We start from the raw sequence: 144,179 nt of genomic DNA, 5'->3' as shown, positions 1-144,179 counted from the left end.
AAAGTCAGGCTCAGAAACTCTCTTGTCCTTCTCTGATTACCCTCCCTTCTCATGAGTCTTAAATTGTCTTTTGCTCTATCTTCATGTCCACTCCCTGCTGTGTAGAAACATAATAAGGGCTGGACTCAGGGAATCCAACAGATCTGAAGTCTATTATGCTACTTATCTATTGTGTGAGCTGGGGCACATACATCCTGTACTGAGGCTTTTCTGATTCGTTTAGGCAGTGCGGAGGATGATAATCCTAGGTAGCCCCTAAATTTGCCGTGATGCATGGACCTGGGGTAGTAGCTAGCAGGTAACATGCTAGCTAAGGTGATATATTTCTTCATAGCTAGCAGAACGTTCCCTACATACCGTACAGTGCTTGCAGAGATACCGAATACTCAGTGAATGTACACACTGACAATTCACTACAGCAGTTTGAGATAACACGGGCCAAACTCTGTGGCTTTCATTTGCCATACTCTGTTAGGATTAACAGATTCCTATTTGCCAGAGGATGAGTCTATGCTCGTGTCAGATGTTTGCAGTTGTTAGACTGAGTAGACTCTGCTGAAGGAGACTTGAGACTCATGTGAGCAGGAAGGCAATGAAGGGAGAGTGTGAAGATGAGGTGGACTCTCAGAGACTCACATACACAGAGTCCATTTTGACTGATCTGAACAGGCCTCCATGGGTCTTTGTGGAAAGAAGACAGAAGTGGAATGGACAAGAATGTCTTTTCCTTTTGTATTTGCCTCATGAGTCTGCTGGACCTAAATCAGATTCTGTTCTTTGAAATAACAGTAACAGAGCTTCTCTGCCAAAGCCAGGGACTATGTAATGACTTCTCCATTTGGGGATAGATTTGGATGAGGACGCTTGGCCTTTCAGTTTCCGCTCCTCAGGAGGGCTATAGAAGACCAAAAGGAGATGACCTACCAGAATTGGAAAGGGCAGGTTGTCTTTATCACAGATATCCATGAGGGAAACTCCAAAGAGCTGTCCTGGCTTTGCGGAAGGTGGGGCTGTGCACTGGGTGAGCTGGCAAGTGCGGGAGCCCCACCAAAAGGCCCTGTCTCTGAAAAAATGGCTTTTCACAGTCTTCCGGCCGGAGTCTAAGAAGAAGAGAGAGTACTAGTAGTAGTAGTTGTTGTTTAATATGCTGAACCTTCTTTTTCCTTTTTTTTTTTTTTTTTTACAGATTTTATTCATATTTTGACAGAGGGAGAGAGACAACGAGAGAGGGAACACAAGCAGGGGGAGGGGGAGAGGGAGAAGCAGGCTTCCCTCAGAGCAGGGAGCCCAACGCGGGGGTCGATTCCAGGACCCCCGGATCATGACCTGAGCTGAAGGCAGACACTTAACAACTGAGCCACCCATGTGCTCCAGGCTCATCTTAATTCCTAATGACTTGTATTTTCCTATAGATTTCCTCAAAGCAATGTGGTAAGCATCATAAAACCAAGAAATGTCAGAAATATGGAGGGATTGATGATACGTGTCTCCAGGTTCTGAATCGAAAGTCTACCTTCTAAGGTGGACTGCTGCCAGGTAGCTGTGATTAGCTAGGCTCAAATCATACTACCTCTGGTGTCAGGAGCACTTCTGCTACTCCTATTAATGGGTTTTTCTTGGATTACATCCATCATCTTATAGAGTGTTTACCACAATTCTAAGATTTAGACATTATTTTTATCTACATTTTAGAGATGAATAAACTGATGCTGAGCTGGAATAACTGGCCAAATATAATATAGCTGGTAAATGGGGGCATAGGAATTTACACTCTGGAGAGGTTGTTTGACATCAAGTCAAGTCCTTTTTTCTCAATGATGCCAGTTCTTTTCAACCCGTTTCAAAGGGCACTGGATTCCTGTGGTGCCTCAAGAGCCCCTGAGCCAAAAGAGGAGGGAGGGGAAGAAAGGCCCCTTGCTCTGGCTTCAACCAGAGCACATCTAATATACATAAATATATATATTATGATTATATATTTATATAGAATAAGTATCTAATTATATATTATATATATATAACTACATATATATGATGTTATATATATATATGTGTATATATAGAGAGAGAGAGAGAGAACCCATTTAGAATTTTGTTAGAAAAAATTCCCAAACACTGTAGCATACCATGAAGTGTCCTAATGCCCTTATGATCTACACTAGAAACTTCTTTAAGTCAGACATCTCATCTTGTCCTTTCTTTGGTCTCACAACAGTGTGGAACCTCCCCCGATCAGTGAGCCAGCCTTCGGAAGAAGGAGCACATGGAAATCCTTGCCCTGGTGATGCTCTGGGCTCCAGAACATCTCCCATGACCCCTGGAAACATTGCTGTCTGCTTCTCACTAAAGCCAATTAAATTACTCCCGGTACCTGCAGCCTTCTCGCTGTTACCACGACTCATTGAGTTCTCGCCCAAGAGGGAAGTGATGTCTTCTCCAAATATCCTGAGGCAATTTTCAATGAGAAATTGTACAAGACAAATCTGTAACACAAAAAGACAAGAATGGGGTGCTCTTTTCCATAGGGCATAGTTATAAATCACATTTTGTATACAGACCTTGGATCTAAGAAAAAATGGGAAGGACTTCTCAGAAAAATTCAGAGTTGATAAAAATACATAGAAACCAGGGGCGCCTGGGTGGCTCAGTCGGTTAAGCGTCTGCGTTCGGCTCAGGTCATAATCCCAGGGTGCTGGGATCAGCCCTACATCGGGCTCCCTGCTCAGCGGGAAGCCTGCTTCTCCCTCTCCCACTCCCCCTGCTTGTGTTCCCTCTCTCGCTGTGACTCTCTCAGTCAAGTAAATAAATAAAAGTTTAAAAAAAACACAAAGAAACAGAAACACATAGAAACCAGAGTTCTCTCAGAAATAACTTAGAAAGAGTGATACTTTCCTGTGTACTTTGGGTACACATTTTAAAATACTGCCCATCCGTGGGCTAAAGTTATAATGCGTGGCCTAGTTTAAGAGCTAACATTTTGGGATCAGTGGTTATGTCTTTAAGCCTAGGATAAATTTCGGGGCCCCTCAGTTGGGCGTCTGACTCTTGATTGTGGCGCAGATCACGATCTCACGGTGGTGCGATGCAGCCCCACATGGAGCCAACTTTGGGCTCCGTGCTCAGCGGGGAATGGGCTTGGGCTTCTCCCTCTCCCTCTCCCTCTTCTTCTGCCCCTGCCCCGCTCACGCTCTCTCTTTCCCTCTCTCAAATAAATACATATCAAAAAATAAATAAAACAAGGATAATTTTCAAAGTAGCCTACCTTATTAAAGTTTACTTATTTTTTGCTTTTAAATTTTGTTTTCAGTTTTACTGAGCTGTAACTGATGTATACCATCTTATGAAACTTTATAAAGTATGAATGACAACTTAAGAAAACCATTTCTTAAATGAAGAAGTATCATAAAGTTGGGAAGCAGGGATTTTGGTGGGGTTGTGAGGGAAAACCCACACAGCAGGAGAGAAAACGTATCTGTCTGTCTAACTTCAGTCCCTTCTCACGCATTGCTTTGCCTCATGCTCGCTCTCTCTGGGTGAGCTTGGGGAAGACCTGTCATCTTATTAGGATATTCTGGAATCTCTTGCTAGTTTCCATATGACGTAGCAGAGGTGAAATAGTAGCCGAGTACTTTTCTAGATGAGCCACAATTGGCAGAGGAAGGCCAATGTGTTTGGAGGCATGGGGGCTCATATTGCCCAAGCCACCCAGGATGTGCCAGTGATGACCAGAGGAGCTGGCTGTTGTCGCCATTGTGTAGTGAGGAAACCATGGCTTTGCCCAAGGTTACGACTCCCTCAGGGATTAGGCTGAGAGTTGAACCTTGACTGGTGAAGCTCCAAAGCCCAGGTTCTTTTCTATCGTATCACATGACTCTTCTCTCTCTCCTTTAGTCAGTCTAGTGTTTAGTCTCCCGAAGGGGGAAGAAGTGACTCGACTGCTCCGAGTTTCCCGTTTAACGACACCCCTTCCCAGACCCCGCCAGAGTAGCATAAAGAACTCTGCCACTCCACAGGGGCCTAATGAAAATGTGCACTTCACAAAGTTCCATCCGTCAGAGTTACTACTGCACATGTCCGGTTCAAAGTAGGGATTCTACCCCCGGGGGACAAAAATGAGAGCTTTCATTACCTTTTTTATCAAGTTGTCTTCCAATTCCAAGGTGTCGAAATCAGGTGGGTAAAGAACGCTTGGGGCTATACAAACGGATAAATTATAAGCTGTCATCTGATTGGATGACGAATGTTGCTCAATGTTGTATAGCACTCCAAAAAGGTATCGCAAGAGAACAACATTTGCTCTTGGCAGCTGGGCTAAAAGCCTAAGGTCAGAAAAACACACTTTTAAATTAGGCAAGTGATTCCACTTAGGAGGTTGGAAAAACAGAGACAGGGAACAGAATACATCCTTGTATATCTAGCACACAACCCGCTCTAGCAGAGTTCCAGGCATGAATGTAGACAAAATTGTTGCACTGAATTCAGTCCCTGAGCCAGATAAACACTTCTCTGGTTAGTTAAATGTTTGACAGACTTTTAAGGTCATAGCCCTGGCAGTTGATGCTCTTGCATGTGTCTTGAACCAGGGAATTTTGTCTACCAGTTTCAAGGATCCAGAAGGTGTCAAATGGCCAAGGAGTCCAGATTAATAAGATCAGGAGAAGAACAATAATAGTCCTAAAGCGTGCCTCTATTCTGAAGTTGGGCCCCATGGGTGTGAAGAATTGAAACTCTTTGGCGTTGGTCATGATTATAGTGGGCAAAGCTGCAAAATGTAAGCCAATGTTTTCCTAATAGTATGTTGGGTGTATTTTGGAGATGTGACCAGAGTAGAGTAATTATGGCATCATTACCTCTGGGCTGCAGTTATCTTCTCCTCTTTGTTGCCTTGATCAATAACACCGAGCCATTTGTCATAGAGGTCAGATAAAAATATACTTCCGTGGATATTTCTAAGAAAATCCTTAGGGAGATAAAAAAAAAAAAAATATATATATATATATCTATACATAAATATAAACTATAGAAACTATGTATTGGAAATATTCCAGAGAAAATATGTAGTTAAAAAATTCAGTTCAGCCCCCACTTCCTTCACAGATACCCAAACTGGGACCCACACGGAGCTCGGCTCTGACTCTCCATTGACTTGCACACGCAGGAGCAGGTGCTTGGATTTTCTCCCGCTAAAACTTAGAGGCATAAAAGCAGAGCTTAGCCTGTGGTGGAAATGAAGATAAAGCTCCCTTCTATCATCTGGAACTTATTTTGTGTGAGTGCTTTTTTTTTTGTAAAGTACCACAAACTGACAGGGTCTGGCTATAGACCATCCTAAATCCTATTAGCTTCCTGGACAGAAATACACATACCCATGTTGCTTGTTTTAGACAAGGTGCTAGCTCTTAACTCTGGCAAGAAAAGGCCTGAAACAATCAAAACACAAACAGGTGGGCTCTTGCACACATATTAGGAAAGAACTAGGTCTTCTCACTCTGGGTATGTGTGCTCCCTGGAAGAAAGCTACTCGCACAATTGCTTCATTCTTCCTTTTCTTAACTGTCTAAAAGTCGAGAGTCTAATGGCAGACTCACTGTGGTCCTGAGGATAGATTCATTTCTAGTTTAGGCCAATTGCCCAGTTAGTTTGCCATGATATTATCAAGGCCAAGGTTGCAGAGTCTGATTCTCCACCAAGATCGATCAACTTCAGGAAGAGAAAACTTTAGAAATGTCTAAGCACTCTCCCCACAAGTGCTCACCCTCTCCCTAGTCAGTGCTTATAACACGGAATCAGGAAAGAACCTCCTAACTCTTGCTAGAAAATGGATTCCATGTGTGCACCTTACAGAGGGCAACACTCATCTTGCTACCTAGTGTAGCATGATTCTTCTCCTGTCTCCTGATGCCTGTATGTATATTACTACTGGATATCACTATGGCCCCAGTGTAGGAGTGGTTACCTAAGTCATTTCTGGACCTTGCTATTGATCACATCTTCGAACATTAACGGGGGACAAGGGAAGACCATATGCGACTGACATTCTATGACTGTAGTAATTACTATGTTAACATAGGGTTGTTCAGAGCTGTTCATAAGTGCCAAGGTGGATGGATTAAATTCTTTCCCTGTTGTATTTCTTTTGGAAAGTTTGCCTTCATTAGGAGGGTGGTGAGGATGTTTTCATGGGTAAACTGTGTATGTATCGGTGCGTATTTTGAAATTTATTATCATGACTAATAGTCATTTCAGTATTAGTATTTTGCATGGAGTCTTTAGGAGTGAAGGTGGGGAGGGCGGTGTGTAGTGAAAAGAGAAAGTATTTCTAACACATGTGGCTTTTAACTCCTAAAGTCGCTTCCTTAAATTTTGATTTTGTTAAGCGTTTTTCAGCTTGTCAGGTTCTTAATCTATTATGCCCATTATTGTTCTTGAGCAGTCTTGATGAAGGACACCAGTCATAGCTTCAGTTACTCGTGTGTAGATACTGCTAGAACCTTCCCTACCTTTAAGACGGATGCGACCACATGAACAGATTCGCTGTATGGGTTCACTTTGACCCCAGAATTCAGTTTTTCCTTTAGGACATGGCAGGATTTTATATTGGCTGAGTTTCTGAATATGCCTTCTGTGAGGGGCCCTTTTTCATTAATAAAGGAAAGCATACCCTGTAGGAAGAAAAGAAAAGTATATGGCATCTCATATCCACAAACGCAGAGCACAAGCTTGCCTCCGTTTTGAAAGAGGAGGGGAATGTACTGGTACACTGTTTTAGAGCAGGAAGGACCAAAGTCGATTTAGATTGTTTTTTTTTCAGTGTCTCTCTATATACTTTCTACCCAAATATCCATTTGACAGTCATACACTGAAACAATTTAAACAGTTCTTTTAATCAGATTTTCCTTTCCATTGAGTTTCCACTCTTAAATCAAACTTCTATGCTTCAAGGCCTTTGCGGAATCACCATCTGTTTCCTACTTTACCATTCTTTTCTCATTATTCCCTTATGTAGAGGCTCTTCCCCAAATATGGAAGTCTATTTAGCGAATACTCATTTCCCATTTGTTTATTTTTCTTTAAGTGACTCTATACTCCTTTCCTACTTGTTCTATTTCCTTCCCTCTTTTAAAGTCAGGCCCAGAAACTCTCTTCTCTTTCTCTGATTACCCTCCCTTCTCATGAGTCTTAAATTCTCTTTTGCTCTATCTTCATGTCCTCTCTCTGCTGTGTAGAGTCTTAATAAGGGCTGGACTCAGGGAATAAAATGGATCTGAAGTCTATTATGCTACTTATCTATTGTGTGAGCTGGGGCACATACATCCTGTACTGAGGCTTTTCTGAATCGGTTAGGAAGTGTGGAGGATGATAATCCTAGCTAGCTCCTAAATTTGCTGTGATGCATGGACCTGGGGTAGTAGCTAGCAGGTAACAAAGTAGCTAATATGATACATTTCTTCATAGCTAGGAGAACGTTCCCTACATCCCGTACAGTGCTTGCAGAGACACCGAATACTCAGTGAAGGTCCACACTGACAATTCACTAGAGCAGTTTGAGATAACACAGGCCAAACTCTGTGGCTTTCATTTGACATATTCTGTTAGGATTAACAGATTCCTATTTGCCAGAGGATGAGTCCATGCTCATGTCAGATGTTTGCAGTTGTTAGACTGAGTAGACTCCACTGAAGGAGACTTGAGACTCATGTGAGTGCAGGAAGGCAATGAAGGGAGAGTGTGAAGATGAGGTGGACTCTCAGAGACTCACATACACAGAGTCCTTTTTGACTGATCTGAACAGGCTTCGGTGGGTCTTTGTGGAAACAAGACCCATGTGGAATGGATAATAAAGTCTTTTCCTGTTGTATTAGCCTCACGACTCTGCTGGACGTAAGTCAGATTCTGTTCCTTGAAATAACGGTAACAGAGCTTCTCAGCCAAAGCCAAGGGCTGTCTAATGACTTCTCCATTTGGGGATAGATTTGGATGAGGACACGTGGCCTCTCAGAGTTTCCCCTCCTCAGGAGGGCTGTAGAAGACCAAAAGGAGATGACCTACCAGAATTGGGAAGGGCAAGTTGTCTTTATCACACACATCCATGAGGGAAACTCCAAAGAGCTGTCCTGGCTTTGCGGAAGGTGGGGCTGTGCACTGGGTGTGCTGGGAAGTGCCGGAGCCCCACCAAAAGGCCCTGTCTCTGAAAAAATGGCTTTTCACAGTCTTCCGACCGGAGTCTAAGGAAGAAGAGAGAGTACTAGTAGTAGTAGTTGTTGTTGTTTAATACGCTGAACCTTCTTTTTCCTTTTTTTTTTTTTTTACACATTTTATTTATATTTTGACAGAGGGAGAGAGACAGCGAGAGAGGGAACACAAACAGGGGGAGGGGCAGAGGGAGAAGCAGGCTTCCCTCGGAGCAGGGAGCCCGATGCGGGGCTCGATCCCAGGACCCCGGGATCATGACCTGAGCTGAAGGCAGACGCTTAATGACTGAGCCACCCAGGCGCCCCAGACTCATCTTAATTCCTGATGACTTGTATTTTCCTAAAGATTTCCTCAAAGCAATGTGGTAAGCATCATAAAACCAAGAAATGTCAGAAATATGGAGGGATTGATGATACGTGTCTCCAGGTTCTGAATCGAAAGTCTACCTTCTAAGGTGGACTGCTGCCAGGTAGCTGTGATTAGCTAGGCTCAAATCGTACTAGCTCTAGTCTCAGGGGCACTTCTCCTAGTCCTATTAATGGCTTTTTGTGGATTCCATCCATCATCTTATTTAGTCTTTACCACAATTCTAAGATTTAGACATTATTTTGTCTACATTTTAGAGATCAATAAACTGATGCTGAGCTAGAAAAACTGATCAAAGGTAATATAGCTGGTAAATGGGGGCACAGGAATTTACACTCTGGAGAGGTTTTTTGACATCAAGTCAAGTCCTTTTTTCTCAATGATGCCAGTTCTTTTCAACCTGTTTCAAAGGGCACTGGAATCCTGTGGTGCCTCAAGAGCCCCTGAGCCAAAAGAGGAGGGAGGGGAAGAAAGGCCCCTTGCTCTGGCTTCAACCAGAGCACATCTAATATACATAAATATATATATTATTGTTATATTTATATAGTATAAGTATCTAATTATATATTATATATATATATATAACTACATATATATGTATGGTGTTGTATATATATATATAGATATATAGCACCCATTTAAAATTTTGTTAGAAAAAATTCCCAAACACTATAGCATACCATGATGAGTCCTAATGCCCTTATGATCTACACTAGAAACTTCTTGAAGTCAGACACCTCATCTTATCCTTTCTTTGGTCTCACAACAGTGTGGAACCTCCCTTGACCTGTGAGCCAGCCTTCGGAAGAAGGAGCCCATGGAAATCCTTGCCCTGGCGATGCTCTGGGCTCCAGAACAGTTCTGTCTAAGCATCTCCCATGACCCCTGGTAACCTTGCTGTCTGCTTCTCACTAAACCCAATTAAATTACTCCCGGTACCTGCAGCCTTCTCGCTGTTACCACGACTCATTGAGTTCTCGCCCAAGAGGGAAGTGATGTCCTCTCCAAATATCCTGAGGCAATTTTCAATGAGAAATTGTACAAGACAAATCTGTAACACAAAAAGACAAGAATGGGGTGCTCTTTTCCATAGGGCATAGTTATAAATCACATTTTCTATACAGACCTTGGATCTAAGAAAAAATGGGAAGGACTTCTCAGAAAAATTCAGAGTTGATAAAAATATGTAGAAACCAGGGGCGCCTGGGTGGCTCAGTTGGTTAAGCGTCTGCGTTCGGCTCAGGTCATAATCCCAGGGTGCTGGGATCAGCCCTACATCAGGCTCCCTGCTCAGCATGAAGCCTGCTTCTCCATCTCCCACTCCCCCTGCTTGTGTTCCGTCTCTCGCTGTGTCTCTCTCAGTCAAGTAAATAAATAAAAGTTTAAGGAAAAAACAAAAAAACCCAAAAACACATAGAAACCAGAGTTCTCTCTGAAATAACTTAGAAAGAGTGATACTTTCCCGTGTACTTTGGATACACATTTTAAAATACTGCTCATCAGTGGGCTAAAGTTATAATGCGTGGCCTAGTTTAAGAGCTAACATTTTGGGATCAGTGGTTACATCTTTAAGCCTAGGATAAATTTCTGGGCCCCTCAGTTGGGCGTCTGACTCTTGATTTCGGCGCAGATCACGATGTCATGGTGGTGAGATCCAGCCGCACATGGAGCTAACTTTGGGCTCCGTGTTCAGCGGGGAATCGGCTTAGGCTTCTCCCTCTCCCTCTTCCTCTGCCCCTGCCCCACTCATCCTCTCTCTTTCCATCTCTTAAATAAATACATATCAAAAAATAAATAAAACTAGGATAATTTTCAAAGTAGCCTACCTTATTAAAGTTTACTTATTTTTTGCTTTTAAATTTTGTTTCCAGTTTTATTGAGCTGTAACTGATGTATAACATCTTATGAAACTTAATGAAGTATGAACAAAAACTTAAAACCATTTCTTAAATGAAGAAGTATCTTAAAGTTGGGAAGCAGGGATTTTGGTGCGGTTGTGAGGGAAAACCCACACAGCTGCAGAGAAAATGTATCTGTCTGTCTAACTTCAGTCCATTCTCACGCATTGCTTTGCCTCATGCTGGCTCTCTTGGTGAGCTTGGGGAAGACCTGTCATCTTATTAGGATATTCTGGAATCTCTTCCTAGTTTCCGTATGATGTAGCAGAGGTGAAATAGTAGCCGAGTACTTTTCTAGATGAGCCACAATTGGCAGAGGAAGGCCAATGTGTTTGGAGGCATGGGGGCTCATATTGCCCAAGCCACCCAGGATGTGCCAGTGATGACCAGAGGAGCTGGCTGTTGTCGCCATTGTGCAGTGAGGAAACCATGGCTTTGCCCAAGGTTACGAGTCCCTCAGGGATTAGGCTGAGAGTTGAACCTTGACTGGTGAAGCTCCAAAGCCCAGGTTTTTTCTATCGTATCACACGACTCTTCTATCTCTTTTTTAGTCAGTCTAGGTTTAGTCTCCTGGAGAGAGAAGAAGTGACTCGACCACTCTGAGTTTCCCGTTTAACGACACCCCTTTCCAGACCCCGCCAGAGTAGCATAAAGAACTCTGCCATTCCACAGGGGCCTAATGAAAATGTGCAGTTCACAAAGTTCCATCCGTCAGAGTTACTACTGCACATGTCCGGTTCAAAGAAGGGATTCTACCCTCTGGGGGACAAGAATGAGACCTCTCATTACCTTTTTTATCATGTTGTCTTCCAATTCCAAGCTTTCGGAATCAGGTGGGTAAAGAACGCATGGGGCTATACAAACGGATAAATTATAAGCTTTCATCTGATTGGATGACGAATGTTGCTCAATGTTGTATAGCACTCCAAAAAGGTATCGCAAGAGAACAACATTTGCTCTTGGCAGCTGGGCTAAAAGCCTAAGGTCAGAAAAACACACTTTTAAATTAGGCAAGTGATTCCACTTAGGAGGTTGGAAAAACAGAGACAGGGAACAGGATACATCCTTGTATATCTAGCACACAACCCGCTCTAGCAGCGTTCCAGGCATGGATGTATACAAAATTGTTGCACTGAATTCAGTTCCTGAGCCAGATACACACTTGCCTGGTTGGTTAAATGTCTGACAGACTTTTAAGGTCATAGCCCTGGCAGTTGTTGCTCTTGATCTGTCCTGGACCAGGGAATTTTGTCTACCAGTTTCATGGATCCAGAAGGTGTAAAACGGCCAAGGTGTCCACATTAATAAGATCAGGAGAAGAACAATAATAGCCCTAAAGTGTGCCTCTATTCTGAGCTGGCCCCCATGGGCGTGAAGAATTGAAACTCTTTGGCGTTGGTCATGATTATAGTGGGCAAAGCTGCAAAATGTAAGCCAATGTTTTCCTCATAGTATGTTGGGTATTATTTGGAGATGTGACCAGAGTAGAGTAATTATGCATCGTTACCTCCGGGCTGCCGTTATCATCTCCTCTTTGTTGCCTTGATCAATAACACCGAGCCATTTGTCATAGAGATCAGATAAAAATATACTTCCTTGGATATTTCTCAGAAAGTCCTTAGGGAGATAAAAAAAAATATGTGTATATATTATAGAAAAATATGCATTGGAAATATTCTAGAGAAAATATGTAGTTAAAAAATTCAGTTCAGCCCCCACTTCCTTCACAGATACCCAAACTGGGACCCACACGGAGCTCGGCTCTGACTCTCCATTGACTTGCACACGCAGGAGCAGGTGCTTGGATTTTCTCCCGCTAAAACTTAGAGGCATAAAAGCAGAGCTTAGCCTGTGGTGGAAATGAAGATAAAGCTCCCTTGTATCATCTGGAACTTATTTTGTATGTGTGCTTTTTTTGCAAAGTACCACAAACTGACAGCGTCTGGCTATAGACCATCCTAAATCCTATTAGCTTCTTGGACAGAAATACACATACCCATGTTGCTTGTTTTAGGCACACTGCTAGCTCTTAATTCTAGCAAGAAAAGGCCTGAAACAATCAAAACACAAACAGGTGGGCTCTGGCACACATATTAGGAAAGAAGTAGGTCTTCTCACTCGGGGTATGCGTGCTCCCTGGAAGAAAGCTACTCTCACAATTGCTTCATTCTTCCTTTTCTTAACTGTCTAAAAGTCGAGAGTCCAATGGCAGACTCACTGTGGTCCTGAGGATAGATTCATTTCTAGTTTAGGACAATATCCAGTTAGTTTGCCATGATAGTATCAAGGCCAAGGTTGCAGAGTCTCATTCTCCACCAAGATCCGTCAACTTCAAGAAGAGAAAAGTTTAGAAATGTCTAAGCACTCTCCCCACAAGTGCTCACCCTCTTCCTAGTCGGTGCTTATAACACGGAATCAGGAAAGAACCTCCTAACTCTTGCTAGAAAATGGATTCCATGTGTACACCTTACAGAGGGCAACACTCATCTTGCTACCTAGTGTATCATCATTCCTCTCCTGTCTCCTGATGCCTATATGTATATTACTACTGGATATCACTATGACCGCAGTGTAGGAGTGGTTACCTAAGTCATTTCTGGACTTTGCTATTGATCACATCTTCGAACATTAACGGGGGACAAGGGAAGACGAAATGTGACTGAGATTCTACGACTGTAGTCATTACTACGTTAACATAGGGTTGTTCAGAGCTGTACATAAGTGCCAAGGTGGATGGATTAAATTCTTTCCCTGTTCTATTTCTTTTGGAAAGTTTGCCTTCATTAGGAGGGGGGTGAGGATGTTTGCATGGGTAAACAGTGTGTATGTATCGGTGCGTATTTTGAAATTTATTATCATGACTAGTAGTCATTTCAGTATTAGTATTTTGCATGGAGTCTTTAGGAGTGAAAGTGGGGAGGGCGGTGTGTAGTGAAAACAAAGTATTTCTAATACATGGGGCTTTTAAATCCTAAAGTAGCTTCCTTAAATTTTGATTTTCTCAAGGGTTTTTTAGCTTGTCAGGTTCTTAATCTATTATGCCCTTTATGGTTCTTGAGGAGTCTTGTTGAAGGACTAAAGTGTGCCTCATAGCTTCAGTTACTCGTGTGTGGATAATGCTAGAACCTTCCCTACCTTTAAGACGGATGCGACCACATGAACAGATTCGCTGTACGGGTTCACTTTGACCCCAGAATTTAGTTTCTCCTTTAGGACCATGCAGGATTTTATATTGGCTGATTTGCTGAATATGCCTTCTGTGAGGGGCCCTTTTTGATTAATAAAGGAAAGCATATCCTGTAGGAAGAAAAGAAAAGTATATGGCATCTCATATCCACAAACGCAGAGCACAAGCTTGCCTGCATTTTGAAAGAGCACGGGAATATAATGGTACACTGTTTTAGAGTGGGAAGGAGTAAAGTCAATTTAGATTGGTTTCTTTTTTTCAGTGTCTTTCTATATAGTTTTGACCCAAATATCCATTTTACAATCATACAGTGAAACAGTTTAAAAACTTCTTTTAATCAGATTTTCCTGTCCACTGAGTTTCCACTTTTAAATCAAACTTCTCCGCTTCAAGGCCTTTGGGGAATCACCGTCTGTTTCCTAATTTAGCATTTCTTTCTCATTATTCCCTACATAGATGCTCTTCCCCAAGTATGGAAGTCTATTTAGGGAATACTCATTTCCCATTTGTTTATTTCTCTTTAAGTGACTGTATACTCCATTCCTACTTGTTCTATTTCCTTCCCTGTTTTAAAGTCAGGCTCAGAAACTCTCTTCTCCTTCTCTGATTACCCTCCCTTCTCATGAGTCTTTCATTGTCTTTTGCTGTAACTTCATATCCTTTCCTTGCTGTGTAGAAACTTAATAAGGGCTGGACTCAGGGAATCCAATGGATCTGAAGTCTATTATGCTAATTATATATTGTGTGAGCTGGGGCACATGCATCCTGTACTGAGGCTTTTCTGATTCCTTTAGGCAGTGCGGAGGATGATAATCCTAGCAAGCCCCTAAATTTCCTGTGATGCAAGGACCTGGGGTAGTAGCTAGCAGGTAACATGCTAGCTAAAATGATACATTTCTTCATAGCTAGCAGAACGTTCCCTACATCTCGCACAGTGCTTGCAGAGACACCGAATACTCAGTGAATGTCCACACTGACAATTCACTACAGCAGTTTGAGATAACACAGGCCAAACTCTGTGGCTTCCATTTGACATACTCTGTTAGGATTAACAGATTCCTATTTGCCAGAGGATGAGTCTATGCTTGTGTCAGATGTTTGCAGTTGTTAGACTGAGTAGACTCCGCTGAAGGAGACTTGAGACTCATGTGAGTGCAGGAAGGCAATGAAGGGAGAGTGTGAAGATGAGGTGGACTCTCAGAGACTCACATACACAGAGTCCATTTTGACTGATCTGAATAAGCCTCGGTGGGTCTTTGTGAAAACAAGACCCAGGTGGAATGGACAAGAATGTCTTTTCCTGTTGTATTTGCCTCATGACTCTGCTGGAACTAAGTCAGATTCTGTTCCTTGAAATAACAGTAACAGAGCTTCTCAGCCAAAACCAGGGGCTGTCTAATGACTACTCCATTTGAGGATAGATTTGGATGAGGACACGTGGCCTCTCAGAGTGTCCCCTCCTCAGGAGGGCTATAGAAGACCAAAGGAGATGACCTACCAGAATTGGGAAGGGAAGGTTGTCTTTATAACACATATCCATGAGCGAAACTCCAAAGAGCTGTACTGGCTTTGCGGAAGGTGGGGCTGTGCACTGGGTGTGCCTGCAAGTGCTGCAACCCCGACAAAAGGCCCTGGCTCTGAAAGAACGGCTTGTCACAGTCATAGGGCCGGAGTCTAAGGAAGAAGAGAGAGTACTAGTAGTAGTTGTTGTTTAATACGCTGAACCTTCTTTTTCCTTTTTTTTTTTTTTTTTACAGATTTTATTTATATTTTGACAGAGGGAGAGAGACAGCGAGAGAGGGAACACAAGCAGGGGGAGGGGCAGAGGGAGAAGCAGGCTTCCCTCAGAGCTGGGAGCCAGTTGCGGGGCTCGATCCCAGGACCCCGGGATCATGACCTGAGCTGAAGGCAGACGCTTAATGACTGAGCCACCCAGGCGCCCCAGACTCATCTTAATTCCTGATGACTTGTATTGTCCTAAAGATTTCCTCAAAGCAATGTGGTAAGCATCATAAAACCAAGAAATGTCAGAAATATGGAGGGATTGATGATACGTGTCTCCAGGTTCTGAATCATAAGTCTACCTTCTAAGGTGGACTGCTGCCAGGTAGCTGTGATTAGCTAGGCTCAAATCGTACTAGCTCTAGTCTCAGGGGCACTTCTCCTAGTCCTATTAATGGCTTTTTGTGGATTCCATCCATCATCTTATTTAGTGTTTACCACAATTCTAAGATTTAGACATTATTTTTATCCACATTTTAGAGATGTATAAACTGATGCTGAGCTGGAATAACTGGCGAAAGATAATATAGCTGGTAAATGGGGCACAGGACTTTACACTCTGGAGAGGTTTTTTGACATCAAGTCAAGTCCTTTTTTCTCAATGATGCCAGTTCTTTTCAACCCGCTTCAAAGGGCACTGGAATCCTGTGGTGCCTCAAGAGCCCCTGAGCCAAAAGAGGAGGAAGTGGAAGAAAGGCCCCTTGCTCTGGCATCAACCAGAGCACATCTTATATACATAAATATATATATATATTGATTACATATTTATATAGTATAAGTATCTCATTATATATATATAACTATATATATATGTATGATGTTATACCCATTTAGAGTTTTGTTAGAAAAAATTCCTAAACACTGTAGCATACCATGATGAGTCCTAATGCCCTTATGATCTACACTAGAAACTTCTTGAAGTCAGACACCTCATCTTATCCTTTCTTTGGTCTCACAACAGTGTGGAACCTCCCTTGACCTGTGAGCCAGCCTTCGGAAGAAGGAGCACATGGAAATCCTTGCCCTGGCGATGCTCTGTGCTCCAGAACAGCTCTGTCTAAGCATCTCCCATGACCCCTGGTAACCTTGCTCTCTGCTTCTCACTAAAGCCAATTAAATTTCTCCCGGTACCTGCAGCCTTCTCGCTGTTACCACGACTCATTGAGTTCTCGCCCAAGAGGGAAGTGATGTCTTCTCCAAATATCCTGAGGCAATTTTCAATGAGAAATTGTACAAAACAAATCTGTAACACAAAAAGACAAGAATGGGGTGCTCTTTTCCATAGGGCATAGTTATAAATCACATTTTGTATACAGACCTTGGATCTAAGAAAAAATGGGAAGGACTTCTCAGAAAAATTCAGAGTTGATAAAAATATGTAGAAACCAGGGGCGCCTGGGTGGCTCAGTCGGTTAAGCGTCTGCGTTCGGCTCAGGTCATAATCCCAGGGTGCTGGGATCAGCCCTACATCGCGCTCCCTGCTAAGCGCGAAGCCTGCATCTCCCTCTCCCACTCCCCCTGCTTGTGTTCCCTCTCTCGCTGTGTCTCTCTCAGTCAAGTAAATAAATAAAAGTTTAAAAAAAACACAAAAAAACAGAAACACATAGAAACCAGAGTTCTCTCAGAAATAACTTAGAAAGAGTGATACTTTCCCGTGTACTTTGGGTACACATTTTAAAATACTGCCCATCCGTGGGCTAAGGTTATAATACGTGGCCTAGTTTAAGAGCTAACATTTTGGGATCAGTGGTTACGTCTTTAAGCCTAGGATAAATTTCGGGGCCCCTCTGTTGGGCGTCTGACTCTTGATTTCGGCGGAGATCACTATCTCATGGTGGTGAGATCCAGCCCTACATGGAGCCAACTTTGGGCTCCGTGATCAGCGGGGAATGGGCTTGGGCTTCTCCCTCTCCCTCTCCCTCTTCTTCTGCCCCTGCCCCGCTCACGCTCTCTCTTTCCCTCTCTCAAATAAATACATATCAAAATATAAATAAAACAAGGATAATTTTCAAAGTAGCATACCTTATTAAAGTTTACTTATTTTTTGCTTTTAAATTTTGTTTCCAGTTTTACTGAGCTGTAACTGATATATACCATCTTATGAAATTTTATAAAGTATGAACGACAACTTAAGAAAACCATTTCTTAAATTAAGAAGTATCATAAAGTTGGGAAGCAGGGATTTTGGTGGGGTTGTGAGGGAAAACCCACACAGCTGGAGAGAAAACGTATCTGTCTGTCTAACTTCAGTCCCTTCTCACGCATTGCTTTGCCTCATGCTGGCTCTCTCTGGGTGAGCTTGGGGAAGACCTGTCATCTTATTAGGATATTCTGGAATCTCTTGCTAGTTTCTATATGACGTAGCAGAGGTGAAATAGTAGCCGAGTACTTTTCTAGATGAGCCACAATTGGCAGAGGAAGGCAAATGTGTTTGGAGCCATGGGGGCTCATATTGCCCAAGCCACCCAGGATGTGCCAGTGATGACCGGAGGAGCTGGCTGTTGTCGCCATTCTGTAGTGAGGAAACCATGGCTTTGCCCAAGGTTACGACTCCCTCAGGGATTAGGCTGAGAGTTGAACCTTGACTGGTGAAGCTCCAAAGCCCAGGTTCTTTTCTATCGTATCACATGACTCTTCTCTCTCTCCTTTAGTCAGTCTAGTGTTTAGTCTCCTGGAGGGGGAAGAAGTGACTCGACTGCTCCGAGTTTCCCGTTTAACGACACCCCTTCCCAGACCCCGCCAGAGTAGCATAAAGAACTCTGCCACTCCACAGGGGCCTAATGAAAATGTGCACTTCACAAAGTTCCATCCGTCAGAGTTACTACTGCACATGTCCGGTTCAAAGTAGGGATTCTACCCCCTGGGGGACAAAAATGAGAGCTCTCATTACCTTTCTTATCAAGTTGTATTCCAATTCCAAGGTGCCGGAATCAGGTGGGTAAAGAACGTTTGGGGCCATACAAACGGATAAATTATAAGCTGTCATCTGATTGGATGAGGAATGTTGCTCAATGTTGTATAGCACTCCAAAAAGGTATCGCAAGAGAACAACATTTGCTCTTGGCAGCTGGGCTAAAAGCCTAAGGTCAGAAAAACACACTTTTAAATTAGGCAAGTGATTCCACTTAGGAGGTTGGAAAAACAGAGACAGGGAACAGGATACATCCTTGTATATCTAGCACACAACCCGCTCTAGCAGAGTTCCAGGCATGAATGTAGACAAAATTGTTGCACTGAATTCAGTTCCTGAGCCAGATAAACACTTCTCTGGTTAGTTAAATGTTTGACAGACTTTTAAGGTCATACCCCTGGCAGTTGATGCTCTTGCATGTGTCTTGAACCAGGGAATTTCGTCTACAAGTTTCATGGATCCAGAAGGTGTCAAACGGCCAAGGAGTCCAGATTAATAAGATCAGGAGAAGAACAATAATAGCCCTAAAGCGTGCCTCTATTCTGAAGTTGGGCCCCATGGGTGTGAAGAATTGAAACTCTTTGGCGTTGGTCATGATTATAGTGGGCAAAGCTGCAAAACGTAAGCCAATGTTTTCCTAATAGTATGTTGGCTGTATTTTGGAGATGTGACCAGAGTAGAGTAATTATGGCACCATTACCTCTTGGCTGCAGTTATCTTTTCCTCTTTGTTGCCTTGATCAATAACACCGAGCCATTTGTCATAGAGGTCAGATAAAAATATACTTCCTTGGATATTTCTCAGAAAGTCCTTAGGGAGATAAAAAAAATATATATATATCTGTATATACTATAGAAACTATGTATTGGAAATATTCCAGAGAAAATATGTAGTTAAAAAATTTAGTTCAGCCCCCACTTCCTTCACAGATACCCAAACTGGGACCCACACGGAGCTCAGCTCTGACTCTCCATTGACTTGCACACGCAGGAGCAGGTGCTTGGATTTTCTCCCGCTAAAACTTAGAGGCAAAAAGCAGAGCTTAGCCTGTAGTGGAAATGAAGATAAAGCTCCCTTCTATCATCTGGAACTTATTTTGTGCGTGTGCTTTTTTTTTGCAAAGTACCACAAACTGACAGGGTCTGGCTATAGACCATCCTAAATCCTATTAGCTTCCTGGACAGAAATACACATACCCATGTTGCTTGTTTTAGACAAGGTGCTAGCTCTTAACTCTAGCAAGAAAAGGCCTGAAACAATCAAAACACAAACAGGTGGGCTCTTCCACACATATTAGGAAAGAAGTAGGTCTTCTCACTCAGGGTATGCGTGCTCCCTGGAAGAAAGCTACTCTCACAATTGCTTCATTCTTCCTTTTCTTAACTGTCTAAAAGTCGAGAGTCTAATGGCAGACTCACTGTGGTCCTGAGGATAGATTCATTTCTAGTTTAGGACAATTGTCCAGTTAGTTTGCCATGATATTAATAAGGCCAAGGTTGCAGAGTCTGATTCTCCACCAAGATCCGTCAACTTCAGGAAGAGAAAACTTTAAAAATGTCTAAGCACTCTCCCCACAAGTGCTCACCCTCTTCGTAGTCGGTGCTTATAACACGGAATCAGGAAAGAACCTCCTAACTCTTGCTAGAAAATCGATTCCATGTGTGCACCTTACAGAGGGCAACACTCATCTTGCTACCTAGTGTATCATCATTGTTCTCCTGTCTCCTGATGCCTGTATGTATATTACTACTGGATATCACTACGGCCCCAGTGTAGGAGTGGTTACCTAAGTCATTTCTGGACCTTGCTATTGATCCCATCTTCGAACATTAACGGGGGACAAGGGAAGACCAAATGTGACTGAGATTCTATGACTGTAGTCATTTACCACGTTAACATAGGGTTGTTCAGAGCTGTTCATAAGTGCCAAGGTGGATGGATTAAATCCTTTCCCTGTTCTATTTCTTTTGGAAAGTTTGCCTTCATTAGGAGGGTGGTGAGGATGTTTTCATGGGTAAACTGTGTGTATGTATCGGTGCGTATTTTGAAATTTATTATCATGACTAGTAGTCATTTCAGTATTAGTATTTTGCATGGAGTCTTCAGGAGTGAAGGTGGGGAGGGCGGTGTGTAGTGAAAACGGAAAGTATTTCTAACACATGGGGCTTTTAACTCCTAAAGTAGCTTCCTTACATTTTGATTTTGTCAAGCGTTTTTCAGCTTGTCAGGTTCTTAATCTATTATGCCCTTTATGGTTCTTGAGGAGTCTTGTTGAAGGACTAAAGTGTGCCTCATAGCTTCAGTTACTCGTGTGTGGATAATGCTAGAACCTTCCCTACCTTTAAGACGGATGCGACCACATGAACAGATTCGCTGTACGGGTTCACTTTGACCCCAGAATTTAGTTTCTCCTTTAGGACATGGCAGGATTTTATATTGGCTGAGTTTCTGAATATGCCTTCTGTGAGGGGCCCTTTTTGATTAATAAAGGAAAGCATAGCCTGTAGGAAGAAAAGAAAAGTATATGGCATCTCATATCCACAAACGCAGAGCATAAGCTTGCCTCCGTTTTGAAAGAGGAGGGGAATGTAATGGTACACTGTTTTAGAGCGGGAAGGACCAAAGTCAATTTAGAATGTTGTTTTTTTTTTTTTTTTCAGTGTCTCTCTATATACTTTCTACCGAAATATCCATTTTACAGTCATACACTGAAACATTTTAAACACTTCTTTTAATCAGATTTTCCTTTCCATTGAGTTTCCACTCTTAAATCAAACTTCTCTGCTTCAAGGCCTTTGCGGAATCACCGTCTGTTTCCTACTTTACCATTCTTTTCTCATTATTCCCCTACGTAGATGCTCTTCCCCAAGTATGGAAGTCTATTTAGGGAATACTCATTTCCCATTTGTTTATTTCTCTTTAAGTGACTGTATACTCCTTTCCTACTTGTTCTATTTCCTTCCCTCTTTTAAAGTCAGGCTCAGAAACTCTCTTCTCCTTCTCTGATTACCCTCCCTTCTCATGAGTCTTAAAATGTCTTTTGCTCTATCTTCATGTCCTCTCTCTGCTGTGTAGAATCTTAATAAGGGCTGGACTCAGGGAATCCAACGGATCTGAAGTCTATTATGCTACTTATCTATTGTGTGAGCTGGGTCACTTACATCCTGTACTGAGGCTTCTCTGATTCGGTTAGGAAGTGTGGAGGATGATAATCCTAGCTAGCCCCTAAATTTGCTGTGATGCAAGGACCTGGGGTAGTAGCTAGCAGGTAACAAAGTAGCTAATATGATACATTTCTTCATAGCTAGGAGAACGTTCCCTACATCCCGTACAGTGCTTGCAGAGACACCGAATACTCAGTGAAGGTCCACACTGACAATTCACTACAGCAGTTTGAGACAACACAGGCCAAACTCTGTGGCTTTCATTTGACATATTCTGTTAGGATTAACAGATTCCTATTTGCCAGAGGATGAGTCTATGCTCGTGTCAGATGTTTGCAGTTGTTAGACTGAGTAGACTCCGTTGAAGGAGACTTGAGACTCATGTGAGTGCAGGAAGGCAATGAAGGGAGAGTGTGAAGATGAGGTGGACTCTCAGAGACTCACATACACACAGTCATTTTGACTGATCTGAACAGGCCTCGGTGGGTCTTTGCGGAAACAAAACCCAAGTGGAATGGACAAGAATGTCTTTTCCTGTTGTATTTGCCTCATGACTCTGCTGGACCTAAGTCAGATTCTGTTCCTTGAAATAACAGTAACAGAGCTTCTCAGCCAAAGCCAGGGGCCGTCTAATGACTTCTCCATTTGGGGATAGATTTGGATGAGGACACGTGGCCTCTCAGAGTTTCCCCTCCTCAGGAGGGCTCTAGAAGACCAAAAGGAGATGACCTACCAGAATTGGGAAGGGCAGGTTGTCTTTATCACACACATCCATGAGGGGAACTCCAAAGAGCTGTCCTGGCTCTGCGGAAGGTGGGGCTGTGCACTGGTTGTGCTGACAAGTGCTCGAACCCTGACAAAAGACCCTGTCACTGAGAGAACGGCTTGTCACAGTCTTACGGCCGGAGTCTAAGGAGGAAGAGAGAGTACTAGTAGTAGTAGTTCTTGTTTAATACGCGGAACCTTCATTTTCCTTTTTTTTTTTTTTTTTTTTTTACAGATTTTATTTATATTTTGAAAGAGGGAGAGAGACAGCGAGAGAGGGAACACAAGCAGGGGGAGGGGGAGAGGGAGAAGCAGGCTTCCCTCGGAGCAGGGAGCCCGATGCGGGGCTCGATCCCAGGACCCCGGCATCATGACCTGAGCTGAAGGCAGACGCTTAATGACTGAGCCACCCAGGCGTCCCAGACACATCTTAATTCCTGATGACTTGTATTTTCCTAAAGATTTCCTCAAAGCAATGTGGTAAGCATCATAAAACCAAGAAATGTCAGAAATATGGAGGGATTGATGATACGTGTCTCCAGGTTCTGAATCAAAAGTCTACCTTCTAAGGTGGACTGCTGCCAGGTAGCTGTGATTAGCTAGGCTCAAATCGTACTAGCTCTAGTCTCAGGGGCACTTCTCCTAGTCCTATTAATGGCTTTTTGGGGATTCCATCCATCATCTTATTTAGTGTTTACCACAATTCTAAGATTTAGACATTATTTTTATCCACATTTATAGATGAATAAACTGATGCTGAGCTAGAAAAACTGATCAAAGGTAATATAGCTGGTAAATGGGGGCACAGGACTTTACACTCTGGAGAGGTTTTTTGACATCAAGTCAAGTCCTTTTTTCTCAATGATGCCAGTTCTTTTCAACCTGTTTCAAAGGGCACTGGAATCCTGTGGTGCCTCAAGAGCCCCTGAGCCAAAAGAGGAGGGAGGGGAAGAAAGGCCCCTTGCTCTGGCTTCAACCAGAGCACATCTAATATACATAAATATATATACTATGGTTATATTTATATAGTATAAGTATCTAATTATATATTATATATCTATATAACTACATATATATGTATGATGTTGTATATATATAGAGATATATAGCACCCACTTAGAATTTTGTTAGAAAAAATTCCCAAACACTGTAGCATACCATGATGAGTCCTAATGCCCTTATGATCTACACTAGAAACTTCTTGAAGTCAGACACCTCATCTTATCCTTTCTTTGGTCTCACAACAGTGTGGGACCTCCCTTGACCTGTGAGCCAGCCTTCGGAAGAAGGAGCCCATGGAAATCCTTGCCCTGGCGATGCTCTGGGCTCCAGAACAGCTCTGTCTAAGCATCTCCCATGACCCCTGGCAACCTTGCTGTCTGCTTCTCACTAAAGCCAATTAAATTACTCCCGGTACCTGCAGCCTTCTCGCTGTTACCACGACTCATTGAGTTCTCGCCCAAGAGGGAAGTGATGTCTTCTCCAAATATCCTGAGGCAATTTTCAATGAGAAATTGTACAAGACAAATCTGTAACACAAAAAGACAAGAATGAGGTGCTCTTTTCCATAGGGCATAGTTATAAATCACATTTTGTATACAGACCTTGGATCTAAGAAAAAATGGGAAGGACTTCTCAGAAAAATTCAGAGTTGATAAAAATATGTAGGAACCAGGGGCGCCTGGGTGGTTCAGTCGGTTAAGCGTCTGCGTTCGGCTCAGGTCATAATCCCAGGGTGCTGGGATCAGCCCTACATCGCGCTCCCTGCTCAGCGGGAAGCCTGCTTCTCCCTCTCCCACTCCCCCTGCTTGTGTTCCCTCTCTCGCTGTGTCTCTTTCAGTCAAGTAAATAAATAAAAGTTAAAAAAAAAACACAAAAAAACAGAAACAAATAGAAACCAGAGTTCTCTCAGAAATAACTTAGAAAGAGTGATACTTTCCCGTGTACTTTGGGTACACATTTTAAAATACTGCCCATCGGTGGGCTAAAGTTATAATGCGTGGCCTAGTTTAAGAGCTAACATTTTGGGATCAGTGGTTACGTCTTTAAGCCTAGGATAAATTTCGGGGCCCCTCTGTTGGTCGTCTGACTCTTGATTTCGGTGCAGATCACGATCTCATGGTGGTGAGATACAGCCCCACATGGAGCCAACTTTGGGCTCCGTGCTCAGCGGGGAATGGGCTTGGGCTTCTCCCTCTCCCTCTTCTTCTGCCCCTGCCCCGCTCACGCTCTCTTTCCCTCTCTCAAAAAAATAAATATCAAAAAATAAATAAAACTAGGATAATTTTCAAAGTAGCCTACCTTATTAAAGTTTACCTGTTTTTTGTTTTTAAATTTTGTTTCCAGTTTTATTGAGCTGTAACTGATGTATAACATCTTATGAAACTTTATAAAGTATGAACGAAAACTTAAGAAAACCATTTCTTAAATGAAGAAGAATCTTAAAGTTGAGAAGCAGAGATTTTGGTGGGGTTGTGAGGGAAAACCCACACAGCTGGACAGAAAACGTATCTGTCTGTCTAAATTCAGTACCTTCTCACACATTGGTTTGCCTCATGCTGGCTCTCTCTGTGTGAGCTTGGGGAAGACCTGTCATCTTGCTAGGATGGTCTGGAATCTTTTGCTAGTTTCCATAAGATGTAGCAGAGGTGAAATAGTAGTTGAGTACTTTTCTAGATGAGCCACAATTCGCAGAGGAAGGCCAATGTGGTTGGAGCCATGGGGGCTCATATTGCCCAAGCCACCCAGGATGTGCCAGTGATGACCAGAGGAGCTGGCTGTTGTCGCCATTGTGTAGTGAGGAAACCTTGGCTTTGCCCAAGGTTACGAGTCCCTCAGGGATTAGGCTGAGAGTTGAACCTTGACTGGTGAAGCTCCAAAGCCCAGGTTCTTTCCTATCGTATCACATGACTCTTCTCTCTCTCGTTTAGTCAGTCTAGTGTTTAGTCTCCTGGAGGGGGAAGAAGTGACTCGACTGCTCCGAGTTTCCCGTTTAACGACACCCCTTCCCAGACCCCGCCAGAGTAGCCTAAAGAACTCTGCCACTCCACAGGGGCCTAATGAAAATGTGCACTTCACAAAGTTCCATCCGTCAGAGTTACTACTGCACATGTCCGGTTCAAAGTAGGGATTCTACCCCATGGGGGCAAAAATGAGAGCTCTCATTACCTTTTTTATCAAGTTGTCTTCCAATTCCAAGGTGCCGGAATCAGGTGGGTAAAGAACGCTTGGGGCTATACAAACGGATAAATTATAAGCTGTCATCTGATTGGATGAGGAATGTTGCTCAATGTTGTATAGCACTCCAAAAAGGTATCGCAGGAGAACAACATTTCCTCTTGGCAGCTGGGGTAAAAGCCTAAGGTCAGAAAAATACACATTTAAATTAGGCAAGTGATTCCACTTAGGAGGTTGAAAAAAAAGACAGGGAACAGGATACATCCTTGTATATCTAGCACACAACCCGCTGTAGCAGAGTTCCAGGCATGAATGTATACAAAATTGTTGCCCTGACTTCAGTTCCTGCGCCAGATAAAATCTTCTCTGGTTAGTTAAATGTTTGACAGACCTTTAAGCTCATAGCCCTGGCAATTGATGTTCTTGCATCTGTCTTGGACCAGGGGATTTCCCCTAACAGTTTCATGTATCCAAAAGATGTAAAACGGCCAAGGATTCCACATTAATAAGATAAGGAAAAGAACGATAATGGCCCTAAAGTGTGTCTCCATTATGAACCTGGCCCCCATGGGTGTGAAGAATGGAAACTCTTTGGCATTGGTCATGATTATAGTGAGCAAAGCTGCAAAACGTAAGCCAATGTTTTCCTAATAGTATGTTGGCTGTATTTTGGAGATGTGACCAGAGTAATTATTGCATCATTACCTCTGGGCTGCAGTTATCTTCTCCTCTTCGTTGCCTTGATCAATAACACCGAGCCATTTGTCATAGTGATCAGATAAAAATATACTTCCGTGTATATTTCTAAGAAAATCCTTAGGGAGATAAAAAAAAAAAAAACTATGTATATATGTTATAGAAAATATGTAATGGAAATATTCCAGAGAAAATATGTAGTTAAAAAATTCAGTTCAGCCCCCACTTCCTTCACAGATACCCAAACTGTGACCCACACGGTGCTCGGCTCTGACTCTCCATTGACTTGCACACGCAGGAGCAGGTGCTTGGATTTTCTCCCACTAAAACTTAGAGGCATAAAGCAGAGCTTAGTCTGTGGTGGAAATGAAGATAAAGCTCCCTTCTATCATCTGGAACTTATTTTGTGTGTGTGCTTTTTTTGCAAAGTACCACAAACTGACAGGGTCTGGCTATAGACCATCCTAAATCCTATTAGCTTCCTGGACAGAAATACACATACTCATGTTGCTTGTTTTAGACACAGCGCCAGCTCTTAATTCTAGCAAGAAAAGGCCTGAAACAATCAAAACACAAACAGGTGGGCTCTTGCACACACATTAGGCAAGAAATAGGTCTTCTCATTCGGGGTATGTGTGCTCCCTGGAAGAAAGCTACTCTCACAATTGCTTCATTCTTCCTTTTCTTAACTGTCTAAAAGTCGAGAGTCTAAAGGCAGACTCACTGTGGTCCTGAGGATAGATTCATTTCTAGTTTAGGACAATTGTCCAGTTAGTTTGCCATGATATTATCAAGGCCAAGGTTGCAGAGTCTGATTCTCCACCAAGATCCGTCAACTTCAGGAAGAGAAAACTTTAGAAATGTCTAAGCACTATACCCAGAAGTGCTCACGCTCCTCCTTGTCAGTGCTTATAACACAGAATCAGGAAAGAACCTGCCAACTCTTGCTAGAAAATCGATTCCATGTGTGCACCTTACAGAGGGCAACACTCATCTTGCTACCTAGTGTATCATCATTCTTCTCCTGTCTCCTGATGCCTATATGTATATTACTACTGGATATCACTATGGCCCCAGTGTAGGAGTGGTTACCTAAGTCATTTATGGACTTTGCTATGGATCACATCTTCGAACATTAATGGGGGACAAGGGAAGACCAAATGTGACTGAGATTCTAAGACTGTAGTCAGTACTACATTAACATAGGGTTTGTCAGAGCTGTTCATAAGTGCCAAGCTGCATGGATTAAATTCTTTCCCTGTTCTATTTCTTCTTTTTTTTTTTTTTCTTATTCATTTGAGACACAGAGATAGAGAGGGAGAGAGCATGAGGAGGGAGAGAGGCAGAGGGAGAGGGAGAAGCAGGCTCCCCGCTGAGCAGGAAGCCCGATGCGGGGCTCGATCCCAGGACACTGGGATCATGACCTGAGCCGAAGGCAGACGCTTAACCATCTGAGCCACCCAGGCGCCCCTCCCTGTTCTATTTCTTTTGGAAAGTTTGCCTTCATTAGGAGGGTGGTGAGGATGTCTGCTTCGGTAAACAGTGTGTTTGTGTCAGTGCGTATTTTGAAATTTAGTATCATGACTGTAGTCATTTCAGTATTAGTATTTTGCATGGAGTCTTCAGGAGTGAAGGTGCGGAGGGCCGTGTGTGGTGAAAACAGAAAGTATTTCTAACACATGGGGCTTTTAACTCCTAAAGTAGCTTCCTTACATTTTGATTTTGTCAAGCGTTTTTTAGCTTGTCAGGTTCTTAATCTACTATGCCCGTTATGGTTCTTGAGCAGTCATGATGAAGGACACCCATCATCCCTTCAGTTACTCACATGTGGATAATGCTAGAACCTTCCCTACCTTTAAGACGGATGCGAACACATGAATAGATTCCCTGTACGGGTTCACTTTGATCCCAGAATTTAGTTTCTCCGTTAGGACTCTGCGGGATTTTATATTGGCTGAGTTTCTGAATATGCCTTCTGCGAGTGGCCGTTTTTGATTAATAAAGGAAAGCATACCGTGTAGGAAGAAAAGAAAAGTATATGGCATCTCATATACCATGCCTGCCTCCGTTTTGAAAGAAAAGGGGAATGTAATGGTACAATGTTTTAGAGCGGGAAGGACTAAAGTCAATTTAGATTGCTGTTTTTTCAGTGTCTCTCTATATACTTTCTACCCATATATCCATTTTACAGTCATACACTGAAACATTTTCAACACTTCTTTTAATCAGATTTTCCACTAAGTTTACACTTTTAAATCAAACTTCTCTGTCTCAAGGCCTTTGCGGAATCACCGTCTGTTTCCTAGTTTCCCATTCTTTTCACATTTTTCCCTTACATACATGCTTTTCCGCAAGTATGGAAGTCTATTTAGGAAATACTCATTTCCAATTTGTTTATTTCTCTTTAAGTGACTGTATATTCCATTCCTACTTGTTCTATTTCCTTCCCTCTTTTAAAGTCAGGCTCAGAAACTCTCTTCCCCTTCTCTGATTACCCTCCCTTCTCATGAGTCTTTCATTGTCTTTTGCTGTATCTTCATGTCCTCTCCCTGCTGTGTAGAAATTTAATAAGGGCTGGACTCAGGGAATCCAACGGATCTGAAGTCTATTATGCTACTTATCTATTGTGTGAGCTGGGTCACACACATCCTGTACTGAGGCTTTTCTGATTCGTTTAGGCAGTGCGGAGGATGATAATCCTAGCTAGCCCCTAAATTTCTGTGATGCAAGGAACTGGGGTAGTAGCTAGCAGGTAACATGCTAGCTAAGATGATACATTTCTTCATAGCTAGCGGAACGTTCCCTACATCCCGTACAGTACTTGCAGAGACACCGAATACTCAGTGAATGTCCACACTGACAATTCACTACAGCAGTTTGAGATAACACAGACCAAACTCTGTGGCTTTCATTTGACATATTCTGTTAGGATTAACAGATTCCTATTTGCCAGAGGATGAGTCTATGCTTGTGTCAGATGTTTACAATTGTTAGACTGAGTAGACTCCGCTGAAGGAGACTTGAGACTCATGTGAATTCAGGAAGGCAATGAAGGGAGAGTGTGAAGATGAGGTGGACTCTCAGAGACTCACATACACAGAGTCCATTTTGACTGATCTGAACAAGCCTCCGCATGTCTTTGTGGAAACAAGACCCAAGTGGAATGGAGAAGAATGACTTTTCCTGTTGTATTTGCCTCATGACTCTGCAGGACCGAAATCAGATTCTATTCTTTGAAATAACAGTAACAGAGCTTCTCAACCAAAGCCAGGAGCTGTCTAATGACATCTTCATTTGGGGATAGATTTGGATGAGGACGCTTGGCCTCTCAGAGTTTCCCCTTCTCAGGAGGGCTATTGAAGACCAAAATGAGATGACCTACCAGAATTGGGAAGGAGAAGTTGTCTTTATCACACACATCCATGAGGGGAACTCCAAAGAGCTGTCCTGGCTTTGCGGAAGATGGGGCTGTGCACTGGTTGTGCTGGGAAGTGCTGGAACCCCGACAAAACGCCCTATCTCTGAAAGAACGGGTTTTCACAGTCTTCAGGCTGGAGTCTAAGGAAGAAGTGAGAGTACTCGTAGTAGTAGTTGTTGTTTAATATGTTGAACCTTCTTTTTCCTTTTTTTTTTTTTTTTTACAGATTTTATTTATTTTTTGACAGAGAGAGAGAGACAGCAAGAGAGGGAACACAAGTAGGGGGCGGGGGAGAGGGAGAAGCAGGCTTCCCTTGGAGCAGGGAGCCCGACTCGGGGCTCGGTACCAGGACCCCAGTATCATGACCTGAGCTGAAGGCAGATGTTTAACGACTGAGCCACCCAGGTGCCTCAGACTCATCTTAATTCCTGATGACTTGTATTTTCCTAAAACTTTCCTCAAAGTATGTGGTACGTGTCATGAAAACAAGAAATGTCAAAAATATGGAGGGATTGATGATACGTGGCTCCAGGTTCTGAATCGAAAGTCTACCTTCTAAGGTGGACTGCTGCCAGTTAGGTCTGATTAGCTAGGCTCAAATCATACTACCTCTAGTGTCAGGGGCACTTCTCCTAGTGCTATTAATGGCTTTTTTTGAATTACATCCATCATCTTATTTATTCTACACCACAATTCTAAGATTTAGACATTATTTTTATCCACATTTTAGAGATGAATAAACTGATGCTTAGCTGCTATAACGGGCCAAAGATAATATAGCTGGTAAATGGGGGTACAGGAATTTACACTCTGGAGAGGTTGTTTGACATCAAGTCAAGTTCTTTTTTCTCAAAGATGCCAATTCTTTTCAACCCATTTCAAAGGGCACTGGAATCCTGTGGTGCCTCAAGAGCCCCTGAGCCAAAAGAGGAGGGAGGGGAAGAAAGGCCCCTTTCTCTGGCTTCAACCAGCGCACATGTAATATACATAAATATATACATTATGTTTATATATTTATATAGTATCAGTATATAATTATGTAATATATATAACTACATAGATATATATATAGCACCCATTTAAATTTTGTGAGAAAAAGTTCCCAAACACTGTGGCATACCATGATGAGTCCTAATTCTGTTATGATCTACACTAGAAACTTCTTGAAGTCAGAGACCTCATCTTATCCTTTCTTTGGTCTCACAACAGTGTGGAACCTCCCTTGACCTGTGAGCCAGCCTTCGGACGAAGGAGCCCATGGAAATCCTTGCCCTGGCGATGCTCTGGGCTCCAGAAGAGCTCTGTCTAAGCATCTCCCATGACCCCTGGCAGCCTTGCTGTCTGCTTCTCACTAAAGCCAATAAAATTATTCCTGGTACCTGCAGCCTGCTCGCTGTTATCACGACTCATTGAGTTCTCTCCCAAGAGGGAAGTGATGTCTTCTCCAAATATTTTAAGGCAATTTTCAATGAGAAATTGTACAAGAGAAATCTGTAACACAAAAAGACAAGAATGGGGTGCTCTTTTCCATAGGGCATAGTTATAAATCACATTATGTATATAGACCTTGGATCTAAGAAAGAATGTGAAAGATTTCCCAGAAAAATTCAGAACTGATAAAAATACATAGAGACCAGGAGCGCCTGGGTGGCTCAATCGGTCAAGCGTCTGCCTTCAGCTCAGCTCATGATCCCAGGGTGATGCGATCAGCCCTACATTGGGCTCCCTGCTCAGCGGGAAGCCTGATTCTCCCTCTCCCACTCCCCCTGCTTGTGTTCCCTCTCTCGCTGTGTCTGCCTCTGTCAAGAAAATAAATATAATCTTAAAAAAAATAATAAAATAAAAAACAGAGACCAGAATTCTCTAAGAAATAACTTAGGAAGAGTGATACTTTTCCGTGTACTTTGGGTACACATTTTAAAATACTGCTCATCAGTAGGCTAAAGTTTTAATATGTGGCCTAGTTTAATAGCCAACATTTTGGTATCAGTGGTTACATCATTAAGCCTAGGATAATTTTTGGGGCCCCTCAGTTGAGAATCTGACTCTTGATTCTGGCTCAGATCACTATCTCATGATGGTGAGATCCTGCCCAACATGGAGCCAACTTTGGGCTCCGTGCTCAGCGGGGAATGGGCTTGGGCTTCTCCCTCTCCCTCTCCCTCTTCTTCTTCCCCTGACCCGCTCACGCTCTCTCTTTCCCTCTCTCAAATAAATACATATCAAAATATAAATAAAACAAGGATAATTTTCAAAGAAGCCTACCTTATTAAAGTTTACTTATTTTATGTTTTTAAATTTTGTTTCCAGTTTTACTGAGCTGTAACTGATGTATAACATCTTATGAAACTTTATATAAAGTATGAACAAAAACTTAAGAAAACCATTTCTTAAATGAAGAAGTATCTTAAAGTTGGGAAGCAGAGATTTTGGTGGGGTTGTGAGGGAAAACCCACACAGCTGGAGAGAAAATGTATCTGTCTGTCTAACTTCAGTCCCTTCTCACGCATTGCTTTGCCTCATGCTGGCTCTCTCTGTGTGAGCTTGGGGAAGACCTGTCATCTTATTAGGATATTCTGGAATCTCTTGCTAGTTTCCATATGACGTAGCAGAGGTGAAATAGTAGCTGAGTACTTTTCTAGATGAGCCACAATTGGCAGAGGAAGGCCAATGTGTTTGGAGCCATGGGGGCTCATATTGCCCAAGCCACCCAGGATGTGCCAGTGATGACCGGAGGAGCTGGCTGTTGTCGCCATTGTGTAGTGAGGAAACCATGGCTTTGCCCAAGGTTACGAGTCCCTCAGGGATTAGGCTGAGAGTTGAACCTTGACTGGTGAAGCTCCAAAGCCCAGGTTCTTTCCTATCGTATCACACGACTCTTCTCTCTCTCGTTTAGTCAGTCTAGTGTTTAGTCTCCTGGAGGGTGAAGAAGTGACTCGACTGCTCCGAGTTTCCCGTTTAACGACACCCCTTCCCAGACCCCGCCAGAGTAGCCTAAAGAACTCTGCCACTCCACAGGGGCCTAACGAAAATGTGCACTTCACAAGGTTCCATCCGTCAGAGTTACTACTGCACATGTCCGGTTCAAAGTAGGGTTTCTACCCCTTGGGGGACAAAAATGAGAGCTCTCATTACCTTTTTTATCAAGTTGTCTTCCAATTCCAAGGTGCCGGAATCAGGTGGGTAAAGAACGCTTGGGGCTATACAAACGGATAAATTATAAGCTGTCATCTGATTGGATGAGGAATGTTGCTCAATGTTGTATAGCACTCCAAAAAGGTATCGCAAGAGAACAATATTTGCTCTTGGCAGCTGGGCTAAAAGCCTAAGGTCAGAAAAACACACTTTAAATTAGGTAAATGATTCCACTTAAGAGGTTGGAAAAACAGAGACAGGGAAAAGGATACATCCTTGTATATCTAGCACACAACCCCTCTCTAGCAGAGTTCCAGGCATGAATGTAGACAAAATTGTTGCACTGAATTTAGTTCCTGAGCCAGATAAACACTTCTCTGGTTAGTTAAATGTTTGACAGACTTTTAAGGTCATAGCCCTGGCAGTTGATGCTCTTGCATGTGTCTTGAACCAGGGAATTTCGTCTACAAGGTTCATGGATCCAGAAGGTGTCAAACGGCCAAGGAGTCCACATTAATAAGATCAGGAGAAGAACAATAATAGCCCTAAAGCGTGCCTCTATTCTGAAGCTGACCCCCATGGCTTTGAAGAATTGAAACTCTTTGACATTCGTCATGATTATAGTGGCCAAAGCTGCAAAACGTAAGCCAATGTTTTCCTAATAGTATGTTGGGTGTATTTTGGAGATGTGACCAGAGTAGAGTAATTATTGCATCGTTACCTCCGCGCTGCAGTCATCTTCTCCTCTTCGTTCCCTTGATCAATAACACCGAGCCATTTGTCATAGAGATCAGACAAAAATATACATCCTGGGATATTTCTTAGGAAATACTTGTGGAGATAAAAATAAATATGTATATATATTACAGAAAATATGTATTGGAAATATTACAGAGAAAATATGTAGTTAAAAAATTCAGTTCAGCCCCCACTTCCTTCACAGATACCCAAACTGGGACCCACACGGAGCTTGGCTCTGACTCTCCATTGACTTGCACACGCAGCATCAAGTGCTTGGATATTCTCCCCCTAAATCTTAGAGGCATTAAAGCAGAGCTTAGGCTGTGGTAGAAATGAAGATAAAGCTCCCTTCTATCATCTAGAACTTATTTTCTTTGTGTGCTTTTTTTGCAAAGTACCACAAACTGACAGGGTCTGGCTATAGACCATCCTAAATCCTATTAGCTTCTTGGACAGAAATACGCTTACCCATGTTGCTTGTTTTAGACACAGTGCTAGCTCTTAACTCTAGCAAGAAAAGGCCTGAAACAATCGAAACAGAAACAGGTGGGCTCTTGCACACATATTAGGAAAGAACTAGGTCTTCTCACTCGGGGTATGTGTGCTCCCTGGAAGAAAGCTACTCGCACAATTGCTTCATTCTTCCTTTTCTTAACTGTCTAAAAGTCGAGAGTCTAATAGTAGACTCACTGAGGTCCTGAGGATAGATTCATTTCTAGATTAGGTCCATTCCCAGTTTTTTGACATGATATTATCAAGGCCAAAGTTGCAGAGTCTGTTTCTCCACCAAGATCCATCAACTTCAGGAAGAGAAAACTTTAAAAATGTCTAAGCACTATGCCCACATGTGCATACCCTCTTCCTAGTCGGTGCTTATAACACCGAATCAGGAAGGAACCTCCTAACTCTTTTTTTTTTTAATGATTTTTTTTTTAAAGATTTTATTTATTTATTTATTTAAAAGAGAGAGAGAGAGAAACAGCATGAGAGGGGATAGGGTCAGAGGGAGAATCAGGCTCCCTGCTGAGCCGGGAGCCCGATGTGGGACTCGATCCCAGGACTCCGGGATCATGACCTGAGCCGAAGGCAGTCGCTTAACCAACTGAGCCACCCAGGCACCCGGAACCTCCTAACTCTTGCTAGAAAATCGATTCCATGTGCTCACCTTACAGAGGGCAACACTCATCTTGCTACGTAATGTATCAGCATTCTTCTCCTGTCTCCTGATGCCTATATGTATATTACTACTGGATATCACTATGACCGCAGTGTAGGAGTGGTTACCTAAGTCATTTCTGGACTTTGCTATTGATCACATCTTCGAACATTAACGGGGGACAAGGGAAGACCAAATGTGACTGAGATTCTAAGACTGTAGTCATTACTACGTTAACATAGGGTTGTTCAGAGCTGTTCATAAGTGCCAAGGTGGATGGATTAAATTCTTTCCCTGTTCTATTTCTTTTGGAAACTTTGCCTTCACTAGGAGGGTGGTGAGAATGTTTGCATGGGTAAACAGTGTGTATGTGTCAGTGCGTATTTTGAAATTTATTATCATGACTAGTAGTCATTTCAGTATTAGTATTTTGCATGGCGACTTCAGGAGTGAAGGCAGGGTAGGCGGTGTGTGGTGAAAACAGAAAGAATTTCTAACATATGGGGCTTTTAACTCCTAAAGTAGCTTCCTTAAATTTTGATTTTGTCAAGCGTTTTTCAGCTTGTCAGGTTCTTAATCTATTATGCCCATTATGGTTCTTGAGCAGTCATGATGAAAGACACCAATCATAGCTTCAGTTACTCGTGTGTGGATAATGCTAGAACCTTCCCTACCTTTAAGACGGATGCGACCACATGAACAGATTCGCTGTACAGGTCCACTTTGACCCCAGAATTTAGTTTCTCCTTTAGGACCCTGGTTGATTTTATATTGGGTGATTTGCTGAAGATGCATTCTGTGAGGGACCCTTTTTGATTAATAAGGGAAAGCATATCCTGTAGGAAGAAAAGAAAATTATATCGCATCTCATACCCCAAACGCAGAGCTCAAGCTTGCCTCCGTTTTGAAAGAGGAGGGGAATGCAATGGTACACTGTTTTTGAGCTGAAAGGACTAAAGTCAATTTAGATTGTTTTTTTTTTCAGTGTCTCTCTATATACTTTCTACCCATATATCCATTTTACAGTCATACACTGAAACATTTTAAACACTTCTTTTAAGCAGATTTTCCTTTCCATTGAGTTTCCACTCTTAAATCAAAATTCTCTGCTTCAAGGCCTTTGCACAATCACCGTCCGTTTCCTACTTTACCATTCTTTTCTCATTATTGCCTTACATAGATGCTCTCCGCCAAGTATGGAAGTCTATTTAGGAAATACACATTTCCCATTTGTTTATTTCTCTTTAAGTGAGTGTATACTCCATTCCTACTTGTTCTATTTCTTTCCCTCTTTTAAAGTCAGGCTCAGAAACTCTCTTCCCCTTCTCTGATTACCCTCCCTTCTCATGAGTCTTTCATTGTCTTTTGCTGTATCTTCATGTCCTCTCCCTGCTGTGTAGAATCTTAATAAGGGCTGGACTCAGGGAATAAAATGGATCTGAAGTCTATTATGCTACTTATCTATTGTGTGAGCTGGGGCACATACATCCTGTACTGAGGCTTTTCCGATTCGTTTAAGAAGTGTGGAGGATGATAATCCTAGCTACCCTCTAAATTTGCTGTGATGCAAGGACCTGGGGTAGTAGCTAGCAGGTAACATGCTAGCTAAGATGATACATTTCTTCATAGCTAGCAGAACGTTCCCTACATCCCGTACAGTGCTTGCAGAGACACCGAATACTCAGTCAATGTCCACACTGACAATTCACTACAGCAGTTTGAGATAACACAGGCCAAACTCTGTGGCTTTCATTTGACATATTCTGTTAGGATTAACAGATTCCTATTTGCCAGAGGATGAGTCTATGCTCGTGTCAGATGTTTACAGTTGTTAGACTGAGTAGACTCTGCTGAAGGAGACTTGAGACTCATGTGAGTTCAGGAAGGCAATGAGGGGAGAGTGTGAAGATGAGGTGGACTCTCAGAGACTCACATACACAGAGTCCATTTTGACTGATCTGAACAAGCCTCCGCATGTCTTTGTGGAAACAAGACCCAAGTGGAATGGAGAATGTCTTTTCCTGTTGTATTTGCCTCATGACTCTGCAGGACCGAAATCAGATTCTATTCTTTGAAATAACAGTAACAGAGCTTCTCAGCCAAAGCCAGGGGCTGTCTAATGACTTCTCCATTTGGGAATAGATTTGGATGAGGACACGTGGCCTCTCAGAGTGTCCCCTCCTCAGAAGGGCTATAGAAGACCAAAAGGAGATGACCTACCAGGATTGGGAAGGGCAAGTTGTCTTTATTACACACATCCATGAGGGAAACTCCAAAGAGCTGTCCTGGCTTTGAAGAAGGTGGGGTTGTGCACTGGCTGTCCTGGCTAGTGCTGGAGCCCAGACAACAGGCCCAGTCTCTGAAAAAACCGCTTTTAACTGTCTTCTGCCTGTAATCTAAGGAAGAAGTGAGATTAGTAGTAGTAGTTGTTGTTTTATTTGCTTAACCTTCTTTTTTTTTTTTTCTAAAGATTTTATTTATTTTTTGATAGAGAGCCAGTGAGAGATGGAACACAAGCAGGGGGAGCGGGAGAGGGAAAAGTAGGCTTCCCACCCAGCATGGAGCCTAATGCAGGGCTCAATCCCAGGACACGGGGATCATGACCTGAGCCCAAGGGAGACGCTTAACAACTGAGCCACCCAGCCATCCCGCTTAACCTTATTTTCACCATTCCCATTCTACGGTACATTCACTGCAATGGCTAGAAGAGGGAAACTGAGGCATTTTTTGTGTAGAATTTTCCATGTTTTGAAATTGGCCAATAGCATTCTTATGGTGTTAACAGTTGTTCCCCAGATCCTGCAAACTGATGGTTAAACCTAGAGACTTGATCAGACTTAGTGTCAATGCTTTCAATCCCATCTACTGCCCGTTGTGCTTTATCACGAGGCACTTCACTTGTTGTTTGTTTCCTATTGGTAAGTATGATTAGTGGATTCATCCAGTGTCAGATCTGATTTTAAAAGCTCAAAAGATCTGGTATTCAAATCAAGCTGAGTTTGTTAATCATCTGCTTTCACAGTGAGTCTCCTTCCAGTCTTAAGTTTCCTCTTTGGCTTTCTGAGTGCTCAACTTTTTTTTTTTTTTTTAATTTTATTTATTTATTTGGCAGAGAGAGACAACGAGAGAGGGAACACAAGCAGGGGGGGATTGGGAGAGGGAGAAGCAGACTCCCACTGAGCAGGGAGCCTGATGCAGGGCTAGATCCCAGGACCCTGGGATCATGACCTGAGCTGAAGGCAGACGCTTAACGACTGAGCCACCCAGGTGCCCCTGAGTGCTCATCTTTCTATGATCAAAAGGATCTGCCTCTCATGACATGATCCGCCTGACCCCACTTCTCAGGTGGCCTCTGGTGTCTCTGCTCTGGGCCATCCCCAAGGATGACTCCCTGCATTCAGGGTTCTTGGGAAATAGTCATTACATGCTGGCTATGTGGTAAGATTCCAGGTGACTGTGTTTTCTTGTGATACCCCACCAAGCTACCCAGAGATGACTTTTTTTTTTGTAAATTATGTTTGATATTTACGGAAAAGAGTCTAATCCACAATGAATTGCACCCAATTCCTCACACATACTCAAACATACATGTATATACACCATACCAGTACAAGGCTTGAAAGAAAACATACAAAAAGAAAAACAATGAGAGATTATGAATGCCTGATTTATCCCCAATTTCCAGAGATGATTTTGAATTACCCAACATTCCCTATCAAAGGAATGCAGAAGAAGAGCTTTACAAAGAAAAGGTGATCTGCAGTGAAAAGCTGAGTTGAAAGTTTCTACTGCTCAGCTATGAATGTTTTCCTTATAAGATACCTTAACATTTGCTTATAAAATCTGCTTAAATAACTGAATTCTTTAAAAGTCCACAGAGGAGCCAAGCTGTAGAAGGATAAACAAATGAGCAACATTTCACCAAACACCCATAAACACCTGTCCACTGGGCTTTTCTGGGATGTAGTGAGTGCATCACCGTATCCACTCACGTGGGTGGCAACACTCATGGCACTTGACCAGAGAGACCAGGATCTAAGAACCAGAAGCATCCTGGTTCTGCCACCTAGTTAGATTACTCAAAAATTCTTAAGCTTTGGTTTGCTTAACTTTAACATAAATGCTGCTGCCTACAACTCGTTGAACTAAATGTAATGTACTACTCAGCACAAGGCATGGCTCGTGGCAGCCTTGATAAAAGTAATTTCCTTGCTCAGAAGGCCTCAGGCAGTCTAGACATCAGTCTCTTCCCCCTCCAAAGCAGACATCACTCCCATTCTCTATTTGATTTTGCAACCTCTAGAAGGTAGGCAATCATGAAGGATGGCTACCACTTTACTTAACTAAGGCTCTTTCTTCCTGCTCTGAAATTGATACCGCTACCATTTTAAAAGGAGAGAAGAAAGAAAGCAAACACATTCTTAAATCCAGGAGGAGATTCCTGTACATCAAAATGTATGCATTTGCTGAAGATACGTGTTAATATGTAAGTTGAGTTGTTGTATGCAACCTGGGTTCCCTACTCTTCCCCTAGTTTTATTATTTCTAAAACTACCCAAATATATTCCATTCTTCAGCTTTAATAAGAAGAATGCTCTTAAGAAGAATGTTGTATCCCTTGGTACAAAGCTATATATCTAGCTACTCTATGAGTATACAGAAAATAAGTACACATTGAGTCCTATACTTTCTCCAAGGTATTTTCAGGCTTAGCTGGATGTTTCATAATGTACATTATTTGCTGTTAGAGGTCATGTTGCCTCTATTACTAATAAAAATATATGCTATAGCCATGAAAAATATAGGAATGATTAAACAAGCTAACTTTATGGAAACCTATTCTTTCTTAAACAGTCCTGGCAAGATTTGGGTTAATGTTTCCTAATGCTTGAATTAGGGTATGAATATTAAAAAATAAAATTTTTGAAACTTTGTGCTTATAGAATCACAATCATAACAATAAAATACTTTCTATTTTGGCCCAATACTTCTCAGATGAATAACACATTTTCATCAGAGAAAAAAATATCAATGGGAGAATACTGGAATGGTAGGGAAAAAAATAGCAAGAAGGAAGATGAAAAAGCCCTGACCATAAACATTCAGTCTAGCTCCAGCCTTGACCTGTGTCTGAAGCAGACATGGAAAGTGGGGGCAGAATTGAGACTTGAATTCTAACTGTAAGCCCAAGGCCACTTCAGCCTAAGCCCAGAATAAATCCAATTCAGTTCCATAACTCTTTACTCCACTGGAGTTCTTCCATTCCAGGTGCGTCTAAGCCATGCAGTCATTTGATTCCATCCTGTGATGGCCTGAGATACTAGATAAAACCCTGGAATAGGGAAGACCTGTTTCCAGGCCACAAACAGCTTGTGCTCTAAGAAGACACACAGATGTGTACTCACATAATTATATGTAGAAAGTGTTCTGGGGATACAGAGAAAGGAGCTAACAGTCTACCTAGGAGAATTAAAACAAGCACACAACCTTCCTCGAAGTGAGTTGGGTCCTAAGACCTTTGGGTTTCTCTAAGCTCGATTCTGTGCAGTTTTGGGGTTCTTGCCTCTACTGTTCCTCCCCACCCCCCACAGAGAGAGTGAGCTCTGTGTCCTCAATTTGTGGGCAAGAGTGGAGACATGAGCCAAGAGAAGACACCTGAAGAAAGGGAAGGGGCTCACCTCTCCCTTGCTCATTCTGCGCCGGGTGCCTGGGCTTCAGGATGAACCGGCCTTGCATCTCTGCGAACCCCTGCTCCAGAAGGAGGGACTCCTGGAGGGTGGAAGGAGAGATGGAGTCCTCTGGTGTCTGCGGCAGCAGTGTGGTAGATGGAAGATGGCTCATTTTAATTCCATAGGGATGTTTATGTCCTATATGGAAAAAATATAGATTCAGGCTGATGGTGATGGCTCTGATCAAATCCCCCTTCCCATGAGTGTATGCATCACACTGGTATATGCTGCTATTCTCCTGGGGCTTCTGGCACTCACTCTGTGCCTCCTGAGTGAGCATCATATTCGCTCTTGTTGGAGACACCCTGCAGAAAGCAGGTGCCCAAGGAAAAGATTTTAAAAAGAGAAAAAAAATGTAAAGCATGTTACTTTACTTGGAATACAAAGATTCATCAGTGCATTGCACAATGCTGACTTTCGCTGTGTTTCCATCTGAGAATATTTAAGGCCTTCTAGTTTCTGCCTTGACACTAACGAGATCTGCACATCTTAGGCAAATTACTTGACCCCTCTGAGCCTTACATTCATCCTTTGAAATGCTTGCCCTCACACAAACTTATAAGGATCAGAGTAAATATATTAATATGCATTGGTGGGTAATATTTTTTAAATAATTGAACATATATATTAAGAATTGCTATTCTCTCTCACATAATGTCAGTTGAGCAGATTTTTTTTTCATTTCCTTTTGTCAATTTCTAGAGGCAGAGCTACTCAAGGGCAGTGGGATGGGTTGCCTTTATGCTTTATACTTCCCTCCCACTGCTGCCCTTCCTCCAAGGGGAGTCCTGCCAGGTGATGATCAGAGGGAAGGCTGAACAGTGTTGGGAACCCAGAAGCAAAGTGCAAAACGATGTTTACAGAGTGGAAAACTGCACCCAGAGTCAGTGAGAGTTGCCTGCCAAGTGATTTGTTTTGTTCTTGTATGCTTTAAATTGTTTCCTCTCTATAGAATTCTCAAAGACCCTGTGCTATAGGATATGGATCTCATTTTTTAAGAACAGAATGGAAGTTCTCTTTCTGTCATTTCTGATTTATTATTGAATGTAACTTGGGGAGCTTTTGCTGTTCCTTCTCATCTGTCATAGATGCAGTGTCATTGATGTGTTCACAAGAATCACAGTGACTTCCCTCTTTTAAGGAAAAAGAAGCTTCTACGACAGCAATACAACCAAATCACAAAGATAACCAGGAGATAATCCGCAATTGAGAATTGAGAGCATTGGTAAAAAATGCATTTTGAATGCTGCCAATGGATCATCATGAATGACAGGCTCTCCGGATTCCTTAGAGCTGCCTTGGTGTGTGAAGCTGCTCAAAGTCTAAAAAGTTATCATCTATATTGTTTTACCTAAATTAATGCACTTTATTAAAATAAATATATTTAAGTATTTGACTTTTTTCCTTTTTGTGGTTGGCCGACTTTTACAGAGATGTCAATATTAATATGAAACATGAAATGGTGGGGGGGATTTTTTTCCTCAGCTATGCCCTTGGTGACTCTCTGTATTCTAAGACTGGGAATATACATTTCGTAGAAAGAAATTGGTTATTTAGATTTCTAGATCACTTGAAAATATTCTTTAGATAACTTGAAAAAGAGTAATAGCCTCACGGGATTATTTTCTTTTTAAGATTTTATTTATTTATTTGTCAGAGAGAGAGAGAGAGCACAAGCAGGGGGAGCGGCAGGCCAAGGGAGAAGCAGCTCCCCACTGAGCAAGGAGCCCAGGACCCTGGGATCATGACCTGAGCCAAAGGCAGACACTTAACTGAGCCACCCAGGCATCCCGCCTCACAGGATTATTAAAAAGATTTTGAAAAACGCATGTAAGAAGGAATGCTCTAAGATTTCTAGCAGAAATCATTGTCACCATTACCATACATTACTATACTTCAAGGTCTGCTACAGATCCTCTCTTTTTTCTCTTGTTTTTTAATCCTTCTATTTTTGGTAAGCACTGAACAATTTTGCTAATCCAAAGATTTTTTTTTAGAGGACTTGTGCTAATAACTATTTTAGGAGAGGTGTAATCTGTTTATCAATAACCTTAAGAACAGTGATGGAAAAAGCCTGAGAAACAACAAAGTGCAGGTAGTTTAGTCAGTGAAGACTTGAGGAGTTTAAATGTGATTATCTCATTCTCTTTATGATGCTGAGAAAACTTCTGGGCACAGAGCAGGTGTTAAATACATACCTATACCTGGATTCAGAGACATGATTGGATTTTAGCGGATTCTCACAAAATAGAGGCTATTTAGTTGTTAGGAACTGGAATTCAAGACTGGAATATGAAAAATAAATGTATGGGAAAAAAAAATTCCAATTCTATGCTTTCATACCTAAGTGAGTAAATAAGTAAGTAAACAATAAACAAAAAAATTTTTAAGACAGCTCCGTTTGTCAGGTAAAATGAAGTAGAAACGAAAAATTTACATTTCTCTCCCTAACTAGACCTTAAGCTGATGAATGAAGAGATGTCCTCAGTGCCTGGGAACAAGTAAGCACCTGGTAATTCTTTAATAAACGTGAGAGTGAATATTGCATGTGATTTTCACTTTTAAGGGTATTTAAGCTGAAGACAGAACAACCATTACTTTGAGATGTAGAGTTACAATTTTGAACCTAATCAATCCCATCTTAGATTTTCCCTGACACTTACCAGTGAGTGGGTGTGGGGACGCTTCCTTGCCAGCACTCACCCACAGCTGGTAGTCTTTCTCAGAGCCCTTGGAAACAAAAAGAACTATGCATCATAACAAATCTTTCACAGTACTTGAAGAACACATTTCCTTTGCATTTCTCTGTTTCCAGAAAGAAAGAATTGGGGCCAGTATAAATGCCATTTGGTCCATGGAGGTAGCTACAGTACTTGTTAACTTGTTCCCTCATAGCCTCCAGTGGACCGTCCCAGGTTCTTGTCATTTTTGATAAAGGCCAGGAAACCACAGTACAATCAGCCCCTCACGGTGTGGGTGGCCCATGGCCTAAGAAATCACAGTTGTGCCCCTTCGCTAAGGAGGAAACTTCTAATCTCAGAGTCCTGCCTTCCGCTGTCTCTAGATTCCTTGGATAATGCTGGCTTTTGCCGCCAAATGTCCCTGCCCTGACATGCATATTGTCCAGAGAGCCATATACCCTGCTATGACTATTCCTGAGCAAAGTAACTTGAAAGGCATCAATAGTTCCGCAGCCCTGGGCAAAAGGAGACAAACGCCCAAGAGGCCTTGAGGAGTTAGTGGACTGAAGTCAGCCACTGGCTTTGGTGCAGGCAAGCCCCACTTCAGGGAGAGAAAGAACAAGGACTCTAACCTAGACAACATATCAGATGCAGAAAACAATTACTCCCAGCAGAATTACCGCCCAGTAAACCTGGAAGTCCTACTTGAAACAAACACATCTAAATTATAAAGATCGCTGAACTATTTTAGAGAGTCTTCCAGGAGACTAAAGCAAAAAATGTTTGACATGGAGTTGTTGGTGATAGGTACTATGCTTGACCTGGACTCCTGATTAAAAATCATGGTCTTGCCCTTATGAAGAAAGGTCATAGGTATGGACACAGACACACACACAGACACACGCAGACACACAGACACACACACATAGCTAAATCTGCTCAAAATTGTATTGCAAATAACTCGTGAGAGCTAGTAAGGTAGGGTAGGGTTTGGAAATGCTATGCTGGAATCCCTTAAATCAGGCATACATAAAGCCAAATAACCCCAATTCTTCATTAAAACAGAAATTCTTTGTGTGGTGAGATTGATCACTTTATGCAAAGGAAAATCACAAACATGAAATAAAATGAGCTTCATCATTAATCAATCTCCTCAACTTCATCCCTAAAACCACTCACTCTCTGTCTAAGACTTAATTCCTATTTAGGGTATATATATCATACAGGTTAGAAATCAATGTAGATATGTGCTTTACTCAGTACATATAAATTCAATTTTATTTCAGATATATTATTAAATTTTGTTTGTACAGAAATCATTGATTTCTTATGCTAAATTCCAGTTGCCCTGAATTTTTAAGGGGCTTTATTATACCATTGGGTCAGACAGAATTTAAGTAAGAATCTTGTAATTATGTCATGTCATAATAGCAAGACATTTTTGCATTTATAGAGGATTTTATATAAGAAGCTGTGCTTTACAAGTGCTCCCTTCAGTTCTGTCCATCTGACTATCACTCTCCCTCTCTTTTCCCTTAGAAAACCTCATCCTCAAATATGTCCATGTCTTTCATCAAAAAAAAAAAAAAAATCCAGCAACTCACACCAGCGCCATCAAAACATAAAGGAACAGGCCGTTAAAACCAAAACAAGATGAAAGTGATATGTACGCAACTGCCCCCAGATCATGGTCTTATTCAGAACTTGTCCTCTTTACCAGTTCATAAGGGGTGTGAGCCGCCTCATCCCAAGGAACTGCATCAAGAGGAGGTAGCTTCTAGCCATGTGGTCTTTATGTCAAAATGTACAACAAAACATATAATTTAGGATTCATCTAACTGGGATTGAGTCCTTGGGTGATGACCAGGGTAAACAGGGATGGGGAGGAATCAGGAATGAAGACACAGAAAGAAGAGTCCAATAGAGGAGGAAATATTTAGAAACTTAGAAATATTTTATTGTCTGTGTATAAAATATATACAATAAACTGCATGTTGTTATTAGCACTCTAAAATTATAGCCCAATTTTATGCTATGATTTTGAATTCGCAGAAAATTTAAAATGGGAAGACAAGAAGAGCACCCATGTATAGGCTAATAATATAGCTTTGCTGCCTTCAATTTCTAAATCTGGGGGACAAAATATGACTATGATATGTATAATAATCAGCTGTCTTATAACGGGAGGTACACAACACACACACACACACACACAAATCTCAAAAGTCAAAGATGGTTTTTAAATTAAAAATAGTTTGCAAGGGTACTTACAGTTATTCCTAGCATTGGTAGTGACATGTTGATAATGTCATTCACTGTGTCTGAATTTGTTACTGTTACAGTTACAGACTGTAAAAAAGAAATGAGAAAAATTGCTATAAATTTTTAAAAATTTAAAGCAGGTGACCAAATAATTATTGTCAAATTATTATCCATACTCTAAAGGCAAAGCTTGTTTTCAGTTAATGACAAAGTAAAGCATATGTAGAGCACACACCCTTGATTATATTTTCATTTCTTTACATAACATGAAGCTAGTAGGAAACATTTCAGTGAAACATATATTTCCCTTCAAGGATTTGTGGCTTACAAAATATAGCAGCTTAAGCAAGAAAGAGAAAAACAGAATTCCACGAGGGGACATGAACTGACCCTCAGCTCCATAAGGCTATTCCCAAAATAGAGAGGGGAGATAGTTTAAAAAGGAGGAGCTAGATACTTTTCTCTCTTCGCAATTACATACTCAGTTTCAGCAAAATCAGAATAAGAACCGTCTGTGACAGACATTTAAAAAAAAAAAAACTATTTAGTCAATACTTTCTTTGTGTCATCATGGTTACTAAGATTTCCATTGTTGAAATCTGTTGAGACAAATAAAACCAATGAGTCTAGGAAATGAGACTGAAAATGTTAGAAGTTTATATTCCATTCGCAACTCTGACAGTGAGTAGTTACTTATAATATCTCTCTATCACACCTTATATTGAGAAACTGCTCCATACAACAAGGAAAACAGTTATTGAAAATTATCTGAAAGGGATGGATAGGAATCTGAGATGATATCGATAAAAGTACCCGAATTCCAAAAGACATTTTAAAAGAGGACAATATGTAACCAACCACGCATACACTTTTTATAACATTATTAGGCAATGAGGCCTGTGTTCTTTGAGAAACAGTGCATGAAGAAGACAAGCAACAGAAGTGGACACTCACAGTCCTTAAAAATATTAAAAACAAAGTTAAAAGAAACTTGTTCTTTCATTGTATTTTTCTTCTTATGAATTGAAATGCAATTGCTTGATATGACAGATGGCCCAAAAGTTGCTTGATAATCGAACTTGTATAAACAAAAGTGTTCATTGATTTCAAACTACTTGAGCTTTAAGGATTATAAAAAAAAGTGTTCAGAACCTAGCAGTAGGACTCAGAGCACCCAAACTCAAGGATATCCTATGTTAAATTGTCTAGGAGGGGCTTCCTATGTTAAATTGTCTAGAGGATTCAAGACTGGGTCTTAGCTTGAAATTTAGTTAGAAGTAATGGCTCTGCTATTTTTTTTAAGATGTCTGAAAGCCTTTCAGTACAACTTAAAAAGTTTCCCACAAATTTTTTTTTTTTTTTAAGATTTTTGTTTATTTATTTGTCAGAGAGAGAGCACAAGCAGGGGGAGCCACAGGCAGAGAAGACAGAGGGAGAAGCAGGCTCCCCTTTGAGCAGGGAGCCTGATGCAAGACTCCATCCCAGGACCCTGGGATCATAACCTGAGTCGAAGGCAGATGCATAACTGACTGAGCCACCCAGGCATCCCTCCCATGAAATCTTTTTAAAGAAAAAAAAATCTCTTTTGAAATACTAATAATCACTTTTTAATTTATCTGGTCTGCAAGATAATGGTTTTCATGGTATAAGGAACATACTATGTTCAAAATAGTAATTCCAGAGATGTATGTATATTTTCCTGCATGTTGTAGGTTCTCCAAAACAGATAAATTCCAGTAGATAGAGCTCTCTGTAAACAAATGACTTCAGAAAAATAAGCTGCTTTTTGAAATAATTTAAAAGAAAAAGAAATGTTACTTTTTTTTATATGAGTCAAAGTGTTACTTAATATATGAAGAACAAGGAATATGTGATCAATTCTCAAGAGCTGAAGCCAACCCTGAGATGATCTAGATGTTCAGACTGTTAGCCAAAAACAGCTATTACAATAATGCTCAATGATACAAATGAAAATATGCTCACAATAAACGAAAGAGGCATCTTAGCATAGAAACTAAAAATATTTAAAAACAGAAATTTTTTATCTGAAAAATATCTTAAAGAAAAAATTTACTGACTAGGCTACATTGCATAATGGAGATGACAAAAAGAAGTCAGTGATTTGAAAATAGATAATAGAAATTATCCTGTCTGAAGAAGAAAAGGGGAAAAAAAGATTGAAAAAATTAAGAGTCTGAGGGATCTATGAACAATATGAAAGGGTCTAATATACATATAACTGGACTCTCAGGAGGAGAGGAGAGAGAAAATGGGGAAGAAAATATTTGAGGTAATCATGATCAAAATTTCCCAAATTTGGTGAAATTAAATTTATAAATTCAAGAAGTTCAGAATATGCCAAATAGGACAGATTCAAAGAAAACCATGCTTTGATACTTCATAGCCACACTGCTAAAAACCAAAAATAAAGAGAAACTCTTGAAAGCAGCTAGAGAAAAATGACAAATCACCTACAGGGGATTAACGTTTGATTGATCACAGACTACTCATCAGAAAGCACAAAGACAAAAAGACAGTGGAACATCTTTAAAGAGCTGAAAGGAAAAAGTTTGCGAACAAAATTCTACATCCCTCAAAATATCCTTCAAGAGTGAGTGTGAAATAAAGCCATATTCAGATAAGAGAAATTAAGAAAATCTGTTTGCACCAGGTCTGCACAAGAAATGCTAAGGATCATCTCTCTAGGATGAAATGAAAACAGTGTTAGAGGGAAACTTGGATGTTCAGGAACAAGTGAAGAACATTAGAAATGCTTATTTTGTGTAAATTATACATAAATAAAGTTGATTTTTAAAGATTTCAAGGTAATTTTCCATGGAAAATTCTGAGTGTAACCCACTGCCACAGCTGAAATCAAAGCAGGCAGAGACAAGAGTGTGCTCTGCTGCTAGAGAACCCTCTGGCCTTATCTCCTTCATGCAATGCATCTACCTGGTGCTTAGAAACCAATCAAAATATTTGCATGGCTTTTGCTTTGGCCAGGAATAACTACCCCTTTTTCCACCTTCAAATACTATTTTGTGTGACCTAGAGCTACTGTAAAGTATAACAGGAAAAAAAAAATGTCACTTAAAGATACCCAAAGTATCTTGTTCATCATTGCAAATGTCTTGGCTACTGCACTACAATTTCAGAAATCAAATTTTATACCAAGAATGGGCAACTGGTTTGATTTTTTTCCCCCCAACAGCCAAAAGAAAATGAGATAGAAATATGCTGATCCCTTAAAAGTGTCATCCCTCTGAGCTCAATTCAACCCTGATATTCCTTGGATCAAAAGACCTTTCAAAACCCCTCTGCAGTTGATATAACTACTAAGTGAAATACCTGACCCTTGAGTAGATCCTGTACTGGAAAGGAGACATTATTGAGGTCAACTGACAAAATGGGAACATGGAAGGCAGAGTAAAGTATTACACCGATGTTAAATTTACTAAAGGTGATAACTGTGTGATGGTGATATAAGAGGATATCTTTATTCTTGGGAAATACCTAGGTTTAAGGATAAAGGGCCATGGCATTTGTATGACCCTCAAAAATAAGTATAACATACACATAATAGGGACAGAGAAAGAAAATAAATGATAAAGCAAGTGGAGTAAAATGTTACTAATAGCTGAATCTAGGTAAAGGGTGCATGGGGTGTTTTTTGTTTTATTTTTATACCTACAACTTTTCTGTGAGTTTACAGTTATACCAAATAAAGCGTCAATGGGGGGAGGGTGGAGAACTGTGGAAACAATCCAAACCATTCTGTACATAAGTAGTAACCATTGGGAAAAAATGTTTACTTCTAGTAGGAAATACCTGCATGTGAAAATCACCTTATTACAAGCCAGTGTTGTTGCTATTAGAAAGAACCAGGGAAATATTATGGATATTTAACATGCAATATTCTTTTCATGCTTAAGTACTGTGGCATGGATTCCTCTCACTTCATATTACCTAGGATTCACTCTTTATGTATACAAAGACACGTGTAGACAGGAAAATACATTTTCCCACATGGTACTTTTCTAAATACTCTCTCTCTTCTTATCTCTTGCTCTCTCCTTCCTACCTCCCCATCTCTCCCTCCCTCCCTCTCTCTATCTCCATCTCCATCTCTTTCATTCTATCTGAATCAGGAACATGGAATTTAATTTTTGGTCTTAAAAACACTTACACAGGCACAGTTCTTGATGTCCTCAGTGAAGATTCTGAGAGGAATGCTTTTGGGCTGGTCCTTCTCTTTGGCCAGATTGATGTACCTAATCAAATTCAATAATAACCCCAAATAGAGTAGGATGAATTAGCTATTAGCTTACTTTCAAATTGATCTATGTGGCTAAAATTTTCAACATACTCTGTTATTTTTAAATGCATGTAAATAAACTCAGCAACATCAAATTATGGGTTGGAAGAAAACATGCAAAACTATTTCAGGAAAGTAAGACATGACTCAGAAAACAACAGGTTGCTCTTGTCATGTAAGATGTGAGTAGAGGATCCAGTCATCAAAGCTTTCCTGCCTAGACTGGAGGGCCCAGCACCTTCAAGGGTAGGAATGAGAAGGTGCTTTGAGCATCACTCAGGAGAGTAAATTGCACTTAAGAAAATTTAATATGTATCTTTTGAGAATAATGTTAGCTCCAATCATTAGGTCTGAGAGAAGGGGAAGATGAGAGTGATAACCAGAATTTCATCAAAAATAAGCAATATGTGCATGTAAATAAGAGCAGATTATTTGCAGTAGCAGCCAGGGTACATCTAAATAAGAAATTATTTGAGGATAGTCTAACAATTTCTACTAAGTAGGGGAAGCATAGTGTGTGGGGGCACTGCTTTGAAGAGATTTATTCTTTTCTCATGGGTTAAAGATGTATAATATGTATAGTGACAAGATACCTTTGAAGGAAAGAATGCCATTTTTCCTTTTGTTCCGAAGAACTGCAATTTAAAAAAAATGGGAAGAAAAAATTAAGATACATACAATACTTATACTAGCAAAATAAGATCACCATTCCAGAAAAAAAATAGCAGCAGCCAGTTGTTAAGGATGTGGATGCATGTGTTAATATCATACTGTCCTCATAGTTGCGCTTTGGAGGGACCCCACTCTTTTATGAGCGTATTAAAGCAATGGGAAGTAGATCCTAAAGTGGGAGAAAAGTTGGTTTTGAATCTGAACACTTAATTGTAACTATGTGATGCAAGCTATGTGATCATGGGCACTTTGCTTCACTGCGCTGATCTTCAGTTTCCAGAACTGGAAAAGGGTTAATTATACCCCGAGTGTTCCTGCAGCTGCAAGTGCTATTCAGATATAAAGAACATTATTATTCAAATTAAATCATACTTAAGGAATTTGGCATTTGGATGGAACTATCTTGGCCCAGAAACAAGAATAGCTTTTTAGGAAGAAACACCTGTAATATTTTTATTTCTTTATACACATAGCAGATTGGAATGTGTTAAATTAGTTTCTAGAAAACATTCTTCGTTACTGTGATCCTCTGAGCAAGATCGATCCAGCTAGTGCTAAACTACTAAAGGTTAGTCTTTTCTCAACTAAAGTTTTCACAGCATTTAGTACCCAAAGTTGCGAATGTTTTAAGCCTCATGCATACATGGCCTTACCACTTACTAGCGTTTTTTTACCGTGGTAAACTACACAAAATAAAATTGACCATTAGTGACCTTTAGTACATTCACAGTTTTGTGCAACTACCGTGACTGTTTAGTTCTGGAACATTTTTTCACCCAAAAGCAAACCTGTGTCCACGAAGCAGTCACTCTTCCTTCCTTCCTGTTTCTAGCTCCTGTACCATATTTTGTGTATTTGTTGATAAACACGTGGGTTGTTTCTACTTTTGTTTGTTTGTTTGCTTTTTGGCTATTGTCGACAATGCTGCTATGAACGTTTGTGTATCAATTTTTGTGTGGACCTACGTTTCTCTTGGGTATCTATCTGGGGGTGGCATTGCTGGGTCGTATAGTAATTCTGTTTGACTTACTGAGGAACCATCAAACTGTCCACAGTGGCTGCCACATTTTATACTCCTCCCAGCAACACTGCTCCCCAACCCCTCCATCGCTGTTTCAGGATTTGTCCCATCTGGAAAATGGAACGCCCACTTAGCGTCCCAGCCTGCCTATGCGCATGGACACAGCTTCTAGTTAGCCATGCTGATCTGCAGAACAGTAATAACCACAAATAGCAAAAGCACTAGGTGCCAGGAATTGTTATAAATGCCTTCTATATGTTTACACAGCTTTTTAACTAATATAACATGTATAAGCCTGGCTTCCACATTTTCCTGCTTGTTAGGGAAAAAAAGTCTCTTGGAAACTCCCCTGTCAAAGACTTTATACATTCCCAATTGAAACTGTTTCCTTCCATTTGCAACATGGAGAAGACAGGAAGCAAGAGGAACTGAGAATCTTTACAGAAATGCGTCGTGGAAAAGAAGACATGCGGAGAGCATATAAATACATATTTCTTCCCAATAAGCTTTGAAAATTTCTCCTTAAGTCAACGCTGCATTATAGGGCTTAATAAATTAACAACTTGTAAACATTTTCGTTGTCTTCCCTTTGTGATGACGTGGGACATTTTGGTGGAGTGGGGTGAGGAGAAGAAAGAAGGGTGTTAAGTGCATGTGATGAACACTCATTGTGCAAAACAAGAATGAGACTTGGGGTGTGGTTGTTTCAAACAGCAGATGTAAGTGTTGCACCACCCCTGTAAACTCAGGAGTGTCTGCTCAGGATGTCCGGGGTAGAGAGTCACATTCCCCATCCTCGTGTCAGCCTAAGAATGTGTCTTGCACAACTAACCTCTACTCAATGCAATCATACTTTTGTTTTAGATGGTCACCTCTCTAGAGACACCAACTAAGATAATCAGTACACAGCAATTCAGGCAACCTCATATTCAATGACATGATTAATTTATTTGTATAATTCCATACTATTTTTAAAGGAATGACCTTGGGAGTATAAGAGCAATTTTTCAAATTTAATTGGACTCTTTAATAGTACTTGCTCAAGAAAAATATGCCAGTGATTTAGAAACACACATACCCCCTGGGAATTAGGGGGCAGGATATTGGAGAGGGGTTCTAGAACCTCACTCTCTTGATTCTCCTTCCATATGCCTAAAACACCCAATTCCTCAAGTGGCTCCTAGAGCCCATGGGAAAAACCACTGATCAAAACCAAAAGAAATTACTCCAATAGTTCCCACTCTATGTTATCTACTTGCTCCCATTTGTACATACCTTTTGGGGGGAAGTACAAGGCAAATGAGTGTCATTATGGGAAGTCAAAAAGGGAGTCACTGGCTTGACATATAATCAGATTAAAATGTTTTTCTTTTTATCCCATGTAAATACAAGACCAAACGGTCGGTCTTACCCGAAGGTGGCCACAAAGGTCACCGTGGGCCAGCCCAGGATAAAGGACCTCCCAGCACAGATGTTGGCATCCTCCACTCTGTCCATACAGTTGGCAGTCCACATGGTGTTCAGTGGTATTTTCTTTTTTATCTTAAGTTTTTTCTTATACCTAGAAAGATACCCAAACAAGACCTCTGTTAGTTTGTTTCATAAATCTTATGGGAACAGCTGTGCTCATCAGAGACCAGTTCTCACTGCTCCAGGGCACAGCATGCCTCCCTTGTCTCTATTACCCTCTGTGCCCAGCACAGCAAATGGTGACATGACCTTTACAAAGTGTGTGTTGAGCGAAGTCTGGCCCTAGGAAGGCCCTGAAAACACTTCCTCAAATGGCAGCAAGTGGCCATTTTTCTGAATGTTGAGTGTTGAGTAAAGACTATATATTCCAGAGCTTTTTAAGAAAACCATTAATTCATTTATTATTGTTAGAATTTGTTTCTTATTATATATAGTTTTATGGTTATTATTATAGTTAATTATTCATTTATGACTTGCTTACTTCAAAAAGTATTTGAGGGGCTGAACAAAGCTACCTGATACACGATTTATAAAAATAGTCATACAATTTTTTGCTTAAGAGACACAAACCAGGGGGCGTGCCTGAGTGGCTCAGGCGGTTAAGCATCCAACTCTTGGTTTCGGCTCAGGTGGTGATCTCAGGGTCTTGAGATCGAGTCCCCATGTAAGGCTCCCCTCTCAGTGGGGAGTCTGCTTCCCCTCTCCCTTTGCCCCTCCCCCCGCTCACGCTCATTCTCTCTAAAATAAATAAATACATAAATAAATCTTCAAAAAAAAGAGAGAGAGAGAGACAAACCAAGAACAAAAAATAAACTTGGATCAGAAAGATTTTTTTGGGGGGGGGGGATCAGAAAGATTTAAAAGTTATTTTCAACCTTAATTTTAAAAAAAAATACTTTCTAGCCTTTAAAGCATAGGTTATTTTCAATTTCCCTTCTTAAAATTTTATCCATATCATTTTCCCTTAGATTATGGCTAAAACTGAAAAACTGTTAGCCTACAGATTGAGCCCAATTTAAAAATCATCAATCCATCCATCAATCAATCCCAGATCAGCGGTCAGGAGGTCTTATATGTGAGTGATGGATACTTCCCATTTCTCTGAGGAGTCAGAAGGTGATCAACTTTGTCAGTGGTGAAATTGCTTTTTGACAATTTCTGCCTAATCTTCTTTGATCTCTAACATGAAAACCACCATATTGATTGATTTGGTTAATTCACAACTTTAACTCTCAGGTGGGCTTGGGATTTAAATAGTTATAAGCCCTCTGAGGGATGCTTAGGGAACTTGGACACACCACTCTGGAACTCCTTACTATTCAGAAACACATGTGGAAACACTAAACTAAAATGAGATCAAAGACACCTCATGTGCAAAAATCCCTGTGACTCCAGTGATTCATGGAACAATTAAAGCTAAGACTCTCCAATGGGTTTTATGAAATAAAAATAATTTTGCTGGACGCACACTTGAAGGATAATCTAGATTCAAAGTTTATGACACAATGAATAAAGTCATCGGATAAAATCATTATCAGATATCAGATGTCTGATTATCAGATAAAATCATTTTTCTAGATAGTAACTCCAAAGGCATTGTCAGGGTAAAAATATATGGCTAATGGGAAAGATAGACATATATCTGTTGGTTTTTAAGATTTTTTTTTTTTTCTAATGTAGGTATCTGTGTGTATACAGACACCCAAGGTACTGTGTGGGAACTTCCAAATACATTGACCTGGAAAAAGGCATTTCAGTAATTCTCTCCTTAGTTCAAGAAAGCACCAAGATTATCTACTCCAAACCAAGGAGTTATCCCAAAGCCCAGAGCATGGTTTCGACTGTCCTATCACATTTGGAGCACTTATCATATGCCAAGCACTGTTCTAAATATTTTATAAATACAAATATAAAAAATGTAATCCTCAAACAACTACACTAGGTGGTCTTTATTAGCTCCATTTTACAAATAAGGAAACTCACAGAAAGGTCAACTAAATTGCCAAAGGCAAGAGAGTTTGAACCCAGACAGCCTAACTCATGAGCCCATGTTTGTAACCACTTGGCCTCTGTGGCTGCTGACCTATCGTTCCATGAACTACCCTTCTCATGTTTCCTACCCTCACTCAGCCTCACTTCGATCCCCAGAGCCATCAGGCTTTCTCATTGGATTATCTGGGGAGTGAGAGGATAAATCTCAAGACATTATATTAACAAAGCTGGTTACTAGCTTGGAAATATTTAAAGTTTATTACAACAAAGCTTCATACTTCAGTGGATTCTTCTAGGGTCTTACTGCATTTCTTCACTCTCAATCACTGACCCAACTGGATTATCTCAGTAGAAATTAGAAAGTATTAATCTAATGTAAACTGACTTGAGGAGAAGAAAGAGGAGGAGAAAGAACTGTGGTTTTTATTTCTAAAAATAGTCCTTTATTATATTTGTATTAACATGATGGATATCACTCTTGCTTTCTGCTACCTCAACCTTTATACCAGAAGGGAAGCCCCAGTGCACTGTGGAAATTTACAGGATTCTAGGGGGATTTCCCCTGTTCTAAGATAGGGGTATCCTTTTACAGATGTTGGGAGTGGGGGTCCTGTTATATTCTGTAAGTAATTCTTTGTAATTTCACGGATAATGAGTTAATAGTCATCTTCATCTTTTGACCTAATTTAAATTCATTTTTTGTTTCATTTTATATTCTTTAATAACTACATATGAGGGATGTGATGTCTAAAGAACTAAGTTCAGTCCCTTCCTTTTTGTAAATTCTTCATGGGCCTCTACTAGTATTAATATCTTAATATTTATCAAGCAGATACTGTTCTTAAAAATAAAGTAATAATTTTCTTTGAAAAATAACTTATTTAGTATTCTAATGAATATCAAAAGTAATAAGGAAGGTTCCATCTGACCTCAATTCTTGAGAAATTTCTGAAGGCGTATGAAAAGAATCCCCAAACAATTTTCACTATTATTAACATCTTGTACGACTAGAGAAATATAATTTCTTTGTGAAGAAACAAACATTTAAATTCCTTTTATTATTACACACAAACTAAAATTCACTAATTTTGACAGAATACAGAGGTAGCAATTAGTCAACTACTTACCCAATTTGTGTTAATTTCTATAGCGTCAACCTAAAGATGAGAGTTTCCAGCTGAAGCCTGCAGGTGAGCTGAGGTAAAACAGAACCTGGGTCACCCCAACCCCTTCTTATGGCTAATTGGAAAACGTAGGCCCTAAATTCAGATGATTAATTTGAACAGATTGATTCAGGACATAACACAATCCTCCAAGAACAAGGATGACAGGGATGAAACAAGGTTGTTAATGCAGGAGCTATTTCTTTTTAGTTGTTTCCTTCTAGAAAAAAAAAATGTAAACTTGTCCAATATTCACAGTGATCATAAATATACCCAAATATTTACTATGGGAATGTTCTCATGGTCGTTTTCTAAAAACTGTGGCAAAAACTTGTACGCGGCCACAGCATGAAGTGCTGCTCGTGACTGCTAGGGACAGAATTGTGTCCCCTCCCCCACTGCTCCCCACAGTCTTACCGTGAAGCCCTCTCTGCCAATATGACCATGTTTGAAGAGAGAGCTTTTAAGCGGTAACTAAGTGTAAATGGGGCCATCAGGGTAAGGGCTTAATCCAGTAGGATTGGTGCCCTTGTAAGAAGAGGGAGAGAGAGCTCTGTGTGTGTGTGTGTACATGCAGGCGCTGAGGAAACCCCACAGGGCATAGGCGAGAGGGCAGCCATCTGCACGCAGAAAGACAGCTCTCGCGGGAACCTGACCCTGATGGTGTCCCGAACTTGGACTTCCAAAAATCTGTGTTCTCTCTCTGTCAAGGGCCTTGGTTTTAGAAGCCAAATTCAAGTGCCTGAGATCACTTACATTTTCTAATATTCCAAATGGATGTAAAAAGTATATAAGATAATCTTTCAGGAGCTGAGTCTCTTAAAGAGAACATTATTAAATACATTGATGTAGATTTTGTCACATCATAAAAACCCTTGCGTAGACACAAAGACCTATCTCAAAAGCAATATGTGAAGAGGAAAAATGTTGCACTTCTTTTGTAATAGTGAACCAATCAAAATAAAAAATTCAGCTCTTAAAAGGATGCAGTTCTCTCATGGGGAAAGAACACTGCCTTTATATAAAATCTTTTCAGCAGAACACCGTAGGTTCTGTAAAACCCGCTGAGAGGTAAGCAGTATCCAGGACAATAAATGGCTCTAGTAAGAAAAGAAAGGTCTTCTCCTCTCCCTAAGTGCTATAATAATTACAAAGATGAAAACAAAGTGAAGGACAACCTGTTCCCCTTATAAATCGAATGGGAGTGGTCTGCAAGGTCCCAAGGAGCAGGAAAGGAGTTTGCTGTTTGTTAGCGTGTCTCGGGCTGAGCATGCAAGAGTAGGTGTGGCATGGTGTGGCAGGAAGAGTGTGGCCTTGGGATGAAGGCAGGCCTGGCTTGGAGTCTCTCCCACCATTTCCCTGTGGATGACAGGTCCATTCCTGAGACTTCCTCCATCCCCACTTTCATTTCTGCAGTCGGTGGATGGTAACAATACTGGCCTTGGAGGGCTGTGGGGAAATTACACGAGGAATCTGTAATGCTCCTCGTGTGGTCCCCAGCATGCATCCCACACATTTTAGTCTCCTGTACTCACCTTGGTTAAATAAAGGGAATGGTAACTAGTCTGCTTTTTTAAAAATAATGATGTGGCCCTCTATCAGGAGGAGCAGAGTGCGTCATACGGACCTCATGCCAGGACCTGGACAGTCTTTTTCTCTCTGTCCTCCTCATGACATCACCACCTCCAAGGCTACATCTGTAGGCAATATCACTCATCTCAAATATATTTTACTATTTCTGTCTTTGCCTCTGATTTTTTTTTTTTTTTTTTTTTTGGACAGCTACACTACCTTCATTTCTCAGTTCACTAAGCATTCTGACCTATTTCTTACCAGATACCAAGCAGATTGGAGTTGTTTACTCAACATAAAGGAAAGGTTGATTTCAATAATGAGAGAGAATCTAGGTGTTCATGGAATGTTGTATGAAATTCAGAAAAATAGAAATAATAGAAACAGCAGCACCACACGTAGAGTAAAAGCCTGTACTTTGAAAGAAACGGACCTAATTTCAAATGTAGACTCTACTCATCACTAATATGGTGACCTGGGCAAAACCTTCAGACCTCTGATTTTCAGAGGTCTTCTCTAAAATAAAAATAATCCCATCTCACAGGGTAGTTGTAAGGTTGGAGAAGATTGCATACATGAAGTTCTTAGCATAACACCTGTCATGTAGTAAGCCCCTGATAAATTATCATTAATGTCACTCAGATTGAGTACAGCATTTTGCCAAATTAGTACTTGCATGGCTTACTAATGGCATGGCATAACTGGGAGCTGGTGAGGGCAGCAAAATAAAGGGGGCGTAGTTTTTTTCTGGTGACTAAAAAGCTTCTTGATATTTGGTTGGTTGGAATAGTCTTTGTCTTTCATGATGTTTTGTGAATAATGAAAACAGAGACAGAGCAAGTAAACAGCTGACCTCCCATCCACCTGCTTTTGGACATTTATTGAGCAATCATCAGGTTCCAGGCTGGCTATCAGTTACCTTTGTGTTCAGGGTTGAGAGGAAAGTGCACGCAGTTAGTTCTGTCTCCAGCATATATTCCCAATCTGTCTGCTGCCTCCTTCCTTTTTACTGCACTCCTATCCTGGAGCCCTTGAGAGCAGGCATCAGGACTACTGCCTCCCCTAACCAGTCTCCCTGCTCCCACTCTTGCTCAACCATCCATCCATTACCTACCAACAGTCAGAAAAATTTGCGAGAGCTATAAATCAGATTCAGTCAGTCCTAGTTAAAAATGCTTTGGCAAAATATTTCCACTTTTCACCATGGCCTGTGAAGACCGTGTGTGACTGGACCCCGAGCGCAGTTTCACATCTGATCGCATGCCCCATGCTTTCGGCTCCCATCAAATCAGCCTTCCTGAGCCCCTCCCCCCAGGGGTCAGGTTGCACCCACGTAGCCTGCCGGTCCCTCAGCCTAGAAGGTTCAGGCACCTTGTCTAGGACTGTGGCTGCTTCTCATCCCATAGATCGAGTTTCAGTGCTGCCACCTAGGAGAGGCCCTCCTGGACTACCCCTCTCTCATACGTTCCCATCATCTCCACACGGCCCCCTGCCTACTTTCTATCAGAAGCACTAATCACAATCTATAATTACCCCTCTTATTTTTGTCATTTGTAAGTTCCAGGCAAGAGACACACTGCTTGTCACATTCTCTATTGTATTCTCTGCAGGCGGGGGGGTGGGGGGGAGGGGGGTATGGCACAAAACAAGACCTCCATAAGTACTTGTTGAATGAATGAAGGATCCAAACATGGGCAAAAACAAAAGAAAAAAAATGTCATGTCTTCTTATGGTAAGGGTTAATGGAAATGTAACTTCGTGATCATCACAAGGGCACGTTGCTTAGTATACATACTTGGTATCGGACACCAGCAAGAAATCGCTGAATAAGAAGAGGTGCCGCTTCTGCCTCCTCCAGCCTCTCTTGAGCTCGACGGGGCCGTGGATAAGCAGGGTATGGGCGGCACCCTCAGATGATGTAGTGCTTTTGCTGCAGGCATCCACCTCAACAGAAGAGCTCTTCCTGCAACCCACCAAACACCACGGAGCAGCTAGTTACTAGTCAAATATACAATAGAGTTTTATGCTAAATGTCAAGGTTCGCATAACACTAAAATTTAGTCTCAACCCCGAAAGCAGAGCTCCAGAGCTCACATTCAGGGATCGCTGAGTTATAGAAAGCTATTGAAAGACATGAGGTCGGACGTCTGGGTGGCTCAGTCGGTTAAGCATCTGCCTTCAGCTCAGGTCATGATCCCAGGGTCCTGGGATCGAGTCCCACGTCGGGCTCCCTGCTCAGCGGGGAGCCTGCTTCTCCCTCTGCCTCTACCCCTCCACCCTGTTTGAGCTCTCTCTCTCTCTCTCTCACATGCTCTCTTTCTCAAATAAATAAACAAAATATTTTAAAAAAGGAGAGAGAGATGAGGTCACTTGGTGAATTGATGCAGATGGAGAACAGTTTCAAGGACAAAGCCCTTGGGCATGCCAACACTTAGACGTGGGGTGGAGAAAGCAGCAAAGCTAATCATGAGCTTTTAGGAAGGGGAGGATCAAGAGGTAGAGTGTATTACAAGAAGGCAAACAAACAACAACAACAAACAGGACAATTGGTGGCCTAATATAAAACAAAATGATACGGTGTGTGTGTGAAGAATTAATTACAATTTGCTTTCATGTTAAGATAAAAATGAAGACAACTGAAGATTCTGGAAATTTACTTATCTAAATCTACCTAAATCTTATCTAAATCAATATTCAAACTTGGGGGAAAAATTCTCAAAGATCGGCAAAAATACTGGAAACATCAAAAAGTTTCTAAACACAAGAGTTTAGCTATTACTTGGCTGAGCTCTGACTGAGCGCTGATAGGACTTTCTGGTCATCATAGGTAAAACAGCTAAATTGAACAGAATGCAAAAGTTCTTTCATAAATAGGACAGATATTTTCATAGACCTGGGAAAATTCTCTCTCGTGGAGCCAAGAAAGTGTCTCCTCCGAGAATGTAAACCCTGCTCTCTTCAGCTCAGCAGCACTGAATCTTACGAACCTGAGTAGCCTTTCACGAAGCTGGTGCTGAAGTTACTCATTAGTGTACACGTATTAGAAGAAACAAAAGAGAACAACACTTCCTGTTATTGTCAGTCTGTTTTGAGGCTCAAAAATAGTATATCAAAAGACTACCTTCTGCAGTGAAGCCTTGAATGACCACCTATAAGTTCTGCATACTTTCTGAATGATGTGAACATCCTTTTGTCTTCAGTTCTCAGGACTGAAAATCAAGTGAGTCTACAGCACTAGGCAGAGTACTGTAAAATGCTTGAAGCCTGAGGATTCCATAGTAACCTGAGATCACTACCATTATGATGTCACGGATCTAAGGCTCATGTCGTAACTGCCAAACTGACATACTTGTTTCCCTGATTTGGCCTGCACGTTTTGATTTTTTAAAAGTAATCTTTTTTATTTTGAGATAACTATAGATTCATATGTATCTGTAAGAAATAATACAGAGAGATTACATCAATTTTCTACAGATAGAGACTTCCAGACACTTCCATCACCACAAGGATCCTTCCTATTACCCTTTTACAACCACACAAACTTCCTTCCACCTCCCCCACCTCTTTAATCCCTGGCAATCACGAATCTGTTCTCCATGTGTATAATTTTGACATTTCAAGAATGGTATACAGAGGGGATCATATAGTATGTAACATTTTTGTGATTTGCTTTTTTCCACTCAACATAACGGGAGAGTCATCCGGATTGCCACAGGTGCTCACAGTTCATTTCTCTGTGTCTCTTAGTAGTATGCCAGGATATGGCTGTATCACAGTTTGCTTCACCACCTGCTGAAGGAATTCTGGATTGTCTGCAGGCTTGGGCGTTCACTAATAAAGCTGCTGTAAACATCTGTGTACAGGTTTTTGTGTCAGCGTCGGTCTTCTCTCCTCTGGGCTAAATGCCCAGGAGTCCAATTGCCAGGTCCTAGGGTAGCTGCTCTGTTTTGTTTTTTAAGACACTAACTGTTTTCCAGAATGGCTCTGCCATTTCACATTCTCACCAGTACTGTGGGAGTGATTCAGTTTCCCCACATCCACACTAGCATCCACACTGGCAACTAGTGTTGTCATTTTTTATTTTAGCTGTTCTGATAGCTGTGTCATGATATCTCACTGTGGATTTAACGTGCATTTCCCCAATGGTTAGTGATGCTAAACATCTATTTGCCGTGCGGACATCTTCTTCAGTGTGACGGAACCTACAGTAGTCTGTTAAAAACATTTTCCGTGGAGACGGTGTTCCCTGTCCACTAGAAAACTGACCATTTTACAGATGAGGAGGTGCTTCACGGACAGGTTAGACGCTTTCAATTCAAGCAGCTGCGACATAACATGAAGGATTCAAATCCAGCTGACTCAGGAGGTCACTCAGCTTCCTGTGAGGGCCCCCCACTCTTCTCACACGGACAGTGTCTTTCCTTTGACAACAGTGGAGGACTGAAATTTGATCCTACTAACAAAGTTCATGGTTTCCCTTATAGGCACCTCGAACAGGTATGTGAATCCCTCTCTTTTATTCCCCACTCGACTCTATGGGCCTCAAGGAAAGAGTCTATGTCTGATTTATCATTTTAATTCTCACAAACATTGGCACATTGGAGGAATTCAAAAATTCTCTTGAATGGGTGAATGAAATAGTTTTCTGGCATGGATGGATGGGGAAAAGGCATGACCTAAACTAGTCTCTCTCTCATTTACTTCATTCATTCAACAGATAGTGTTTGAACCTGTACTAGGAGAAAGACACTTGCTAGGTCTGGGCAACAGAGAGCCAGGCCCAACTCTCACAAAACCAGGATTTAAATGGGGGGGTGGGGGGCAGAAATTAAACAAAGAGTGTCATCAATAACTGTGTAACACCAGACTCTGGAAAGTACTGCAGAGAAAAATTAAAGAGTGAGATGAGAAATTAAAAGAGGGACCTGACACCTGATTTCAGTTGTGAAGAAGTCTCCTTTGAAGAGCTCCTTTAAAATGAGCTTTAAAGAATAATTAGGGATTGATTAGAGAGAGGAGAGAAAAGAGGAAGGCAGAGGGAAGGGACAAGAAGAGAAGTGTATTGGAAGGGAAGATACATTTTTCAGCTGAAGGGACAGAATGCGAATATGTGACGTTTCAGAGACATGGAAGAGTTTGCTAGTTTGGAGATACAGGCAGAAGGTACAGGAGCATGAAATATGCCTGAAAAAGTAGGTAGAGGCAAGAGCACAAGTCCTGGTAGACCTTTGAGACTTTACTGAGGCCTCTCATCTTAAAACCAAACTAGCACAGAAGTGACATGTAGATAGTGGCCTTCAGACTTTTCACCACTTTTATTTTTTTTAAGATTTTATTTATTTATTTGGGTGGGGGGTAGCAGAGGGAGAGGGACAAGCACAAACAGTGCTGAGAGTGGAGCCTGACCTGGGGCTCGATCTCACAGCCCTGAGATCATGACCTGAACCAAGATCACAACCTGAGCCGAGATCAAGAGTCAGAAGCTTAACCGACTGAGCCACCCAGATGCCCCTTCTCACCACTTTTAAAGGGACAAGTGCTAGTCTGGACATGTTTGATTGTATTAGAACCATGGAGGCTCATGGGGCAACACTTTCTGGCCTCCCCTCAAGCATCTGTCAACAGTTATTTAATGTAAAAATGTAGGCAAACTTATCTCTGCACCTTCCCCAATTCCCAGATTATGTCCCATTTCTCTGCCTCTCCCTTCAGAGAGGTTAGAGATTTAGAGACCAGGAAAACTCTCCTTCTAGAATCTAGTATCTGCTTATCAATACTGATATGCATCAGTCTCACTTGGGGGAGTTTTCAGGCACTCCCTCTCTAACCCCCAGAGGTTCTGATTCATCAGATCCAGAAAACCTGTATTTTGAAAAATTTTTTGAGTGATTCTTGTATGTAACCAGGATTGTGAGTTACTAATCTTCAGGAATTAATTGAGAAAGATGTAGTGTTCTGATTCTATCTTCCCCTTGTAGTAAAGCCAAGGAGAGAAAAGTTTTCTTAGAAAGATAAAGGGAGCTTTCCTTAGTCATGTAATAGTTACATTTACAGTAATAGCTAAAGCTTAATTTCTTCTAAAATACCATTGCTACTTATTTTAATTTGATGAATGAGCTCTAAATAGAATCACAGTGATAGGGTTTGTTTTCATCTATTTCATTGAACACTTAACTTTTCACCCTAAATATCAAATAGAAGAGATAGTATAAGGTAATCCTATGCCCATAATACCAATATTTTTAAGCATGTTGCAAAGACAAGACTATTTAAAAATTTTTTTTGAAGATTTTATTTATTTGAGAGAGAAGTGAGAGAGAGAGAGAGCATGAACAGGGAGGGGGGTCGGGGGGAGGGGGAGAAGCAGACTCCCCTATGAGCAGGGAGCCCGATGTGGGGCTTGATCCCAGGACCCTGAGATCACGACCTGAGCCGAAGGCAGATGCTTAACTGAATGAGCCATGCAGGTGCCCCTAGACTATTTTCTTAATTCAATTTCTTTCTTTTAATTTTTTTATATTTATTTTATTTCAATTCCAGTATAATTAAGTGTTATTATTAGTTTCAGGTGTACAATATAGTGATTCGATAATTCTATACATTACTCAGTGCTCATCATGATAAGTGTACTCTTAATCCCCATCACCTACCATCCATCCCCCCACCCACCTTCCTTCTGATAACTATCAGTTTGTTTTCTATAGCTAAGAGTCTGTCTTTTGGTTTATCTCTTTTTTATTTGTTTTGTTTCTTAAATTCCACATATAAGTGAAATCATATGGTATTTGTCTTTCTCTGACTTATTTCACTTAGCATTATACCCTCTAAATCCATCCATGTTGTTGCAAATGGCAAGATTTCATCTTTTTTATTGCTGAATAATATTCCATTGTGTGTGTGTGTGTGTGTGTATATCACATCTTCTTCATCCATTCATCTATCAGTGGACACTTGGGCTTGCTCCATAATTTGGCTACTGTAAATAATGTTGCAACAAACATAGGGGTGCATATATGTTTTTAAATTAGTGTTTTTCTCTTTTTAAAGATTTTATTTATTTCTTTATTTCTTTATTTCTTTATTTATTTATTTATTTGAGAATGAGAGAGGGTGAGCAGACAGGTGGGGGCAGGGGCAGAGGAAGAGGGAGAGGGAATCTCAAGCAGACTCTGTGCTGAGCGCAGAACCCAATGTGGGGTTCGACCCCATGATCCCGAGATTATGACCTGAGCTGAAACCATGTGCTAGATGCTTAACCGACTGAGCCACCCAGACACCCCACAAATTAGTGTTTTTCTATTTGGGGGGTAAATACTCAGTTATGGATCATATAGCAACTCTATCTTTAATTTTTTGAGGAACCTCCATATTGTTTTCCACAGGGGGCTGCACCAGTTGGCGTTCCCACCAACAGTGCACAAGAGTTCCTTTTTCTCCACAATCTTGCCAAAACCTGTTGTTTCTTGTGTTGTTGATTTTAGCCATTTGGACAGGTATGAGGTGATAACTCATTGTGGTTTTCATTTGCATTTCCCTGATGATGAGTGATTTGAGCATCTTTTCGTGTCTGTTGGCCATCTGTGTCTTCTTTGGAGAAATGTCTGTTGATGTCTTCCGCCTATTTTTAAATTGGATCATTTGGTTTTTTGGTGTTGAGTTGTATAAGCTCTTTATATATTTTGGATACTAACCTTTTATATCATTTGCAAATATCTTCTCCCATTCAGTAACTTGTCCTCTCGTTTTATTGGTGGTTTTCTTTGCTGTGCAGAAGCCTTTTATTTTGATGTAGTCCCAATAATTTATTTTTGCTTTTGTCTCCCTTGCCTCAGGGGACATATCTAGGAAGATGTTGTTACAACCAGTGTCTGAGAAATTACTATCTGTGCTCTCTGCTCGGACTTTTTTGGTTTCAAGTCTTACATTTAGGTCTTTAATCCATTTTGAATTTTATTTTTGTGTATAGTGTAAGAGAGTGGTCCAGTTTCATTCTTTTGGATGTACCTGTCCAGTTTTCCCAACACCAGTTTTTGAAGAGACTATCTTTTCCCCATTGTATATTCTTGCCTCCCTGCTTGTACATAAAATCATGGGTTTATTTCTGGATTCTCTATTCTGTTCCGTTGATCTATTGTCTACTTTTCCGTCAGTACCATACTGTTTGGATTATTACAGCTTTGTGATATACCCTGAAATCTGGGATTGTGATACCTCCAATTTTGTTCTTTCTCAAGATTGCTTTGGCTATTTGGGGCCTTTTGTGGTACCATACATATTTTAGAATTATTTGTTCTAGTTCTGTGAAAAATGCTATTGGTGTTTTGATAGGGATTGCATTAAATCTGTAGATCATTTTGGGTATGGGACATTTTAAAATATTTGTTCTTCCATCAATAAGCATAGAATATTTTTCCATTCATGTTGTCTTCAATTTTTTTTCATCAGTGTTTTATAGTTTTCAGAATATAGGTCTTTCACTTCCTTGTTTAAGTTTATTCCTAGGTAGTTTATTATTTTTGGTATAATTGTGAATGGGACTGTTTCTTAATTTCTCTTTCTGCTTCTTCATTATTCGTGTATAAAAATGCAGATTTCTGTATATTGATTTTGTATCCTGTGATTTTCCTGAACGCATTTACCAGTTCTAGTCTATTTTTGGTGGAGTCTGGAGGGTTTTCTGTATATATAGTATCATGTCACTTGCAAATAGTCAAAGTTTTACTTCTTCCTTACCCATTTGGATGCCACTTATTTCTTTTTCTTGTCTTATTCCCGGGGCTAGGACTTCCAGTACTATGTTGAATACAAGTAGTGAGAATGAACACCCCTGTCTTGCTCTTGATCTTGGGGAAAAGCTTTTAGTTTTTCACCATTGAGTATGATTTTAGCTGTAGGTTTTTATATGGTCTTTATTATATTGAAATATGTTCCCTCTAAATCTACTTCGTTGAGAGTTTTTATCATGAATGGATATTGTACTTTGTCAAATGCTTTTCTGCATCTATTAAAATAATCATGTGCTTTTTATCCTTTCTCTTGTTGACGTGATGTATGATGTTAATTGATTTGTGAATATTGAATCACGTTTGCATCCTAGGAATAAATCCCACTTGATCACGGTGAATGATTTTTTAATGTATTGTTGGATTGGGTTGGCTATTATTTTGTTGAGGATTTTTGCATCTGTGTTCATCAGAGATATTGGCCTGTAGTTCTCTCTTTTTTAAAAAAGATTTTATTTATTTGCGATAGAGCAAGAGTGAGAGAGCGAGAGCGCACAAGCAGGGGGAGTGGGAGAGGGAGAAGCAGGCTCCCCGCTGAGCCAGGAGCCCGATGGGGGACTCGATCCCAGGACTCTGGGATCATGACCAGAGCTGAAGGCAGACGCTTAACTGACTGAGCCACCCAGCCGTCCTCTTTTTTTTTTTTTTTTTAAGTGTCTTTACCTGGTTTTGGTATCAGGGTAATGCTGGCCTCACAGAATGAATTTGTGATTTTGGAAGCTTTCCTTCTAACTCTTCTTTAAATGTTCGGTAAAATCCACCTGTGAAGCCATCTGCTCCTGGACTTTTGTTTGTTGGGAGTTTTCTGATTACTGATTCAATTTCATTCCTGGTAATCAGTCTGTTCAAGTTTTCTATTTCTTCCTGATTCAGTTTTGGGAGGTTATATGTTTCTAGGGATTTATCATTTCTTCTAGGTTGTTCAATTTGTTTGCATACAATTTTTCATAATATTCTTATAATCCTTCATATTTCTGTGGTGTTGGTTGTCCTTTCTCCTCTTTCCCTTCTGATTTTGTTTATTTGAGTCCTCTCCCTCTCTCTCTCTCTCCTTTATGAGTCTGGCTAAAGGTTTATCAATTTGGTTGATCTTTTCAAAGAACCAGCTCCTGGTTTCATTGATCTGCTCTATTGGGTTTTTTTTAGTTTCTATTTCATTTATTTCTGCTCTAATCTTTATTATTTTCTTCCTTCTTTAGGTTTTGGGTTTTGTTTGTTCTTTTTCTAGCTTCTGTAGGTGTAAGTTTAGGTTGTTTCTTCAATGTTTTTCTTGCTTCTTGAGGTAGGCCTTGATTGCTATAAACTTGCCTCATAGAACAGCTTTTGCTGGATTCCAAAGTTTTTGGACCATGGTGTTTTCATTTTCATTTGTCTCCATGTATTTTTTAATTTCTTCTCTGATTTATTCCCTTACAATTTTAAATCTTTGATTAAATGTGTATATTGGAAAACATTATGTAGTGTCGAGAGCATGAGCTCTGGAATCCAATTACCTAGTTTTAATCCTTCCTTATGATTTACTACCTACATGACACTGGGTAAACCAGTTATACTTCTAAAGCCTCAATGTCCTTATCTGCAAAATCAAAATGATGATAAAAGCATCTGCTTCATAGGGTTGTTGTGAGAATTAAATGAGATCATACTGCAGAAATGTTAGTATGGTACCTAACAGATTAATCCTTCAAATAATTTAGTTATGCTTACAGGAGACAATGAGACTTTTTATTCAAAAATAGCAACAATATAATGGGTATTCCCCCCATGAATAAAGACAGGGAGAGAGAACAGGTAGTAATGCCAATTGAGTAACTACAAATTGCCAAGTTCTTTGCCAGGCAGTTTATGGACATCATCTCATTTGCTTGCAGCAGATTTGTGAGGTAAGAATCATTATTTCCATTTTATAGATGGAGAAACTGAAGCTCAATAAAGTGAAGTAACTGAGAACCACATACCAAATAATCTGCAGAGTCAAGTTTGTCTAATTTCAAAGTCATATAGTTTTTCCTCACCTAAACAATGTTTTCCTTCTGGAGGAGGAAAGAAAATATATTTTAAGCCACATCCCATTTAGGTCGGCTCCCAAATTATTTAACTGACACATATGTGAGTGTTTTCATCAGCTGTCAGTGTTTGCCTATGGTGCCCCTATCCCACTCAGTCTCTCCTCCCTGAAATGGCTGGTTGAGGAACACTTAGCCACTGCTGGTACCATGTCCTAACTCTCAGTCAGGAAGTTTGCATCAGCTCCCAAGATGGACAGGAGACTCCTGTTATTTTACGGAGCCAGATCTGAGGTTTTAGACAGGCAGGGAGTAGGAGGCGTCAGGACTGGGAAAGTCGAATGATTCCCCTCCTGATGTCTAGTGGTTCACATCGCTAAGATAGATACCAGGCTGTGAATTGTGCCTCCTCAGCTGATCCCCATTCTGGATCAGTATCCCTATGAGTAATTTCTCTCCTGATTCTGGCACTCTGGACTTTCTACTACCACTGATGGGTTTTTATCTCTATAGAGGGGAAAAAAGGGATGCCCAGGCCTTGGCTGCGAGTGCTCACTCCACTACCCTTTGCTGCCCTCTACTGACCATACCTGGAAAGTACATTTAACCTTTCAGGCCCTTGGCCCAAATAGATACTACAGTGAGTGAAACCAGGCACACAAAATTTGAGGTGCACCAAAAAACTAAGTAAATAAGATATGATATTTTAATTTTAATATAGTATTTTAAAAAGTCAATTTGCAAAAAATACATGGTGAACAAAATATCTAAATGTACCCTAAAACAGTACTACTAGCTTATATGTACACAGAACCTGCCATCCATCTTTTCATTCAAGAAAGAGGTCTAATACTGCAGTGGCAAATCATGCTATCAATACTGGTCAACCTTTTTCATCACTCACATATATGGGGGGAAAAAACCCAGAAAATTTAGAGTAAGTGAAAAACAAAAATGAGAAGGTCTAAGTGGAACAGATATTGTAACAGTCGAATCCTAAAGAAAACAAGTAAGAGAACAGGGAAAAAAAAAAAAAAAACTGATTAAGAAAACAAAACCAACTAACATCTTCAGAGTCAAGAAGCCAAAGAATGGGTGGCTATAAAATAAGAACAAAGAAAAAAATTTTTTGGAAATTAAAGATATCATCGACCAAATTAAATGTACTAGAAAGTCTTGAAGATTGAGTTTAAGGAATCCCACTTGACTTTGACACTTGGAACATTCATCTTTCAGTTTTAATGACATAAGATTACCCTTTCTTTCTCAGTAAGTAGAGCTATTTGGTCCTTCGGTAAGGAGTAATTTAATCATTGGAATAATGGAAATGCTATTTGAATTTGTAGAATCAACGTATAAACAAAACTTGGAAGACAACAACTGTAAAAGAATCTGACTAATACTAACATTGATAATATAAAAAAAATGGAAGTCTGAATATTAAGGCAGCAGAGACGTGGAAGAGATAATGTCACAGATCTTTTTCACCTATTTATTTATATAGCAAAAAATCAAGATACACTGTCTAAAATTGATGTAACAAAATACAGACGTAAGCATACTCTTTAAAATGGTAATAACCAGAAAAACCAAAACAATGTAACTGGAAAATGTAGAAGCAGATGGATAAAAGAAATAAGTTTCTCATCTTTCAATAGATGCTATTTCAAGTTCATAAAACAAGAAATGAAAGTATTAACATAGGTTTCAGAGGTATTGTGATAACCACCAGCAGAACAGAAAATATTTAAAAATAGGGAGCTGGAAATGAGGAGTTGGGGAACAGGTTCAGGCAGGGAATTTACTTTTCATTTGGTACCACTCTGTACTGCTTGTTTTTTAAAATGTGTGTATGTATTAATTTTACACTATAAAAGTTAAAAAAAAAAAAAAAACCCTCTTTGCAGCTGCAGCTCTTGGCATCATTTCCTTCCCAGCTGCAGTCTCTTTCCTTACACCAGTGGTCAGATCCTACTGAGACAGGAAGGAGTAAGAGAGAAAAGAAAAGTTTCTGCCCTTAATTTGAGTGTCTTGGAATCTTTTTTATTTGTTTGTGCTTGTGTTCTGTCTTTTCAAATGGTGCCACTTTTTGGAATACTAACTTTTGACTACTTTCATCTGTGATATCTAGAATCTTCTTAAAGTCTTGCTAAACTTTGGTATCCTTCTGTTCCTTCTTGACAAAGAGTAATCCTGACTCATTGGCTCTTACTGTGACCGTGGTATTTTATTTTCTTAGAATCTTGGTTCTGGTCAACTACTTCCTAGCCAGGTCCAACTCAGCCTGCCTAGGTAGGAATGAAAAGTCTATGGAAGAGTGATGACAATTACTACTATCAGAACAAGTAAGACGTGGCATATTAGGTAAGTTAAACATAGTGCTAAGGGAGCAGGGTGACGTTCATTACCCCATTCCTCATGCACTGACAGAGGAGAATGTGTTTCACTCCACTGTTCTGGAGAGAACACACTCGGAGGAATTTGGGAGTAGACGTTTTCTCTAGACCACAATCTTGCACCAAAGTGCCAAAAGCATGGGACACGAGACACAAGGAAATGAAACCAGAATATCTAAATTTTCGAAGAAGGCAATAATGTCTCAGGGTCACTCTCTAAATTTGAGAAACAAGGCAGAGGATCATAGGGGAAGGGAGAGAAAAATGAAACAAGATGAAACCAGACGGAGACAAACCATAAGAGACTCTCAATCTCAGGAAATAAACTGAGGGTTGCTGGAGTGGTGGGGGGGTGGGAGGGATGACGTGGCTGGGTGATAGACATTGGGGCGGGTATGTGCTATGGTGAGCGCTGTGAATTGTGGAAGACTGATGAATCACAGACCTGTACCCCTGAAACAAACAATACGTTATATGTTAATAGAAAGAAAAAAAAAAAAAAAGAAAAGGTCACTCCCTGAAAGTAGGCAATATATATGGGAGATAACTACACACGAGTCACCAAAACAAAACAGTAACAACAACAAACACAAAGAAATACACACACATATTAAACATAAGCCGTTGTGGAAGCACAACAGTTGCTGGGCGCTGTGTGCTCAGTGAATACGGACTCACAGGCTGTGGACTCAAGGCGGGTGCCTCTGGCTGGCTTGCCGTGGGACTGAAACCCAACAGTTCCCAGGTCCTCGCTGTCTCCAATAGAGGGAGCACTAAGTTACCTGCCACGCCATGACCTAGTCACTTAATTGGGGGACCACAGTTTTGTTTGTGACAACTTTTTTTTTTTTTTAAAGATTTCATTTATTTATTTGAGAGAGAGAATGAAAGAGAGAGAGAACATGAGAGGGGGGAGGGTCAGAGGGAGAAGCAGACTCCCTGCCGAGCAGGGAGCCCAATGCGGGACTCGATCCCGGGACTCCAGGATCATGACCTGAGCCGAAGGCAGTCGCTTAACCAACTGAGCCACCCAGGCGCCCCTGTTTGTGACAACTTCTATAGGGGAGATGCAGTTTCTTTGGTGACTGCTGACCCCTTGGAGACTAGAACTAATTCGAGGTTCGAACCAACTTTGAAGAGGCTGAAGAAGCTACGCCCATTCCTGTGAAATCCCCGGACACCGCTACAGCTACCGGAACCCAGGCTCTGCGTAAAAGCCTCTGGCTGACACTGAGCCAACTGTATACGATTGAGAATGAAGGCACTTGGACTTTAATTTCTATGGGCTTTTGTGAGGGGATTTAGTTTGGGGGGAAGTGGAGTCATAAACAAAGAGTGTCCTAGTGTTCAAATCTGGGACATTTTCATGTGGATACAGTCTCTGTGCTCATTTCATCAAAGGCTGGTGAGCCCCTTTGGACAACATGACTGGACGTAATTAGTGATACGAAATGGAACGGCGAGTTAACTTTCAGCCTAGGGCGCTGCATGGCGTTCTACCGGACTCATGGGGCCGGAGTCTTTTGTGGGCAGAAAGCAAGATGCCCTTCAGCAGTTCCCGAAGGACTCTGTGGGGAGGAGGCGAGTTCAGGCGTGTGTGAGCGCAGCAGTAGCGGGAGCAGGCGCGGCTCCGCTAAGGGGACTGCTGCCCTGGCTCCCTTCGGAGGCTGGAGCACCATGGGCTACGACACTGCTTCGCAGCCTTCCATCATGAGTGCGCGGCCTTCTTCCCTTGTCTACATTTGCATCATCCATACAAAACACTGATCGGTTTTTCTTTAAATATTCAGAGTGGACTGTAGAATCTTCGCTCATGGTAACGTGTTAGAACATGTTATACGTTTTTCTGAATACAGACTAAAATACATAGCTACTAAAATTAAAAAAAAAATGCCCGTGAGCATGCTACCTAAAGCAACTCACAGGACGCCTGTGGAACGCACAGTGTAATACACTAAAAAGCTTAAAAAGCTGGCAAATATTCAACGAGAGGGATGCATGCTACTCCACTCTCCGGGTCTCCACTCCAATCCTGATGACAGAAGGTGGTGTTGGGCAGAGATTTGGGGCCCCTCTCTCCACTTTCTCTCTCACACCATCCCAAGCAACAGAGAAAAGACCTTTCTAAGACTTATAGGAGTTCGAGTCAAGTGCTTTCTTATTGTGCCCTTGGCGTTCAGGACGCAGGGCTTCTTGCTCCCACGTTGGAGTGGGCTTGCGCGAGGATGCCTGCAGTTGCCTGGCCATTCCCGGCTCATTTCTGGAGGTGTAGTAGCAAACCCTGTTTCTGCTTGAGATCTAAGCCTCACTCTACCCAGCTTTGCTAGGGAACCCCATGATTTGGATGATAACATACATCTCAATCGCCTTCTGTCTCCTCTTTCTCACTCGTTCAAATTCCAACACAGCATGTAGTTACAAAAACAAGTGAAAGAATGAGAGAAGAAACTGTTGATGGAAGAAGATGCATGCAGCTATCGTACAGCAAAATACTGTGTGTATATAAACATCTAATGATCGCTTGTTATGAAAAAGTGTTTTTTAAAAAATTAATGAAACTTGATACTCAAATACTGTTGAGTTCTCCTTCCCCAACTTGGGGTTAGAGTCATGTAGCAGTCTAGTCTTTTTGGCTGAGTCTGTGCACACTGGAGCAGGGGCACCCTCCTTTGTTCCCTAGTCTCTGAGAAGCAATGAGATATACTAGAAAGAATATTGGCCTTGGGGTCGGGCCTGGGGACAGATTCTGGATGTTTGAAGTTGGGCAAATTACCTAGGCTCCCTGAATCTCAGGCTTTACGTGTGTAAAATGGCAACAATAACCCTCCTAGGGTTGTTGTGAGGATTAAAGGAAATGAGTGTGAGTCAGTGAGACTGCCATTCAGAAAGAAATTCACATCCATGTCTAGGTATCCACTGGGCATGTCCATATCTAGATAGCTTTTAAAGAGGTTTGACATCTTTCCCCTGCATGGAAGTGGAGCCTGAGCGGTCGTGCTTATATTCAGAGGCCTTTTTCAGCACAGATAAAATGCCAAAACAATAAAGATTTTGATAGGATGTGTACCTTTGTGCAAACAAGCTTACATAACAAAATGGTGCAGATAAACGCAGATGACAATGGACTTTATACAAATAAATGAAATTATGTTTCTCTAGTATAAAAATAGATCAAATGGTAAGAGCACAAAAATAGGTGAAATGGTAACATAAACTGACTTGTGTAATCAGAGGGTCAACTCTTGACATTTTTCTCTCTAGGCCTTTTCTAATAGTTTTGTTGCTAAGGCTACAGTGTTTTTGCCAGATTGGAACAGCATTGTCCACTCTAATGAAGCTTAAGTAGCTTTCCCAACTAGATTTTTTTTAATAAGCATCAGTTAATACTGCTGGCTTTCAAAGCCATGTTCGTGATGAATGGAAAGATCTTTAAAGATCTGTTCTTAGAAAATGTAGCTCATAAAATTTGGAATTTAGCAGCATTTCTATTCCATAGTTATTCCAACACAAATTTTTATCACGGTTACACTGAACAAAATAACTTAAAATCTAATTTCACATATTTAATTAAAAAAAGAATAAGAAATTATTATTTACAACTTTAGCCAAAAATTAATTCCCTAAAGAGTAACTGAGGTTACTTAACGAACAATTCTTTTGACTAGTGGGTCAAGTGTCTCACAACTGCTCACAAATGCACACTTGATTTATTCTTTGCACAATATGGATAAGTTACAGGAAGTCATCTGAGGAAAGTGTAAATACAAATGCACCCAAAGAAACGTAGAGTTTTGTAAAGCGGAGTAAATGAAAACCAGTTTGCTCTGGACACTCAATTGCTAAGAGGATGTCAAAGGTAAGAGCCATTAGGAAACGGGTGAAGAAACACTCCTTTTGATGTGCTTGCTGAGGAGCCAGATGAGCTTCCTTGGTCATGGACAGAAGAGACCATCTAAACTCTAAAAAATGTAGTGCAGTTTGCATGCCCGCTGATTCCGCAATTCTACTTGTGCACTAAAGCATGAGAATTAAATTAAATAATTCATGTGAAGTGCTTAGCCAATTACAGATGCTGTATTTCCTTCCTTGGTTGTCTATATTTTTGTAGCCAGAAATCCCACTGTTGATTTCCAATAAGAAAAGCTGAATATTACAGCCTTTAAAGTCAAAAGTTCACCTTAATTTGAATATTGCAGCATTAGTGACATCTGGTGGAAAATGAGTTACAATGCGGCATTATAGCTATTCTGATCTTTCCTGTCTAATAATAATATTATCACTTTCATCACATTTTCACATACCCCTTTCCCCAACTCCATGGGAGGAGTATACTTCCCTGCCCCACTGAAGTTTGGCTCAGCCACAAGACTTGGCCAAAATCAGTGGAATGTGGGCAAAAATGTCAGTGTCAAAGTTTGGAAACTAAGCTTTAAAAGTCCTGGCTAGCTATTGCCCCTTCAATGGTAGAATGAAACATGTGACCTGCAGATTTGCATGAGAATAAAACAAGCACCCCAGATAATCCACAGACTTACAGGAAAAAAAAAAAAGTGCTTACGGTTATTCTATGGTTGTTTGCTATGAAGCAAAAGCCAACTAAAACATGAGATCGTTATACCTCTGTGTAAAATTCCCATCAAGGCTTGACTTCTCTGTCCAATTGATGACACTGGGAGAAGAGTCCTGAAGACCGGGTGTGGTTCAGTCCCATCTGGGGCTCTGTTTCAGACCTCGACAGGCCCAATCGGAACATGTTGTTTTCATTCCTGTACCTACGGTAAGCAAAACCGAGTCAGAGTCCAGGCCAGGCCTATCAGAGGCCTATCAGACTCTCTTGGAATCTTGGCTTCTCTGTTTAACATGGTATGGAAGTCACGCACGTTTTGTTTTTGTTTTTTGTTTTCCTTCCAAATCTTTATTTAAATTCTACTTCATTAACATGTACTGTAATATTAGTTTCAGGAGAATTTAGTGATTCATCACTTACACGTAACACCCAGTACTCATCGGTCATTCACAATTCTTGAACCTGTTGGTTTAAATAGCTCCCTCCTAAGGTGAGCTTCAGGTATAGGAAAGAAGGCAGGACAAGTTTAGTTGGAGCCATAGGCCAAAGCTTTTCCAATTGAGCTTTACCAACAAAGCTCATAGCTTTGTATTTGTATTTCTTAAATGATACATAATCTATAAGGGGGGGAAATTAGCAATGTTAGAAATCACAAATTAAAAGTGATAATATTAGGGTCATTTAATTTGGTAAATAAAAACACAAATGACAGAAATTTAAGTATTACCAATGATATATTAAGAAAGTTGCTACCAGTGAGCTTTTGTGGGGGAAGAACCACATTATTTCCGGCCATTTAGCAGAGGCATTGTGTTTCCTAAAGCAGTTACTGCTTTCTGAAAAGAATTTCAAACTTTTGTCCCAAAAGTAGTTCCAGAATTTTCAACTCTCTCCATATTTTTACTGAGCTTCCATTTCTGCTTTCTTTCTCAACCTAATGTGTCATGTTATGAAGGTTATGTACAGCCAAGAATGCAAATGTTTTAATCTTACTAGTGACCACTTTGTACTATATCTCATGTTGGAAAACCAGACTCTTGACCATACCTAATTCAAAATCATTTCCATTTCTGCATAACTACTTTTCTTATTCAGGCAAGAGTTGTGGGTGGACCTCTAAAATTAGATAGCTTCAACTCTCAAGGGAATGGGCTTTCGCAACAGCATTCACGACACCCATCATCAAATACGGGGACCTACACTTGTCTTGTAGTGAGAGAATTGCCCTTTATTCTTAACAAGCAGGCAACAGGATCAAACAGATCATTCAGGTGAAATAACAAAGACAAATACATATGTGATAAATCCGTGTAGTTACTTCTTGGAAGCTTGCCATGTATTTTCCTCTCCTTCATATCTCAAACTTCAGAAAGGCCAGGACCCTGTTTCATTCATCCCAATACTTGGCACGTTAACAGGTGTTCACTTTGTAATTTTTGAAGGAATGGATACAGGCTATGTGTTTTTACTTTATAGTGAAGATTAACGAGTTAATACATATAAAGAGCTTAGAACAGTGTCTGATACTAAGCACTTAATTATTACAAAATGAGATAAGATTTAGAACAGAGATTAGAAGAGACTTTTTAGAAGTCTGCCTTCAACTGACCTTGGCAAAATAAGGAAGACTAGGCTAGCAATAAGGCTAGGAGTATAGAAAAGTTCTACAGCCCAACATATGCTAAAATGAATTAATTCCAAATGACATGTATTATTTTATACAAAGAATGATGCTTATTTTAAGTCCACAGTTATAAGATTAAAGGGGTATAATCAAAGCTTGTCCATTAAATTGAAAGCACCTCCAGACTGACTCAAGTTTGTATTCTTAGGCCCTGGTAGGTACAAGATATTATTTGCTATACTGAATCCATCCTGCTATTTAACTGTGTTAATACCACACCAATATAAAAATATGTTAAGACAAATTAAAATATACATACTTAACTTTATTACATCATTTAAAGCTTGATTTTATAAAACATAAAAAAAATGTTTAAGTGTTCTGTATCACAGGAATTTAAACAGTGGCAATATACATAGCTTTGTAAGTTCAAGTTATATAAATTAAAATCAAATAATTGGAAATGCTTTTAATACGGAAAATATACAAATAAAATAAATGGCAAAAGGACCTAACAGGAGCAGTATTTCATTACTTACAGATTATCATTAGATAATTTCAGGATCTAAACAAAGACTCTGAATTTTCGGACTTCTTTTGCTGTATTTTATATTTAAATATCTCCCTACCTATATTCCGAATCAAGGTACTTGACCAGAAGGTTTAAGAAGGCATTTAGCTTTATGGCAAAAGCTTTCCATCTACAGTTACCACCTTTAAAGGAATTGACATTAACAATGCTGATGTAATCTGCTAGTTCCCTTCTGAACAATGTGCAATAATTTATACCAACCCTGTATAAAGTCATACGGGTACCAAAAAATGGAACAATTATGCACAGTTCAATAGAAGTATAATGTTAAGTTTTCCCCATCTAAAAATTAACCAGTGAAACAAAATGTATCAACTATAGTTGACTTGGTTTCAGGAAAACCACATCTGAGAGTTATAAGTACATCACTGTCCTTATCTTATCCTCAGTCATTGACAGGAATTTTGTAGGCCACCATGCTATTGACTTTGTGGATTGTAGTAGTAAATGAACGAAGGGACGGACTTCCTTAGAATTGGTAATAAACTGTGGTCCCGACTCTTCCCATTTTTCAGGTACAACCAAATCTTTGTCTGTATGTATCAGTAGATCAAATGAACCTAAATTGGGGATAAGATCATTAAAGTACAATTATTTTTTTCTAAAGTACAACCACCCTTCCTGTGTCTTTCACATTTGAACCATCTATAGTGTCAGAAAAGCTAGTTTACCTTGATCTCTAATCAATTATATTAACTAATTGCTTTTCCTCAATGGAAATTTTAGTACAGAAAATACTGTACTCCTTTTACTTTATGAAAAACTCAAGTTTTTTTTTTTAAAGAGAAAACCACTAAAAATATTTGCAGAAAGTATACAATTAATCATGAGACAGCATGAATCTAAGCCATAGAAGAGATAATACCTTGGTTCTGTGACAGCTGTATCCCAGTGCCCAGAACAGCATCTGGCATGTAGTAGGTATTTAGGATATATCTGATGAATGAAGGAGTAACTAAGAAAACAAAGACACAATTATAGCTATAAATCTTAATTATATACATAGAAATGTGTAGAAAATAAAAATAATGACAGAAATTACATCAAAAGATTCAAGAGTGAGTACTGTAGAATACTTTCATTCCTTTCCTTTTCAGCACTTGTAAATAAAATGCAAATAGCATTACTTTAGCTTTATCACAGTTTTCTCATTCATATAACATGACATTTATAATTAAGAAAAAACTTAATGAGCGCATTAATTCTTAAAGTAGTAGCTTAGTCTTTTCCACAACAAATTTAAGCCAGTGTGAAGTTGTATAATACTTACAAGAAACTTCCAATAGTGGCAGAAATGTCACCGTAGCTGTGATCTGTCTGATCACTGAACGGATTTCATCTTGGATAGCTTTCTGAGACTTTTCTCTGGGTGCACTATCAAAGAAACCAATTAATTCATTTTAAGTTTTAACAAGTTATTTGAAACACAGGTAAGATTATTTATCTGATTAAATGCTTCCAAAATCAAATAAGTAATGCATTCAAAAGGAGTTTTTTTTTAAATGAAAATAAATATATGTCCTTAAGAAACTTAGTAGGCACAATATGTATCTCTATTATTTCATTTATCCTTCCAATCATTTTTTAGGGTTGTTCTTAGTATCAGGTCATTAAATAACAGATGACTAGAAAACCTGCCAAGTACTTCAAGTCAGGAAAGCTTCAGCATGTCTTAAAATAAAGATAACAAGCAGTATCTAAAATATTGAATCGGTATAATCATTTTGGCATTTTTAGTAATGCCTAAATGTCTAATTTCCTATTGCCTCAAATAAGATGTTACTCGTGTATGGCGTTAATAATTAAACATTTTCTAAAACAGACCAAAGGCTTCAGGAGCAAACTCCATCATTTCATTATGAGAGATAGTTCAGAGTTTACAGGTAAGCATGCCTAGGACAATGCTAGAAATTAGCATATAATGATGGGCATCTCCCATCCGGATAATCTAAAAACTTCAGTTTAATGTCTAAGGAGGGGCGCCTGGGTGGCTCAGTTAGTTAAGCGACTGCCTTTGGCTCAGGTCATGATTCCCGGGTCCTGGGATTGAGCCCCACATCGGGCTCCCTGCTTGGCGGGAAGCCTGCTTCTCCCTCTCCCACTCCCCGTTTATGTTCCCTCTCTCGCATGCTCTATTAAATAAATAAATAAAATCCTAAAAAAAAAAAAAAGGGAATGTCTAAGAAGTTTGTAGCATTAAATGAAATACAGTAGAGCTGCACAGTAAGCTGGGAGAAAGTCTAGGATAATACTTCATGGTTAAAAGTACCTTTCTACAATTCATGAAATGGCCCACCTAGGACGGACACCATGGTAGCTTTACATATAGCATCATAAACACTAAAGTTTGAAATTTATGGATTTAGCCTAAGCGCAATTATGTTAAAAGTCCGTGATAGGCAAAATTCTTTCGTGAGCACAATTTGTGAGCCCAATCCTTCTCCACAGGAGATTAAAGATCACATCTAACATACTTAGAAACAAACTACTTTATGTGAAACTAGTTCAATATAAGTAGAACTCATCTAGTAAAAGAAAACAGTTTTGGAAAAAGATCTGTAAAAATGGAAGCAATTTACTTCATACTTACCTGTCATCTTTTGCAGTCTTGTCACACTCAATACCAAATTGCCACCTTTCAAGGACCTCACCACTTTCAATATTTGAGATGACAACCACCAGTTTCTGAACTGAACACGTGTATAACCAATCTGCAATACATAACAAGGAATCTTTTTTGTTTCACTGCATTACAAAACAACTCTCTTCCCAGGTCTCACTTTCTATCCTCAGCAAATTCCTACCGCTAGTATTTCGGAACTCTGCCAACCTGTACAGAAAACCTGCCCCACAATAACCTAGCTCCTGTTTTCAAATTCTCAGTATTTGTACCAGATATAGTACTGAGTGCTGAAGACAGAGTAGAAAACATGAAGTACACCCTAATCCAAGTAAGATGCAGGAGATGGCCATTAATCTAATCACTGCACCGATAAATATAAGATTATAATTGTGATAAACGCTATGAAGGTGCAGTATGTGACGCAATGAGAGCATAAGAGAGGAAAACTGGACTCACTCAGGGAGTTCTCACTTGACTTCAGTTCTACAAATAAATTATCATTAAATATGCAAAATGATACAGAAAAGGGTACAGGTCTTAAATATTGAAAAGGGAAGAGCATCTGACCAGAGGATTGAAAGAAGGGTAATACAACTGCAGTAAAGAAAGGGGAGAATGAACAAGGTCAGTTTGTGTACGATACACAGGGGTCAGACCATGCAAGGCCATATGGGCCAAATTAAAGAAGTTACACTTCAAGAACCAGGGAAGTCATTACTGTATTTGAAGTATGGTATGATGTAATTAAATTTGTATTTCAGAACTATCCTTCTGGCTGTGATGTGGAAAGTAGAGTAGAGGTAAAGAGGGGATCTAGAGACACCAATTAATTAGCAATTCAAGCAAGAGGTAATGAAGGCTTAGAGAAGGATAAGCTGGTAGAGATGGATCAGTAGATAGATTCAAGAGATTTCATGGTTCAAACTGTTAGGATTTATTGACTACTTATGAGTAAGCAAGAAGAAAGACTGAGATAGCTCCCAACTTCCTAGTTTATATCACTAGTTGGATGGCTGATCCATTCACTGAGAAAAAGAATGCAAATGGGAGATGATGCTTAAGTTTTAAGATTTTATTTTTAAGTAATCTCCACACCCAACATGGGGCTGCAACTTCATATCTCGAGATCAAGAGTTGCATGCTCCATTGACTGAGCCAGCCAGGAGCGCCTTAAGTTTAGTTTTCAGGTATCACTGCGATAGCCAGATGAAGATATCAACGGAGCCACGAAATATATGAGCACAATTAGGAGAATTGGGTTGGATGTACAGTTGTGAGTCAACTACACCAAGGTTGTTAGTGAAGCTATGTACATGTCAGAGATCATCCTAGAGAGAGATTATAGTGAGAAGAGGGCCTCAGGACAAGCCCTGAATTAATCTTGGAAATTGGGATAGTATACTCAGGAATCTGTAGTGGTTTTTTTTCTTTTTTTAAGAGACAAAACAATTTTGTAATATTTAGGGCTTGTGGGCCACCTAGGTCTCTGTTGCATAGTCTTTAAAAAACAGCCCTTTAAAAATCTGAAAACAGGGCACCTGGGTGGCTCAGTTGGTTAAGCGACTGCCTTCGGCTCAGGTCATGATCCTGGAGTCCCGGGATCGAGTCCCGCATCGGGCTCCCTGCTCAGCAGGGAGTCTGCTTCTCCCTCTGACCCTCCCCCCTCTCATGCTCTATCTCATTCTCTCTCTCAAATAAATAAAATCTTAAAAAAAAAAAAAAAATCTGAAAACATTCTTAGTTTGCAGGCAGTACAAAAATAGCCACTTGCTAGACACGGGCTGTCGTATGTATCAACTTTTTCTTGACATATATCGATTTTTCTCAATTTAGCTCTGAAAAGGAAGAAATTGGGTAGTAACTTAAGGATTTGGGGTGGGTGGAAATTTTTTTCTTTTAAAACTGAAGAGAGATCAAAACAAAGAAATCAAAAATACCAGAGAAGAACTAGGATAAAATCCTTAAGGCTAGAGGAATGGGGATTCAGATTGAACAATTTGCCTCTAAGAAGAGCAATTCCTCCATTTTAACTAAAATAAAAGGGAGAAATTAAATAGGAAGGTCTGCATACATCCGAGGTGAAGAAATATCCTCAGTGTAGTCTTAAAGGAGACAACCCAAAAACCAGTAGCTTAGGTGGGGCTTGCTTCTCCATCAAATTAAGAGGACATAGATTATTAGTTGCTTACTAATAATCTTACTTTTTAGCCCTGAATAAAAAAAAAAAAAAACAATTAATCTAATTTTAAAAATAAAGCTACTTGATACAAAGAAATATATATGACTCATGAATTAAGAAAAAAAGATGACTAGTGTTTTTTGGAACTAGTTTTGGAAGATCAAATGGGGAGCTAGGGAGAAACATCCTACAACAGAAAAATTAGAAGTGGGAATCCTAAGTAGAGAAAAATATGAGGGGAAAAAGGAATAGATGGAGAACAAGTATTGATTCAATATAGTAATTTCTTGAGCTAAAGAAAAACAGTGAGTGCTCAGATAGAAAAGGCTTACTGATTAAAGGCAGGATTTTAAAAAAGACAAATGGAAATATATAAAAAATAAAACTCTACTGGGTGCTCTATTACTTAGTAGTTCTTTTCTTTAAGTTTAGTTTCCAGGTTGGATCCAATTTTATTTTCCTTTAAGTAATGATGGCTTTAAACTCTAGGCAGTTACAGAAAATATATGTTAAAAATATACAGTGGATTTTTCTCCAATAGTGAACACCATCATAAGGACAGAAAATTCCAACTTGTTCCATCTGGCTACATGAACTGCAAAAATCATTTCTAAGGAAGTTGATGGAGACAGTTTTGTGAAGCCATATCAGATTCCTAATATCAAAATATTCAACCCACTCAAACTGCAGTATGGGAAGGGTGGACTTTCTTTCAATTTATATATTATTTGCTTCCTTCCAATTAAGAATCACTATATTTGAGGTTGTAGTGTTTTATACCTTTTTGTACAGAGCTGAAAAATGACCACCAAGATGCCAGAAAATATGGGTTCTACAAGGCCTGCAAAACTCAAAATGGTTTGCAACAATTAAATACCTTTCAGCTGTTCCACCACATCATTTAGGTATTTTATGAGCTCAGGATCAGTTGTTACAAGCAAGGTGAGTCCATATTTCTGCACTCTAGTAAAGGTTTCAGATGGATATATGCCACGCTGATATAAAATGCTGTTGATGCCAAATGCTGGAAACAAAAGGAATGTTAAAGAAAAGTCATTATCACTTTGTAACTCTGGAAAATAAAACATATTTAGATGTGGCTACGTTTCATTAATGGCATAAAACCATAAATGCCTTAACGTGTTTGTGGGTGTTTTGCTGAAAGCAGAGTAGGTAAAAAGTGGCATTAAACATTCTTAAAACCTTGCTTCTAATTAAGAGAGAACACGATACCTGCATTTCTGTGGCAAAAAAAGAGAAAAACGCCAAACTGCATTAATCTACTGTCAAAGTAGTACTACAACTCACTGTAATCCAAGTCCCAATTCAGATTATGTGGTTAGAGGGTGTCAAAATAGGCTTTTGCATCTCAGTTAGCAACTGATTAACTGTTCTCTGCAATGCTCTCAGCAAACCTTTCCCTCTTTTTCCTCCTTTTCTCCTCACAAGTCCTGCCAGATCCTATCAGAAGGCACAACTGTCCTGGTCCGGAATGGCGTTTCCTAACTCTAGTCCATCACCGCCAATACCAGAATCAAAGAGGGGCCGAGGGGTTGTTAAAAATATACGTGGCCCCCACCCCGGTCCTACTCCGTCTGAAGTCGCGGAGGCTGGGGGCGGGCGGAAAGTGCCTGGCTCTGTAGTTGAAAGCAACGCTGCAGGTGGAGGGGCTACATCGCGCCGCAGGCCTCAGCAGCACCTAGGCCTCAAGCTCCACCATTAGCAAGGAGCCCGGAGGCGGCGTCTGCATCCGCTTCTTCCTAGATTCTCCCGCCGGGCAGGAGGCTGGGGCAGAGAGAGCTTAATTCGCGGCCTCGCGGCCTCCCCTCCACCCCCTCCCGCTTCCCCCGCCTCCGCGGCTGAGCCCCGGGCCTACCGGGCGGCCTGGCCTCAGTTCACCCCGCCCTCCGGCCTGCGCGAGGACGACTTACAGAAGAACTCGGCCACGATTTCGGCGCTCCCGCGCAGGGTGATGCCTTGCTCCCGGGAGAGCTGCAGCGCCATGGCCAGTCCTACAGACGAAGGAGTGCGCTTCCCCCCGGCAGAGAGCGACAGCAGAGACGCCCACAGCAGTTCCCCGCCACTCGTTTCAAAAGTAACGGCGCAGCACGCCCTCGGGCCTCGGCGCAGGCGCGATGAGCCTCTAGGCCCCGCCCCGTGGGGCGGGGCCTGCAGGTCCTCTGGGCGCTTTTCGGAGCTGGCCTGTCCGCAGGCGCAGGGGGTAGGCGTGGTCGCCCAGTTCTGGGTGGTCAAGCTCCGCAGGGTCCCGGCTGGGCCTGTGTAGTTGTGGTCTACTAGACCGGCCTGAGGGAAGAAGACGCCAAAACCTGGTGTGTTTTTTTGTTTTTTTAAAGATTTTATTTATTGGGGCGCCTGGGTGGCTCAGTCGTTGGGCGTCTGCCTTCAGCTCAGGTCGTGGTCCCAGGGTCTTGGGATCGAGCCCCGCATCGGGCTCCCTGCTCTGCGGGGGGCCTGCTTCTCCCTGTCCCACTCCCCCTGCTTGTGTTTCCTCTCTCATTGTCTCTCTCTGTCAAATAAATGGATAAAAATCTTAAAAAAAAAAAAAAAGATTTTATTTATTTATTTGAGAGAGAGCACATGATAGGGGGGAGGGTCAGAGGGAGAAGCAGACTCCCCGCCCAGCAGGGAGCCCGATGAGGGACTCGATCCAGGGAGTCCAGGATCATGACCTGAGCCGAAGGCAGTCGCTTTAACCAACTGAGCCACCCAGGCGCCCCAAAACCTGGTTTTAATGGCCGCTCCGTAGGCGTGCGGAGTGAGCGACCAAGGAGCACAATTTGTCAGTTTCAGAGCTGTTTTCAAGGTGATATGAACTGTCCGTCAGCTGCATCTTAAGTGGCCCCAGTGATCCCTAGATTGAAACTAGCGATTGAAACTTTTCCTAGATGCTTTGGGAGTCAGTAAAGAAACCGCGTGCGCGGTAGCCAAGCCACAGCTTGAGAGAGCCTGATTACTCTATGGAATCGCGGCTTTTCTTGAGAAATTGGGTTAGGCTTAAAGGGATGAGCCGCGGCCTTTTTTGTCCTGTGTTTTTGTCTATCCTGGGCTCAGCCTATTTCCACCCAGTTCCGCTGTGAGGCAGTCTGGAGCGGCAGGGACTGCAGTCGAACTTAGGCCTGGTCTACCCCGCGCGTACGCTGCACCCACAGACGCCGATGAGGAATAAGATCTCATTCATCAAAAAGGCCCACGTACCCTGAAGAACTTTTCAGGGAATTTTGACTCACAAACTCATTGACTTCCTGTTAGGATGAGAAGTACTAAAGGGCACAATTACTGTTCATGTCAATTACGGAACAACTTTATTCTTAAAGCAGCTAGAAAAATTATTTGTAAAATGAAGTCTCAAAAACTATGTACCAGCTATACTATTGAATTATATGAGAAATGCATTCGTGTTTTATTTTTCTATTAACAAATTACCACAAATTAATGGTTTAAAATAACACCCATTCATTATCTTAGTCATGTAGATCAGGAGTTCCTATGATATAGCTGGATGCTCTGCTTAAGAGTCTCCCATGGTTGAAATAAAGGTGTCTGCAAGTGGAATCTCATCGAAGATCTGGGGTTCTCTTCCAAGCCCCTTGGTTGTTGGCAGAATTAATATCCTTGTTTCTTGGACTGAGGTGGTTTTGCTAGTTGTTGGCCAGAGGCAAATTTTGTGCCTTTGCCAGGTAGTTCTTCCATAGGCCTTCTCATACTTTCAGTCTCTCAGACTTGATGGAGATCCCTTTTAAGGATTCATCTGATTAGGTTAGACCTAGTCAGATAATTTCCTCTTTGATGAATTTAATCCGGGAAGTGATATCCCATCATATTCACAGGTTCTGGCCACACTCAAGCAGAGGAGATTATTTATATAAGATGTGCTCCTTAGAGGCCATGGATTTTGTGGCCATCTTAGAATGCTGCTTATGACAGTGTTACATATCAGATTTTGATCAGTTTGAAGAGTAAAACATAGGTAATAGGCCGAGTAATCCTAAAATATTTTCCTTACATCCTTTAGTCTCTTGTACCTGTGTGTTTGTGTGTTTGAATCACCATCTTTTCACTCCTTCCATCAGGAACTTAGCATCAGAATTCTGGCATCACACTGGTAGAGCATGATGCCCACCTTACTACAAATAAAAATTGTTTCTCTTTCTAAGGAACTTTATGTCAGTACAGAGCACTTCAGGAAAGACTTTCTTCAGTTTCATGGTAATATAGTTTTGAAATTACCTGAAGATACAAATAATTGTTAGTATAATTTTGGAGATTCTAGAGCTTAAAAGGCTGGCAAAATAGATGTTTTCCATATATAGAAGTATTAAATATTTTTTTTGTGCTCTGTGAGATGTAAGAAATAATTATGTTTAGAAGACCAAGTCTGTACTTTTTGAGGAGTTTGTAATCTAGTTTTGTTTAAATATGCATACTTGAGGGGCGCCTGGGTTGCTCAGTCTTCAGCGTCTGCCTTCGGCTCAGGTCATGATCCCAGGGTCCTGGGATGGGAACCCCATTGGGCTTCCTGCTCAGCGGGGGGCCTGCCTCTTCCTTTCCCACTCCCCCTGCTTGTGTTCCTGCTCTCACTCTCTCTCTGTCAAATAAATAAAATCTTTAAAAAAATAAATAAATATGCATACTTGAAAAAAAGAAAAATTGAAGTCTCATAATTTGGCCTTATCTGGCTTCTGCCTAACTCTTCGGCTGCCTTTCAGATTACTTTCCTAATCTGCCCGTTCCTTTAGTCATTTTTCCACCTCAGGGCTTTTCGTAATGTGCTTTTTTCTGCCTAGAAATTTCTATCCATTCAAATTGCTAATTATATTTATACTTTTTTTTTTTACTTAAATGTAACTGTATTCTAGAAATTTTCTTTGACCTCTCGGACTATAAAATCCTGCCCTATGCATTCTCATAGCATCTCAGAACACTATTTCAGAGCATTGTTTTCATTCTTACAATGAAAACAATGACATTGTAATAATTACGTCATGATTTGTGTTATATCTTCCTTGTCACCATGGAGGATCCATGATGACAGTGGCTAGTCCAACAATATTTGTTGAATGAATGATCATTTGAATACTTGCCTAGGAAAATTTCATGGAAGAACCCAAGACATTTTCAAATTGGAGAGCAGGTTGGATGGATGAGGTGAGGCCACATTTTGGGAGCTTTGAATATCCATCTGAAATAAGTTGGACGTACCAGGGATTTCTAGGCTCTTAGAATTGACATAATTAAAGGGGTATTTTTTTCAAGTGTAAATTCAGTAGTGGTTGTAGAATGGATCGTATATAGGACGGTCTCGAGTGGTGGTCCTCAAACTTGAGAGTGTGAAAGAATCACTTGGGTATTTTGCTATATGTAGATTCCTGACTTTTATTCTCCCTTCTCCAAATCTAATTCAGTCCAGTACCATAGCCACTAGCCACAGGTGGCTCTTAGGCACTTGAAATGTGCTTGTCTGAACTGAGATATGCTACAAGTATAAGAATACCAGATTTCAAAGACTTAGTATAAAAAAAAAAGAATGTAAAGTATCACAGTGATATGTCTTTCAATCGATTACATATTGAAATGATATTTTCACATGTATTGGATTTATTTCACTTGTTTCATTTTAGTTTTTTAATCTGACTACAAGAACATTTAAAATTACATGTGTGACTCATGTGAGATTTCTGTTGGACAGTGCTGGTCTACTTTATGGGGTCTAGGAGATGACATGTTTTAACCAGCATCCCAAATGATCCTTACATTACTTTTAGAAAAGCATTAGACCATAATGGATATTTTAGTATTGCAGGCCCAGGAGGGCCTAGGAGGTTGAGAACCTGGACTAGATGGATGCCAAAGAGTTGGAATAATGAATCATGGAACACTACATCAAAAACTAAAAAAAAAAAAAAAAGAAGGTATACATATACATATGTATATATATGAGAGCAAGCTATTTGGAGGCAAGAATTGAATCGATGACTTAAAAGGGAGAAGAATGTACTGGTAGTACAGATAAATCCAAGGTGGCAAGCCTGCACTACAGGCTAGTGTTGGTGAAGTCTATGGGTATGTTAGGAAGAACTGCCCAAACTCAGCCTATTTTATTTCTTACTTATCACATAAACACTTAAGTTTCCAGAAGCTTTGGAGAGATGTCTTTCCTATTAATTTTAATTGCTCCATTCGACATTGACCTATCTTATCTAAACCATCTTATCTTTATAGAATGTTTTTTAGAAACTTGTTTTCAGTTACTTGAGTTTAGATTTATTTATAATTCAGTGAAGTCCTTCTAATATTTGGGGGAAAGCTATTTGGACAGTGAGAAGTATAAATATAAATTAAGATTTATTTCTGAAGAAAATTCAAGCAGAGAGCATAACCAAACAAACCCATATCACCAAAAGAGATAACTATGAAAAAGTGTGTCATAAACAGGCTTAAATTCAATATTAGGATGCTAAAACCAGAAATGAAAATTTCTAAAGCTAGAATCAAATGGAATTTTAGACTGAAAGTAACTTAATTAATGACTTAGTAGAACAATCTTATAGTTGAGGAAACTGAGGTCCTGAGTGGATACATGGTTAGTCTAAGATTCAATATCTAGTTAGAAGATTTAATAGTAGAATCTAGAGTTTCTGACTTAGTCTCTTGTTGAATTTTATCAATTTGAAGACATGCTAATTAATGCTCTTGTTTTTAAAAAATCAACTGATTTTAGATTAAGGTTTTTTTTTTTTTTTAAGATTTATTTATTTATTTTAGAGAGAGAGAGAGGAGCATGAGTGGGAAGGGAAGAGGGAGAGGGACAGAGAATCTCAAGCAGACTCTATGCTGAGCGAGGAGCCCCACATGGGGCTCAGTCCCAGGATCCTAAGATCATGATCTGAGCCAAAACCAAGTGTTGGACCCCTAACTGACTAAGCTACCCAGGTGCCCCAAGATTAAGGGTTTTTATTCAATAAACTGTACATATAACTTGTCAAGAAAACGGCAGTTACAATCCATAATGCATTTTATGTTAATACACAAATTGTTTCAACTGCGCCAGAAGATGGCGCTATTTACACGTGAAATAATACCTTTCAAAAATTCAGTGCATATGTTTCAATTTGTGCTTCAGTTCAAAGTAAAATTAAGGGAAAATGTCTTTAGTGGCTTCTAAGGTATCGGTATATGTGAAATACATCAGAATGAAAGATTGTTCATGATATACTACAGAATTCATATATTATAAACATTTAGTATATGGATGCTCACTATATTTACACTTAATTTACATATTGTTTTTTACATGGAAAAAGGAAACATTTTAGGTAGTTGAATCATTATTCTTGCAGACTTACGAAAGTTTTCCTTCAGATCACTAGGTGTTATTTTATTCTTGAGGCCAACATCTTGACATAAAGCAGTTTGTTCTAAATCTGTTAAAGCAGAGGGATAGTTTATGATAATTTTAATAAGGTGCATTTACTAAATTTTGAAAAAAATTACTGTGCACATAGGTAATAAATTAATTATTAATTATGTCAGTTTGCAGAATTTGCTTTTTTCTTTTAAAAAAAAGGATGTTGTCATAAAGACCTATTTTCCTCACATACTTTCCCGCTAAGGACTTTCTTTGATTGTTGGTCCACATGTTCAAAAAGATAGCACAACACATTTGAATCATGACATTGTATTAATAAGCAATGGCTTAATAGAGTGAACAAATATAACCCCATACTGGTGTAATTTATAATTTTTAATGATCCAGTTGATATACAGGATATTATAATCTTTTCTTTAGTAAAAATTGAGAAAATATTATTGAGAACCAAATATTATTGAGAACATAGTAATAATTCCATAAGTTCTTATAATGAAAAATATGGGCTGTTTCTTATCAGAAAGTATTACTGTGTTTTGTTATGATTTTGTTTTGATATTATAATTCTCTTATGATAATGGCATATAATCACTTAGAAGTCTTTTCATGGCTCAACCAGGATTAGGTGTCAAAGGTATAATTTTAAAGGCAGGTGATAGTCTTATGCATAGTTAATCCCCAGACTGATGGAATGTGTGTGTGTGTGTGTGTGTGTGTGTAACATATATATGAAGAATGGGTTCTGCAATCAGTTGGATTTGACAGCACGGTGTATTTTGAAATGTAATTGAAGCTCAAAACAACTTAGAACAGTTTCAGGTACAGAAACTATCAACACAAAGCCTCTATGAAGAATGAAAAAGCCATGGTTGCTATGAAATTAATAAAAATAGATTGAATTTCTTAAATGATTTTATAATTATATATTAAATCTCATCAAACATTCTATGCCTATCATACATTTTTTGTTTGTTGTTTCTGAATATTCTGTATATAGGGTTATTTTTATTATTGCCCATATGTAAGTAAAGGTGAATTAGTTCTGCTAAATCTGTCAACTAATAATTAGACCAAAATTGTATCTGAGTGAATAGAAAGATATTTTTTGAGGAGTTCTACAGACAAAATAAAATAAACCATAAATTTGGGTCTTTCTCAAATATTTGTGAATACCAACTTATAAAACACTCATGAGAAGACAAAGCTTTGTGAAAACATGGAAAATCACTTTACTTTAAATTTATATTTTTCTATTTAGATAAACTTGGTTCTGTCAACTGGAACTGTTCTCTTATAAGCTGCCTTGTGTTTATAGCTCATTCAAACAATATAGTAGTCAAGCCATATTTATCAGGTTACAGATCAGTCATGCACGTTAATTCTATTATTTCTGCTGGGATTTCCCACTTAAAAATTGATGATGACAGTGGTTTTTATTCTTGAGTAATGTACATAGTCTGTTTAACATCAACTGACAACAAAACGTCTTACTGAACCCTAGAGTTTTTGGTTTAGTGTTGGAGATCAAGTGGATTAAAAAATAAATGGTATCTTTTTATTATTGCTTAGTTTCGGTATAGTTGTAAATAAAGATGCTAACTTTTCACACTGAAATAGATGGCAATTATCTGTTGTAAGGCTGTCTTTTGGATGATCCAGAATATACCTTTTTAAGCCCGTGTTACATTCATATCAAAAGGAGACTTGAAATGAAGTTTCATTAATTTGTTTATCTCCAAGAATATTCTTGCAGACCCTTGTCTGAGAAACAGCAGGCCGTAGCATTCAGATATTCAAAATGTATTCACAGAATTTGGATATTCTTAAAAGTGAGGTGTGGTTATGAGTTTGTATAATTAAGAGTTATTGATGAGATGGGTTCCTTTTGGGGTTTGGAATTTTACATTAAGATTCTTATTAAATTTGAGTTATCTTTAGTTTCCATTGAATTAATAAGAAATTATAATATTTAACTCCTAAAGGCAGCCGAATATACTACTGTAACACTGTTAAGCGTCTTAGGGACTTAAAAAGTTCTGTGCTGCTCTCAGATGGCTGCCTGCCTGAGGAAAAAGATCAGGAGTGTGGGAAGGGCAGGCCATTACTTAATGCCTCAGGTCCCCCTGGACCTTGACGGAAGGTTATTTGAAGGACCCTGGAAATGTGTATACACCTTCCTCTTTTCTTTCTCAAAGATCTTGTTTAAAATAGTGTATCCCATTAGGAATAGAAAAAATGATGAATATACACCAATATAGGTTTATTTATCTCTAAATTATAAACTTTTCCAGACTATTAGGTACATGTAGTATATACTATATATTTATATATATTTAAAATATATAGGTATTTCAAATGTTATATTTTATATATGTTATATTTAAACATAATAAATATGTATATATTTAAAACATACACAAGTTAGAAATTAAAGAAAGATGAGATGAATGTTTCTTTCGTTTTTTTTTTTTTTTAATTTATTTATTTGAGAGAGAGAGAATGAGAGAGAGCACATGAAAGGGGGGAGGGTCAGAGGGAGAAGCAGACTCCCGGCCGAGCAGGGAGCCCGATGCGGGGCTCGATCCAGGGACTCCAGGATCATGGCCTGAGCCGAAGGCAGTCGCCCAACCAACTGAGCCACCCAGGCGCCCGAGATGAATGTTTCTTTTAAAAATGATACTTGTTGGAGCACCTGGGTGGCCCAGTAGGCTAAGCGTCTGACTCTTGGTTTCAGTTCAGGTCATGATCTCAGGGTTGTGAGATCGAGCCCCCACCTCTGGCTCTGAGCTCAGCTCAGCTCTGAGTCTGCTCCAGATTCTCTCTCCCTCTCCAGTCTCTCCCACTCTGTTCCTCCCCCCCACTCAGGCTCGCTCTCTTTCTCTCTAGAATAAATAAATAAAATCTTTAAAAATGATTCTTGTTATATCACTAGAAAATAATTTATTTTTATGTTCACTAAATGTATTAATAACTATTAAAATTTATGTGGTTAATATGCCTCATTTTAAAAAAAATTTGGTTTAATTATTTGTAAATGATTTAAAAGTCTGATACTGAGTTCAGTTTATTTTAATACTTGGGAGTTTTTTGGTTTGTTTTTGAAGTTTTTGTTTTTAGGAGGATACAAATGGAAGAAGTCCATTAATGACTTATTTATTTATATTTATCTGTATTTTTATAGTTTTAACAAATGGATCTAAAACCAAAGATTTAAGCAGTTTTCGCCCATTTCTTAAAAATATGAAAACACATCTTTCTATTAGTTTGGAATTAATTGTTCCCATCTTTTAATTGCCTTTGGAACTAATTTGTAATTTAGAAAAATTACAAATGGATTAGAAAAATTTGTTTCCAAGGTTTGTTTTCAATTGTACAGATGAAGTTTTTTTTAAAAAAATAATCGATACAAACATGCTGTCTCAGCAGCATGACTGTCTTTTGAAAAACATTTGCTCATTCATTTAAAAAAGTCACTTTTCCTTTTTAAGAACATATTGAGTGTTAATTTTTCTGAAATTCTTCTTAGATAGCACAGTACCGAGTGTTGCCTACATAGAGAAAGGGTGAGTAAATTTGAAACAGTTGACCTTCATTTCCTCAATCTACCAACAGTGACCTGTAACTTTCTGATAGGGTGCTGGTGTCAATCTATTTGTTACATTTTAGTACAGTTTAGTGTATTTTCTTAGATTAAAAAATCAATATAAGTAGACATTCTAACAGTTCTTCTTATACCCCCAAGGGACTATTTTGTGCACATATTCCACTTTGGAAACCATTAGTTAAAAGTATGTTTACAGGAAGGATAAGGTACCCTGAGTTGGGGACAGTAGTGTTCCCTCCTTGCCCCCCCTCTCAGGTACACATGGAATAGACAAATGTAGCTTGGATGACTGACTTGCCTGTGTGGAATGTGAGCTCTCATTCTCCATGCCAGCTTCTGCCAGATCAATCCTGTGAGGAAAAGACATGATTTTTATTGGGAAAAGGTGCCCCAGACTTTTGAACACCATTCATTTTCCACTTAAACCTGCTGAAGGCACAGAATAAAAACCCTCTTCGGAGTTTCAACAGATTCTTATATGGTAAAAGTCCACTTGGAACACATGAAAAAACTTTACTACTTGTAGCATAGAGGTGGAAGGTCATGGCATTGTCTAAGGAAGCAACAATGTCCAACCAATCTACCAGAAGCAGAGTTCACAGGCACATGTGCAAGTAAAAGGTGTCAGCCTCGCATGTTCTAGAGAAATATTTTAGAGGTGGAATATCTGGACAATTTAAGAAGAATTCTGTAAGGATATTTTTTCCCTCACCTGTAAAATGGAGGTAACGATAATACTTGTGACAAAATTTTTGTGAGGATTACAGGAGATAATACAACTGAAGCTTTGGTTTATTGTTAATATATTATTCTTGTTATTGCTATATTCTTGTTATTATAAATTATTGTTATTATTATTTAGATAGCTTTTCTTCCACTTTCCCAAGTACCTTTCCTGAGTCTGATACATGTGTAGTCTAGGATAACTAGAGGAGTCCTCAGGTAACGCAACTTCAGGAAAAAGATGAGGACAGACCCTGTCTTACCACTATGGTAAACAAAATACAATTATAATAGCTAGCATTTATTGAGCACTTCCTTTCTGCCAGACACTCTTCCAAGTGCTTTATGTGAATCTACTGACTTAATCCTTTCACAAGCACACAAGTTACGTACTTTAATTACCTGTGTTTTATAGCTAAGAAAACTAACTTATAGAAGGAAGTTGAATCATTTATCCAAGATCACCCAACTCAGAGAACTGAAGTCAAGTCCAAGCAATCCAGATGGTAGCAGGATATGAATCCTGTAAGTATGAAAGGTCTGGCTATATTTTAGATAATCTATCATGAGGTGATGCATAGTGGGTCCTTATGTCCTGTCCCTCCCTCCATTCTTGATGTGAAATATTAAGTGAAGTGAGGAATCACCTTCAGTTTCTCAGTGGAGGAGGAGGCAAGATAGGGGAGCGGGGGAGGGCAAAGATACGCAGACAAGAAAAAAGGGTTGGAAAGATTCTGGGGGCAGCCATTGTGCGGAATGGGAAGAGAATTCAACCAAGAAGAAATAATAGTACAGAGCATTGTTCCTCGATAGATGTTTACTGAGTACTATTTATCTCATGATGTGGAGGTATATGGATGCAAAAAAACAGCCTTTCTTTTCCAGGCAAATGCAGCTGGGGACCCAATATACCAAAACAGCTGCAAAGAAGGAGGGATAAGATAACAGCCAAGTGAATGTATGCAGTAAATGCAAAATGAATTCAAAAACAACTATGGGAATGTGTCTTGGAGGACATTGCAGTACTTGAAGAGTGTTTAGAACTTTAGCAGGCAAAGATGGGTGGCTGTTAGGGAAGGTTAAATTGAGAACAATTAAGTCTGGTGTGGGTCATAAAGAAAAGGTAGGACAATAACCTTTTTGGATGTAGACATAAAGGTAGGACATTACAGGCACAGAACTTAACATCAATAGACCAAAAGTATGGAAGCACCAAACCAGATCACTTTTACCCACGACACAGTCTTGATGTAATTAGATCACATCTGGGTCCTTTTTCTAGAGAGCCTTTGTGTGGCAGGCTGAAAAGTTGGGACTTCTCCCAGGAGACATGAGGAAGCCATTGAAAGTTTGGGAACTTTGGAAGAATTTAATTATAGTGATGTTTTAGTAACATGATGGTAGCTGACATGAATTACAGGTTGGAAAGCTATGTAACAGTCCAGGCAAGAAGCACTCAAGACTGTTTCTTCACTGTTTAAATTGCAGCACGTGCTGTAATCATCAGGAGAATCCTTCCTTTGGCCTCATTATCATAGATTCATCAGTTTCCCCCCTTTTCTCCCTATCTTTGGTGTCTTTGATTTCTGGTTCTTTAATTCCTCCAAATTTTTACTCTTCTTCTTAGCTCCTACCCTTTCCTCTTGGCCTTGTTAACTTGTCTTCCACTGCTCTATGTGTCTGAGCTGTTCTGCTCTGATCTGACTCGATTCAGAGAGTAGGCCTGCACATTTCAGCCCCACCACAGAGATTTCAATCAACTGAGGCCCTAACTCACTCCATTCCTTATGTTACTGCCATATCCCATAATATTTGCTTAGCTGTAATGGTTACTAATGTTTGATGTCATTTTATTATTTAAATTCAGTAAAATATTTCTGCCTTTTTTTCATGGGATTATGACAGAGGAGCATGTTAAACTGTGTTTGTGAATAGAAGATAAGGATAGTAGCTCTAGTAACCCTGTATGTTTCTTATCATTAAGTTTTCACATAATTTTATTCAAATTTGAAAGTCTTTAAAATTAAAGACAGAAAATCATATACATTAACTTGATGTTCCCCTTAAAATACTAAAATATTGCCATTGGTTTCTATTGGTTACATTGTTTTTCTATTTAAGAAATTATCAGTTTCCGCCTTCTCTTACAGTGACTTAGTATCCAAAACATAGTGAACATTTAACTATATGAGGTGAAAATATATTAAAAAAAAAAAAAGAATGAAAATGAATAGAAAGAAGTCTTGAATCTAGAATATGGATATATCTACACACATACACAATATGTCCCTATGCCATTTGAATCCATAATAACCTTCCTTTAAAAGCATCATTGCAGGGGCGCCTGGGTGGCTCAGTTGGTTAAGCGACTGCCTTCGGCTCAGGTCATGATTCTGGAGTCCCGCATCGGGCTCCCTGCTGGGCAGGGAGTCTGCTTCTCCCTCTGATCCTCCCACCTCTCATGTGCTCTCTCTCTATCTCATTCACTCTCAAATAAATAAATAAAATCTTTAAAAAATAAAAATAAAAAAAATAAAAGCATCATTGCAGTAGTTTCTAAGTATCTCAAAATTATTTTTAAGTTAAGGCTTTAGGAAAGTAGTAATTTTGAGTAATTAATGCTTAATACAAATGTACCAAAGGCAATAAGATCAACTTTTTAATTATGAGATATTTTATAAATGATTCAGTCCTACACTTCTGCTTGCACAATTCCACATGAAACCTTTTTTCTTCTTTTTTTTTTTTTCAGTGGAAGAGGACAATCAAACTTGGTTTTATCTTGAGAGCTCAAGAAAGGGTAAAAAATGGGTAGCAAGAAGTCTTTTTTGTGGAAAATGAATCCATTTTGAAGTTCAATGGGAAGAAGCAATTTTTGAATTTTGTATAGAAAATTTATCTAACTTCATAATTAACTTGATTATTTGATTTATTATGTAAACAAAGTATAATGTTTCTTAAAGCCTACAAATAACCACTTTTTCTAACCATGAAAGATTAAGTGAAAACAAAGGGAGTGAACAAAAATGGGAGGGGGTCACAGATCTGTATCTGCATGGAGGAAGAGGGCAGTACTTTGGGGGAGTGCAATTTACATGAGCATCTGGGTCTTTTGTCATGTTTTGGATGGATGACCTGAGTCTGATATATTGGTGAATAGCATTAAGAAAGGTCTGGTTGTCAAAGGCTAGAAAGAAAAATGCAATTAGCCACAGCAATGAGGTGATGTCTGTGTTTGGGGGAAAAAACTGACACCTAACTGGCAATAGAAAACACTGAAATGATAACATCAGTAGAAGGCCAGATTGTGTGTGTGTGTGTGTGTGTGTGTATCTATTATATAATGATCTTAACTCAGTAGGATAGGACAAAATTGTCATTTTTTGGTACTATTTGGCTTATGTGATGAAAGTGAATGTGTACCTGTTACCAAAGAAATGACATGAACTCAATGCATTTCTCACTCATAACACACTGATTTCACCAACCTGACATTCGCAATACTGTTTGTTTCTATTAAAGAAAATTAGAAATAAATAAAAGTGCACTTGGAGTCTAAAAGAAGTTTGCTCTTTTTCGGTCTAATTTTTTTTTTCTTTATAAACCATGCCATCCATAGTAGAGAAGCATATCTAATCTCCCAATTAGGTCAGGCCCCAGGATAATCAATCTCTTTAACAGCAGATGCCTTGTTTTAGCAAATGAATGCTTGGTTTCAAAAGCAGTTTTGTGTTGAGAGAGGAGTGCAGTTGGCACGGGTGATTAGAACTCTTTTAAACCCTATAAAAAGCTTCTGTAGATTGTTTTATGCCCACACTTTGTGAACTGAAGTAAATGTTGTATATCTCCATCTTAAAATGAACATGGTGGGGACTTTATACAGTCTGTGAGAACATCTACATGCATATAAATGGAATTATTTGAAGTCCAACATTTTTATGGCCATTTGAATTAAACTGTGATTTCAATAACATCTAAAACTAGTGAATATGTTTTTAGTAAGTGCTCTTCATGTTAATTAAATATACTCCTTAACTAGTATAACTTAATTATTAGGTTAGCATTTTTTAAACTGAAAATACAATGGCAAGTTAACACGATTCTTACATTTATTGTTTGGCCTACATTTACATTAGTCTGTAAATGCCTTTCTTCGTGTCTGATGCCTTTTCAGTTCATAGTCACATCCATGTGTAAATGAGCAGTGTGCAAGCCAACTTTGAAATCAAGAAGAAATCATTTAACAGTAAAGTTTATAAACTGTATATTAAGTCAAAACTATAGATTGACTTTATTTTGCTCAAAACAACTCATTTAATATATGATAGACTGAAATATAGTGACATACCTTTCACTGTGGTATAACAAAAAAATCTCTAAGACTTCAGTAAATTATTTCAGATAATATTGTTCAAAATCTGATTGCTGGAACTCATCAGTAAGGCCTGAATGTGATACATAAAATAATTCAGAAGGCCACAGGAGTATGTATTTCCTTTTTTAAGAGAGTAGTCACATAATTAAAAGCATTGAGTTGAAACATTTGCAAGGTAGTTAAGAAAAAAAAGCATTCACCTGCATATTTGGGATGTTCTCATTTCAACTTTATTGTATAATGGTTTATTGTATAATGGTCAGTTCTACCAGTTTTTCTCCCCTCTTAAAAATTGTTTCAATCATGCCTAATCTGTGGAAAGTTAATATTTTCCATAGTGAAGGTGGATAGGACATCTGAGGAAAAATTAAAAGCAGATGGCCTTTAATTTAAGAAACATTTGATACTAATTACTTCCTACTTTCACATGACTTAAATGTCGGTGAGTGTATAGGATTACATTACTTTTTTAAGAAAGGTTTTAAGGCTAATTTTGGTAGATAAGGTAGAGATCCAGTGAGATGAGATTTTTAAAATACAGGCATTCTTTTTTTTTTTTTTTTTTTAAATACAGGCCTTCTTAATAATACCAAATACCAGAACAGAACTGTGACAATTTACTTGTGCTTATTCTAACTCATAATAGCATTTTAATATGATTAGTAGAATGGCTTCTGCGTATTAAGATCCCTAAAGTTTTTAACTGGAAAACAGTTTAATGACCAATCTGTTACTCAGCTATATTTTTTTATTTTTTAGAAGATTTTATTTATTTATTTGTCAGAGAGAGAGAAAATGAGTTCTTAGAGGGAGAAACAGGCTCCCGCTGAGCAGGGAGCCTGACGTGGGGCTTGATACCAGGACCCTGGGATTATGACTTTAGCCGAAAGCAGATGCTTAACCAACTGAGCCACCCAGTCATTTCAACTCAGCTATATTTTAGATTTAAAACTTCATTTTATTGCTGTAGCATGTAAAGCAGTTTACATTTGATTTAGTGGAATTAACACTTAGCTTTATATGATAGCTTTCTTAGACCCCAATGATTTTCAGAATCCAGAGATTTCCAAGCTGAAACTTTTTCTGATCATAGAGCTTTCGTAGCTAAGTGTATACATGGATTATTTCTTCCTTAGACATGCACACACATTCACGCGCACACACAAACACTATAATATAAAAAAAAAAAAACGTCAGAAAGAAAACATACCAAAATGTTAACACTATCTTTGGGTGATGGATAAATTTGGGGTTATTTATAGAATTGGCTTCCATTTTTAATGACTTTTTTTATACTTAGGAAGAAATGTAACTATTTTCAGTTTCAAATAACAGACATATTAGGATCCCAGCATAGGTAGTGTATAGTTTGACCATGATTTTCTCCGGTCCTCTGAAATCTCTGCAAGGGCAAATACCTGCAAGGGCAAGTACTCTGTTCTTTCCTTGGCACTACCACTTTGGCCGTGATGTTGAAGCAAACCACTCCGTGAAAGTTACAGTTTAATTCCAAAATGGAAGAAGTAGGTTGTGTTTAAAGCATCCCTGGAATGATCCAAAATAACAACTAGTAACCATGGTAAACAGGAATTGTACCTATTCAGGATCTCAGGAGCACTTTGCAGTTCTATTATTGAAGACCCCCAAAGACATTTTGTTGATATTATATCTATGGGTATTTATCACATTAGATATTAAATCTGAGCTATTTTTGAAATATGTATTAATTCATTTAAAATATCCATTTAATTCATTTAAAAATAACAGTGAATACGCGTTACATGTTAACACACATAATATAGTTTCTTGAAAACAAAGTAAAATATATTGAGAAGAACGGCACTATTTTCCATTTTTGTAAATGTCTTTTATGTATGTCTTAGCAGAAGACCGTTAGATTCTCTAACCCGCTTCTACATTCAATTTCTTAGAGTGTGGTATTTTGATTGAAGTATATGAAGAAAACTCGGCTTCATACAAATGTACAGGAGGAAAAGGGAGGGACATTTTACTAATTTTTTCAGATAAATGTGGGTATTCTTCTTTAATATTACTCCAAATCTCCACAAGTACTAGTTTGTTGAAGATCCCATGCAATGTGAAATCTGAAACTATATCAACAAACTTTTAATACCTTTGAAACTAGCCCCAAGAAGATTTCTAAAAGGAGTCTAATTTTTGCTTTAAAAAAATAAATTGTAATGTTGCAACAATAATAACACAACCCCAAGGTTAAGAGGGTAACATTTTAATATGCACCAAAGTTGTTTCCTAACAAACACTGCTCACATTTCTGAACCTGATTTCTTTTCTTTTTTTTTTTTTTTTAGATTCTATTTATTTGTCAGAGAGAGAGAGTGAGCACACAAGCAGGGGGAGCAGCAGACACAGAGAAGCAGGCTCCCCGCTGAGCAAGGAACCTGATTCAGGGCTCCATCCCAGGACCTTGGGATCATGACCAGAGCTAAAGGCAGACACTTGACCAACTGAGCCACACAGGCATCCCTGAACCTGATTTCTTAATTCTTTAGGTGAATCAACTTTCACGTTTACTTTTATTGCATGGATGAGGTCTTAATGCCTTCGCTTTTTATCTTTTTTTGAGATAACTTTATCTCTATGTATTAAACAGATATGAGCTGCATGGGAATATCAATAAATGTTTGATCAATGGTTGTTGGCATGGTGATCTACTTTCCCAGATTTCTGTCTTCACAGTCAGTATACAAGAAAATAATTTCCAAATAAAACCTTTGCTTGAGCCCTGAGAACCAAAATATTGATTTCCAAAAGAAAATATTTGTTTCAGTGGTGAATTTGTATTCCAGAAATCAAAGCCAAACTACACATTTCCTTTTATGGCACTCATATAATATGTCACATATTATTAAAAATAATTTAGAATGTTCCCACACATTGTTTTGATGATGTCTCTTTTCCTTGTAAACATTGGTACAAAATGTTCTAACAATGAACTAATTATAAAAAAAAAAAAATCTTTTTTTTCTTTAATCTTTAAAATCCCTTTTCTTTTAAAATTGATGTCTGTTTGTTTCCACTAGGAAATGCAGATGATACATTTTCATGTTTTGTTTTTTTTTTCAATGATGAAAACAGTAATGTCACTCTTTGCTTGTGAGTCCAATAGCCACGCTAGAGGATTTCTGCAGATGTGGCTATCAATATATTCAAGATCCAAGGAAACCATCTTTTACCTTTCATACTCTCCCAGAATAGATAAGGTTCCCCTATTGTGCAATCTCATTTCTACAGCCTTGGATTTCCACACACTGCGCTCATTGTAGTTGATAATTATTTATTTGTACAATCAGTTGATTTTTTTATGCCTAATTTTAGCTAGGTTTTTATTTTTTTATTTATTTTTATTTTTAATTTTTTATTATGTTCAGTTAGCCAACATATAATACATCATTAGTTTTTGATGTAGTATGCAAAGATTCATGAGTTGTGTATAACACCAGTGCTCATCACAACACGTGCCCCCCTTAATACCCATCACCCTGTTACCCCATTCCCCACCCCCCTCCCTTCTGTAACCCTCAGTTTGTTTCCTGGAGTCCAGAATCTTTCATGGTTTGTCTCTCTCTCTGATTTCTTCCCATTCAGTTTTCCCTCCCTTCCCCTATGGTCCTCTGCACTATTCCTTATGTTCCACATAGGAGTGAAACCATATGATAATTGACTTTCTCTGCTTGACTTATTTCACTTAGCATAATCCCCTCAGTTCCATCCATGAGGCAAATGGTACGTATTCACCCTTTCTGATGGCTGAGTAATATTCCATTGTATATATGCAATCAGTTGATTAATAACTGTTTCTTTCACTACACTGTAAGCTCCAAGAAAGAAGGGTCTGAGCTGGCTTTTCTATTTTCTGCCCAGGACAAGGGCACAGTGTTGGGCACAGGTTAAGAACTCTGGAAAAGCTGCTGAATATATGACTAAATCAATGCTGTTGAACATTTGATGCACTTTAGATTCCCCAGAATATTTTCTTGAACCTTGTATATTTTGAGATTAGCCATCCTTCTTGAATTAGATTTTGTCATAAATCTCAGTTGCTTCTTTCTCACCTCCTTGACTATTCCTTTCTTATCTTCTTTCATGGTTTTATTCCCCTTATGTATATATTTTATTCTCTTTATTTTTTAAGTTTTTACTTAAATTTCAGTTAGCTAACATTCCGTGAATTATTAGTTTCAGGTGTACAATATAGTGGTTCAGCAATTCCATACATCACCCGGTGCTCAGCACGAGTACACTCTTTTCTCCCCATCACCTATTCCCCCCATCCCCCTGCCCCTCTGGGAACCATCAGTTTGTTCTTTATTATCAAGAGTCTGTTCCTTGGTTTGCATGGCTTTTTGTTTTAATTTCTAGCTCCTTAAGGTAAGCAGGAAGTTCTGTATTGTTCCTTACTATTTTTCTCTTTTTACCTACTTTCTCTCAATTAGCCATAACCTCCGTGATTCCCATAGTTAAATGTCCAATCCCAGTCTCTCCCTCAGACTGTGTTTCTGCATTTTCCAGGTATTCTCTGTACATTTCCAACCAGATGTCCATCTTTTTGCAGCTCACAGGCCTAGGACATCTTCCATACTATATCAGTGATCTCTTGTGCTCGCTTTGTGTACCAGGGAAGCACTGCTTTTCCAACTTTTGTGCTGCTTCCATCCGTGCTCTCACCGAGTCCTCTCAGGTCCAAGTTTTCATCCCAAATACCATCACACTAGCTCACGCCTTGACCATCTCATGTCTGTCCTTGTGATAGCCTTTCCACTCCTCCTTCTACATGCTGGTTTTCTGGGCTTTAATATATCCTGCACACTAGTATGGGAGTAGTCTTTCTAAATCACATAATAATTCCTTTTTAAAAACTTTCAGTCTGGGGTGCCTGAATGGCTCTGTCGGTTAAGTGTCTGCCTTTGGCTCAGGTCATGATCCTGGGGTCCTGGGATCGAGTCCCATGTCGGGCTCCCTGCTCAGCGGGGAGTCTGCTTCTCCCTCTGCTCCTCCCCACTGCTCACACTCTCTTTCTCTCAAATAAATAAATAAATAAATAAATAAAATCTAAAAAACAAACAAACAAAAAAAAAAAACCTTTCAGTCTGACACTCTAGGTAGTCATAATTATCATCAAAGAACTCTCCATAACTTTTCCCTCTGTTTCGCTCACCTTCTTCATCATTTATTTGCTGTGTAGGCAACAGAAAGCTCCGGGATGCATTTGCATCTGCTGCTAAAGACTCTTTGACTGGAGTGGACCTTGTGAAAAGATGTAGCTTCCGCCACCCCCACGCATTCTGCAACCACATGGCTCTTATTCCAAGAAGAGTGACTATATACTTGAGTTCCCAGAGCTGGTGACACAGATCTCAGAACCAAACCAGGCCCAGTTAGCAGCCACATGTTAAGGCCATGCCACATGTCTGCCTTTGGACCTTAAAATGAAGGCCTGAAGACTTGACTCAAAAACACTACAAAAGCTGCAAATATTATTACACCCCAAAATGCCTGAAAACACCTAATCCCTGCCTCAGCCACACCTGCAGGGTCAGCCAGAACTGTCAAGAGTCTCAAGTTACCTGCCAGACTCCATGCCCCACCCAGGACCGAAAGCCCACATAGCCCAACACACTAAATCTCCAGCCCTGATCAAAACACTGTGATTTCCGGGGCAATTTTGTCCCCTCCCTCATCCATCTCTTATTTATTTCTCAAGGTCTCCTGCCCATTTACCAAGGTGTTGGAGTTTGACTGGATCACTAAGTACTACTCTTTTGTCCCTACCCTAAGTCTGGAACCAATCCAGAGACAGATGCAGGATTTTGAGAGAAGAAAATAATCACTTAATACATCACTTTTATTAAAGAGAAAGCTGCTTTCTAGAATCAGAGTATTCTAGCATAGTCCTTTTAAATTGAACTCTTAGCCTCTGGATTCCATATGTTCATTGAGTAGTATTTTTACTTTTCTTAACCCCCAAATTCAATGTGTTCTTCTCATAATATAAGCCTTCACTAATTGTTATTTATTCATTAATAAATTATTTATTCATTAATCCACTTTTACCTGGATACAATGACAATTTGGATTTCTTACAATCCATGGCCAAATAGGTATGTGCACCTCCAATTTAGACAGGGTTACCCTTTTGCCACTGGCACAACAAGCCTCCCTCTCAGGGCAGATCCCTTTCTCCATCACAGAGAGCTGACCCCAAGGCAGACTTTCCAAGGTCAGGTTGCCACTGAGAGAGGAATGGCCCATATTGAACCACCCGGTTTGTTCTAAAATTTCCAATCCGGTAAGTCACTCCTTACCTGGTTGGAACAGAAGTCAGAAAGGTTACTGCAGTGGATAAACTTCCATGTGGAACCTGAAACCAGGTAAGTGGAGCTCCCCTCCCAGTAGATATATTCTCTATCCATATGTGAGAGGTAATTTCAGCACCCATCCCCCAATCTTAACTCTGGGTAATTAGCAAAAAAGCAGCTAATTCAGTAGATTAAGCAGTCCGCAGAGGAAAGTACCAGGAACACATCTAGTCTCATCCCTGAACAGAAATGATAATAGATGATGAAGATAACCTACTAGTCAGTGGAAAGGTTCAAATTTAAATAACAGAAGGTTTAGTTAGAAAGGACCAATCAAATTTATTGTTGTTTGACTTTCATTTTGTCTTCTCCAGTTTGAATTACTGAAAAAGAAATGGGAATGACCAGTTAGCATTCCTCATGCCACCAGGAAGCTTCCTGCCAAATTCTGTGGAAGCTAGGTATAACTTGGGGAAAATGTTCTTGTTTTGTTTTATGAGACATCAAGATATCTGTCTTCTATTATTTTTATTCTCTATAGAGATAATTTGAGAAGTGTTGAAGAATGAGAAACATGACAAAAAGAAGAATAACTGATTATATTTGGAAATAAATGTTGCAATTTAAAATACAGTGTGGTACATGATAAGATGTATTGATTTACATTTTTAAATAACTGACTGTGGGATTTGAAGTGATTGTAATATAGGAGGTAGAGAGAAAATTATATTATTGTGACTATAACCCAGTGCATTAAGAGCAAGAAATATCATAAAATTCCAAAATTAATTTGCCATATCGGATATATACAATATTCCTTCCCCCTCTTTTAAATTTGTGTTATTTAATAGATTGCTAATATGCTAGTTTAACTTAATGGGATTCCATTTTACTTCCTTTGTGAGTTTATTAGTTATAACTCTCTGCTATATTATTTTAGTGGTTATTTTAGGGTATATATTATACCTCTTTAACTTCTCACAGCCTACCTGTAAGTGATACTCTAATACTTTACATATAGAATAAGAACTTTAAAGTGTTCTTCCTTTATTTCCCTCTCTGTCTTTGTGGTATTGCTGTCATGCATTTTACTTATACATCCTTTTTTTTTTCCTTTCACTTATACATGTTATTAAGCCCCTTGGACCTTGTTATCATTTTTACTTTCAATAGTTGATTATATTTTTAAAATATTTAAGTAACAAGTTTAAACACTTGGGATGAGAGTGATCTAAGCAAAGCACAAGTGCAAAGTCCTGAAAGGGGAAAAAATCTTGGTGTTATTCAATGTACAGTGTGATGAATACAGTGATGGGGGAGTGTGTCACAAAATGAGATCTCAGATAGAGGCAGGGGCCAAATTATTATGGGCCTGTGGACTTGGGTTACAAAATTTACATTTTATTCTAATTTGGATGCTAAACAGAGGATTTCTATTTTTAAAAGATCATTTGGGGGGACGCTTGGCTGGCTCAGTCAGTAGAACTTGTGACTCTTGATCTCAGAGTTGTAAGTTTGAGGCCCACGTTGGGGATTATGGGAAGACTATACACAACACATATAAAATATAAATATAAATATAAAATATAAATACCATGATGTCCGGCATGTACTGGGCACTCAATAAATAGGAGTTATCATTCTTATCATGTTACTGTAGCCCATCACTGAACTTTCCATGTCCCATGCTCTCTTCACAAACATGTATCTCCACATGGCCACTAGAACTATCTTTATAAGTCACACATGACGTCAGTCCTTTGCTTAAGAAAACCCTCCAGTCCTTCTCATCGGTACACACTTCATGGCACATATGAAGGACATTATTTGTCTTTGCATAGTCATTTCTCACATCATTCTTCTCCCAGTTACGCTTGGCTCTAGAGTAGTACTTCTCAAGTTTTCATGTGCTTACAGCTTTCCAGGGGATCTTATTAAAATGCAAACCCTGATTCTGGGGATCTGGGTGAGGCTTGAGGTTTGGCATTTCTAATAAACTCCCAGGGATGCTTTTCTGCTGGTCTGTGGATCACACTTTGAGAATCATAGCACTAGAGTACATCAAGTTCGGGCAAGGTTATTTTGGGTTTCTTTAAAAAAAAAAAAGTTGTGGGGCTTTTTTGGCTTAAACTATTGACCTTACATTTCTTTATGTAAAATAATCCTACCCTTCTTAAATTTTCTTCAGTGTTGTAGCTGGGCACCCACAACAACTATATAGCCATAACCTATCTATTAATTATTAACAGAGCAATATACCTTTGCCAGGTTGGAAAGCCTCAGGCTTTCTCTTAGCTAATGCCATGATAAAAATTTATAAATATTATACATACTGTGACTTATAATTTCATGATTTCTTTTAACTGTGCTACCAGAGGGTAGCATGGTTAAAAAGTTTTTTGCCTGAAGCTGGTAAGGAATGAGAAAAAGAATGGAAATATAACTGCCTTTTTAACATTTAAATAAAATAAAGAATGGGAATGCTACTTAATTTATATTTTAGTATCTATAGCCAAATCCCCACAAAAAGTTCATTTCAAACTTTTAAAAAAATCCTATTTGTCTAATGGAAAAATTTAGGAATCACACGGATGAAAAGTGTCTTCAGGGCGTACATGTGTAATTACTTCCATTTCTCGAGAATACTTTAGCCTTTATGAAATTTTCTCAAAGAGAGAAATCAGGTTTGTCTTCTGCTTCTGGACAGATACAGCCTCACACCACCAGTTACCAACCAGGGAAAATCTCTTTGGAGTCAATTAGAACTCCTCGCTTACACTGTAACATAGAATGGGAGCAATTCCTAAAATGGCCAAGCTGGAGATAATGTAGAGCTCTCAGCAGATTGGACAGCTCTGTTCTTGGGACTGAGGAATTGTGTTTTCCATATGCACAACTCTTGGTGTTACTGAGTTACTGATTTCAGTTAAGTAGACTTTCAAATTTTAATTTACATAACATTAACACGTTTCCCTGAGAATCGACAGTTTTATGGAGACATTTCCTTGTCTGTTCTCATGAAGTTAAAAAAAAAAAAAAAATCCACAGGGCATTCATTAACACTTCTAAAAGTGACAGGCTGTGTCTTTATGCCATTTTCATTTGCGCTGCTTCTGATCTTGCCATCACTCATTAAAAAGGGAGTTTAGGGTAATATAAACAATGCTTTTTGGCCATACTAGAAGCTATTTCTTGTCTGATAAAGAAGAAAAGTCCACAAGGCCTCTTGGACAAAGGATAAGGATATGTTCTTTATGGCTTGGCTCTCAAAAGGCCTATAGTCTATGATGTTTGAGGTCCCTTCCTTGGGAAACTTTCTTCTAGTGTAGCTTCTATTACTTATCATTCTGTTCTTCTATCTCAGCCTGGGAGGATACCCTTAAACCAATCATTTGGGAGGGAAGGTAGGATTTAAATTTGGCCTTGAAATAGGAATATAATTTTAATACAAGGAAGGAAGGTAGTTAGTTATGCTTGCTCAAGGAAAAATTGTCAGCTGAAGCCCCAAAGGTGGGGAGAAGTCAAGAATATTTCAGGGACAGCTCAACGACCAGCTTTGTTGGATAGTAATAGATAATTGAAAAAGGAAACTTGAGACCAGATTGCTGAGAAACTTCAATTTGGAGCAAGTTGTTTGGACTTTATTCAGTATGTATTGATGTTAATAAAAAGTATTCCTAAATGGCAGGATGATCGTCATATTAAATTTGGATGGGCGTTAAGTTTGAGATATCCTGGGATGAGAGTGATGTTCCATCAGAAAGGAAAAGGAGGAAATAGTGTAGATGAAACAGCCTTGGCAAGCTGACTCCCATGTATATAGTTTGGTCCATGGAAAGGCATAAGCCTAAGTAACAAATGGGAAATTATAGTAACAGGAATCATTCTTTCTGCTGGAGAACAGCAATAAAGAATATTAAATAGCAATTTTGGAAGTCAGGAAAAACAGGGTGCATGTCTCCACAAATCTCCAGATCCCCTGCCATTGGTGGACAAATTCAGAGTATACTAATCAGGTAAAGAAAAGGGCTTATCATAATTGAGGCAAAAGACTAGGGACCTCTTGTTATTTATTGAGGTTCAAGGCAGAATCCCAATTCTACAGTTTGTGTGTGGGGTGGTATGAAATAGGGTAAACATGGGGGCTGGAATTCTAGGCCAGTTATTTTGGCAGAATGTAGAGAGGGAGATAGAGCCAGACACTCAATCTAATGGATTAGGCCAACAGGATCTGGCTACATGAACACCCCAGACTTATTCCTCACTCACTGGGCCCTGGGTTTGGTTGGTGATGAAGGAGGCTGTAGGTTGAGGAAATTCAGCTGTCAGTGATAGATCATTAGATCTGGAGAGGCCAGTCTGATAGCGGTATTGAGGTTTCAAACTGCTATGGGGCAGTCTTGTCAGACTGGTCAGGAAAAAAAAGAGAGGAGACACATATTGCAAGTGTCAGGAAAAAGAGAGGTGCCATCACCACAGATTATACAAATATTTAAAAAGATAATTAGGGAAGAAGACATGCAAATGGCCAACAGATACATGCAAAGGTGTTCAACATCATTAATAATGAGGGATGTGAACCAAAACCACAATGACCTCACACTTGTTAGAATGGCTGTTATCAAAAGGACATGAAATAACAAGTGCTAGCAAGGATGTGGAGAAAGGGAACCCTCATGCGCTCTTGGTGGGAATATAAATTAGTGCAGCCATTTTGGAAAACAGTGTGGAAGTTCTTCAAAATATTGAAAATAGAACTACTCTATGATCCAGCAATTCTACTTCTGGGTATATATCGAAAGGAAATGAAACACTAACTTGAAAAGATTGATGTACCTCCATGTTCATTGCAGCATTATTTACAATAGCTAAGACATGAACATTTCCTAAGTATCTATCGATGGGTGAATAAAGAAGATGTGGTATATATATGTACTTTACATTCATTATATTACACACACACACTATATATATAATGGAATATTACTGAACTATATAAAAGAATGAAATCTTGCCATCTGCAACAACATAGATGACCATGAGGGCATTATGCTAAATGAAATAAGTCCAACAGAGAAAGACATATACTGTATGATTTCACTTAGATGGGGAATTAAAAAAATAAAAAAATTAAATCCATAAGTACATAGAACAGATTGGTGGTTGTCAGATGTTGAGGGTGCAGGTGGGGTATAGAAAAAATGGTTGAAAGAGGTCAAAAGATCTAAACTTCCAGTTATAAGATAAATAAGCCCTGGGGATGTAATGTACAGGACGGTTACTATAGTTAACACTATTATACTGTATATTTGAAAGTTGCTAAGAGAGTAGTAAATCTTAAAAGTTTTCATCCTAAGAGAAAAATTGTACCTAGGTACAGTGATGAATGTTAATTAAACTTATTGTGGTGATCATTTTACAATATATACATATATCAAATCATTATGTTGTATACTTATTTATTTTTTTTAATTATTTTTTTTTCATTATGTTGTATACTTAGAACTAATACAATGTTATATGTCATTTTGATCTAAAAGAAGAAAGATAATAGGGGAATATTATGTATAATTTCATGTTAATAATTAAGGTAACTTAATTGGTATAGACAAATTTCTTGAAAGACATAAACTATCAAAGAAAATTTTTAAAAATCAATTACAGCAAACAATGAATCATGGAACACTACATCAAAAACTAATGATGTAATGTATGGTGATTAACATAATAAAAAAATCTATTACAGCAGTATACAGAAGTGATAATATGTCATGACCAAGATAAACCCAGGAATGCAAGGATAGTTTAATATTTGAAAAATCTATCAATTTAATACCCAATGATAAGCTCAAATATATGCAGAAAAAGCATTTGACAAAATCCAACATCCATTCCTTGTTAAAATCTTTCAGAAAGCTAGGATTAAAAGAGAACTTCCTGAGCCTGCTAAAGAATTATAAAAAACCTTATTTAAAATTATACTCCATGATGAAAGACTGAGTATTTTCCTCTCTAAGACCAGGAACAAGTGAAGGTTGTATGCTTTCACCACTTATATTCAATATTGTACTCCCTCAAAATCCAAAGGCCTACAGATTGGAAAGGAAGAAGTACAACTATCTTTATTGACAGATGGCAAGATCGTCTCTGTAGAAAATCCAATTGAATCTGCAAAAACTTATTCAAACTAATAAGTGAATTTTGCAAGTTTGTAAGACACAAAATCAACACACAAAAAATCAATTGTAAAATGGCCTTTACCAGTAGAGTTTTGCTAAATTGAATTGTTTTAGGATTAGTTGAAAATCAAGTGCCTCCCTATGAGTATATATCACTTTTTCGTGGATGCCAAGTTGTTAATACCCACATAGAAACCAAAATCTACTTTATTTTCTCTCTTGAGAAGTTTATTGCTCGTCCTCTGAAACAGCAGTGATTGGAGTTATACTTAGGATTCTTCAACTCTTCAACTTTGTTCCATTTATTTGTTCTGTTCTTTATTTGTTCTACCTAATGCTATTTTACTGGCAAGTATATCACCTCACAAAAATCAAGGATCTTATCTGATGTGGGGATTCATAATGTTCTTCAACCTTTTGTTTTGTCTAACTTGCTTACTTCACTCAAATATTCTAAATTGCAATATTCTAGGATTTTTTATGTCAAGTATTTAGACGTAGAATAGAATTCCAAGAAGTAAATAAAAATGTTATCTGCATCGCATGATCCTTACCTCTAGACCAATTTGACACAGGTGGGCCTTAAAAAGTTGGTCCATTTCCAAGCCATCTCCTACACAAACATTGACGAAGAAACTGGTTTCAGTGTCAGTTATGGTCCATACGAGTGATTATTCTTAACTGACATTAAAAATGTTCCTTTTTTGTATTTCCATCCAAGCGGTCCGTAAGTACGTGACAGCCTATCTATGCATTTGAGTGAGAATAACACTGATTGATTTGGGTGTATTTTTAGGATGAGAGAGGAGGGTTTTTTGGGGGGTTTTTTTGGTTTTTTTTTTTTTTGATGGAAATATTTCATATTGTGAAATGATGAAACATAGTAGAAAACATTGAGTCAAAGATATAAATACAAAATAAGCCATAAATCTACTTATTCTAAAATAGCTTTTTAGGTTCTTTGACACATGGGAAGTAAGAAACTAATGACAACCATTATTATATGGTAAAGTGTTATATAGTGAAGCAAAGATGTCCCATGTACTCCAGCTTTTTGATATTACCTACAGTTTTTTTCTATGTCCAAATGTAATAGATGAACTCCCATTTTAAGTATTGTGAGAGGCCTATTGCCTTACTCGGTATTTCTATTAATTCTTGGTTAGGGTGGGATGATTTCCAGCCTGCTCTAAATTACTACTCTTGTATATTTCTCAATTCCTATTTGTAATTTTCCTTAGGTTCTGTCCTTTTCCTACTCTGCTTCTTTCCTTTTTCTTTCTTTCTCTTTCTTTCTTCTTTCTTTCTTTCTTTCTTTCTTTCTTTCTTTCTTTCTTTCTTTCTTTCTCTTCTTTCTTAAGTATAGGACTCAGCCTTGGGTTTTTAGTTTCCCCAAGCTATACTACAACAAGGGTATTTATGTAAGTAGCATAGGTTTCATGGTTAATACAGGAGGATTAAACACAGAAAGAATTAAAAAAGCAAATTAAATCAGGACAGTAGTTCCTAAAAGTCCTCTCGCCATGTTGGCTACTAGAAATTTCTCATTAGCCATCTTTCTTCTCTGTTGTCATTTTTCTGAATTCCTTTTCTTCCCTCCCTCTGTTGGATGGTCCTGTCATCTCTAGTAATTCGAGTAACTGGCCACCATATCTCTATCATCTCTTGCCTATCAATGGAAAATGTGCACATTGTTTTCTAAACATTTTGCCCCACATTAACTGATCCAAGAAAATGCAAAAATCTTCTAGTAAGTAAAACAAACAAAAAGTAGTAGACATCTTGCATTTATTTCTCCCATATATTGGGATGTTGAGCAATTGGTGGAGCACATCACAGGCTGACTTGCTGGCTTGGTATCCAGTTGATAATATATATGGTTGTTCCGGCCATTGAGAGCAGTGCCATTCTCATTGATTGGTGTCTGTGCCCAGCACTTAAGATTTTGAATATCATCTCAAGCTAAATCTACTTTCCTATTTGAAATACAGGTACATGCTAATGTAATTTCATTTTTAGCGTTTCGTTGTTATATATATTTTTTCAGTTGACCCATTTTAGATTGCTTTTCTTTCATGCTTTTAACTAAAGATTGATAAAACTTATGTTTCTTAAAGAAGTAATAAACATACATGAAGAAAATGTCTAGTAAAACATATCGTTCGCTCTTTACTTTTTTTCCTAATCCCCCTTTCTCAGAATCTAGTTGCAAATTATGTGATTTTCCCAGTGGCAAACAGATCAGAATTTAGCATTTAAAAACATTTTACATTTAAATTCTAAAAAATATTTTGCTATTTCTGTGTTTTTACTTTCTGGGATATTTGGTAAGTTTGAAAAAAAAATATCAAAGCTGATCTGAGTCATTACCGCTATGAACGCTAAAAAACTAAAATTTCAGTGTACATAATATATTCCGGCATACTATTTGTTTAGATTCATCTTGTAGCTGATTTTCTCTGGTTTAAGTATAAACTTGCAAAAGTGAGCACAGCAATGCCTTAATCATATGTATCATACTAGTCTGACTTCTAGGATGTTTACTTCAAGAGTATTGCTTGGCTCGGTGTTTATAGCCTCAAAAAATTTGAATCTCATTTCTAGAAGTCAGTCTATAACTTGAAATAAGATGACAATGTTTTCTCAAAACAAACAAACAAACAAACAACCCCAACAGAAAACACCATTTCCCTTAGATTTACTTATAACCTCCGAGAAGCAAGGACTTTGCTTGTTTGTTTGTTTTAAAAATCTTGGGAATGTGGGGATAGGATGAGTTCAGTTCTACATAAATTTAACAGGTCCGAAGACGTAAGTCCAAATAGATGGTTTTGCCTTAGCTGGTGAGGATGCCGGGGCTGCTACCTTTGTTGGTGCTGACATCACTGAAGCAGTAGAAAGGCCACTGCTTTCCTTTTTAAAGTTCCAAATTCACCCTTTAGAGTAGGTTAACACTTTGCAAATGTCAGATTTACAGTTTCTGGTGAACAGCGAAGAAAGTCCAAGAGCCTGTAAGAAATTAGAGCTGAATGGTGAGCACAGCACCAGGTGTAGAGTCACTGAATCCCTGGGTCGTACACCTGAAACTAATGGAACCGTGTATCAACTCTACTTCCATGAGGGGAGGGGGTCAGAAATTAGAGCTGTAAATCAAATTTCTTTACTATATCTTAGCTCTTAAGATACATCATATTTCAAAGATTCTAACATTTACATTTCTTTTTACATTTTCACATTTCTGGAAACAGGTTGTGTCTTGTGGTTCTGATGTCCTTGTCATTGCTAGTCCACGTGCATAAAAACTTACAGTATGAATATCAGCAACTTGGAATAAAATTGCAGAGACGATACTGTAGGACCAGCACTCTTGATAGCATAGATGATAGTATTGTGTGGGAAACATGGTCATCCATGACTCTGAGTTGAACATGTTTGGAAATACTGGATTTGGGATGGGAGTAAGCTTTAGGAATACCCTAACCGATTTGTTTTGCTTATACTTTATTGTTTTTCTAAGATTTTATTTATTTATTTGAGAGAGCTCGAGCACACATGCACGTGAACAGGGAGCAGGGGGAGGGGCAAGGGTAGGGAGAGGGACAAGCAGACTCCTGCCTGAGCCTGGAGCTCAATCTGGGGCTGGATCCCATGAGCCCCAGACCATGACCTGAGCCCAAACCAAGAGTCCTCCGGATGCTTAACTGACTGAGCCACCCAGGCGCCCCTCTTACAGTTTCATTTTTATATAGATTCAAGCAGGGCATAAGATAAAAACCTATACCTCAGTAGGTATTATAAAGCTCTTTCAGTAAGTATGTAGTGAAAGTTCTGAGCTACAAAAAACACGTGTTATAACTTGTGTAGCTTTGTTTTTATTCCTTTCTTTGTGGTACATACAATAATGTCATCCTTGCAATCATTATGGTATTATGATTTTGAGGTGAACACAGATCATGAGATTTTAGAATTTTTGATTTGCTAATTTTAAAGAAGTTTTTACTGTTGCTATGTCTTTTAAAGTGGTGAAATGAGTCATATATCAAAGGAGGCATTGAAGCATTTCTTTGAAAAATAAAATTTTACAGGACTTAATCCATCCTTTCATTTTCGTAATTAACATTCTTTTGGAGAACTACTATCAAATACGTTCTTTAAAAGTGAACTTCAAAGTCTAACTTTGGGCCATAAGTAAACTACTCTGCCTTGTTTATTATAGACAATCATCGTTGAGGGTTTTGAAGTTTAGTTTGCAAGAGGATTTAGCACTCTGCAAGTTTATATTTAAGATTGCAATATTGACTGATTGTCTTTCTGAGAATGTAATAGACATAATAAATTGCTTGCAACACTTAATATTTTCAGAGTGTTTGCCATTACCGTACTTGATGATTATTATTAAAAAAAAAAATCTCTCTGATCCCCCCGTTCTGAAAAGGAAACCAAAATTACTTCTCAATCCCTTCACTGTCTACATATAATCTCTGATTTAATATCACTAACCCAATACAGCAACACCTCATTTTCCCAGCATTGCTCAAGAAAAGTTTGTTCCATGCCAGTACACTTCCCAGATATCCGAAGAATATGCATTTAAATGACAAGCCTATTTTTTTTTTACTATTTCTGATAGAAATATTTCTACAACACACTGTTATTCTTATATAGAGAATACTGAAAAAAATCTCTAAAATTTTGTGCTTCGTGGCAATCTCAAGAGACTGCTTTATTCGTTGATGGGTCTTCAGCACACAGTAAAGAATGGAATAAGAGGAAGCAGTTAGTGGACGTGGACTACACTCAAAACTCAATGAACTTCTTTTTCGTAGAACACGGGGACTCATTTTTGCGAATATCAGTCACAGCAGATGGCGTGCTCCACCTGGCCCAGCAGGCTATGTGCACAACCTCGGCGCCCCCCCACCCCCACACCCCCACCTCCCGGGTTCCGTCACGGTGTAGGCGCAGGACTGCATATACTTTTCTCCAGAGGGCCGGGTCCATAATCTCAATGCGCTATTTGAGAGTTCCAACGTATAATGAGTAATAATCGAATTAAGCATCACCTCACTCTAAGTTAGGAAACACGACTTTCTTCTTTCTAGTCATGGCACAACTATTCACTTAGCCATCCAATTTTGAAATCTTGGCATAGTCTCTGATTTTTTCTGTTTCCATCTTCCAGCTAGGTCAGTTGTACTGCTGCTTTTCTCTTTATGTCTCTACTATTAACACCCTTTTGACTTTTACTTTGTATTTCTTACCCTATTACTGCTTTTACCTAGAATATTCTAGTTTGTCATATGCTTGATCTTTAGGCCTCCAGTCTCTTCAATTTCCAGTGTATTAGGTACAGAACTGACTGATCTTTATCAATGAGAGGTGTTTCCCTGTTCAAAAATCTCCAGTGGTTCCCTATTTTTGTTAAAAAAAAATTTTTTAACCAAATAATGAAAGACAATTACCAGCAGAGGCTGAGTTCTGTTGGGTCACATATGGTTAAAAGGATATATAATTGTTTTGACATTAAGCACGACAATCCCTTCTGATCAATCACCTGTATGGCAATCTGCTCTAACATCTCCTTGGTCTTTAGGATTGAATGTATCGAATACATCAATTTTCATTTCCAGGATAAATTATTGGAAAATCTCTACACACTCTTCTGAAACCGTTCAAGAGATTCGTTGATGTTTTGAAATTTATCTACAAATACTGAGGACATACCTGGACATTTTTTGAGCAACTCGATATATCACTGAATTTTTTTGAAGTCCTTGATACTTTAAAAAATATATATTTAAAAAATTTTACCCCACTTTATTGAGAGGGAATTGACATATAACATTGTGTAAGTTTAAGGTATACAGGGTGTTGATTTAATAAACTTGTGTATTACAAAATGATTATGACTAAGTCATAATCCTATGGCTAACTCCTCTGTCCTGTCACATAATTACCATTTCTTTTTTGTAGTGAGAACATTTAAGAGTTACTCTTTTACCAACTTTAAAGTGTATTATTAGCTATAATAATATAAATATAAATAAACATATATAATACAAAGTATTATTAGCTGTAATCACCATGTTATACATTAGAGCCCCAGAACTTGTTAATCTTAGTTTTTTTCAAAATTTTATTTTTTTATTTGAGAGAGACAGAGATAGCGAGAGAGAGCAAGAGCGAGGAGGGAGGGAGAAGCAGGCTCCCTGGCAGGCTCCCCACTGAGCAGGGAGCCCAATGCCGGGACCCCGGGATCATGACCTGAGCCAAAGGCAAATGCTTAACCCACTGAGCCACTCAGGTGCCCCTGAACTTGCTAATCCTGTAACTGGAAGCTTATACCCTTTAATCAATTATCTTTGCATATCTCCCACTTCTAAGCTACTGATAACCACCATTTTGAATACTTCTCAGTGCGTATTCATTGTATTCATTCTTATACTTAGTTGTTTGTCACAAGTTTAACTGAGATGGTATTATGTGCCAATGTGCCCAGTGTCATAGATGTGATGGTACACAAACACAGGATTTTTATCTTTATCTAAACTATGGACTACTAGCTTTCTTCACCATTTGGTGTTGAAATTTACGTTTTCTTTGCATATTCTATTTGTAGAATTTGAAGATCATTTTCCTGGCTGGAGAAAAAGAAATTCTAATGTTTGTTAGCAAATTGCTCTCTTCCCCAAGCAGTACGGTTCTTTTCCTGCCTTGTCTTTTCTCATTGCCTAAAATATGATGGAAGAGTATTTTATATTGTCCTAAGTATTTTTCACAAGTCTCGGCTCATTTTGAACGTAGCACTTTTGACACTGATTTAAAACATACTATATATACGGCTGTGCATGTTTTTTAACTTTACAGTATCTGGTATTTTTCCATTTAATTAAATATATTTTGAAAACATAATATTTAATGTCTGTTTAATAGCCCATCTTATTTAACTATCCCATATTTTGGGCTATTTGGTTTGAGTCCAGGTTTTTTTTTTTGGTTGTTCTGCAACTTTAAATAATGCTTCTATGAACATCCTGGTACATAATTCTTTGCCTGTGCTTCTGATGATTTCCTTATGTTGTACTCTTGCCTCCAAATACTGTCCATGTCTTGGGCCCAGGGACTAAGCAGACTGGCTGTTTTTCCAATCTATGTCCAGTGAATATATTTTTTACTCAATGATCTTTAGAACTCTTTTGATGGCTGACCAGATGGAGTGTTGCCCAGTGTGCCGCAAGATCTTCCATAAACCCCTTTAACTTACCCCTTGCAGCAGGCTAGGACCCCTGTAAGGCCTGGAGAAGGAAGAGAGGGGCCTACACAGCTTCCCAGCTGCTGACGGTAGGACACATAAACTCTAGTCCCCTTTCCCGGGGCCGCGCCTTGTGAGTGCGTGCCTGCGCGAGAATGCGTGCGTGCGTGCGCGAGAATGCGTGCGTGCGCGAGAATGCGTGCGGGCGTGCGCGAGAATGCGTGCGTGCGTGCGCGTGTGCGTGAGTGCACGCCGCGGTGGGGAGAGCTGAACTATTGCTGCTTGCCATAGATTGAATTGTGTCTCCCTCCCACACCAATTCGTAGGTTAAAGTTACAGCCCCTGATGGGCTGTAATAAAAGTATTCCTAAAAAGTGGCATTAAACATTCTTAAAACCTTGCTTCTAATTAAGAGAGAACACGATACCTGCATTTCTGTGGCAAAAAAAGAGAAAAACGCCAAACTGCATTAATCTACTGTCAAAGTAGTACTACAACTCACTGTAATCCAAGTCCCAATTCAGATTATGTGGTTAGAGGCTGTCAAAATAGGCTTTTGCATCTCAGTTAGCAACTGATTAACTGTTCTCTGCAATGCTCTCAGCAAACCTTTCCCTCTTTTTCCTCCTTTTCTCCTCACAAGTCCTGCCAGATCCTATCAGAAGGCACAACTGTCCTGGTCCGGAATGGCGTTTCCTAACTCTAGTCCATCACCGCCAATACCAGAATCAAAGAGGGGCCGAGGGGTTGTTAAAAATATACGTGGCCCCCACCCCGGTCCTACTCCGTCTGAAGTCGCGGAGGCTGGGGGCGGGCGGAAAGTGCCTGGCTCTGTAGTTGAAAGCAACGCTGCAGGTGGAGGGGCTACATCGCGCCGCAGGCCTCAGCAGCACCTAGGCCTCAAGCTCCACCATTAGCAAGGAGCCCGGAGGCGGCGTCTGCATCCGCTTCTTCCTAGATTCTCCCGCCGGGCAGGAGGCTGGGGCAGAGAGAGCTTAATTCGCGGCCTCGCGGCCTCGCGGCCTCCCCTCCACCCCCTCCCGCTTCCCCCGCCTCCGCGGCTGAGCCCCGGGCCTACCGGGCGGCCTGGCCTCAGTTCACCCCGCCCTCCGGCCTGCGCGAGGACGACTTACAGAAGAACTCGGCCACGATTTCGGCGCTCCCGCGCAGGGTGATGCCTTGCTCCCGGGAGAGCTGCAGCGCCATGGCCAGTCCTACAGACGAAGGAGTGCGCTTCCCCCCGGCAGAGAGCGACAGCAGAGACGCCCACAGCAGTTCCCCGCCACTCGTTTCAAAAGTAACGGCGCAGCACGCCCTCGGGCCTCGGCGCAGGCGCGATGAGCCTCTAGGCCCCGCCCCGTGGGGCGGGGCCTGCAGGTCCTCTGGGCGCTTTTCGGAGCTGGCCTGTCCGCAGGCGCAGGGGGTAGGCGTGGTCGCCCAGTTCTGGGTGGTCAAGCTCCGCAGGGTCCCGGCTGGGCGTGTGTAGTTGTGGTCTACTAGACCGGCCTGAGGGAAGAAGACGCCAAAACCTGGTTTGGGTTTTTTTTTAAAGATTTTATTTATTGGGGCGCCTGGGTGGCTCAGTCGTTGGGCGTCTGCCTTCAGCTCAGGTCGTGGTCCCAGGGTCTTGGGATCGAGCCCCGCATCGGGCTCCCTGCTCCGCGGGGGGCCTGCTTCTCCCTGTCCCACTCCCCCTGCTTGTGTTTCCTCTCTCATTGTCTCTCTCTGTCAAATAAATGGATAAAAATCTTTAAAAAAAAAAAAGGAATTTATTTATTTGAGAGAGAGAGAGAATGAGAGAGAGCACATGAGAGGGGGGAGGGTCAGTTTCAGATATTTTAAATACTTAAATATTTAGGTGGAATTACTTTAAAAGAAAATTTTGTTGCACACCATATTCAAAATGCTAAAAATTGTACACCTTGAGGTGTTGAAAACATGATCTTATGAAAATATCAGCCATTTTCACAGATCTGAAAAAAAGCTACTGAATTGTACTATATGCCTACTTAAGTTTTTGTTAGCTAAGCAAATAGATTTATTTTGAGATATGCAACTATGAATAATTGCCACTGCATTAATTCTACCACATTGTTAGGAATCATGACCTTGCATTGCAGACTCTAAAATGGATCTGAATTTGAAACCCTGAGAACACTAGCGATAGAAGGGCAATGGGAAACATCATTATAAGGGCTCCTACAGCTTCTTTTAGGAGGAAAGAATCTGATACACATGAGTACTTTCAGGGCACTAAAAAAGCAGCTTAAAGCTGACCATATGAACCCTGTTTCTAAACAATACAAAAAGAAAAGGTCATTCCTGCATCAGAATTACCATCATAAAAAATATTATAAATAATATTAAAGTCACACTGAGTCAATAACCACAGGGTTTTATTATCTTCAACACTACTGACAGCTTAATAAAATATGCTTAACAAATCATTTGTTTGAAAATTGAAAACTATATTCCTATGTAATTACAGAAACAGTGTTTTTAAAAAGTGGATGGCAATATTTATTTTATATCCATCATCTGATTTTAATACAAATATCTTGCCAATAAAAATGTTACAGCTTTTAGAGATAAGAAAAAAATATGAAAGAAAGAAAAGAGAAAAGAAAAAAGTCTCAAACACAGGACCCAGAATGTCAACTAATTCAGCACAGTTTTGCAGTGTCAAGTAAAAAGTCTCTCATAGAAAGTTACATGGAAGTGTAAAACTTCGGTTTCTGGACTTTGATCCAAGCGGTCATAAAAACTGGTCCTCATTAGTAACTCCTATTTCCATTATATGTCAAATATTCTCAAGCTTTTGCCTAGTACAAAACAAAGCAATAAGAAGTCAATCACGTTACCCCTACAATACTAAATGATCTAAAACATAACCCACAATGGCAGAAATGATTAGTAACTAATGAAAGGTAACATTATTTTAATATGCTGTCAAGAATAACAACAGCTGTTAAAGTGGCATTAGCACCCGGAAGCCTTCATTTGCAAAAGCATGAAGATTAGAGCCCTTAATTAACACAGTAGTATCTCAGGCGGGTAGAACTGCAAAGTTGTCTAGAATGGTGAGGGTGGGAGTTTCCGTATGTTGTAGTTTACTAGTCTCCAGTTAATTTTTATGCCAATAGATTATGTTATGAATTGTTCAACTGACACTCAAATTCACATCAACAGGCTGTGATTACTAAAAAGCATCTATGCTCCAAGCTTGTAGCTTTGAACTAGGTGCTTAGCTCTGTATTTGAAGATAGTTATAGGAAACAATGTAATATAGCAGCCGAACTGCTTTCAAGGTCAACCAAAATTCACAGGTATTTAAATGAGAATTTAGGGATGCCAGAAACCTTCATTCTGTTCAGTGACTACTACTGAGTACAGATCATTCAGTTTGGGAATAGGATAAAAAAGCATGCATGAATGTCATGCATGGAAGTAGTTCCATCAACATGCCTGTTTACCGGCACAGATGGCCAATCTAAGTGAATCCAAATTTATTTTAAATTTAAAAACATGTTAAATGTTTCTACAGAACTGTCTCATGGGGTCCTGAATCACACACAGTACTCATTTTACACTTACAGAGTGTAACAAAAAGGATAAAAGCAGAGTAACAGCTTCTAGTTAAAAGAAAAAAAAAAAAATCCTAGCTATAAAGTTAAAATGTCTGCAATAAGTTTTTACCACAACCATATGAATCACACTGGGTTTAGAAGTTTGGAATTTTTATAATCAACTACTGTCTAATCTCTCAATCTTAAATCTCTAGTTAATGCCACCAAATATAAGCCCAAACAGGAACCTCTGACTACACACAAGCTCTTAGGTCGTATTCTTTAAACTGACAACTTTCAGCACTTTATACTTAAGGAGGGCCTGTACTACTCTTAAATATTTTACACTTTCGTTTTCCACGTTTTACTCAACATAAACTCTTAGAAATATATAAGAATATATATACACATACATGTCATAGAAAGTGGTCAGCCTATTGTCAACATCAACTATAATATAAAAACCGTAACTAAAAAAGTCTTTATACAGAGTTTCAGATGATCTGAATTTTACACAGAAAAGTGTAACTTTGAGAAATGAGGACTGTAATCCTGTGCTACTTGGGAGAAAAAGTAATGTGAAAAGAAAATTAAATGTAACCCCTTCCATTTAACTTCCAATAAAATGTTACTTTCAAAGATTTGGCAGGCTCTGAGTGAAGTGTTCTTATGTATGACTACTTAAAAAGATCACCAAACTATCCTAAGTTTCTGTCTTTAAAGGGAGAGAAGGAAAAAAAGAAGAGGACACTGATGTTGACTTGTAAGACAAATCACTTTTTTCTTTCAACTACTAATAATCTGCCTACAGAACATCTCCAAAGAACAGCCTGACACACTGAAAAAAATCAGCCCAGCTCTCCTGCCCGCTCCCCATTCAATGGGGGCAGAAAAGTGGAAGTGCGCAAGGGTGAAAGGAAACTAGGGACAGATGGCCTCGGAGTAGCAGGTGACCTTTGAAAACTGGGGGCCCACAACAATCAATAGTTCCAGATCTAGATGGCCTTCGTGCCTCACCCCGAACTCGCAGGAAACTGTCCTTTGAAAAGAAACCACTTTTCTTTTCAGGGTTTATCCTCTGGTTGCTCCAGATTCAGATTTTGAAGGAAGACAGCCAAAGCGGGGAAAGAGGACTTTAAAAGGAGGGCGGAGTAATTAAACAGAAGAGATAAGATTTGCCCTAAGCTATCGCCTCGGTCCAAAACCCCCGAAAGGGATGAAATCGACACAAACTCGTTTAGGAGAAACTGCCTTAAAAAGAGCCCCTTCTAAAATCCCAAAGGAATACACCGTAAGAGCATAAAGGAAGACAAAAATATCAGACAGTCCATTTTCAATGAAGCATCCCTCTGCCCCCCCGCCCCCCGCTGGGCGCCCCCAAGGTAAAGTGGCAAGTGGGGGGAGGCTGAAGGGACTACCTTGTTTTGTCTCCAAAGGGCAACACAGCAAACATAGGAAGGTCCACGTGCAGACCACGCGGCCTCCGCAGACTCTGGACTCCGGGAGGCGCCGGGGGGCGACGACGTGCCCAGGGGAGGCGGTGACTCGACGCCTGCTCCCTTACCGACCCCGCCACCGGGCCGCCGCCCGCCGCAGCCCGCTCGCTCCGCGCTGCGCCGCCCCCTGGCGGGGAGCGCCCGGCAGAGCGGAGGCCGACCGCCGGCGGGGGGGAGCCCAGCGCCGGGCCTCGGCCGGCCGCTCCACCATCACCGCCTTGAGAGCGCTTTCCTGGCGGCCAAGGCAGCCCGCGCCAGCTGCCCGACGGCCGCTGCCTGGAGGCGGCGGCGGCGGCGGCGGCGGGTTCGGGACTCTTCTCCAAAGAGGCGCGTCCTGGAGGCAGTCGGAGTCCGCGTGCAGAAGCCTTTGCCCGCGCCAGCGGCTTCCCACCAACTCCTCAGGCTTCAGGGCATCCGCCCGCCTCCACTCTCCGCTCCGGCCCCTCCTTCCTCGGCTTCCACCTCAATTCCTCCCCAACTCTCCGGGAGCGTTTCCCACGCGCGCCCCAACTGCCCCCCGGGCAGCCACCTCCCAAAGGACAGGCACCCTCCGCCCCGCCCTCGGCAGCGGCCGCCCCGGCGCTTGGCTCTCGACCGGGAAGAGCTGGCCTCTGGGGTCGGCTGGGGCTGCGCGGGACCCGTCAGCGCCCCGCTGTCGGCTCCCGCCGCGCCTCCCCAGCGCCCTTTGTGTGCGCGCCGCGAACCCCTCTGCGGAGCCCTTCCAGCGGCGCCGCCTTGGGAGCAAGAGAGAGTGAAAGGAAGCGCCGGGCCAAGCAAGGGACTGGAAAGGGGCAAAAGGCGACAGCGCTTACTCTGGGAAGATTCCGGCATGTTGCTGCCTTTGGGCTCCTCGTGGTCTCGCCCCTACCCCGACTTCCCCGCCCCGCCAAGGGCCAGGGCGAGGGGGGACGGGGGAGGAGCGGAGCTGCTGGGACCGAGTTGGAAATGGTGCTTCCGGAGCCGCAGGGAAGGGGCTCAAAACTGTTTTGGTTTCGCTGAGGAGATTTAGGGGGACTGGGAGGCTAAAGAAGGGCTGGGGGAAGGCCCGTGAGCGCGGATGTATGTAAATAATCTTGCTCTCAGGGAATACCGGGGCAGCCGGGCTGTGTGTGTGTGGGGGGGGGGGGGGGGTCCGCATGTACATTTTTGCATTGAACTTTTTGAGCAAGTTGGATCGAATCCCACGCTTGGGCTTTTCGACTGTACTAGCCATAAAGTCGAGGTGTCTACACCCTAGCAGGACCAAAGACCTACTTCAAAAGCAAAGGGCCTGGGAACCGAGGTCGTTTAATGGTAAAGGAAGAGGAAAGTTCAGTAAGGGAGAGAGATGAGCCCCCAGGTCACTCTCAGCGCCCCGGGTGGGTCTTCCAGGGGCCCTCTTCTTACCTGGTGGCTTTCCTAACAAAGTAAGAGAAGGTAAAGTCCCAGTGATCATCCAGCCACGCTTCCACGGAATCCTGGTCCCGCTGCAGCTTCGACTCCCCGGAGCCGGGGCTGGCCCGCTCCATGATCCGCGCCCAGCGTCTGTGCAGCTGCTTTGTGCCCTTTTCCACCCCAGCTGGGGTCTCTCCCTCGGAGGAGCCGGCCTCTGCCCCGAGACCCTCCCCCTCCGCCTTGCGCCGGTCCGGCTGGCTTTTGGCGAAGCTGCTCCGGCGCCCGGCCAGCCTCTTGCCACGCCCCACCTCTCCTGGTGATCACCGCTCCCAGGTGCGGCGGCTGGGGCAGGCGCAGCAGCCGCGCGGCCTCCCCGGGGTCGGGCGGAGGCGGGGTCTCGCCGGCCGTCGGGGCCCCAGATTCCAAGGCGGCGGCGGAGGCAACTGGCGAGCTCGCCGGCAGCTACGTGGCCGCCGCTGGAAGGAGGCCGCTCGGCCGCTGGGGTGCGCTGTGGGCTGAGCGGGTTCCGGGGAGCGCGCAGAGGTGACTGGGGGTGTGTTCGCAGAGTGCCCCGCAGTAGGAAAGGGAGAGTCGCGATGTGTGCGCCCATCCCAAGTCCTGAAAGCTGGAGTCAGGGGAACCTTCCACCAAAAGTAAGAGGTGCGGCTACCCTGGCGACTTTTCTCAGGTCTGAGTGAACAGTGACCGACCGGCCTCGCTTTCCTCCCCAGGGCTGGGGTCTGGAAGGCGCAGGGATCGACCTTCCTCCGAGCCCAGGCAGCCCGGGGGTGTGTGCCACGGATTTGCGGCTCCTGGTGGGTAACTTCCAACAAAGGCATTTCCGTAATTACTATGTTGTTAATAACCACAAATAATTATAAATTAGGCGTCTTTGCATCAAACATTCCCTTTTTATGACTGCAACAAGATTTTCTGGGAAAAGGAAAAGGTAAAACTGAAATAATCATCATGGTTTGTGTATGAAGTCAGAAGACAAGGGAACCTCTGTACAATTAGGTTAGAGAGCATAGACGCTACCCGCGGATAGTACAGAGCAGACTGGTTAGCCCAAGTTTTATTAGTCATTTATATTTAAATGGAATTAACACACACCCCACAAAAAAGTATCCGTTTCAAAGGGCTCAGCTTTCCTACTCTATTTTGTCCTATCCCAATCATGCTTTCCAAAAAGGAATGGGTGTCTTCCTTTTGCTTTGTTCTCATCTCCATCTCCTTGTCCCGCAATTTGCAGTTTTAATAACGGTATTTTGCAATGACCTAATTTGGGGGCAGAATGAAATACGGAGTTGTATGTTTCACAACGTGTGAACGACACCATTAGCAGTGATATACCCATAGTGATTTAGCTGACATACTTTTAACAAAGTCCTTTCAAACTATTCTTGGCAAGAATGTTAGACATTACTCATAGAATGAGTATTACTACATAGAAATGCATAATTAAATTGATAATATAAGAACTTTAAAAAATGTCTTCCAACCCGCCAATGCAATGGTTTATCCTTCCTGCATTAAATAATTGTCCTTCTATAATTATAGTTTTTCTGAAACTTCACTGATGTATGCAAGTAACCACAAACCAACAAAAAGTAAGCAAAGCAGTAGAATGTGAAATAATGTGCAATAAATTATATCAGATTTTAAAATGCGAGTTCTGTGATCCTGATGTGTGATTACAGTGCTCGTGAACTCGAGACTTTGTCCTCAGTGCTCAGTTTTTCCCTGTGGAAATCCATGCCTTTCTCCTAACAGAGGGTCAGTTATAATTTAAAACTATACTTTCCTACAAAAAATGAAGTGAATTTTTGGCTTGAATTGTTTGCTTCAGCTGGCTGCCTTGATTAAATAAACAAGCACTATCTAACTGTCCATTTTTCTCTTAACCTGAAAGGGTTAAATTATCAGAAACCAGAGAGTTTTCTGAAAAGTTACTGCAAGAAAAACAATCCGTGGATTCTGCCATTAGCGAGTCTGAATTCTGTGTGGTATACATGGCAGATTGGGGGTTCTTGTGAAGGCTGGTTACTTGAAGTGAGCATATCACAGTGGTTTGGGGGATGAGTTATTTCAAACTGTTCTAGTCTCCAGAGATCTCAGATAAAATTTGTAACAAATCTCTGTAACTTTAAAGTTCTTAAAGGTGACCTCACCCTGACCTCTTGTTTCCCAGCTCCATTTTATTTTTTATCCCTATCTGATAGATTTTTTAATGTTTTAACTTACTGGTATGGATTGCCCTAAGCATCCCCAATCTTGTTTTAGAATGAGTTGAAGATTGAGTAAATAATAAACATTATCAGGAAATAACTTTAAAAATGCTGTTAATGCTATTTACAACAAACAAATGCACAATGGAGGCCTAACAGAAAGGCCTCCAATTCCCATCGTAGTAGAATAAAACCCAAACTCTCTAATGTGGCTTACAAAGTTCCGCATGATTTGACTTCTACCTACCTCTACTGTTGAGGTTTTGATCATACAACTAGAAAAAAATAAATCAATGATGATCAAATTCTCAAAAAAAGGAATGTAAATTACAGGAGTCATGAAATCTTTCCTGACCTGCTTTTTTTTTTTTTAAATTTTTTTATTCTTATGTTAATCCCCATACATTACATCATTAGTTTTAGACGTAGTGTTCCATGATTCATCGTTTGTTGCATAACACCCAGTGCTCCATGCAGAATGTGCCCTCCTCAATACCCATCACCAGGCTAACCCATCCTCCCACCCCTCTCCCCTCTAGAACCCTCAGTTTGTTTTTCAGAGTCCATCGTCTGGTTCGTCTACCCCTCCGATTTCCCCCCCTTCATTCTTCCCCTCCTGCTACCTTCTTCTTCTTCCTTTTTTTTTTTTTTCTTAACATATATTGCATTATTTGTTTCAGAGGTACAGATCTGAGATTCAACAGTCTTGCACAATTCACAGCGCTTACCAGAGCACATACCCTCCCCAGTGTCTATTACCCAGTCACCCCATCCCTCCCACCCCACCCCCCACTCCAGCAACCCTCAGTTTGTGTCCTGCGATTAAGAATTCCTCATATCAGTGACTGACCTGCTTTTTTTTTCATTCAAATCCCATACAGTATATTCTGTCCCCTTTGCAACCTTCCAGTGTATTCCAGGCTTGAGAAAATTAATATATTTGCACTTATAATGGGATCCAGTTTCCTCACTATTGAAGGGGGAAGACTAGAAGGTACATTGTGGTGTTGAAATGGAATTGGAGGTTAAAAATTAAATATGTGGGTTTGTGTGTGGGTGTGAGTTGTATCACGGGGAGAAATCCCACATGATGAAGAAATGCAGGCAGTTTCTAAGTGCTGTGGGTACCCTCCAGCTGACAGCCTACAAGGAGTTCCTGTCAGCAAGAGAATGGATCCCTCAGTCTTACAAATACAAGGAACCAAATTCTGCTAACAACCTGTGTGAGTGCAGAAGTCGATATTTCCCCATTCGAGCCCCAGATGTGACCACAATCCCAGCCAATATATAGACTTGCAGCTTTGTAAGATGCTAAGACATTTTCATAATTGACAACTTAATAATGATGAGTCTTATAATCCATGAACATAGTGGATTTATCCATCTATTCTAGTCTTTTAAAATTTCTCCCAGTAATGTAGTTTTTAGTATATTTGTCTTACACATATTTTGTTGGATATATCTCTGTATCTACTTCAGCCCTGTCACTGAGAAGTACTAGAAGCTATGACATTCCAGTAGCAATGAGTACAGTTAGTACCCAGATTTTGGTGTCTAAAAACCATTCTTCACTTTAAAAGGAATCAGAAGTCTGTGGAGAAAAAATTCCAGGTCTAGGACACAGAAAGTATTAGATAAGCCTGGAAAATCTTGTTTTGCTAGAAAATTAGAAAGGCTTGAAAAGATGGCAATATATCAGAAGGACAGAGGATATATCTGCAGGGAGCTTCCAATGGACAAATCTAGAGCAACTTAAATATCAAAATTGGGATACAGTAATAGTAACAGATTTTAACAGCTGACTAAAATAAGAAACTGTAATTTCACTCTGGTATAAATCAATCACTAGATAAGTAAGTAAATAGGAAAGAAGAGAATGTTCCTTACAGTAGAATGCTAACTAATGAATACAAAAGGAATTATGTAGTAAGAGGATCATGAATGGTTACTAAAACTAATCAGTGAGAGTTTGATGATGAATGGAGTATCTCCTCATAAGTTTTTTATTAGTCATCATGGGGAAATAGTATCTTTACAATGGAGAGAACTTATGGATACCTTTCTAACCAAGTGATCAATTTAATATCACTTATAGTGGGACAAACCAAGCATATAAACCTCTAAATAGGATATTCTGAGAAGGACACAACATCACTTCTATGTTATTCCTGAATCTAAATCTAATCCTGAGGATCGGATTGAGGGATTTCCAAACAAACACACCCAGTTTGAGGCACTTTGTACAAAATAGCTGGCCTGTATGCTTCCAAGACTTCAAGGTCAAGAAAGACAAAGAAAGACTGAGGACCTAGTTATTTACTACTTTGTAACAATATTACCACAATGTTAGTGGCTTGAAGCAACACACATTTGTCATCTCCCAGTTTTTGTGAATAAGGGGTCTAGGCTCCGCTAAACAGTGTCTTCTGCTCAGGGGAGGTCTCACAAGGCAACCGGGCGGGAAGCCAGAGCTGCCTCATCTGAGGGTCAGTGGGAGAAGGATCTGCTTCCAAGTGCACTCAGGCTGTTGGCAGAATCCAATTCTTTGTGGTGGTAGAACCGAGGGATTCTTTTTCTTGCTGAGTTCTGGCTGGAGACCCTAACAGGCTGTTGGCTGGGAGCCCCCCTTTGCCTCAAGAAGCCGCCTTCATTATCCCACCATGACTGCCTGCTTCCTTGGAGCTAGCAAGGGAGAGAGACCCCAGCGAGACGGGACTATAATCTTATGTACATAACCATGCAATCACATACACATAATTACATACATCCCATCACCTTTGCCATATTCTGTTTGTTGGGAACAAGTCAAGCTTCTGCCTTCACACAAGGGGAGGGGAATCACAACAGGGTGTGAACACCAGGAGAAGGATCCGTGGAGGCCACCTCAGGAATCCTTCTAGAATAACACTGTCATAAAGCATAGTGAGTGCGATGTAGCATGTGTCCAGTAGATATTTGTGGGGGCAATTTGAAAAAAAAAGTTTTCTTAAATTACTTCGGCAGTTCTTTTGTGTATTGTATGTAAATATGTTAGCAATTGATCTTTGAGGAAGGGTTATTTCTTTTCATGGTCTTTGGAAGTCTTATCACACTTAATAAAATCACCTTTTACTCTTAGCAGCCCTGGCCTCACGTGAAATAGTTTTCTGAGGACAGTGTTGGAATACACGCTTCAAGCTGTTGCACAGCAGGGATCCGCTTAATATCTTAAATGTGTGAATTTAAATTAGATCATAATTTTCCATTTCAAAGACTAAGCCAGCTTATGAATAATAAAGCTGTATAATGGTGCAATTATTCCCATCAGTACAGAGAATTTTCTTTCCCAAATCAAACGTAGGGTTTTCTACCCAAGTCTCTTGTGGCACCCCGGAATTCAGTTTGACATACAAAGTCTGATCCATGTAAAAAGACATTACATAGAAAATGGTGAACAGCTGTTTTTTGTATCAGCGAAGGTCACACACAGAGGAAACGGACGTCCACGAAAACAGGAGGGATTTTGGACAGATACTAGACACGCCTTCCTGACAGAGGGATGCGATACAGATGGATTTATGATATAGAGAATGTAAAGTAACCTAATATTCTACAAAATTAAAATCACATGGATACAAAATACAAACATTCTTAAATGCAGGTATAAATTAACCTTATGTAAGTATTTATATGTGGGAGAGAGATGATGTGACTGGGATGGTGCTGACAGAAATGTATATGCCTGCCTTATATTTAAGCTCTTAAAGAAGAGAAACCATACAGTGCATATTTATAATGACAGGGCAACGAAACTGAAAAGACTCTAAAGGTTTTAGATGTACAATTACTTCTTAATGCATATGCTGAAAAAGGAATTTAGGTTCTGCCTTCAGTTTGGTACTCTGCCCTCACAGCTAAGTACCAATGAGATGTTTGTTTAAAAAGGTATTTGTCATTGTACCATCCACAGGATCACCCCATTTGAGTGTTTAAGTGGCTCATACCTCAGTGTACCAGAAGAGAAATAAAATCATTTCAATACATTGAATAAAGTATGCCTAATCTTTCTAAACTTCTTGTGCCTGCTCCCTCAAAAACAAATGAAATAAAAAAAATTTTTTTCTTTATTTAAATTCAATTAGCCAACATATAATACATCATTAGTTTTTGATGTCATGTTCAATGATTCATTAGTTGCGTATAACACCCAGTTCTAAAAATTTTCTTTAAAAGTTCTTTCAAAAAGCAGCACACTTTTAAAAAGATCAAATCATTCTATTTTTACACTGACCTGCAGAAACCGTTGACAGAAAAATACGCAAATTGTATATATGAAACTTTCTGCCTATCAAAAAGAAAAAGAGAGCATTGAAAAGTGTGCAGAAGTCTTCTTTACAAATGGGAACAGATAGCATAGCCCAGCATTTTGCACAATATTAACTCTGATGAGTGTAGATAAGAGAAAATGGAACATAATACTTTGTTCAGTCCATTTACCATTTCACAGTACAGGCTAACCCATTTGTTTGTATGTGCTGTTAATATTTTAAGTTTCTGTGGTTACTTTTTATACTTTTTATGTGTTACTTTTTCCCATAACTCATAAATATTTCTCCAAGAATAAAACTTTTAATATTTAATATTGTTTGTATCACTGTTACATTAGTAAAGAGCCTGCTTTTGATTAGCTAGCTTCTCTACATTCCATGTTGTAGGAGGAAAATTACACCCTTTTTAAAATGCTCTGTAGATTTAGTAAAAACTGTTTCTCAGCAACTCTTGAGAAATAGCAGCTGAGAGGTCCTAAATGTAAATTGAGTGAAATTAAAGCACCTTGTTGGTTTCATAATGCTTTATAATTCTAAATGGAATACTGTTTGGTCTTCTGAAATCTAAACTTCCAAGATTTAAGACAGTGATGAAAGGCAAATGGTAACTTGGCTGACTCCTTAGCTTTTTAGTGTAGAGTATGGTGTTTTTTGATGAGAACACACTAATAAAGAACTTTTATCAAGATTGGCTTTAACTGTTGGTGCAGCTGGAGGATGTGAGATGGAGAGGTGAGAACCCAAGGCACACATTTAGTGACACTCAGGTTCCTTTAGTGTATGTAGGATTAGGAAGTTCTGGAAGATGGAAGTACTAATCTTACTTTCAGAATTTTTGCAAGTGAGTCCACTTGCTTTGGCCTCCAGTTTTATGAGAAGTCATAAAAAATGTCAATAATTGCTATTAAATATGATAAAACGAAACTTGAAGCAAGGAATCAATAAAACAACGGTGAGCACCTGAAGTAGCTGAAGGGTGATTCACTTGGTAAGAAAATATGGAATTTAATAATAATTTTTACTCTTTGAAATTTAGAGAATTTTATTCTGCTTTTCTGAATCAAGAAATTCTCATTGTGGTTGTTACTACTAAGCCAGGAACTATGAAGAGTCAGTCTTTTGTGGACGCTGAATATCCTTTTACATGGCCTATCATTACAGATTAGGAGTGCAGTAATTATAAAGGATAGTATTATGCAATCCTAAAAGCCTACACTCCAAAAGCCAGCATTCATTTTGGGCGCTACCTAGCCCATTTCCCAGATTCCTGGCCAGAGACTGGTCCCATTGGTCTAAAGGAAATAAATAAATATTCATTTGACCAATACAGAAGCAGAGCGTGACCAAGAGTACATATTATCCTATAAAAGTTCACGCAAGACCACTTCTACAGAATCTTTCGAAAACATTTAGATGAGAAGCTGCAACTCTTTGCCTCGAATTCATGCTAAGATCACAACTATTTGCATGGGTGTCATCTTTCTCATGTCCTACAGAAACAGCAGATAACCACTGCTCAGTCTTTATCCACACAGCTCTTCAGGCAGCCAACTCCAATAAAACATGTAAAGTCAAGTCTGACTCTTTCTGATCCAGTCCAATGAATTTTATGCTGAAATTGTATGGCCCTAGGATCAACTTAATGTAAACTTACTGAGTGTACTTTGTAGGTTTACATGAGATCACAGTGAGGCATAAAATATGGTATATACCCTCAAGGAACTTTAAATCTAGAAGGAGAGACAAGACACAGATGATCATCCTGAGCTGTTAAGTGGCATTTGGGCAAGATGGCCAAGAGAGTTCAATAGGAAGTCTGGCTGAGAGGAGAGACCTGTATGTAAAAGATTTAAGGAGACAAAGAATAACCTTCAGGGAACTTGGCTGAGGTTAGGGATGAGTAAAAAAGGCCAGCTGTAGAGTAGAAGGGATAGGGGAATTGCTAGGAAGGACTCCAGGGCTGGTAGTGAGTGCTGATCCTGAAGAACAGGTGTTTATTCTCTGCTCCATTCTATGTTATCTAGAGGATATAGGTACCCACTAGCCCATGGTGACTGTCTATAGTTAGAAAGCAGGACTGTTGGGGCCACAGATGCTTCAGTGACTCTGTAATGCCTAATAATAGAAGGAACAATTTGGATTATTTGCAACTATCTCTTTCCTGGTTTTATGAAGAACAAACAGTGAAATCAGACCCATTCTTGAATATTAAGTTTTATAAGATTGAGGGACACTAAGGCATCTTGATAATATTGAATTATATGCTACACATAAAATGTACCTTTGTAAAATATGCCTTATATTTAATTAAGTATCTAATGAATAGCCTTCATGAGTGGATAGCCTTTCACAACTTAAACTAAATATTCTTACTGTATATTTATGAGAGGAAACTAATAGTTCTTTCTATAATTTGTAGAAATGACTTTTGCCATGGAACTCTTCGTGAAGTCATCTTCTAATTTTGTTCTCTAGTACATTCGGCTTGTGCTAGCTATATATTTGATAGTATGGCATAGACAGCCTTATTTCAGCTCTGGGATTAAATTTCCTGAAAGTAACTGTGTTAATTTATGTTAATTTTAAAGAACTAAAATTATCTAATATTATATCCAAAATTATATTATTTCTGTGAATATATCAAAATCTTCTATATTTGTTAAAATGACTTTTCATAATCCCTATTTATTAATTGATACCTTCAACTAATCTCGTATTTTTGCAGAAATGCACAATGTCAAATTGTATGCATCCAGATATCATCTTCAGAAGTGTTTACTTAGATCATTCTGCTTGAAAAGGAAACTTCTCCCAATATAACCAAGGTTTCCCTTTTATTTACTTTTTTTTTTTTTTTTTAAGATTTTATTTATTTATTTGAGACAGAGAGAATGAGAGACAGAGAGCATGAGAGGGAGGAGGGTCAGAGGGAGAAGCAGACTCCCTGCCGAGCAGGGAGCCCGATGCGGGACTCGATCCCGGGACTCCAGGATCATGACCTGAGCCGAAGGCAGTCGCTTAACCAACTGAGCCACCCAGGCGCCCCCCTTTTATTTACTTTTAAAATAGTTGAAAACATGAAGCATTGGATGACCTGAGAAAGCACATTTAAACAGATTTCCTACTGGGATCTCATAGCTTAAATACTGTTACCAGGATTGCAGATGGTCAGTCTATATGACAAAGCCTATCAAATGACTGATTTCTTCTACAGACATATGGCGAAAGGGCCTAACGGAAGCTCGGTTTTCAAGTTGTAGGTGTGTGTGTGTGTATGAGTGTGTATCTGCTAAAGAACAAAGGTCTTTTACTCTGAAAGGCAAAAATAATTGTGTATGTTACCTAGGCTGTATTTGTCAGTACAATACTGACGACTAACTCTTGAGTTTTGAGTAAAGAATACTTTACCTAACCAAAGCAAAACAAAACAAAAAATTGTAAGGCTGTTGTTTGACCTAAACTATGATCTAAATTTTCCTATGAAGACCAAAAATAAAAAATAGTGAGCACCTGAAATAGCTGAAGGGTAATTCAATTGGTAAGTAAATTTGGAATTTAATATCAGTTTTTACTCTTTAAAAATTGGAGAATTATGTTCTTCATTAGTAAAAGGATAGTTTAGAATGAAAAAATGATAATTTATATCTTTCCATTTATAAGAATCTAAAATACTCCTTTTTATAATCTTTCATTCTCTATCTTTTAAAAAATACAATTCTTTATTCAATTTGAGCTCAACTTTTCTGAGAAATAAATGAAAGACGTCCACGGAATTGTTAGCTGCAGAGCAGCACTTGCATTAGTAGTGCTCCTTTGCTGTATCTGTGTAGGACACTCATTTCATTAACTTCTGGAGCTAGTGAATCTTCTGGAAAGACTCCATGTCAAAAATAACTGTTTAACTTAAAGTTCTTTTGCCATCTGACATAGCTCAATCACTTATCAAGTTGAGATACTGTTTCCTATGTTTCTTCTGACCTAAGATGTGGTGAGTAAGCAACAAATGTCCAGCTTAATTTCTGATGGAACCTGTCCCAGGGAGCAAGATCTTTTGAGAAGAAAATGAGTTGGCACTTGCCTGGAGGCTAGATGTGGATAAACCATCTATCTCCTCTGGAGATGGAAAATAGTTACACATTTGGCAGGGAATACTCAGTCAACTGATAGATCAGGCAATTGACAAAGCAGGAAAAGCACATCTGGTGCATTATTAAGTATCAAGATGACGAACAGAGGTCATAATTAAGCTTGTACTTACCAGCTCATTGACTTGAGTAATAATAACAATAACTTTATAAAAGCACCCTTCCTATCTTTTCTCTCATTGTCCTCACAAAGAAATTTAACAAGGTCTGTGTTGTCATCACCAGGAAAATCTGTCAGCCTTCTCCTTAATTAAAACCTTCCCTGTAGTCTTCACAGTAAAATTTTTATGTTTTCCATTTTTAAAAATTAATTCAACTGATCTTTGGAGACAAATCAGTGTATAAACCCCCACATACAAATAAATAAGTCAACTCAAGTTCATGTTATAAGGCAGTTACTTCATTTATATATGTCTGTTCATAAGGGGCAAAAAATTTATTCGAGAAACTCTATATGAATGCTATATTTTGATGGATGGAAACACTAAAATGAATTATTCAATAGAAATAACATACACAGTATTCTGTAAAATCTATATTATTTCATCAAATATCTTTACATAAAGATTGAGTTATTGTATGTCTCACTTGTCAAATGAGAGAAGAGAGAGGAATGTACTAGCAGATAATTACAAATAATATTTTATAAGACCAGTGTGTCCTAATTTATCAAAAAAAGGGTAAGATTTGAGTTAAGGTTAAATAATAAGGAATTAGAATTCCATATTCAGTGGAAATAAAATGTGTAAGTTTGACTAAATAAGAAACCAATACACATTAGAAAAAAATAGCTGACAGAGGGTGATTTTAATAAGGCAGTGAGTCCCGGACAAAATGGACAATAAAAAATTGGGTTCTGTGAATCTCACTGGATGTAAATTTCACACGAATTTTCAGGGAAAAGTTTTTGTTGTATACCACAGACCAAGCATTGGACAACAGACACATCAGAGTTGTGGATCTCACATTTCTGAACAATTAATAAGTGCACAAATCCATAGTTGTTAATATTGTTATTTTTTGCTCTTATTGTAGTTGTTTAGTTGAAATTCCAATATAACTGCTCCTTCTGTAGTCAAGTAATTTATTTGTCTGGAACAATGCCAGTCTAGTGAAGCATGTGATGCAGATTGAGTAGGTTCTTCTTCCCTGATTATCCTTAGTCCTCGTTGTGTGAGAGCAGGTGTTGGGAAGAATACTGGTTTTACTCGCTCAGGGTCTCTATCTTCACCAAGATTAAAGAGAGCTCTTAAGTGAAATGAATTTACCTAGACGTAGAGGGGAAACTATTCTCTACCATTTCCATTTTTAACTTCTAACTTTTGTTCTCTTCCTTTTTATTAAAAAAAATCTCCACCATTGTAGGAAAATTTTCCTGGTAGGTAAAAGAATCCCTAGAAGACCCCCAAAGATCTGAAATGGGGAATTTTTTGTTTAAGTATAATGGACTTGGATGAACATGTGAATGAGAAGGGAAAGCTAGAATAATCTTCCGTCTCACAATATTTATATCGGTTTCCTCTTGCTATCCACAGCCTATTTTTGTGTATGCATATGATACAGGTTAAGAGTAACGACTTTGGAAAAAGTTCTGTGTTTGAACATTGGCTCTTACTCTTATGGGCCATGTGGTTCTGGGCAGGTCAGTTATATTTTCTGGGCTTCAGTTACCTCATGTGCAAAAAAAAATAGGGTCATAACAATACCTACTTCATAGGCATATGGAGATGAATAAATGAGATAAAATATGTAAGAAATTTGGTGTGGTCTGACTTATATAAACACTTAATAAATGATGGTTATTATGCTTGGATAACATGAAGACTTTTCCATTACCAAGGAAAGGAAAATTATTTTTTTACAAAATCATTTACTCCACCAATTAACAAGGTATATGAAAAAGATGAAGTATTAATAATGGATCCTCATGGGCAAATGAGAGGAAAAAGAACTGCTTATTTTGGCACTCACAGAGAACAGTATTGTCAGTCACTCAGTCAAATATGCAGCTATGGGAACTCTTGTCCCAGCTTTGAGGACACACTATGGCCAGCCCAGATATTTTAGAAATTCAGCTCCCATTAAGCTATGGCAAGGTCCTTAACCTATCATGAAAACTTAAGGTTGTCCTGTGAGCCAGCAGGAGAGAACTCAATTCTCTGAGTTTGAGCTTCTTCTTCATTAGGATTGGGCTCTAAAATGGACCATTCTAACTCTATATTCAAAGTATATTTTGAATATAATTATTTCTCACCGTCTATTCAGCTGCCACTCTGGCTCAGTTCATAATCATTTTTCATCTGGACTACCTAACTTATCTCCCTGTTTCTACTCTTGGTTTTTCTGCAGTCTGTCCTCCACATATCAACCAGGGTGATCTTATTAAAAATTATATTGCCTCATGTTACTACTCTGCTTAAATCTTGGTTGGAATTGTATTCTAATTTCTTACCATGGTAAACAAGGCCCTATATGATCTTCTCCTTACCTCCTTAATGAACTTACCTGCTACTTCCTCCTTTTTTGTTACTCTGCTTCAGCCATACCAGATTTCTTGCTCTTCCCTTAACTTGTTGCTGCTTCAGAGATTCAGATTTGCTATTCCTTCTGCTTGGAATATACTTTGCCCAGGTCTTCACATAGATTGTCATCTCTCATTCTTTAAGTCTGTATTCAAAGGTTGCCACCTCAAAAAGTCTTTCTTAATGAAACCAGAAGCTGTTTTTGGTTTTTTTTAAAGATCAACAAAGTTATCAATTTTGTCGATAAACTTTTAACCAAATTCATCAAAAGAGAGAGAGGACTCAAATAAACAAGATCAGAATGAAAGTGGAGAAATAACAACCAACACCACAGAAATGCAAAGGATTATAAGAATATTATGAGAAATGACATACCAATATATTAGACAACCTAGAAGAAATGGATAAATTTCTAGAAACATATAATCTCCCAAACTGAATCAGGAAGAAATGGAAAATTTGAATAGACTGATTACCAGCAATGAAATTGAATCAGTAACCAAAAAAAACTCCCAACAAACAAACGTTCAGGGCCAGATGGCTTCACAGGCAAATCCTACCAAACATTTAAAGAGTTAATACCTATGCTTCTCAAACTGTTCCAAAAAATAGAGGAAGAAAAGCTTCCAAATTCACTCGATGAAGCCAGTATTACCCTGATACCAAAACCAGATAAAGACACTACCAAAAATGCAAAGAGAGCTACAAGCCAGTATCTCTGATGAACATAGATGCAAAGATCCTCAACAAAATATTAGCAAACAGAATCTAACAATACATTAAAAAAATCATTCACCACGATCAAATAGGATTTATTCCTGGGATGCAAGGGTAAATACTAAAGTATTCACAAATCAATCAACATCATACATCACAACCACAAAGGAAGGATAAAACCCATGCAATAATTTCAACTGATGCAGACAAAGTTGTGACAGAGTACAACATCCGTTCATGATAAAAACCCTCAACAAAGTAGGTCTAGAGGGAACATACCCCTCTTCTCTCACAGTTTGAGGATTTCTTTAGTGGATTACTTGGATTTCTTTCTCTTTATTTTTTGCATATATATTACCAGATTTTGATTTGTGGTTACCATTAGGTTTACATGTAACATCTATACACATATTGCAGTCTTTATTAAGTTGATGGTTCCCCTTAAGTTTGAACTCATTCTAAAAGCACTAAATTTTTACTCCTCTCTCCCCACATTTTAGGTGTATGGTGACATACTTTACATCTTTTTATTTTGTGACTCCTTTGACTAGTTTTTGTAGATATACTTGATTTTACTGCTTTTGTGCTTCTTATTCCTGCTTATGGTCTTTTCTTTTCACTCAAAGAATCTCCTTTAACATTCCTTGTAAGGCTGGTTTGGCTGTACTGAATTTCTCTAACTTTTTTTGTCTGGGAAACTATTTATCTTTCCATTTATTCTCAATGAGAGCCTTGCTGAATAGAGTATTTAGTTGCAGGTTTTTTTCTTTCAGCACTTTGAATATATCATGTCACTCCCTTCCGGCCTGCAAAGTTTTTGCTGAAAATCACCTGATAGCCTTATGGGGTTTCCCTCGTACGCAACTAGTTTCTCTTCTCTTGCTGCTTCAAGAATTCTCTTTCCCACTACTTTGTGCCATTTAAATTGCTCTGTGTCTTGGTGTGGACCTCCTTGGGTTGGTTTTGTTGGGGGCCCTCTGTTCCTCTTAAATCTGGATCTCTGTTTCCTTCCCCAGATTTGGGAAGTTTTCAGCTATTATATCTTTAACTACATTTTCTGCCCCCTCTTCTCTTTCTTCTGGGATCCTTATTATGCAATGTTATTATGCTTGATGGTGGTGTTGAGTTCCCTAAGTCTAGTTTCATTTTTTGTTATTCTTCTTTCTCCCTCTTTGTTCAGCTTGATCGCTTTCTGTTACTCTCCCCTCCAGGTCACTGACCCATTCTTCTGCTTCCTCCAGCGTGCTGCCTCTTTTCCATCCAGTGTATTTTTAATTTCAGTTATTGAGTTTTTCATCTCTGATTGGTTCTTTTTTATGTTCTCTATCTCTTTGTTGAGAGTCTCATTGAGGTTCTCCACTCTTTTCTCAAATTTAGTGAGTATCTCTATGACTACTACTTTAAATTCTCTATCAGGCATTTTACTTACCTCCATTTCATTTAGCTCTCTTGCTGTGATTTTGTGCTGTTCTTTTATTTGGGACATACTCCTCTATCTCTTTATTTTGTCTAATTCTCTGTTTCTTTGAGTTAGGAAAGTCAGCTACATATCCTGCTCTTGAAGGTAGTGGCCTTATGAAGAAGAGTTCCTGTTGTGCCCTGCAGTGCAATGTCCCCTGTTGCCCAGAACCTGATGCTTCAGAGGCGTCTCCTATGTGTGTTGTATGTGCCTTACTGTTGTGGCTGACCTGTGTTTGTCTTTAGTCCAGTCATCTGCAATGGCTCTCTTTGTCTGTTGTGGGCAGGGTTTGGTCTCTGTGCTGTTAATAGGCCAGTCTGAGGCCCTCCTGGGCTTGAGTTTACTCAGATCAGCAGTTTGCCAGAGCTTCAGTCTCACTGAACTGTAGGGTACTTTCCCTGTGTTGTCCCCCGAGGAGCTTTTGTTGGGGGGTGGGGCCTGCAGTCAGACCATATGTCTGCCCCCAGCCCACTGCTGGGGCTGCAGACAAACTGGTGTATGTGGTTTTCTTGCCCTCTCCCCAGGGCAGGAGTCACTGTGGAGTGGTGCTGGCCCCTGTTAGGGCTGCTTGCACACTGCCAGGCTTGTGATGCGGCTTTGGATGGACTCTGGCTGAGGGTGTGTTGAAGTGGGCAGGTCCGCAGGAGAATGCAGGGGTGAGGCATACGGTGTTAGCAAGCTAAGTGAAGAGTATTCATGCTGGATCCTGCAGTTGTCTAGATATTTAGACTGGGGGGCGGGGCGCGGGGGAGGGAAATTGCACCCACCAGCTCTTTTGTTCTTGGAGAAATCTCCTAAAGATCCCTATACCCCCAGCACAAGTTGCAAGATCAGGAAATCAGTCTCCTTCCAGGTGTCTTTCAAACTGCTGCTTCTGGGCTGTATTTTGAGTCCATTCCTTGAAGCGTCATTAGAGTGCCTGGTACAATCCTTTTCACGAGGCTCTGAAACTGTCCTTCCTTACAGAAGACAGTGTTTGGCCTCCCTGCCTAATGTCAGAGCTTTGGGGCAAGCAGGAAAGGAAATTTTTACCTGTGGAGGATAAGGATGAATGACTGTGGTTGATTATATCAGTAACCAACAACATCAGAATGGAGGAAAGTAAAATCCTCTTTTTGGGTAGAATATGCAAAGGTTACATAAGGATTACATCAGTTTCCCTTTAGGATAGTAACATATTATGTATGATATATGAGTGCTTTTCTATAAAGTATATAATCTCTGACATACATTAAATTGATAACACTTTTACCAGAATGTAACAACCAATGAGGGTGAAACTTGTCTGATTTCACAGTTCTTCCCTTGTAGCTTTTATGATACTATTGAGCTAATTGTGAAAGATGGAATATTAAATAAAGTTTATTTCTAGTAGTGTTTCCTTTGTAGGGTAAGAAAAAAAGAAAACAAAATAGTTTAAAAAGGCATCTTGAATTTGCTTATTCATTCACCTTTGATTTTCCTGAATTCTGTGGCTGGCTTTGAGAAGAGTCAAAAGCATTAGCAGAGGAGGTTGGTCACTTGATTTCTAACATGGATGCATAAGTACCTGAGAACAATGAATGGTTGTAGCTTGGTTTCTTGGTAATTGAAATGACGGCACAATATTTATAAATGAACATAAGCAGAAATTAGGGTAACTGTAAGCAATCCTAGCTGTCTCAGAAGTAAGGAACTTCTGGGTTTTATTTGTTTTAAGTAATTGGGAGAAAACACAGTAGCATAAGCACAGAAAGCTAATCTGGTGAGAAAGAATCCCACCTATCTTGGCAGATTGCACAAAAGGTATAAATTATATAATATATAATGTATAGGCATATAATATATATCAATCACACATTATATGTGTACATTATATATTAAGTGACATATAAGTATGAAATTATAGTCTAATATATAATTGAATATATCTTTCACATACATAAATCTAATATATATTTATGTATATATTAGATATATATCATTAGATCTTAAACTTCTTATATATTATTTACTTATATAGTCTAATGTATAATTTATATATTATATGTAATATATATAAAATATATAATATACATTTAAAATACAATATAAATATACAATATACATACAAATACAAATATAAAATATGTAATATATATTTAATATATGCATATTAATTATGTATAAATAAAGATATATGATAAACTTATGTCATTAATATATATCTTATTATATATTAGATTATATATTATATGTATCGTATATTACATATATATTGCATATATTAAATATTTATCATTAGAACTTAAACTTCTTCAGAAAATAATTCTACCTTAAGATATATTTTTCCTGATATTACTATAGCTAATATTAATATACTAATTATATTACATATTAATTAATACAGTAAAAAAGTAGATATTAATAAGAATATGTAAGACATAAGATTGATATTATATACTATAAATACTATTAATATATTAAGATATATATCTAATGATATCTAATATATAAATATATGTATACATACATGCATATGTGTATACACACATACATATACAAATCCAGAAAGACTATTGAATCTGTGTGAACCTAAGTTTTCACTCTAAGAAACTAGAAAAAAGGAAGCATGTACCCAAAGTGGAATGAAGGAAATGATTAAATTAGGAAAAGTTTAGTTAATCTAGTCCAACTTCACTTATAAACATTAGAAACAAAAGTGCTGAATAAGATGTCAAACCAAATCGAGTAATAGGTGTGTATGTATATAAGTATATAAATATAATGTGAAAATGCTAAGCGTTGGTAAGGTAGGGAACAACTGGAACTCTCACACACTGTTGCTTGGAATAGAAATTGATAAAACTACTTTGAAAAACTTTTGGCAAGCTTTAATAAAATCATAAATCGAAAAAATAGGTCTAAACCAGAAAAGGCCCTAGTACTATATTTAATAACATTTTAGTAATTCTCAAAACCATCACTCCAGGACCACCTGACACTTTCCTCACATTTTTCTGAACTGAAATTCCTTGTTGACAACAACAAACATGTACTAAATGTCAGTCATCAATGAGAAGTTGTCTAATGTGCTAGAAAGACACGATTATGAACGTGACCTAGTTTTTGCCATAAAGGGATTTACAGATAACTTGGGGTGACAGGCCTGAAATTACTAATAGAGCAGATATAAAAATGCTAGATGTTTTTACAAAGTGATATGACGAAAAATAAAAGGGAAGTAAAAAATTGCTTCTGCTCAGAGAGCTATAGACAGAAAGTGCAGAGAATACTTGCCCCGACGGTGATGTTTAAATCACGCCCTGCAGGATGATTAGAAGTTTTCCTTGCAAACTTAGTTAAGGGGGAGATGCAGAGACAAGAAAGTGCGTAGTATGTTGGAAGGGTATGTGTACATAGTCAAAGAAGAGCCTGAGGAAGGATGGTGGGACTAAATTTCCTAACATATACGTTACAAAAAGAAGTAAAGCAGCTACTGTGACTTCCCAGTCCCACAAATTGCTTAAAATCTGTTGCTACAATAAATGATACGCATTTGCAAAAGTATATCATATCACTACTTAAAATTCTAGAGTTGGCACATATTACTAATATCACAAGAATATTGAATATTGAGTATCATAAGAAACTCCTCTTGTTTTAATTCAAAAGATTTAGGTCATTTTAGCAAGAAGATAATTTTGGCGAGGGTAAAATGAAATCTGAAATGCTATGTACGTGTGTGTTTTATATTCCTCATTACTTTGAGAAATTCACTGAATAAGAGTGTTTTTCTTTCCTGATATTTTTAGAGGCAGTTAACCCTACCTGTTGGCTGTTGAAACAAGTCGATGAGCTTTTACAGTGAAAGAAAAATAAAAGCCCAATAGATTGCTGAGAAGCTTAATGTCCTTAAAATTTTTTTAATTTCAGTTTTAAATTTGAATTCTTATTATACATGGCAGATATCCACTTGTGCTCGCCTAAGCCCAAAGAGGTAATTTATAATAAGGGTACTCCGGTACGTTGAGAATCCGAGGAGATGTGAACACTCAAGCCTCAGGATGAGTAAAAGCAAGGACTGAGTAAGAGTTCTGTGGTGTCTTCGTTCCAGTTGGCTCTCAGAAAGCCAAACGGCTAAGCCAGCCTGGCAGGGCTTGAGAACCCAGCAGCGGGGGCCCACTGCCCACTCGGCAAACACTCCTGGAAATAGACCATTCGGGAATGATTCTTCCTCCAGATAGATATTCTGAAGAAGCAAACATTTTGTTCTAGACACAGGCGAAGGAGTCTAAGGGTCTTACACACTCTAT

At 39.5% G+C, this 144,179-nt stretch overlaps 5 protein-coding genes and 2 long non-coding RNA genes across 7 annotated transcripts in view; all 7 read right to left on the bottom strand.

Moving 5' to 3' along the window:
* Positions 1-2,255, bottom strand: part of LOC135363185 (rho GTPase-activating protein 20-like) — a 5,200-nt gene extending 2,945 nt beyond the window's left edge. The window contains exon 1 of the mRNA XM_064583864.1: positions 925-2,255. Coding sequence (XP_064439934.1) covers positions 925-966 — 42 coding nt within the window. The 5' untranslated portion in view covers positions 967-2,255. The remainder of the gene's footprint in view (positions 1-924) is intronic.
* A 2,579-nt stretch (positions 2,256-4,834) lies between these two features.
* LOC135363187 (rho GTPase-activating protein 20-like) lies at positions 4,835-8,351 on the bottom strand. The gene is made up of 3 exons (XM_064583866.1): positions 8,047-8,351; positions 6,498-6,659; positions 4,835-4,957 (listed from the first exon to the last, which is right to left on the bottom strand). Exons 1-3 carry the CDS (start codon positions 8,086-8,088, stop codon positions 4,844-4,846), a joined length of 318 nt encoding a protein of 105 aa, XP_064439936.1. The 5' UTR covers positions 8,089-8,351; the 3' UTR covers positions 4,835-4,843.
* Positions 8,352-12,120: 3,769 nt separating this feature from the next.
* On the bottom strand, positions 12,121-18,463 carry LOC135363186 (rho GTPase-activating protein 20-like). Its single transcript, XM_064583865.1, has 4 exons — positions 18,314-18,463; positions 16,555-16,666; positions 15,140-15,315; positions 12,121-13,751 (listed from the first exon to the last, which is right to left on the bottom strand). The coding sequence occupies exons 1-4, from the start codon at positions 18,407-18,409 to the stop codon at positions 13,554-13,556; spliced, it is 582 nt and encodes a 193-aa protein (XP_064439935.1). The 5' UTR covers positions 18,410-18,463; the 3' UTR covers positions 12,121-13,553.
* A 7,500-nt stretch (positions 18,464-25,963) lies between these two features.
* LOC135363189 (uncharacterized) lies at positions 25,964-31,047 on the bottom strand. Its single transcript, XR_010408850.1, has 3 exons — positions 30,934-31,047; positions 29,519-29,694; positions 25,964-26,255 (listed from the first exon to the last, which is right to left on the bottom strand). It is a non-coding gene; the product is annotated as an uncharacterized LOC135363189 (long non-coding RNA).
* A 2,305-nt stretch (positions 31,048-33,352) lies between these two features.
* LOC135363191 (rho GTPase-activating protein 20-like) lies at positions 33,353-60,490 on the bottom strand. The gene is made up of 11 exons (XM_064583868.1): positions 60,447-60,490; positions 59,259-59,426; positions 52,678-52,827; positions 50,167-50,208; positions 49,445-49,529; positions 45,268-45,345; positions 42,979-43,045; positions 40,265-40,453; positions 36,807-36,982; positions 35,261-35,422; positions 33,353-33,520 (listed from the first exon to the last, which is right to left on the bottom strand). The coding sequence occupies exons 1-11, from the start codon at positions 60,488-60,490 to the stop codon at positions 33,407-33,409; spliced, it is 1,275 nt and encodes a 424-aa protein (XP_064439938.1). The 3' UTR covers positions 33,353-33,406.
* An 11,724-nt stretch (positions 60,491-72,214) lies between these two features.
* Positions 72,215-124,465, bottom strand: LOC135363188 (uncharacterized). Its single transcript, XM_064583867.1, is given in 9 exon segments — positions 72,215-77,888; positions 77,891-77,991; positions 78,297-78,386; positions 78,702-78,805; positions 80,022-80,142; positions 83,111-83,257; positions 84,165-84,537; positions 93,523-93,574; positions 123,966-124,465. Coding segments are annotated over 9 exon segments (1,461 nt in total). The 5' UTR covers positions 124,367-124,465; the 3' UTR covers positions 72,215-77,816.
* On the bottom strand, positions 119,894-123,944 carry LOC135363190 (uncharacterized). The gene is made up of 2 exons (XR_010408851.1): positions 123,076-123,944; positions 119,894-120,913 (listed from the first exon to the last, which is right to left on the bottom strand). It is a non-coding gene; the product is annotated as an uncharacterized LOC135363190 (long non-coding RNA).
* Positions 124,466-144,179: the final 19,714 nt, after the last annotated feature.

Source organism: Mirounga angustirostris, unplaced genomic scaffold, assembly GCF_029215605.1.
Source record: "Mirounga angustirostris isolate CCGP_5_RB_7025 unplaced genomic scaffold, mMirAng1.0.hap1 SCAF_58, whole genome shotgun sequence".
NCBI classification, from domain to species: domain Eukaryota; kingdom Metazoa; phylum Chordata; class Mammalia; order Carnivora; family Phocidae; genus Mirounga; species Mirounga angustirostris.
The sequence above is the reverse complement of the archived record's forward strand: the minus strand, read 5'-3'. Positions and strand labels throughout refer to the sequence as shown.

Excerpts from the sequence above, each read along its gene's own strand:
- LOC135363186 (XM_064583865.1), bottom strand. The coding sequence starts at position 18,409 with ATGACAGCTTATAATTTATCCGTTTGTATGGCCCCAAACGTTCTTTAC. Across the intron at positions 16,667-18,313 it reads AATACAACTTGATAAGAAAG|ATTTGTTTTGTACAATTTCT; the intron begins GTAATGAGAGCT and ends TTTGTGTTACAG. Across the intron at positions 13,752-15,139 it reads ACCTTCCCTTCCCAATTCTG|GATATGCTTTCCTTTATTAA; the intron begins GTAGGTCATCTC and ends TTCTTCCTACAG.
- LOC135363191 (XM_064583868.1), bottom strand. The coding sequence starts at position 60,490 with ATGAGTAACTTCAGCACCAGCTTCGTGAAAGGCTACTCAGGTTC. Across the intron at positions 52,828-59,258 it reads TTGCTGGTGTCCGATACCAA|GTATAAGAAAAAACTTAAGA; the intron begins GTATGTATACTA and ends GTATCTTTCTAG. Across the intron at positions 49,530-50,166 it reads TGGCATTCTTTCCTTCAAAG|GTACATCAATCTGGCCAAAG; the intron begins GTATCTTGTCAC and ends GAATTTGATTAG.
- LOC135363187 (XM_064583866.1), bottom strand. The coding sequence starts at position 8,088 with ATGGATGTGTGTGATAAAGACAACTTGCCCTTCCCAATTCTG. Across the intron at positions 6,660-8,046 it reads ACTTGCCCTTCCCAATTCTG|GGTATGCTTTCCTTTATTAA; the intron begins GTAGGTCATCTC and ends TTCTTCCTACAG. Across the intron at positions 4,958-6,497 it reads TGGTCGCATCCGTCTTAAAG|GATTTTCTTAGAAATATCCA; the intron begins GTAGGGAAGGTT and ends TATCTCCCTAAG.